The sequence below is a fragment of the Brachyistius frenatus genome, unplaced genomic scaffold (assembly GCF_029030835.1).
Source record: "Brachyistius frenatus isolate BFR_SWC_R1_liver_20210118 unplaced genomic scaffold, ASM2903083v1 Contig_66, whole genome shotgun sequence".
In the NCBI taxonomy this organism is placed as follows: Eukaryota; Metazoa; Chordata; class Actinopteri; family Embiotocidae; genus Brachyistius; species Brachyistius frenatus.
In genome coordinates, this window is record NW_027210665.1 from 717,601 (window position 1) to 861,779 (window position 144,179).

Here is a 144,179-nt window from a genome sequence, read left to right on the forward strand (position 1 = left end):
TAATTAATTCAATCCGTTAATTTCTCTGTTTCATCTTTGTATAATAAGATAAGCAGCTAGTATATGAAGAAGACGTATCAACGTTTTTAAAGATTAAATAGATGCTGACTCATTTTTTTTTTAAAAGATGAAATGAACAAAACCCACTCTCATGTCTGTGCATTAGATATGATGCTATATGCACTGTCATGGTTCCGTCTTTGTAGTTGGTATATTTTCTGTTTTATTTCGTAATCACGCATCCTACATGTTTGTTTACTTCCTGCTTTTGTGTATGTTTCCCCGCCACTTCTCGTCGGCCAATCAGGCCCCCCCCTCCCCCGTCTATCTTCTCTTCAGCTGGCGTTTTTCGTCTACGTGAGTTCATTGCTTTCCATCTTATTATTCTCTTGCACGTTTCTGAGTTTTAGTCCGGCTCCCTGTGTTTCTTGTTATCCTGAATTTGGCCGAAGTACGTGAGTAAAGTTGCAGAAGTACGTAAAGCTCGCAGCTTGTTTCAGCTTCCGCCTCCTGTGGTGCGTCCGGGTGCTGTCGCTCGTGGTAGCGGTGGGGAATACGTTTGACGGCTCTGTCCCAGGTAAAATGAATAAATAAATAAATCCTTTCACTAATACCTCTTAAAGCTTTCTAATTAACAGAGATGAACCTGGAGTCACTTTGCCACCGAGGTTACCAGGCAACCAGCAGAGTCTCCAGAAGTTAATTGCACCTGGCCAGTAAAAAAAAAAAAAAAAAAATCTAAACACGTTTGCTTTATCGGTTTTTTGTGTGTGTGCAGATTAAACAAGAAATAATGTGCTAATTTGTCAGCTTTAGAGGTCGAGCAAGATGGAAAAAAAAAAAAATCATCTGACTTCTCAGTCAGAAATACACAAATGAGGTTATATCCCACAATATTGAACTGTGCTTTTAAACTGAGTTAGATGCTGAAGTTTTGTTGAGAAAATGGGCGAGGAAGAACTAAAGCCCTCAGTAACAAAAGAACACAACTCCAACAATATTAAACTCTCTTTCTACAGCTATAGATAATATATATCCACACTGTCTTTCTATCCCTTCCCCAGCTCACCTCCTGGTGCTGGAGGTGATGGTGATGGTGAAGGTGAAGACTGGCGTTTAACCCAGTAAATATCTGGACTGTGTGCAGGGTGAGTCTGTCAGAGGTGAAGAGTTCATAGCCACAGAGAAACACTGGAGCTGGGGAGTATAAGGAAGCAGGGGGAAGATCTAAAGCTTCCCATCTGTTAGCGTTGTTGTCGCAGCAAAAAAATAAACGTTTACCTCGTCACTCATCTAATTTCAACGTAAACGAGAGAACACAGTTTCATCCTGTTTCTAATAGAGAGCAGCTATTTTCAGGAATCGTTTTACCAAGAGCGCGACGGTGTATCAACTTGACAAACAATTTGCTGGACTGAAATATAGAGAGAGAGAGAGAGAGAGAGAGGTTTTGCACTACGTTTCCGAGTAATTTTGCGCTTTTTAGGCGGAATATGTCCGTCACCGGCTAACAAGACGTCATGTGTTGACGTGAATTATACTTGGGTGTTACAAAATTTGTCATATCATTTTTCACAAATACTGCTCTAACACAACCTTATTTCTCATCTGTAGCCTGGGCAGGACGAGCAGGTCCAGCCCGGACCCATGATCAAGGACGAACCCCTGAATAGGGCAGCAGCTCCTGTAAAGCATCTTCAGGACTGGTCACACCAGGTATCCAGCAGCTTTCATTTAACTTTCACAGCAGACATTTAAGAAATAACAGAAAGCGCGTGAGAGAAGTGAAATGAATAACATTAACAATGGCTGCACTAAGTTTCGGCAACCTGGTTCCAAGGTCTGGGTATTAAGCGTGGTGCGACCACTGCGCGTCTGCATGGGAGGAAATCCGTCATTAACGTAAGCAGTAACGCAGGTGTTAAGTGGAAAGCACTTAAAGTCTTGGAGAAAGCAGAGCGGATTCTTGAATACCTGCAGTCTGCAACCTGGCTCATGTCCTGTGGGGGTTAAGATAATGACTTTTTTTTTTGTTTCTGACTTTTTAATACTGCTCATGTCACAATTGAAGTCATAATTATGTCTGGGACATTTTCAAAAGGTCTGATAATTTGTACTTAAAAATACACAAATACCTGAGAAAGCAAGCGGACATTGGAACCTCAGGTCCAAAGTTAAACCCTAATTTCTACTGTGCTATATTGTTAATGCACATTATTTTTTTAACCCTTAAAAATCCAGTTCTGCAGTTATTTAACCATCTATATGCACAGTTATGACAAAACACACATTTCATCGACATGGGACTTTCTATCCCTACCGTCTTTCCCATGTGAAACCCGGTTTCAACATACTATAAAGGTGCCTCGGGAGAGCAGAAGAAAAGAGCACTCAACTTAATTGCAGTGCGGCTGTTTTGCCAGCTCTCTCGCCTTCTTTGTGTTAGAAGAGCCGAGTGTGGCCTGAGCTGACTGACAAGCTTGTTAACACTGAAGGACTGAATTATATGCACTTGTCTCTTCTCTGTTGCGTGCAGCGAGGCCCAAACATCCAGAGGCGCTGACGGCACCGCGGCTTTGGAAGTTTTCTCACAACCCCCTCACCATGAAGCCCGTCTCTGTTTGATCCCCTCCTGTCACTCTGGGTACCTTTGCTTTAGAGGGCCTCTCAGCTTCTCAAATCACCCAATAACTTCCACAGGCCTGTGAGTACACAGGCTTAATTATCAGCCTCACAGCGTGTGCGTGTGCATTTGTGGGTGGGTGGGTGTACTGTTTGTGTGTGTGTGTAACAGCGTTGGTGTTTGGTGCTCAGACAGGCTCTCCCCGGAAGCCTCGTGAAGGATTGTCTCTGGACAGCCCAGCACACAATGAGTGCCAGTAATCCATTCACATAAATACTGCATCCCCTTTAAAAGAGAAATGTACCCTCAGATGCTGCAATGCACCACCGATACAAAACGGCACAGCCTGCTGGAACATCAATGGGGCCACGTACGCATGCATATCTGTTTGGTAATCAGATCGACAGTTCACATGTCAATTTAAGAATAGAGAAAAATAGTTTGCGATTTTAGGCGTGGCAGCAAATGTCTCTGACAACAGCGACTGAACACTGAACCGAGTTTCACCAAGCTCCTTCCCTGTTTGATACATCTGTGGTGAAAACAATCCTCACTGCTGTTAAAGAGGAATGTCAAAATCTGCACTTCCTTGGAGAGCTGTGTGTCATGGTTTATCACTTTTCCAGCGCTTAAAGTACAGGAAAACGGAAGAGCTGATGTCAGATTGGTGCACGTGTCCAGAAGATACTGTGCACTGAACTCAAATCAAACAGGGAACTCGGCAATTATCAGTTTTCTGCACTACAGTCCTTTATCGCATGCTTCCTTCATCTGACTTCCTTTGTTCTCGCTCTCTTTCTGGCAGCTTCTGCGATGGGAAATATCAATTTCAATTGAGCCTCTAATGCTTCAGTGGGATCTTTCCATTACAGTGGCTGTGCCTAAATGGCTCAAATTAAGAGCACAAACTTTCCAAAACCTCAAACAGAAGCTTCAAAGGCGTTGAGCCATTTCTCCCAAACTGAGCTCGGCGAGTTTAGAGTGTTGTGCTCGTGGATATCAATGAGAGCAGATAGGATCACACTGTATTGATCTCCAAATTCACACACGCACGCACGCACACACGCGCACACACGTGCACAGTGTTGGCATAGTTTCAAAGTGGGCGAGTGTGAGTGTGAGTGTGCGTGCACATACCATACAGCTGCTCAGGTCTCTGTAAAGCATAATCTGTAGCATCGCAGGCAACAGAATTCCAAGTGCCGTGATTTGATTCCTCTGAGTATTAGTTTTGTTTTTATTTTATAAGTTTGGAAGTGATCCAACTGTTCCTCACCTCATGTGCGAGTACAAGTTAGATTCAGCAATCTGTCTTCGCTGTATTCACTTGTTGCCACCCGTTCTTGAGTGCGTGTTTGTCGTTGAACAGTGTTTTTCACTCATTCTACAGTTGATGCTTGAAATTAATCTCTACTTCTCTTCTCTACAACTGGACTTATAATGTTAAAACAGACTTGTACATTGCCATGTTCTGTCAAATCCCTGTTATTGATGCAGCTTGCAGAGCCCTTAATTGTCAAGCGGTGTGTGTGTGTGTGTGTGTGTGTGTGTGTGTGTGTGTGTGTGTGTGTGTGTGTGTGTGTGTGTGTGTGTGTGTGTGTGTGTGTGTGTGTGTGTGTGTGTGTGTGTTCTCTCACCTCCACAGACCTCTCCACTGATGTCCTCGCACTGACGGTCATCACACTCACAGTTTTTACCATGAACACGACTGTCCCCAGGTGGGTGGCACGTACACTGTCCACACCGGCACTGACCTACAAAGACAGAGAGGTTTTTCCTCACATCCGAGCAGCGTTTCATAGCAGAGTTGTGTTTTTAATAGTTGCTCAGTAGCATAATCTTGCTTTTCCTGTATGATTTTTTTTTTTAAACTTTTTTCTATTCAATCTGCAATTTACAACCCTGATTTGCATACCTACTGTAGATGTGTGCAGTGACTGACATTTAAACTAGATTTAATCTGCCTGACGGCGTTCCCTCAAGCCACAAAATCTCATACATAAATCCATGACTATAATGAACACCCACCTCCACGTACACGCACACACCTCAAGATGCTGCTATCCCACTTCAATCAGCGAGCTGCCAGTGAAGAGGGCCACAGGGGAGGTTACTGAGTGAGCACGCTCGCTAATGGTGAAGCTCATTAGAAAAACATCATCTGTTCGGAACTATCATTGGAGGTGTGCCGCATCCCTGTCCATTGATTATCTTACCAGGATTCTCAGAGTTGTATTAATTATAGGCGTAGTGTAGGCCACACATGGGTAGTATCTGCAGACTAGGGGAAAAATATTGGTAATACTTCAAAGTTCCCCCATTTAATATTCATACAAAGAATGCAAACTTTTGATGAACGGTATATAATCAACTAAAACCGAGCTGTATGCAGGTAGAAAAAAAATTAATTGCTTAGTAATGAAGAGTAAATGGTATTGTCATGCATTTTTCTGTGGGCCTCTACTTTTTTTGAGTTCACAGGAAGTGTTATAGTGCATAAGAAGAAGAAGAAAAAAAAACAACTAAACACTGAATCTGCCTAAATGCCCAAATTCCCTTTAAATCAATAGTTTCTGGCTGCACTCCGTTGGGGATTGTTTCCACTTGTTGTATCCTAATGGGCGTCGACCTCAGCCTTTAACCAATCAGCACTCGTCACAATATAACGTATACTATGCGTAGAAACTCACTGTAAACAACGGAGACCCTGCACCAATGTGAGCAGAATGAAGCGATAAAGGTATTGTCCTTGCTCCAGCTTCAGTCCCTCATTATTTCTATCAACTGTTTGTATCAATTCATCTATCGCTACCTCTGTCGCATTGTTTCGTTTGGACTTTTTGAATAAAACACTTCACTTAAGTTACATCAGACTTAGCCCCCTCCCACTGGTCACTGATGGGTCCGCCCTTCAGACTGGCACAAGGTTTCCAGACTATAATCACAGCCAAGACAGAAGCTGCGAACAGTAAGTGGGCGGTGGTAAAAACAATTTATTAAATGTTTACATATTGCTTGTAAATGCTGAACCAGAGTACTAAAGAGAGTAAAGTGTTGCAAAAAGGTCTTGAAATGCTCGTTACTGCACTCCGGCCTGGTATTATACATTGTTGTTATATGTACAAACTAACTTTGCGGATATTGCTTTCATTAAATGTTCTTAAAGATACACAGTAATCGAGCCATGTTTTTGTAATAGTAATTTCGCATCAGCATGTTACTGATGGTACAATTCAACCTTTCTATGTACTTGTCTATCTTTTTTAAGAAACACAGTTTGATCACCTTTAAAAAAAAAAAAAGTCTCTATTCACTGCAGACAAAAGACACCCAGAAGGTCTACAAACAGGTAACCTGCCCACCAAAAAAAAAAAATAATTACACAAAGGGAATTTCCCAGCTCAACAAAGACAGATGGTTCAACCACAGCACACTGACTGTTCCTCTCTTCTCCTCTCCCCTGTTTTTAATGAGCTGGGTATATCCTTTTTGCACAATCATTATTCACTCCGAGTGCTTTCTCTATTTGTTGCCCTGCGGGGTAAATTTTGAGTTTAGTGCCACTAAATAACACCAACAAACATATCCATAATGTGCATGTGGCTGCCTTTTATCTTTAGATGACTCACTGAGTGGAATTAGGGGCAATAAATAGTGCCGAACGTGAATTTACAAGACAGCTACTCGACTGACGGCGTCATCTGATCTGTTGTCCATGTCACATCACTGTCACTTCTTATGCCCCCCCTCCACCCCCCCCCACACACACACACACACAGAGAGCTCTTCCTGCTTCGCATACAACATACCACCATCTGCTCTGGGGACTCGGTTACCCTAGAAACGGGTGATGTCATAACACCCCTGCCTTATTGATTATCTCTGCAGTCGTCAACCCATCTACGCCAGTGTGTGACCGTGTGTTAATGTTTAATTTGTCCTTCTGTCTAAGGTGAATGACTCTAATGACAACGTCTCATCAGCAGACAGCAGGTTAAGACGATTCTGGCTAAATTTTCATAAAACTAGGCACAAATGTTTGTACAAAACGGAGCAGCTGACGGCGTGGAAGCTCATTTTTGCAGTTTTAGTGAGCAGAGGTGAAAGCTTTGTCATGGGTGCAGTATAGAAAAAAACTGCAACGGGTCTAGAGTAGCATTAATACATTAAACATTAAATGGACGGGGACTTAATCAGCAGGTGGTACGTTGGTTTGAATAATAGTCAAGCTTGTCAGCTCCTCTCATTCCTTTCTAAAAAGCAGCAGACAGTTCCCTCAGGGGCCGGGAGGGATGTCCAAGCCAGCTTCTCACAAAATGAATGTACTGCATTCAAGTAGGTTTACAAGGGTAGATAATGCTCTCCTAAATTCCATCCTTATTTGTTAACATTCATCGTAAAGAATCTGATAATCACAAATTACATTCTTTTTTTCTTTGCATCACTTTGTCATGTTTAAATATGCAAAGTAATGACAGCGCTACAATTACTGGGAAATCAGAAAGGGCAGTTTACATGACTCCATAAACTGAAAACTTATAATATTTTCAAAAAGAAATACTATAAATGCTGTGTGACTATGTAGAGTTCACAATGTTTCCTTAAGGACATCTCCTGTACTCATTATGATTTGCAAAGCTTTAAATGCTGAAGTTTCTGTCTATTAACTTGGACTCTATTCACCAAAAACAGAAGGTAGTATACTTAATATTTTACAGCCAGATGCTGAGTTTTTAGTTCATGGGTCCCCCCTGTCTAAATCATGCACGCTTTCATTGGACTTGTGACCCCCCTCCCAAGCCAGGTCAAGGTAAAGCTGTAGTAGACCTGTGTGTTTCCCTCTCCCCCCGCTGTCTTCGAGGCAGTCCTAGCCTACTTTGGAGGGCAATAGACCTTTTTTACAGCAGCCATTTTGACTTTTCTTTGTAGAAAAAGCACGAGTGAATTGATAATGGCTGTGTGATACTTAAGGGAGTCCTGCTTTTGTGCATGTTACTTCACCGTCATGGCTTACTGGGAAACTTGGGCTGCGTCTCAAATCTCATACTAACTTGATAACGGGTACTACAGTATTTTGAGTGCATTAGTGAGTTCACACTGTCAAGTATGGAAATATGCAGTGCACTACTAGAACCTGTGTAGTGTAGTCAATACAGTCCACAAATTAATTATGAAATGTTGGACTCTTTCCACCCTCTATGGTTGCCATTATACGTACATAGTGGAAAGGGAGGAACCAACCAACGACCTCCAGTATTTTCAAACTGCTGCAGGAGAGTTGGCGGCAGCTGTTGCAGAACGCCGCACTAGAAAAGGACAAGTTGTACATGCCCACACAAACGTGTTAGCTTCTTATTTTCTTATTTACTGCTGAAGGATAAAGTCCCTCAGTATTTTTATTGTGTGCATTTAACAGGGGGAACAAAAAAAAGATTTATTTCTGACTTTAAGATGGAACATTTTTACAGAAAGTTAATCAAATCGAAGGTGAAGGTGAAGCTGTAGTAGAAGATTAACTGTTATTCGAACTTGCTACAGAGAAACCCTGACAGGGTGTTTTGATGTGCATTTAAATATGAACTTGAAAACTTTCAATTAAAAGAAGCTGCAAAATTCAACCAAAGAAAAAGGTTTGTGATTTTGAGGATGTCAGTGTGACTCTTCCATCTAGGCTGTCACCTTTTCACTAAAGTGGTCTGAACCCGACGGAAATGTGTGCCAAAATGAATAACAAAACTCTGCTGCAGTTACTAATCTGCATAAACACAAGCACAGGTGTAACTCTCTTCTCCCCAGAGAGCCTTGAAACCAACATACAGGCAAAAGTGCAAAAATGCTCCTGCAATTTGGGCTTCTGCCATTTTGCACTTAGACAAACAAAGCTCTTTGACACAACAAAACATCTTTGGGTCACTGTGCAAAATTTTATGGATTTAAAAAACGGATTTCCACTGCACTTAGAAGAACAGAAAGTGAACATTATTAAATCTACATTTTGGGAATAATGAGTCCAAAAGATTTTAAAGAGAGGGACTTATCATCTAACATCCGTGTTTCAGTTTAATAAACACTTTGGCAGCGTTTTTATTTCCAACACTTACCCTCTTGTTTCTTCTCTTTTTTTTTAATGGAATTGCTTTCAGTTCTGTGACAGCTGCTGTAAGTCCTGCTTCACAGTAAATACAATAAATTCAGCCTGATGATGGCCCAGTCTCACCCTGTGCTCATGTGTCTCTTCCCGTGGTGTGAACGAAAGCATCGCATTAGTATCCCAAGAGCAGCACCTATCATGTATGATAGTCATCTAAAACAAATGCTGTGAAGTGAATAACATTAGTGTCGCAAAGTAATCAATTCATTTTGCCGTAGAGACTGTGGATCTTATTATTTTAAAGGTAAATGCCGCCATTGAAACACAGATAGTGTTAAATACCTGCTTAAACCAATGCAACGTCATCCCTCCACTGTTAGACACTGTTAATATTGCCCTGCAAAGGGTTTGCGCTATTAAATATTAACCATCACACCCATAGTTAATGTCTACTACAGGCCCCTCTTCAGAGAGCAGGGAAAGGAATCCCAAGAATCAGCAGAAAGATGTTGAAAGCAGGTGTTTCCTTGAGGAAATACCACAGCATAAAGAATGTGCTATCCACAAGCGTCTTGTCTCCATCTCTCAGGAAGAAAGGCTCTGAAGCTGCTGTTTCAAATTTCAAGGCTTTTCCGCTCAGGCTGCCATCTGTACCAGCCGCATTCATCCATGCTTAAGTGATTTTCTACGTCTGTCTCCTCCAGTTTCTCGCCCTTTCTCTCTCGTTCGCTGCCTCTCCCACCCTGGTTCCTCTCTTCCTTTGCTTTTCCGTCCGCATCTTTTGACGTCGAAGCCATGCAACAAACTAATTTCTTTCCAACTGCTGTGATCCTCCAAACGCTAAATCAAATGGGCATTCCCTGAAAACTAAAGTAAATAAAATCACACAGTATGCACACGCTTGGCACCATAAACACTCAGACATGCATGCGCACATAGTAACTACTCTGACAGTTGCCATCCTCTGTCTATTTGAACCGTGGCAATGAATAGTACATTCAGACATTTATTACTAATAATAGAGGAGGAGCAGAAGCAGCAGACATTGTAAATTTATGACATGCCGAGACTGCTTCAACATGTAATGGATAGAAACTGTCAGCCTCAGCAGATGTTAGACATTTGAACTCTAGAATAGCATCTCCCAGTTTTATTCCAAGTCCTCATCACAATTTGCTCATTTAGGTGTATGAACAGGAGAAATGTAATTCAGCAATGTGCTATAGGTGAAATAAATGTGCACTTTCAACTGTTATTGAAGGGACTGAAAATAAAAATACCATTTTGAAAAGGAGGCATTCATGAATCTCATTAATTATTCTATTGCACAGGGTAATTTAAAGTTCCATTTTGTTGCAGCATTTAGAGATAATGCAAAGGTACTGCTGGAGGAATTAAAGCTAATTAACTCCCCCAGCACAAGTTAATCTTTGCTGTTTCATTATGTAAGGCGCAGCGCTGCGTGTCCTCAACCCTGTTGTTTTGGCATTGGTTTGCGACCATCACAATCAAAGTCTGTCTGACGCAGTGTGTGATGAATAGTTAACATATTAAAAGCACACCAAATTGGCTCTGTTTTGAGTGCACACTCGCTGTCATTATTCCACTTTTGGCCTGCGGTGATGTTTACTTTTTAATTTAGTTATCTCCATGTAGGAGCCTTACCTTATGTGCTTTCTGGTGCCTCATCTAATCAGCAGCTTTATCAGCCAAGAGTATGAGGACTTTCTATGGCCATTATAATTAACATACAGTAGACAACAGTGCACATTTTCCCTCACTTCACTTGGAACATAGCGGTAGTTGAGAAGCTGTGGATTCTCCACAGACCTCCCCCACAGTCAACTGAAACATGAAATCAATGCCTCACATTAACCCCTGACAAATCCACAGAGCCCCGAGACCAAGCAGGTTGTGTCCTTGTAGTAACGACCACCGCCAACTCCATTATTAAGTTGAATCACTGTGAGACGAGCAGAACACAGCAGGCTTTACTGTACCTTCTCCTGAAGGACAGAGACGCTGCCAGGTATTCCTCAGAAAACTCCAACACGGTTTGGATAAAATGAATGGAGTAGAAGAACCCTGAACAGTGGCTCATACACCACCGTAAAACTGATTGATTTGGGCTGCTGCATCAGTGTAAAATTCAAGTACAAGAGATACCTCCGAAGACACGCAAGTGTGTGCTGCAGTGCTGCTAAACAATTTGTCTTATTAACAAATGGCCATAGCGTACTTTGGAACAATGAAGGTTGTCGAATAGTTTTAGGATGACGGTAATGTGACCTTTGTGCATTGTTAACTCCGAATGAAGGCATGGTATGTATTGTATCTGCCAAAGTATTGTTGTCTGCCAAGTCTAAATTTCGGTTGTTTTGGACTTCAGTCATTTGAAGAGGGTTAAGCACTAGATAATTGCCTTTATTTTATATACTTTACAGGTTGTCATTTGTCTTTACTCCTCATTACTTCTTATTTTCAAGCTGAAAAACCGCAGCGCTTTCTGGAAACATTGCTAAATCATCTTTTACATAAATCCAAGAGAAAAAAAATGAGCACACAACAACTATTCTTAAGTTCCTAATTACTTCGTTTCATTAATGTTTTTCTATGACACTGCTTTGCCTCTGGGTATCCACACACACATACAGGATGAACATCTCGAACATTTAACAATACGCTGCACAAAGATATGAGCAGCTACTGATGAATGGATGAGGAATGATTTGATAATAAATCCTTAATGGGTTGCTCCTTGATCACTCTAGGTCCAGGACTGTGTAGTAGATAATGATTAGTTATCAGAGAAGATACTGGGGGATACTAATTTGATAAATCGTTGCAAATTTTCCTCCGTGATCAGTGGGTTACCTCTGATGCAGCCTTAGAGCAGTAGTAACTCATTCATTATTCATTACTTAAGTATTAGTTACTCTTTTTGTGCTCCTTATGTAAAGTGACGAAGAATAAGTCAGTCAATTTTAAGAGCAAGTAAAATGCTAAGATTTGCCCAGGTTTAGAAGAAAGCATCTCTGTTTTGTGCCAATAACTCTGTGATTTGTTTTTAGCTGGAGCTGTGCAGTCTTTTGTCCTCCAAAGACCACAAACAGCGGCAGCTTGCTGTCCCTTCTACGATTTTTCATTAATTTGCTTTTAATTTCCAATTTCCGATCTCCTGCTGAAGCCTGACTACAAAGCACATTACTTTTTTGATTACTTGACTCAAAATGTGATTTTTACATCACCCAATTAGTTTTATGGTAGGCTATTTCAGTTCAGAACAGTATAGTGTAGAAGTGGCCACAGGCATTTGAGGTCACTGCCTGTAAAGATTAATCACTGCAGCTTTGAAAGAGCTCATTTTTGATGACTTTGTTGACTTAGAAGCTTTGGGTTTTGTAGATTTGTTGTAGTTTAGTGTTAATTAATGCTTTGATCGATTAATGACGTAACAGTTGGGCTGTTAATGGTCCTGCTGCAGGTTTTACATCTGCACAGTCCCTCAAATCTACAATGCTATTGTGGGGAAATTATGTTTTTGTTTTTTTGTGGTGCTAAAGATTTTGTTTTCTTGTTCGACATTCCTGTTTAAATCCGAGACCATATTAACTTCATACTATAAATGATATTCCTATATGAACACATTTCTGCCAAAGATAATGCTGGTTATTTCAATTGAGAGATATGTGCACTGTTTTGTCTGAGCTCTGCTCACTAGTTAGAAGTGGGAATTATCACATACTTCCGTGCACCAGTCTGAGTTGAAATCTGATCGTACTATTGCCAGCACTGTCATCCACACAATCCTGATGAAGCAGATATATTGAGTTTTTAAGTCCTTCCCTCTTGATAAATATTACATAAATAAGTTTGTTTCCCTGAACTTTATTGTGGCTCATAGTCATGAATATTTAAATAGCTTAAGATAAGATTTAGAACCGTGTTTTCAGGATAAAAATGTTAATAACGATACAGAACTTCGTAGCCTCTATAGTTGGTTTTCTACACCTACTGAATTCCCCCACTTTCACCTTACTGCCATCCATCAGCAGGCTCAAGGGTGCACGACTGAGACAAGCACAACCTGGACCTTTGTTTTGTAACCACGAGTGTTGGCACCGTCTCTGTGTCCAATATTAGCATTAAGCCTAACATTTGGAGATTCCAAGGAAACAAGCTTCCTCTGTCCAAAAGGGCCACTAATGAAGCATATAGTGGTACTGTAATAAATCTAGACACATCGATCCGCCGCCTGTTCTACTGAGAGTTGTTCCAGCCATGGATTACATTGTTTCTAGCCAAAACTGTCCCTCAAGCTGTCTCACAACTTCCACAAAAGCCTGCGCACATATGCATATGTATTAGCACAAGTGCACAAACCATACAAAAAAAACAAAAACACATCAAATCGATGTAGAACAAAACACACATGAATGTATAATGATGATACGTATGACACTTAAGATGAGTGATTGCTGTTAAGCTCGTGGATTTGATTGATGGGCATGCTGATATCTTTAAATCCCTCTGAAGGCTCAATAAAGAGACGTGTAAAGCTGGAAATGGCCTATTTTACACCGAGAGGTGAGAACAGAGTATAGATCTGCTGCAGTAACCATGGCAACAGCAAGACCAGGTACCTCGTCCGAAACAGGGCAAATTGGACGTCCCTCTGCACTTCTTCAGACTGCTGTCCAAAGACAGGGAGCAGGACAGAGGATGCTCACACTTCTTCCCCGCCCATCCTTCCTTGCAGTCACACCTGCCACAGTTACACTGGCCATGACCTGCCAAGAGGACAGAGTAAGGGTTGGAGAAGACAGAGAAGTTAAACCAAGTGGTGGCTTTGTACAGGCTTTGGACAGGGAGCATTGGCGGTAAACTTTCTGATGTGGAAATGATGAATTTAATGAAGGTTAGGCATCATGGTTGCACCTATTATATGTCATTAATTTTTTCTTTCTTTTTTCTTAACAGTATGGCAAAGTGTTGTTAGCATTAATGAGGCGAAAACAACTGCAGTTACTTAAAGTTGAAGACCAACAAAGCTTAGTACTGACAAAAACAATATTATGTACCAGTAGCTGAAGATGCCAGTTTTCCTGAATTAAAGCACGGGTACAACATTTTGGGACATATGCTTATTATTCTGCCTCAACGTTTCGTTTGCTCCCGGCGTCGCTCCCTCCATCCACCAGAGGTCCCCAGTCCCTTGCTGCATTTAAAATGGGTCGTATTTACAGCGTGTAAAAGAAGAGTCCACGTGAACGGCCCCTTTGTGATATTCCCGAAGTTGAAACTCAAAATCTTCTGTAAGCCTCGAGTTCATGAGTTGCGATGTGCTTGCTGACGTTTACAGAAATGGCAGGGGCTGTTAAGATAATATATTGTAATTTTAGTCATGTCAAGTGTGCATAACTTAGATAATAGCCTACGTCTGAGGAAAAGGTTGATCTTCCCAACGGCCTCATCTTTTCCCGCTGTGTCTTTGCATTTCCAGCATTACGTTACTCCCCTACAACTCAACCACTTGACCGCCAAGAATACGGTGCACACAACTTCCTTCCTGTGTTGTAAACACGAGCTCGTGAGTTCCATTTGAAAGCAGCGATACTCCCAGTCAGTCATATCAAGGATTCGTTGAAAGTCTTGATAATAAGTCTTTCTCTACAGTCTTTGTTTCTTGGGTTGTTTGCCAGTTTCCCAGAGATCTGTTTTGTAAGTAATTGTTGTCAGCTTACTCATGCCTGGATTTGGGTTTCTGCTCCTGATTTGTGGTTCGCCAGCCTGGACTTGGTATTTTCACAACTCAGCAATCTTTGTTTGTTTCAACCCGCCTGTTGTGCATTTAGGGGCCGTCCCTAAGTTTAATCGTGACATTCAAATCAGCACCAAATATGTAGCTGCAGCCTGCAGCTCGGCCAAGTGTAAGGACTGGAACCGAGGGGAAACCCCTCGACTATCTCGGTCAAAAGTTAACAATATTCTGCCTACCGGGTATGTGAATGTAATTTTGTTTTCATGCAAAAAAAAAAAAAAGAAGAAGAAGCTTGCTAACCTGAGCAGAAGTCATCTGTGTACCGGTCGTATGTTGCATGGCAGTTCCTCTCATCACACTCGCAGGTGTCTCCGTGAATATCTCCCCAGTCGCCCGAGGGATCAACATCATAACAGTTACACTCCCCACACACACAGGTCCCTGACAGCCACAGAAAACACAAAGACACACACTGTTAATTCACACTGTATCAATTCATTACTGTTCTTTATTGATTTCAGCTGTACACTCTTAAGTAGATCAAGATTTAACTGTGAAAAGAAAATTCGAAACAAAGCAAAATTGTTGTCTCTGGCATCTCGAAGCTGTGGGTGGGAGTTGGAGGACATATTTTACAACTTGAGCAAAGGCTGCACCCAACAGGATAAATACTTCTTCTTCTGTCTCATTTCTTTCTCCCTTTTATCTATGTCTGTCTGTCTGTCCGTCCTTTCTCTTTTGTTGTACATCTTAGCCAGGGCATCGGCTGAGCAGCAGCCAGCGGAAATCCCATTTTCTCTTATCAGCAGTGACAGAGCTCGGGGAACCCCAGGGGAGACAGGCCAGCTGGCAAGCCTGTGGGCTGTCGCTGGTGCGTGTCAGGCGCTGGCCCTAAGTTCGGTTTCCCTCACTACCTCATAACCCTTTGAGTCCTGGTTTAATAGACCCATGCACTTTAATATCTGCCACAAATGTCACAGAGCTTCACCAGAGCAGATTGCAACACCAGTTTTAGTTATTGTTCAATAAATGTTCAATAAACTCTTAAAATTAGGAGGCCATTCGCCTTCTCTTTACTCAGAGACAGTTTTTAACATTTTATACCTCCAACTCCACACAAAACCGTGCAAGCGCGTACTCTCAGAGGGACTTTGTTTTGATCAAGAAATCATATACTGTAGATGCATGTTTTTAGCAGCTGGCACTATGAGGATGATACAACATGGAGACTCCTGCCAGCTAGCGTATTTGTATCCCTGCTGTGAAAACTAGGTGAAGCTAACAGACAGGGGAGGTTGGCAGTTTGCTGGATTGAAACAGAATTATGTTTTGGGTACTATCAGTGAAATCAGTCACTCATTCATCTCAGAGAGTGAGCAGGCCATGAGCAAAGTAAAGGAAAGTGGGAGGACATTATACAGTCTCGCACAAAACACTTCACCCCTCTACATCTATACAGCATGATGAAATCAAATCAACCCTCTATTATGTAACCATCGTCCTTGTTCCATTGCCTATAATCATCAGGTATTATCTTCACAGTGCTTTAAAGCGGGATTAATGCAGAGTAAAACGGTTCCGTGAATAATTCCCATTCTAATCAGGACCAAATTGTCTGACTTCTGAGAATTGTTTAACATAAGAATGAAGCAGACTGAAAAGAGGTTTGGATGTCTTGGCACATTTCACCAAACTTGGAGGGCAAAATATGGTGTTTATAATATTTACAGCCATGATCAACAACATCAGATCAGCAACAAGAGTAGGTCAAAACCTAGTATATGGCTGGAGCGTGTATGAAACGATGACGGGCTGTTCATTTGAAACCAAGGCTTTTAATTTGAAACTGACACAGGAAGTCAAAGCATTTGGCTGAGCAGTGGTGACTTCAACCATTTTCACATGAACAGAGGCAGAAGAAACAGTTGGACAAGCATGTTATCTGTTTGAATATTTGCTAGTAGCACAAATCCAGCAAATGGTAGACATTTTGGGGACACTTTTATACATAATGAATAAGGTTCCCAGTATGTTCTAGGGTTGACACGAGTTGTAGCTGCAGGTGTTTTTGCTGATGCTAACGTATTCTCTGCTAGTAGTGGCGCTAAAGTTGGCTTGCTGCTTCCGGCTTGCATTTAGTACTTTTGTGCTCTCTTTGTGCCATTTAAGAGGCAGGCCAACATTGTTATAAGGACAATATAACATTACCTGGACTAGCTGTCGACAGGGAAAAGCTGGCAGGCGTAATGCCCCCCCGTGTAAAGAAGTTCTTTTAAAGGCAGTATGATCCCCCAGATAACCTGGTGTGGAGAGTGTAGGAAAGGTACCAGCATCTTGGGAGAAAAAAGTGCCGGTTCGAAAGGAAAAGTCACGATACTCTAAAGAGTAAAATGTAAAAATGCCAGAAAATCAGTAAATTCTGGCCTACTTCCAGAACTGGATTGACTACTTTTCATTTGTGTAATTTGCTTTGTTCTTTTCTCTGCTAACTCTTTCTCTTGTGCAACGGTCTGCTGCAGCATGACCAGACTTGTTCATGCTGTGGTTGTTCATGCTGTGTCAGTTGTGCACTTAACCATAAATCGCAGCTTTAGAAGGGGCTCTGTCCATGTAGCCTTCCGTTTCACCCCACCACTTATCCGGCCCTCAGCCAGTTCACTGTAATTAATTTGAGAGAGATTTAGTGGAATCCCACAGGAGGAAGGTCAGTGAAGCTATGTGTCTGCCCGTTCGCCAAGCTGCGATGACTTTCACGAGAATTTACATGTTTTTTTTTTGTTTTGTTTTTTAAAGCACTGTGTTCTCTGTTCTCTCTCTCTCTACACATATTTCTCTATTGTCTTTTTTTCCCTTTGTCTCCATGTCTGTCTTCATTCTCAGTTTCAAAGGTGGATGGTAAAGGTGACTATTTTTCATCCAAAATATTCAAATGAGAGAAGACACATCGACCTGGGGATCTCTTGTTATACATGTTGACTTGTATAACAATCTTAATCACTCTGCTCCACATTCTTAATAATATTTCACACCAAAAAAAACACATATATCTTGTCAATCGTACATTAAAATAAATGTATACTTTTTCTGTGATAGCTGACCCCTTTGACTATGTCCATAGCTAACAGACAATTCTTTCTTTTGGGAATGTCCCTTTTGTTCAGTCCTGTATAGCATGATTAAAATTCAAATATTCTAAATGATTAAACGTTTATTAGCTGTTGTTTGAATTGATTGGATTAGCATCATAAGAGGAAGACTACATTTTGTAATTATTAAAAAAAAAAAAAAAAGTAACATAAAACCAGGAAACAACAGCAGACAAGATAACAGATCTTCATTGTTGGACATTGTTGGACATTGTTTAGCAAAAACAAAAAGAACAACCAAAGCAGAGATACATCAGAAAACACTGCTTCACTATTTCCATGCCAGTGTATTTCCCTCCTCCTCCTCCTCATAATCCTAGCAAATAGACAGGAAATGAACTTGACCTCATTTAGATTGTTTGTTTCCTGTAGCTTAGCAACATAATTCTACTGAATATTATGATGCATTGGATTGTAATGGACTTAAAGATGAGCTGACAACATCATTTCTGGGCCATTCTCATCATTCCAGTGTTATATGGCTTTGTAAACACTGATAATAAATATCCCCTTAAAAACTGCTGGGAATTTTTTTTTTTTTTTTAATATATATATTTTCTATGTATTGTATAGTTGTGGATGTCATGGTAATATAGTGACAATAGACCATTTGAAATTTCTTGTGATCATTTAATTAAAAATGAGAATTTGAAAATGGGATCCCAGACTACTCGGTAGTGTAAAGTGACTTTGAAGCGGGTAAACAGACCTCTGTTGCTGCAGATTTTGCCATCTGGAGATGAGCATCTCCGCTTGCTTTCCCATGGGCTGATGTCACATTGGAACTCACATTTGTCTCCATGCCAACCAGCAGCACAGTAACAGTTTCCACAGTAACACTGGCCATGGCCTGGAAGGAGATCAGAACACACACATGCAACAACGGATGAGTTCTCCTGTAGCAGTGTAGGAGATTGACAATACAGATTTCACAAATTCTCCCTTATTTCAACCGCCAGGGTTTAAGATCTCAACTTACTACAAATAGTGGCAATGTTTCGTCTTTGGTTACCCAAACCTTACTTTTTATTTTTTATTATTTTTTTATTTTTTTAATTGAAATTATATTTTCTTTAATAAAAGCTCCATGTCACATACTTATAAGCTTGATTGGCACACTTTATCATTTGTTTGTATTGACATTATGAATGTTTTAAGGGAACAGAGATGAGTATAAGACCATCATATGCAGTAGAAATTATAACTCAAGGTACATTTCACAGTACCACGTGTTAGTGAAATCCAGATGTTTATCCCTATTTTACGTATATTGAGTTGTCAAATTGCCCAAAAAGGCTTCAACCTCAGAAAATTTGTTTTGTGTTTTTAAGCATAAAAGACAGTTTTCACAGCAAATTTCTCACACTTAGAATTAAATTTATAAGTGAAAACATATGAACTGAGAATAAAATTACCTGGAATACAAACAAATAATCCCCAATACAGGTTTTTTTTTTTTTTTTTTTGGTCACAGACTTGTGAATTTAGCTTATGAAGCCTGTTTATTGCGTCACAAAAACGTTTTATTGCAATTCAGGTCTCTTTGGTTGCGATTCAAAAACTGTTGCTTTCAAGTTGAATTGGACTTAATGGGCAGGATCTGTGCTGATGGATGAGATAAGAGTTTCTATTCAGTGTAAGTTCAGAGACTGCCCCTGTTACGCACGCCGTGATGTGCACGGAGCAGGGGGAGCACTCGGAAACACGGACGTTCACTCAAAACCTCTCCAGGATCATTGCATCATTGCCGTTGGCTTTTCTGAAGCATTTCAAGGGTGTCTGTTGTTGATGTCCGCAGTTTGATGCAAAATTTGTGTCTGCTCATGTCTCCAAAGAAATCGTAGACACACCCGGACCGCTGTTCACAAAACCGTGTGTTTCTCAGGTGCTGATGTGGGTCAAGAGACTTTGAATGGTGCCCCACCGGTGCATGTCACGATGTTGGGCCCCATTTGTGTGCAACAGGAGCAGCCTCTGAACTTTTTGATCGACCTTCATACAACAACGCAACAAATGCTTCATCAGTATCGACCCGCAGTTGTTGCGGGAGGCGAGAATTATCGTGTGTTCCAGCACCCAATGACTCGGACAGGATCAGACGTGAGAAGCCCTCGAGCATACAGCAAATCGACATGTCTGGGGAAACCTCATAACAGCGAATAGATGAATGGTGGCAGCATTCCTTTAATATACTTATTCATACCGAGACCTACTCCAGTTGGTGTGACAGCTGCTAATATAGAATAACAAGGATGGATGGTCCTTGAATGACTATTTGTTAAACCAAGGTAATGTTCCGTTGTGAAAGGAGAGTGAGGGGGCTTATTCAACAGCTGAGGGACGTACCTCCACAAACCTCCCCAGTGTCCTCGTCCAGACACTCGCTGTCGTCACACTCACAGAAGCGCCCCGTCACCAAGCCCTTGCCGTCCTTGTTGTCACACATGCAGCTACCACAGTGGCAGGTTCCTACGAAATATACCAGCTTTAGACACAGCTGAAGCGTATTCGTTGGAAAAGGTCAAGTTTCTGTGTGTCAGTTTACAGTAATTGCTTATTGATGGAAGGAAGCTTGTACATTTGCACCAGAAGACTTGGAAGCCAGCTGGTTTGCAGCTGTGCATTGGAAGCACTGTTCCTGCTTGGAGTGCCAACCGGTCTAGACTGGTGTGTTGTTGTGTGTCTGCTGGGGCATTTTCAATTCAGTGCTATAGAAGCAGAAGGCCAGACAGCCACATACTGTGAATACATTTGCATTTTCTTCACATTCGAACGGGCCACACACTGTACAGTGCATGCTTTCACACACATACGCACACACACATGCACAGACACATAAAATCATGCTTATCCTTCACGTAGCTCGAGGCGCGAAAGGCCAGTGGCGAGGTTAAGCCCAGGTGGGTGAGGGGCTGTCAGTGTGTGGAAAACAACATTAGCATTGTCAGTGTGCCAATACTTAATCATGTGTCCACGGAGATAAACACACAAAGTGGGACTGTGTGAATCCGATACACTGTGGCTTGTGAGATTTAAGGCTAAATTAAATGATCAATACTTGGAGTATTGTTGCATCAAGAAGTCAGTCTTCCCAATGGTGCTCTTTCGTGCATGAATTTGTTAATGCACCTGTGTTAGTGAAAAATAGATTGTTTATATTGATAGAGTGTGCATGAGAGCAAAGTAATCTGCCTGGAAAAGACAAAGGGGTGCGTAAGTTGTTTCTGACACCCAGCTAGAAATGATGCAACGTTCTTGTAATGCTTTAAGGAGCAATTTGTTTGTTGTTGTTGTTTCCAGAATGTTTTTAAAAGGTAAAAATGGTCTCAAAATATTTTGTTTGAAGTTTCTTGGAATGTTTTTATAACATTGTCAGAACTTAGGCCATAACATTTAAAAACATCTTTAGTGGCAAGAATGTTGCCACAAAACATTTGTATGATGTTTTTGAAGTATTTCATCCTACTTTAAAATAATAACATCCCCCCTGAATGTTATTATTAAAAAAATATTAACCATAATAAAACTATCCAGCTAGAAATGTTTTGTTCTAAAAACATTCTCTGAATATTATGCAATGTTCTTGTAATATTACAACAATATGAAAACATTACAAGAACATTGCATAATATTAATATTTTTTATGTTTTGGTCATTAAAAAAAGACAAACTGATACTAACTTATTAACAGCAGGCTTATTGGCAAATGAGACGATATATATTTATATATATATATATATATATAAAAAAGTGTGGTTATATCAGCAGATTTCATAACCCGTTAGTCAAGAACACATATTTAATTATGGCTTACCGGTCCACAAAGCATGTAAGAACGAATAAGCTGTTAGTTAGAGAAGGCATTATTAGAAAGTGACAAACAGAATTGAAAAAAAAAAAGCAGTTTTATGTAATTATTGTGTGTATTTTTTCTGCCTGCATATGAAGATGCAGTAGTGGTTGTTTGATGCAGGTTTTTATTGATTTTCTCGCAATCGTATACAGTTGACGCATTGCGTGTACATGTGTGTGTGCTTGTGTGTGTGTGTGTATGCGTTCGCAGTACCTCTGTTAGAGCAGACCACCCCCTGTTGGTTTTTGCACAGCTCTTTGCTCTTCTTGCTGGGTAGGTTACACTCCTCCTGGAACTGGCAGGCATCTCCAAACCAGCCTTCATCACACTCACACATCCCACAGTCACAGTAGCCACGGTCTAAAGGGAAGCACAACACACCGCATGCTGTTTACAAGTCCTGAAAAGCACACCTGTTGTAGTGCTTCACAACACCCCATAAATAAAAGGACATCTTCAGCAGCTCGAATTGGGGTTATAGAATCATTTCCCCTTTGAAATCAAATCATTGTAAAAGACTTATTTTATTCGCGGGTGACTGTTTTAATGATTGCGAAATATGAAATATGTGCCTTGAGAAGTATAAATGTACATATAGTGAGCACGGGGGCAAGTTTTATTTGCAGTAAAAACCTTCTTGTTACAATATTTCAGGGTATACGAGCGTCCCACATCAATCACTCAGTGACAACATTACCTTGTTCAGTGTTCAAAGGACCCACACAGGCAGTTTGGTGTCCTTATTTCTTATCATTCTGATGGCCATAGAGAGGAATATGAAAAACAGGACGAGCCGTATGATGCAAATGAAGACTGTTGACAAGTTATTATAAATGTTGCTCTCATTGCATTTAGCAGCGAGGGGCCTTGTATGTCACAGTCAATCATTTTCCTGACTCGTGCATCATGTAAATGTGGTGTCCTTTTCAAGGGCTATCCATCAGTCATTAACAACATGCAAGTCTCCTGTCTCTCCTCATTATCGATACGTCTCAGGGGACCCATGGCGACAGGTTCAAGGAAAAGAAGAATATGGAAAGTGCACTTTAAAGACAGTTGCACTGCAGAGACAATACAATTTTGAGGAAGATCTCAGTGTTTTTTATAAGTGTTTAAATTTGAACCATTTAAATGAAAGATCTTTATTACCAAATTCACGTTGTTAATATATAGCATCTGGCTGTGCTCCGTTGAAGATTCTTCCAAGTCGTTGCATCCTGATGGGCGTAGATCTAGGCTTATTTTGTGAAACTATTGGAGCTGCCAGTAGGTTGGTTGTTAGTTGTTGTTGTTGTCACTTCGTTATAACCAATCAGCATTGACCACCATGTGAAGTACTGTATGTCGTACCCTGAAACTCGCCGAGCTGTAACAGAGACTCTCCCTCAATGTTAGCAGAGTTTAACACCATGTCGATAAATAACCGTAGGAGACGTCCTCTTTTTTTTGTAAATTTCCAATTCCTCAATATTTGCCAGAATTGCTACAACTGGTTTTATTGGTTCATCTAGCTCTACCACCATTGCCATTGTTGCAACTATATTTCGAAACAAATACACAACTTCTACGTCATCGCATTTAGCCACTCCCACTAATTGCTGATTGGTCAGAGTGGGTGAGCGAGTTTTAATGCGAACAGGGTTTCCAGACTGAAATCACCGCAAAAACAGAAGTTGTGGGCATTAGGTGGGCGGAGCCACGCTATTAAAGACAAAGAGAAGACTGTATCTTTGCCTTCTTACCAGACAATGCAATTAAATGTATTAATCATATTATGACAGTGGGACATTCATCTGTTTTAAAAAATAATGACACTTCTGCAAATCAAGTTTTAGATGCTATTTTTGTCATAATTTCGCTGTATATTAGTTAGAAAGAATCCGTAAAACTCTGGGTAGACTGTTCTCTTACTTAAGGTCTGCATTAGAAATTTCCTTCAGACTTACTGAACCTCTCTTGAGTACTGAGACTGTCAAACTTAGTACCAACAGTCCAGAGATTAGTCATTCTTGGATCACTTGCACCAAAAACATCTACTGTAGACTGTACAATTTTTGCTCTGTTATTTCTTTGTGATTATTATTTAATTTTTTTTTTTTAGCACAAACTTAACATAGACTCATGGACATAATCTACAATAATATTATAATTGTCTGCTTGGATTTATCCTTTAAGCTTGTTGACCATTGTAAAACAGAATTAGATTTAACACCCCCAAACTTAATTCTGTAGAATATTACAAAGTCACTGCCACCCACTAGCCCCCATTAATCTCCACTTGACAATCACTCTGACACATAAAACGGCCCTCTTTGTCTGCTCGGCCAGAATTTATGTGGGTGGGAAGGTTCCTGTCTGTCGACAGTTTATCTTTTCTGGGGCTTCCTGAGCAGTAATTCTCTGTGGTGTGAGGGTATCAGGGTCCTTCCTACGCTCCACCGACAGACACAGGCTCCCAGCCAATCAGGTCCCGACCAGGGCCCAGATACATCCAATGGGGGTTGGAGAGAAGGGGTGTGTCTGTGCCAGCATCAATGGCAATAATAACAGGTGATACAGCGTTACCATTATTAACTGTTGATGAGGAGAGGATGGTGACTCATGTAGGAAGCTAATTTCAGCTTCAGTCTGTTAGATAGATAATAAACTACAATAACGAGAGGGAAATTGGTTTGTATAGAACATAATAGTTTCAGTTTGTAGTTAAATGTACTTGAAGTGTTCCAATATAAAATTACAATTACAATTCGCTTACATTTGAGAAAGCTATTTTAAATTCTCATGCAGTTTAAATTACAAAACTGTAATGCAAGGCATACATTACATATTTCAAATCTAAAAACTCCCTGAGACTGTCTCTGTGCTAATTTATTACTTGCACTTGATGTTTCCTCTCCAAATAGCATTTCCCTACTTCCTTTGTTTATTTAGATTGAGTTCCCCATAACATGATACTCATTTCAGCGAGTAATTATTCCGGCTTGCCTCCATCTCCCTGCAGGTTGTGGAGCATGAAACGACAGCACGTCAGCTTGTGTTCTGAGGAAAAGATGTATGAGACACCTGTTTCAGGTAATAACTCATTCTCTGTGTGTGTGCTGTCCACAGAACAAGGAACTCCTGCTTTCATCCTTCCAGTTTTTACAACACCCCACCTCAACATTCATTGGCAGCACTGGTGACTTTATAATACCTTTGGAATACCTCTAAAGACATTTTGGAGCCCATTGTGGGCAGGATCACTGTAACGCAAAAGCACTTGTTCCTACAGCAAGAAGTCTTGGGAGTCATAATGGGTCCCAATCAAAATTGCCTTTTACCAGTAGACTTGGACGGACTTAAGTGGCTCTTTCTCCTTGCAGCCCACGCTGGAATCATTAGGTGACTCACCACATGGGCACACTGCCCGGTAAAGCTCAGAATATCTAAATGAGAGCACATCAAAATATGTATTTGAAAAAAAAAGATAGAGCGATGAACAATTTAATGGGCTGTAACAGCTCAAGGACTGCATTGCACTGCGGCTCGCTATTTGCTGTTTTTTTTCTCTTTCTCTGGGAGATCAACAGAAATTATGCACTAAACCTATTGGTGACTTTGGACAGACATCCAATAATTAGTTGTTCTCCCATGATTAGTTTATATCATCTGTCTATAATGTGTCCATATTGGAAGCAACATCATAAACTTATGCAATACTGACAGAAAGTGAATCTGGAGGAGTTTATTGTGGAACAGCAGTGGCCAAACTGACTTCACATGTGCTGCCGTCATAAAACCCCCTTGGGTGGCTCTCACAGAGGGCGCAGAGGCTCGGGGCAGCGCCAGGGAAAGAACGGAGGCTCTGAAAGCCCAGAGCCTGAGCGATAGAGGCAGAGGTAGAGAGGTTAAAATGTGTTCTGACAGAACCCCGAAACAGCCATCCATCGGGGGAAACTTTTTGCTCTTATGCTTGCACCTCTCTATTGCAACTGCTCCTTTGAGATGGGGTGAGAAGGCCACGCGTACGATAAAGTCTGCAAGAATCACACAGTTACAGATTGTTCTGGATTGCAGATATACTCGACTTTCTCCCTCAATCCACTTCAGTGGCAGCGGAGATGGTAGTTGTTCGTCAAGATGTGGTGAGAACTTTTGACCCCTGTTGGATCAAACATTTTATGTACTGGTAGTGTTGCTGCATCAAGTCTTTGATCCGCCTCTTTTGCTTTCCACACCAATTGTTTACCTGCATGCAACCAAAGCCTGCTCAAACCTGATTGGTTGGTACTTCTTGGACTATAAATGGACTACAAACAGAACCTCAAGTGTTTCCCATACCCACATCGTTGCCAACAGATTCTGCTTTTAAATGAAGTTATCCGTCTATAGAGATTAAACCACACAAACTATTCATGTGTATATATATATATACGCACACACACACACACACACACACACACTTGAAAGTTATGTTAGCCGGTGATGGTACAATTGCATTTAATTGCTCTTGATTGGAGAGCACTATAGCTTGCACTAGCTAAGATATTTAGCCAAAGTATGGTGCAAGCGGATTTAGTTCAAAACATTGTAGTTACTAAAAATGTTGAAATAGTTTTATGTTCAAACCATATATCCAAAAGAATGCACTGCTCCGTTCGGCACAGACGTGGAGAGTGAGACGGAAAGAGTTTTCATCTGGCTCTTCTATGAAGGGGAAAAAGGGAGAGGCGTGTGAGAAAGAGTATGGAAACTTTGCCACGTTGACCTTCATCTCAGATAATAGGAAAGTTTCCACATAAACTTTATTTGAATATTCCTTCAAGCAGTCAAAACAGTGTTAACTGTTCTGCTGGAACACTTGTCAGACATTGTGTTTATCATGTGCTGTAGATTATTTTACACAGCAGAAGCATATAAGTCAAAAACAAATAGAGGAGTGAAATGACAGGAGGTTTTTGCACAGTTGGTGAACAGATGTTCACCATGTCATCATCCTGTTGCTCTGCTATAAAATGGGATGTGTGTGGGAGGAAAAAAACACATGACAGTTTCAGTGCCTCGTGTATTAAATAACATCATTGCTCCAGTGGTGTTACTGCTAGATATGTCATGTTATGTCGGTTAAAAATAACTTCTATTTTGATAGAATATAAGATATTTGCAGTTTTATCAAGGAACATATCATGGTAATGGGTATTAGTTCTTCCCCAGATCAAGTCGTGCTTTTTCTGACTCTCTGGCTTTGGAGTTGCATGATTGTGATGTGCGGTTACTGGCCCCACCACACTTGCCAGTGTGCATTGTTTGTTGTCCCTCTATGTTGTTCATTTCTCTCCCAGCTCTCCTCTCACTCCAGTCGGTTGAGGCAGATAGCCGGCCACCCCGTAGACTGCTTTTGTCTCATTTCTTCCTTGTTACGAGGGAGTTTTCCTTCCAACTGTTGCAGGAATTGTAAATCTGGGTACCTCTTTATATTATTTTAAGAACCTTACTGTCCCAAAAGCCCTGCGATGACTTATATTGTGATTTGGAGCTATATAAATAAAACTGAATTGAGAAATTGAATAGTGTACCATAATATTGGCCATAGTATAAAAAAAACAGCGACATGATAAAACCCGGAGTGTTTTTTTTCTGTCAATTCAAGGCGCTACTTTGCAGCAGTTTGCTAATTTTGGTGTAGTTCTGTGATGACGTTGCACAGAAACCCATCTGTGCACCAAAGACAATGGAAACTCCTTCCAAAAAGAATTGAGAACTCACTTCAAACCTCTTTTGTGTACTACGTATCCCTACACAAAAAACAACAACTTAAAATTATATCAACTTCTTGAATGTGCTATCATACCCCCCCCCCAAAAAAAGAAAAAACACCCACTTTGAATTGTTGCTCTCATTAAGAGGGTTTTTAATTAGCCTGTGTTAAATCAAATGCAAGGTAAAAATAACATCTCAATGCCAGGAAAGCTAATGTTTTTGGAAAAGAAAAGCACACACTTTATCCCTAAGGAGAAAAATCTATTGGATCTTATCAGTGGGCAGTTGTGAGAGGCAGCGATAAGGGAGCCGCAGGGAGAGGAATTGGCTGCCCATCTCAGGAAGCAGACCATGCATGCTGCATAGGCATTGGGTGTTTGTGTGTGTGTGTGTGTGTGTGTGTGTGTGTGTGTGTGTGTGTGTGTGTGTGTGTGTGTGTGTGTGTGTGTGTGTGTGTGTGTGTGTGTGTGTGTGTGTGTGTGTGTGTGTGTGTGTGGGTGGGTGGGTGGATGGGTGGGTGTATGTGTATAGAGGGATCTTCTTTTTAACACGCTTTGAATGTAATTGCAAGGCCCTATAGCCACATGGGCATATGATTGTATGAACATGTGGCATTGTGCATTATGATTGTACACATTTGTATGTGTAGTTGAGTGTTACACTTTGAGAATGAACCTGATCCTTTTTGTGTGTGTGTGTGTGTGTGTGTGTGTGTGTGTGTGTGTGTGTGTGTGTGTGTGTGTGTGTGTGTGTGTGTGTGTGTGTGTGTGTGTGTGTGTGTGTGTGTGTGTGTGTGTGTGTGTGTGTGTGTGTGTGTGTGTGAAACCCCATCCCTCTTCTGATGCATCTAGGTTCTATTGGCAGTCTGTGTACCAGTGAGTGAAACCCCATTATCAGGCTGAACCAGGGCCTCGCTCCAGACTGCTGAACCATAATGAGTTCCTCACAGCAGCCAACTTGTCTACCCAAATAAATCACTCGTCCCCTCACGTGCATGCACACACACGCGCGCGCACACACACACACACACACACACACACACACACACACACACACACACACACACACACACACACACACACACACACACACACACACACACACACACACACACACACACACACACACACACACACACACACACACACACACACACACACACATATCTCCATTAGACCTGTTCTGCATGCACACATATCTCCATTAGACCTGTTCTGCATGCACACATATCTCCATTAAACGTTGACACTCATAGCCCGGTGACTACAGAGGACACTGAACAAACAAAAAGATGAGAAATATTTGTTCAACATACAGAAGCGAGCCTCTCTGACAACTTTCAAGGTAACAGGTTGCAAGCAGACCTCTTTTAGAGAAGTTACTGCTCTGCCTCATTTACCAGAACATTAGGTACATTTCGATAAAACTAATCCAGCTAATACAATAACTCTGCAATACATCCTACCCTTGTGGGAATCAAATCAACACCTAAACATTGTTTTGTCCAAATCAAGTGTTTTGAGCCTCTATTAAAACATTTTTGAACACTTTAGGGGTACCAGAATAAACTTTAAACATAGCAATGAAGTATTATTAAGTTGACATCAAGCAGAAATGGAGCAAGAGTAACACTCACTTGGAGTCATGTTTTTCGTCCAACATTAACTCCCTTTTTAGATCTGTTCTGCTCTCCAACTACTCCTGATGGAAATATCTGTCTCTGAATGCTCTCTTAGGTTTATCAGGTCATTGCAAACTTTGTCTGTGCCATCTGGCTGCAGTGTACAGCAGGTTTTTAGAGCTTTTTATGCTGAAAACAGCTACTTGCATCTGAAAACGACACTGATGAGCGCAGTGAGAAGTAAATAAATAAATGAATCCAAAATGAACCAAAACAAAACATGAGATAAAAGATGCTCGAAAAGCAATCAATAGGAGCAATCTTATTCACGTTACATGCAACCACTTTTATTCATTGTTAATAATATAAATATTGATTGTGTCAGATTTAACAAAAGAGCTCCATAAACTACTGCCTTTAAATACGACCAAATCTGCCTTAACTAGTTTTAAGAAAAATGGCTCATTGTAACCTAGATGAAGGTCAGATATATTGCAGGACTGTTGTATTAGATTGCATTAGTTTTAGCTAAGTCTGGCTAATAAATTGGCAACTGAGTGTAAAATCAATATCCCTTTTCTATTTAGTGATGTAACAGCTTTTCTGATGATGTCAAAGCTGCTTAATAGGCTTTGTGAAGTAAAGTTGAGTTCCTGATCAACCATGATTCAACTCGTTTTTGAGTGTGGATGCACCCTGAAGTGTTCTCTACGAGAACTTGTCAAATGTCAGCCAATACGGTGAGTTCAAAGCCGTGCGTACCAATGAAAGCTAATGCCTCGGTAACATTAATGAACTAACCAGCTGCCTGTTACCAGTGAAACCCTTTGAAGTGCTGCCAAGGCAATGTTGGCTCTCAAAGACACAATACTGCTACACCCCTCTGAGTTGCCAATAAAGAAAGACACAGGGTAACCAAAATAGTCTCAAACCACTCTGAGTCTAAAATACCTATTTCTTGATTTAAAATTATATCAAATGGATGGGATATTGGAGCCTGTTAAGGTTTAAACTAATGCAGTAGGATTTTGAATGACACAGTTATGTTACTATTGCTCCAGCACCTGGCTGAAACACACACCCAACATCAGCTGGAGAGTCCATTTGCCAAACTCCTCTGATGTAAACCCACAGTGAAGATATCTGCTGTCTCACTTACTGACCCATCACTAACAACCGTATCCAAGTAGTAAAAGATGTGGAGTCCTGTACCTGCACTACAGAGTCACGTCAAATGTCAAATATTTTTTACGACAGTACGGATTAAAGAATAGCCAGCGGTGATGTAACATTTCAAACTTTTCACTGTAATACCAAACCATCACTTTGTTACCACTGTACTCACCATTGCAAAGTTTCCCATTATATGTGGTACAGACCCAGTCGTGGCAGTTGCAGCGGGGCCCGTAGAACTTCCCGGGATCCGTGGCCTCGCAGATGCAGATGCCGCAGTCACACCTGCCCCTCCCACTGCAGATCTTGCCATCAGGCGTCCGGCAGCGGCGCAGGGACGACTCCGCGGACAGCTTGCACACACCACCCACCTGGCTGGGAAGAAGAGAGAAGGTCAGTTGTTCTGCAGCTTCGGAAACTTCTGAGGTCAAAGGTATAGTGTGCTGCCACCCGTGTCTGTTTGAAATAGAAATAGAAAATGCCACATCCGAGCGTAAATTCCTTCGCTCCGATATGGCAGCAACAGCTACCTTCAAACGTCACAAAGGGCCTATTTAAAAGGCCTGTAGTCAGAACTCTGTGTGTTTGTTATTATAGCAGGAATGAACAGACTCAGCAAACACATTAATTTCTTCCCCCTGTGAGCATTTATAGTTTCATAGTTTTTGGCTCAAAGATGAGCCCATGCAGTTTCATTGCCTCGCTCTCTAATTCTCTGTCAACTGTCATTCACATACAAATTTGGTGACACATAAAAGTAACTTTCAACTTCCTTTCACTTTCACAATTTTTGGGTATTTCACTTCATGGAAGAATGAAACTCTAAAGTAAAAAAAAAAAAAAAAAGTGGGAATGAAACTCCTCAGAGCACCATCAGTCTGTTTGTGTCTATATCAAAGAAAAACAAATGCTTTGGAAAAACAAAGTTAAATAATTCAAACAAATCAAAGAGCACAGGGACAAATTCATGGAGCACACTGTAGCAGCTGTTGCAGCTCTTCAGTTTTGCTCCATAGGGTCTCTCTGAGATTTGTTTCATTTGGATGCCGTCTGACATTCTTCATCTAGTCCTGCCCTCTCTTGATATTGGCCAGCAGTCCAGTTTGGGAAAAGCAGACACATTTCAAACAATCGGCAGCTCAAGTGTTCCTGACAATCCCATTAAAATTAAATACAGGATGTGTGTGTTCCGTGTGTTATGAGGAGGTTATACAAGTTCCTTTTTTCGCCCAGGCTTCAAGCTGTAATGGCCTATTTAAGCTTGACCACACTCCTCTGCAAAGCAGCGCACTGAATTTCAAATGGATCTGGTAATCAGAATGAGCCTCAGTCTTTTACCATGACAACGTGACATTCAGATGACTTCCTGCAGTCAAGCATGACCTTTGACTATTTTACTTTAACATTCCTGCTCCAGCCTTCCTCAGCAATACTACAGCTGCTCTGCCGCTGTCAGCGTTGTTTCTTCTGTGCGTTGCCTCCCTCGATTCAGCCTCAGCAACATTCAACTTTGTCATGATAGGTTAAGCAGTCCAGAACATGGTACGGAAGACAATGATGGTGGGGATCTTTGCATTTCAGGCTTCACAAGCTCACTTCCTTCCCCAACCTGTATGCAGGGAGTGAAGCGGTCTCTTTTTCATAAATAAGGCATTTCAACTGAACTTAAATGGTTGAGTTCCACAAGGTATGACTGACGAAAACATTGGGTTTGCTATCGCTTTTTTACTACTTTTTTAGGACAAATAGGACAATTAAAGTCCCCATCATAGAGGTTAAGGCTTTACCCCGATGTTGTAGCCTAAACCAGATCTGGATTGGGCAGCCGTTGTCGTTTTTTTAACCTGCTGATTATATTTCAGCAAGACTTGTGCATTAAGTATCTCGCCTCAAAATGCTTCCTGTTGAGGGTCAGGGAGCAAGAGTCTGCCTGTGGCTCTGTCAGTCCAGCAGTGAATCCTTCCTGTAGGTCCCCAGGTTCTGTCAAAGGAACAATTTAAACCCACAGAGAATATTCATTCAAACAGCTTTGTCGGTAACACTGACCTTGGCCATGTAAATGAGCAGTTTGTGCTCCCTATTGGTTAAATTGAGCTCTCCTCTCATTTAAAGTACTAAAAATAGTGATAACTCACCTCGTGCCGAAGAACAACAGGGGTTCTTTTACATCCAGGACAATGAAGTCAGTCATTATTGTGTCTAGAAAAAAAACTATAGATCGTATAGTTTTGGGGGCATCATCATCTTTTTATCATCTTCCATGGATTTGTAGAGAACAAAATCAAAATCCAGTATTATGTATTATTACTCACCTTAATCATGCGCTGCAAATGTATTCCCTTCTAATAAAAATAGCACTGCATTAATTGTAAGGATTGCTCAATCGGTAGAAAGACACAGGCACTGCAGCTGAAATCATTACTTTCATCAAATGTGAAAAAAGATGCAAAATTAAGGTGAGAAAGAGATGGCCCGTTATCTTAGCTGCATATATAGATACAGCAACAATCACAGTCTGCCTGCAGGATGGTGTACGTTGATAGAATTGGAGGTACAATCTGATGATCAGGGAACAATCCATTATAAGACTTAAACTAATGGGTTTCTACCAGTGAAATGAGCTTACTGTATACTATTTAACTGCATTAAAAAAATAACTAGTTGTCAGTGATCTCTATTACTAATTGAGAAACCACCATGGGAAGAAAAGCAAAGGCAGCAAACACTTTAGACACAGCAGAAGATGCTCAAAATGTAAATTTATAACAAGTCACAGTTCCCACTTTACATAGTTTAGTGTTGCAGTAGTGCTCTTAGAAATGGCATTCAATATCTAAGAAGCAAGGACCCAATCCAAATTGTTGTTTTGCAATTTTCTTACCGATTATGCTTTTTTTTTTTTTTTTTTTTTTTTAACCTTTAAAGGCATTTTTTTTTTTAGTTGTGTGGCTTAGTTTTGTAACATTTCAAGAAAAAAATTCTAAACAAAACTTTACAGGCTTGATTATTGATGGTTTTTTTTTTTTTGTCATGGCTTTGTGTGGGAACATATCTCTGGTGCATCATGTGACTTGCAGTTTCTACTGTAGCCTCTATGCAAAAATAACATGTTGCTGCTCCTGGGGATTTTTGTTGCCCTCTGAACTAGAGCCTGTCTGGAGGGAAAGGTGTGGGTTAAAAATAATAAATGTAATGTCACCTTATAGTACAGGTGGAGCCCTGCAACCTTAATCTAAGATGTTCTTACATTGTGGATGTTGAGTGAGCTGGGCAGGACATGTATATTTCATAACACTCCTCGCCTGTGCCCACAGAACTGAGGTTACTAAGCATACCTTTGCTGCTCAATGTTCCACACCTTATGTTTTATGATGACATAACTGGCACATGAACAAGGTAGAGTTTATATGTACATGCATTGGACAAACAGAGGAAAACACGGTAATCACCTGGAGTCGCAGTATATGCAATAAATATGCACTTTACAGTAAGTCATGCATATCATAATTGCTACACAGGCATGGTGCACCTGCTCGGAATAAAATCCCCCTCTGCAGCTGAGTTAAGTTGAAATCATATGGCAGTACTTACAGACCAACTGGGACTCCACTGTAAAAAAAAAAAAAAAAAAAAAAAAAATTCCATATTCATGTAGCCAACTCTAGCCACTGACTATATGTTGTTTCTTCGATTTTTCACACTTGATTCCAACTCAGTTGAACCTTTTTTTTTAGTCATGCAGCATGTGTTAAGTTAAACATTCCTCATTTTATGAAGTAAAACAGTACTAGTAGTACAAATTTTGCACAAATTAGGTTTTTGGATTAACCTCCTTATATTAATCTTGTTTGTGGCTACTAATTATGGCTATTGCAAAACCTTTTGAAATCCATAACTCTGGCAGCAGCAAATATGTCACTAAAGCTTATTTTTTTCACTAAACTTACAACCATGAAAGTTGTCATAACATTGTTATGGTCGTACACGTCAGCTGCTGGGTTACAAAAAAAAATTAAGAGAGAAATTGCGTTTGATAATAAAAAAACAGAGAAGCAGGCTTTTACCCTCTGACTTGGCATGCAGCTTTATGACAGCTGCCAAGTAAACCAGCATAAAGAAACTGCACAAGAAAATACAAACTATATGCATAGGCTACCCTAAAGTGTCCTACATTGTACTTCCAAATGTTGTCTTTGTCAGCAAAACTCTGCACCTCCCTCTCCCTTCTTGCTCCCGAGATTGCATGAAAATAAACAAGAAAAAAAACACAAAGCTCTGTGGAAACTCACCTCACCGACTGTAACAAAGTGTCCTCAACGGCAGAGAGCAGGATCAGAAACAACGGCACTAACATGGACTGTACCAAAACCTCAGTGTGCATGTTTAAATCCCACAGAAACCTGAAGTAAAGTAGCTTAAAGGAATTTCCCAAGCTTTCTTCCCTTAAACTGACAGGACAGGAAGAGAGAGAGTGAGAGGGGAAAAGAAAAGAAGGAAAGAAAGAGCAGCAGGCTGGCCTGAACTGGCTCAATCCCTGCAGAGGCCAGCAGTGCTCTCTGTACAAGTGCCTTTGATTAGTCTTGACTCTCAGACATGGGCAGGAGCCGGAGTGGGGAAACCTGCCAAAATGAAAAGTTAAGTCACCAGTTTGAGATGTAATTAGAAGCAGACTGTTTTTCTAATTTCTTGTTTCATTCCCCCCCTCCCCCTTCCTTTTCTAAAATGATCTCTGTGTGGTGCAGTAGGTTTTCTTTCTAGCTTTTCTTTTCATGTTGTTCATGATAAATCACCCCCAAATCAATGCTCATCTTTTTTTTCCTTGAAAGATATTTTAACATGTCAAGAGGAAAAGCATTAATGAAAATAAATCAATAATGATGAAATAATTAACTAATAATGACTGAATCCCATTTCAGTGCTGTACATGCTGGCTCACTCTCACTGCATGGCCTACTGAAACACTTTTACATTACATTTCATTTCGCTTATGCTTTTATCCAAAGCGACTTGCAATAAGTGCATTTCAACCATGAGGGTACACAACCCAGAACAACAGGAATCCAGAAAATACAATTTCTCCAAGAAAGCCAAACTTCAGTGCTATCAGTAAGTGCCATTTTAAGTGCTACTAAAGTTATACTATTCAAGGTAAAGTTGGAAGAGGTGTGTTTTTAGTTTGCGGCGGAAGATGTACAGAGTTTCCACTGTCCTGATGTCGGTGGGGAGCTTATTCCACCATTTAGGAGCCAGGACAGCAAACAGTCGTGATTTTGTAGAGTGAACACTTGCACTGAATGGAGTGATATTTAATGTTATTAGTAACATGTGTGTTTCCAACTTCAAGTCAAAAGCCAGATGTGTATTACAATGGAAAAGCCTGTGTGCTTTAAACATTACTACGAGACTAATTCATTTTTATTTTAAGTCTTAAATTGCATTTCTTCTCATTCAAAGATTCATTACCAGCCAATCTGGGCCAAAGTCTGGGACAAACTGCCTTGTAAATATAGCAGACTGACATGTAACATTCCTTCTTCAGTGAATATAGCAATGCCTAAGCTGAGGCAGAATACCATGGTATCGCTGACCATTTTTGCGGTACACTTGTTTCCTGAAAAGCTCAGGTGTTATTTATAATATTTACAGTGGCTTTCTTTCAGGGGCCCTCCTCCCTATACTAAGATACAATGTTCATGTTTGTCAAATACTTTTCACAGCATAATCATCATATAATTTTGCTGTTGTTCATGATGTTGAGGGGACTCTCAATAATAGGTATAACCATTTACAAGGCTATAAATGGTCAGTATCTTGACCAAAATATGTGACTGAATCAGAGTATTTGTTCAATGGAAGTTCTTGAAAACCAATAATTTAAACCAAGGGAGCATCACTCACTGGTATACTAGATTATTAGCTTCTATGTTAATATAGACAAAACTTTTTTTTTTTTTTTTTTTTTTTAATATTTCAATGAAAAAAGTGGTTTCATCCTATTTGATCAATAAAAGGATCAATTTATAGGTCAAAGATATAAGCAATTGGTTTAATCTGTGCTCTTTTCATAAAGGCGTTAAACCTCACCATATTTCACAGAGACTATGCGACTGTAATTTTAGCGTTGATTCATTTTATTGACTTCGGAAAATATATTTTAACTGGCAGGGTTTTTCTACAAGTTGTGATTTTCCCCACTATTTTATTCACCTTCATAAAATGTAGGCTAATTCTCCCTTATTAAAACATTTGAATGATTCCTTATGTTTTTAAAGTAGCCCATGTGTTTGAAAAATAGTGATCTCCGAGTTGAACCCACGCAGAATTGATTTCATGTGTTTAAACCATCCCGTATGAAATGGAGTTAATTGTTCAGATATTATACCACATCTGTGTCTGCACATTTTGTACTCTGTCTGTGGACGGCTGCGAAAACTACACGTGGCAACCTTTCAACACATGGGAACTCCAGAGTGCTGAGTTGACCTGTAAAAACATGCTTAATAAGTTGTATCAAACTAAAACAAGAAATGAATTAAAACAGAAAAAACAAACAAACAAAAAAACATGAAGGTTACAATGAAGGTGGTGATCAGACAAAATGTATCAATTCCACAGGTGAGGACAATCGAGCCAAATACTGTAACATGCGTTTGAGAGACAGTGATGCAGCAACATGAGGAGCTTAAGCTGTTACCATGGTAACGGCGGCGCGCGCGCCTCCGCAGCACGAGCTGGTGCTGTTGATGTGATTGCTACCTGCGCGCTCCCGCACTCTCATACACGGTCCCATCACACCCGGGGAGAAAAAAAACAAAACAAAAAACAGCTGATATCATGGACAGGGCTAGACACGGCAGATAAGGGAAACCCTCCTTTCGTAAGTGATTCAATACGTTTTCTTTCTCGTCGTGAATGTCGCTTGGACGTCTGGCTGTTTGGCTTTGAGGATGCGGCTGACGCTTGGCGTTGCCGCGCGCGTTAGCTTGTTGGTGCCCCAGGAAGTGGAGAAAATGTCATCCTCCGGAGTAGGCCGTGATCAAATATTGTCGAGCATATGCAGCACTGACACGTGGCCAGGTTGTCATACATTAAGTTAGCTTCGTGTTGGACCTATACGTGCCCATATTTCTTCTAGACGAACTGTATTTAGCTTGTTTTTATTTTTATTTTTTTTTATATCTATAGAGCAGCTCTGCTCCTATTCGTTTCCATAGTAACCTTGGCTCTTGTCGATGTCATTCATTCTGCTTTCAAGCCCAATATGGATATGCGTTTACTGTTTGACATCCAGTGGCGTGAAAGCCATTTTACTCGACGTGGGATCGGTCATATGTCACGGCCAGCGTGTCCTGACTTGTTAAGGAGGGCAAGCAGCTTCCCAAAACGGGTTTTTTAGGATTTTCCCAGTGAGGCCTGTGACACCACAGTGGGCCAGAAAGAGAACCTTCAAACAACCTAGCTTCACTCATCCAGATGTTTTTAATACAAATATCAAAATTGATCAGGATTTTTGTTCGAGCTTATTTATAAAAAAAATTGTACAGTTATGTTTTCAGACATGTATATATATAAATATTTGTGAAATTTGCTGGCAGCACTGACAGTGTTTTGAAATCCTGTTAACTGAATAAGTACAGCGGCATCGAGTTCAACAATATTCAAACATAAAAATGAATCAATGACAAGGTCAACTTGCTATTTATAGAACAAGTAGCGAATTGGATGAAACGCGTGGTGACGCAAATATATGTAGTTAATTTACTTACCTTGCAGTCAGGGCCGAGGGATATTGGCAGTTACAAATCATAATGTTTGACTTCAGTGTGAAAGTCGATAATTTAAAGATGAATTGGAGTTAGTAATATCTACTTCTTTAGATTTTAAAATCTGCTCTGATCAATATTTTCTTTTTTAGAAAATGGCAAAATTATTGTATAATGTGAAAGGGGTCACTCATCATAATTACATATTTCTCATTCTGCAGCACCACTCAGCTCTTTGTTTTGTTTTAATTGCTGGCCACTTAACTATTACTGCTCACTCGAATTGCTTTAATCTACTTCATTATGTAGAGGGTTAAATATACCCACACTACCTGCCCAGCACCAAATAGAAAAGTTTGCTCTAAACACAACAATGACCCGTTAAAGTTCACCCGAGAAATGTGTTTTCAAACAGTTTACAGTTTATACAAGTGGACAGTGAACATGGTGAGACCATATGAGAGCTTTGTGTCAGAACTGAAACGGAAAAGATTTAAAAGTGAAACTCAAAAAGTCAGAAGTCAAGATGAAAAATTAAACGCAAAACTGGAAAATGTGGCTGCAAGAGTGGAATCCTAAATAGTAACAGAAAAATGAGAATATTGAAATCCAACTCATATGAGTTCTGCGTATAAACACCTTTCTGCTTTCAACTTAATTACATTCACTTCAATTTATTAACTTTTTTTTGGAGGGTTCTTAGAACAATATAAATTGAATTACATACTCTTGAAAGACATATTGTAGATCTGGCTCTTAAGATGCTTAATTCTCCAATGTTCACCAGCTTGTTGTTAATTCTTTTTGGTGCTGGGCAGGTAGCTTACAGTAAGTTCAACAGAGCTTTTTGTCAGAAGAAATCTGCCTGCTGCTACAGAAAACAAGGTTAAAGAGAGTTGAGAATGTGGGCTTTGAAAAGTTGGTGGTACCTTTTACACAAGACGATCATTTCGCTTATTGTTTATCTAAAATATTGATAAGTGCCGATACCGTTGCCATGGAAATTTCTTGACACTTTACATAAACCTCCATAAAGTGCACCTACTGTGGAAATTAATTAAAGAATTATAGAAACATGCTCCCTGCCCACATCTGCCAAACTCCCTCTTGTCTCTTGTAATGAAGAAGATACCGTCACATCACACATTCAAACTTGAACTAAGAAAGTTTGCACACTCAAACAAATACTCACAGTTACAATTAATCTGCCCAGAGATCTCATCCGGCCCGTGAGGAACATGTCCTCTCTCTAAATGGGAGAGTAATTGCAGTCTTTGCCGACTGTACTCCCACATAATAGCACTTAGACCCTGTAATTTTGTTTTCACTCTTCCTCACGTCTACATCTGCATATGTTAAGTGTAGCAATTACACTGGGAAATTGCTTCTAACTACATGGGGTTTATAGGCTGGACTGTTCTTTTCTTGGTAAGAGCATAAAAGGAAACAAATTTGATACAGTTACATTGTTCTGTCTACATTCCCATCCTCTCTCAGTAATTTGTTGCAAGGATGTGATCTTTTTTTTTTTTTTATATTAAAAAGTGTATAGAAGTTTTTGCACATTTCTAGTTTTTGTCAAGATGTAAAATTAGAGTCAGGTCAATCTGTTGAACATGCTGATTGGGACAGCAACTCCTTATTGTTCAACAGTTTTATTTAAAAAAACAAAACAGAAATATTGTTATTCATCTCTGACTTCATTGTCAATGCAAATATATATATATATTTTTAAATCCATTTGACGCTTGAGATATTAGCACTAGCATTTCTTTGATTAGAACACAACAACCAAACCACAAACCTTTGTATATGTGCTTGTAATGCATTGACACAATTCATGTGGGTTATCAGTTCTTTTTCTGCTTTTTGTTGTAGATTTTATTATTCTAAAATGAGCCTGTACATTTAAAAACTGAATCTATTCTTCAGTTTCATTTTTCCAGTGATACTGATACTGCGACAAATTGTTGAATTATATGGATTTAATGTTGTTTCTTGATGGATTGTTTCACCCATATGTCAAACTCTCCCCCACCCCATCAATAAGCACACCATTTATTATATATATATATCTCTCTCTCTCACATTTGTTGCCATGAATAAAGTTCTGGTTTTATCTGCTGAAGTTTTGGGATATCTGTCTCAGATTTTGCCCTCTAAAGCTCTTTACTGGAGGTGAATGTCATTTTGGTAGCTCACTTCGCCCCGTACGCCCGACTGTGTAATGCAGCTGTTAGTCCACTAACGGATACCTTGTTGGTGTCACGTATTTGCCTTGTCGAGGGCTAGACGTGGAAAACACACGCATGTATGACCAGCTCGTACTGGACAGATGAAGTCTGCACAGGGAGGAGGTTGGAGGTAATTGGATGGAACAAACACAGGTCTTTCCCCTGGACAGCCATTGTTCCAGTCTGTGACAAAGCAAAAGTCAATGTGAATTTATTTTCGGTCGTGTAACGTAATGTATTTAGCTTACATCATGTACGTTAAGTAAGTTACAGGACGCACACAATGCTACTTATGTAAAATGTCCCTTTTTAACCCAATCCATTATCTTTTTCTACCCCTAACCAAGAAGCTTTTGTACCTAACTCTAACCAAATTGCGACCATCTCACATTTAATCGAGATCATGAGCTTGTCTTAAACCTCACCTCGTGGTTTTTGATGCCCAAAACAAGGCAAAACGTGACAGTGTCAGTGACCCAGTATCCTGTAGTGGACTGATCATTTGGCCGATGCCGCGTTGGGTCACTAAATGGAAAAATGACAGTCTCTCTTATTTTGAATAATAGACGTTACTTTTAACACTGTTTGTGGAAACCACATCTGACCAAAACAAAAGTTTCTAAAAACATGTTATCAGTCTGTTGTGTGGCTTGAAAGGGATATTATTATTGGAAAGAGATGTTTTCAAAAATCACTATCGTGCTGGGGTGACTTAAGATTAGATAGAGGGTAACTAGACATATCTCAAAATGTGGATGAATAAAACCAGAACTATCAGCGTGGCTACTGACCGTTGGAGGTAAAATAACAATATTTATGTAAGTTTGTTGAACTGAATGAATTGCATAGATACTGTATGTGCTGAAGCTGCACCAAGCAGCACATGTAAATATGTTCTCTCACCCCTCTTTTACTGCTCTTGTGACTGCTACCATTCACTGATTGCTGCCGCAGGACCCTCCAGGCCTTTAGGACATTCTCCTTTTTGCATCTGTTGTCTCTCTCTCTGGTTGGTCTCTCCACCCCTCTGTGACCTGGGGATGAACGCACCAATGAGGAGCCTCACAGTGAGTCCCCTGGTCCTCTTCTACCTCATCTTCTTCTTCTTCCACAACACCTCCGGTCACTCCCTCACTCACAGAGTGCGTCACATATATGCCTTGATGTCAGACGTGGTGGGCATTCCTGTCTCTATGAGCGTACTGTAGATGTGGGTAGTGTACTGTACACCATATAAGCCATGCTGTTGACTAACTGTTGTGTGTTATTTACAGGGAATGCCTGATCGCATGTTATGTGCAGTGCTGGAGCAATTTCAGCTTTACTTTTCCCTTTGGTATGTGCGCTTTGTCTCCATTCAGAGTGTCATTTCTTCTTGTGTTCTTATGTTGAAACGGCCTGTACAGTTTTATTTTTTCTGCATACACACATTCACACAAACATACACGCAGACGTTGACACGCACGGGTACAACACCAAATCACACTGTACCACATATTCTGCCGGCGTTCAATATGATGAAGATCACGTGTGATCTTTTCACAAGGTAAGTTCCTGGAGCTGTTCCAATGTAAATACACTCGTTCTGTGTTCCATGTGTGTTACGTTGTGTATCACGGTGGCCATTCAACGATGCAGCACCTTTAATTTGAAAGTACACACCTCTGCTCTGGCAATTCAAGTCAGGGAAGTTTACTTTGCACATCACAGTAACGCTTAATGCTACATGTACTTACATCCAGAAGAAGCTACTATTGATACACAGTTTATTTAAGACTTTTAACAATATATTTACTGGTTTACTTTGGATTTATACAGGTTTTTTTTAGAAGTGATTCATATTTAAAAAAAAAAATTTGTTACTGTTAATGTGGCCTGTGGGTTGCATTGAATTACTATGTTCAGATTATAATCCACATGATTGGAGTTACAAAAGTTGGACTGCCACTACCCAGACTTGGATGCAGGCAGAGTGTTCCCCTGTTCCTCATTTATCTTTGGTCACTGTGTGGTCCGCCTCCCTCTCTCTGTCAGATCCACTCTCTGTATAGCACGGCTAGCCCCAGCATGCTGAAGAGGAAACAGAGCTCGCGGGTCGAGGCCCAGCCCATGACCGACTTTGGGCCGGATGAGACCCTTGCGGACAGCGCTGACATCTTCTGGATCAACAAACCAGTGAGTCCGCTCGCACGTGTGTCCGGGTTTTGCTAATACGATTATTTCTTCTTTTCCTTCATTATTTCTTCTTTTGTCCTGCAGTGGGTGCACTCCCTGCTGAGAGCCTGTGCCATCATCAGCGTCATCTCTGTGTGTATGAACACCCCAAAGACGTTTGAACATTACCCTCCGCTACAGTATGTGACGTTCACGCTGGACACGCTGCTCATGTTTCTCTACACCGCCGAGATGATCGCCAAGATGCACATCAGAGGAATCATCAAGGTAGCTCCTCGCTGAGTGTGTGAATTTCTGACAGAAAGGTCACAAAAAGCACTAAACTTATGTTGAGGCCAAAAAAGTATTCAAATTATTATTATTTTTCACTTATTGCCTTCTGGCTTTCCATGTCAGAATACAATACAATTCAACAACAAATCACCAACAAAGAAGGCTTCCAGCAGAACATAAACAAAGGAAAGAACATGTGATTTAAAAATATTTACTTTAGAGAGTAAAATTCAGCCAAAAAATGGTTGTGCTAGTTTACATGACTTTATTTTGTGTATGGGTGTTGTTTTCCATTCCATATTTGTATTCGTGTCTGTGAGCAGAATATTTCTTGAAGTTAACAATAAATTTGGATGGAACTTTAGAGAAAGTTCACATGGTCTAGAAGTGATTAGCCTCACTTTCTATGCCATCATGAGTTTGAGCCCTGTTGTGGCTTTCATACTGATCTTCTAAACATATTCAAAGAGCACGATAAATGTTTATGTGCCGGTCAGAAGTCAAAAGTTATTGTTTCAGTCACAGCATGGACACCGAAGAGCTTATTGTCAAGACAGAGTTGATTTAGAAATGTTCCCTTCTCCATGTTTAAAAAGATATATTAACATATATATATATCTATATATATAGATATATATAAAATGGATACAGTCAGCCACTAAACAAATAGAGACCTGACTGAGCACATGTTGTTGCCATAATAAAAAAAAAATATTAAAAAACAACAACTCAGTAATAGCTAGAAAGCCAATGGGCTTGTATCATGTTCAATTTACAGTACACAAACAAAAGTTTCTTTACCCGATGAGAGTAAACTGGAAATAGACAATAAATTAAATGGCAAAAATCTAAATACATTCTGTATCAGATACATGTGGGGATTGGATTTCTCTACTTTGGGGGTATGCACGCAATCGAAATGCTTCAGGTGGGAAAAAAATAAGAGCTAGTACTCCCCTATTCACATGTTGGGTTGTGTATTGGTGGAGTCAGCAAATCATTAAATATTTCCTTCTGAATATCTGCAGGGAATAAAAGATACCAGGAGTCTTTGTTTTTGTGTTCTTTGACTTGTCCATCATCTCACAGAATAATATTCAAAAGTGTGTCTTTTTTGTGCTGGCTCACATTTTACACCCAACCTTACCAGTTACACTGAGTTGTAGATTCAGATGAGTCTACACAATTAAAATTGGAGGTAGGCCGATAATGTCCTGTAGAATCATCGAGGAACAGACAGCTGGCAGATGAAAGGCCCATAATTACTGTCATAAAAAAGTGCAGGCAGCTTAATTGGCAAATCAAGGATAGCAAACAGAGAGGCACAGGAGGACACTGAATTAGAGTCATCTGTGTAGTCAGACAGCACAAAACACTTTCGTTTTCTTTAAAGACAGATGAAACCCATCTTTGTGAAATGTGATGTTATATTTCAGATGATCTTCACTAGACTTGATGTCAATTTTAACTTCTATAAATTTGGCACAAGTGACATATTGGAATTTCTAGGTTTCTATAATTTCCCAGTGTCCTAGAGTCGATATGGTCAAAATATCTATAATTTAGTTTATTGACACATGAAAGTTGCATTTTCAAGCAAGTTCCTGCCCAAAAGAAAAGATCCCCGCAGCGTGGTAAACTAATTGCATGCTTTTGTTCTTGTCAGTGTGCCTAATCAAACAAGTCCTTATCTGTAGAGTGTTTCGGAACACACCCTCTTATTTACAGCCTTTCATCCTGAGGAAGACCGAACCCCTAAAAGCTTCTTACACACTCTCTCTCTCTCTCTCTCTCTCTGTAAGTGGTAATTAAGTATGCCCATGTTTGCTAGCCCCCTGATATTTCAGTTTGTTCACACTTCAGGGGCAAATTTTTTTTTTTTTCTCTCTTATCGTTTTAAAAACAGGCTGCTTGAATATTGTGGCCAGTCAGTCCAAATGGGCCGAGTACTTTCACATTCTGTTTGTTGTTTTTCTTGAATATGCCATTACTCAAGTCACACCAAGACTTTCTGTCACAATACAAGCTTTGTCAGATTATCAGGTGACGGAAATGCTCGTTTCTTTTAGAGCCTCAGAGACGTAAAGCATTATTAAAGCTTTGAAACATCACAAGATGTTTTGTAATTTTTCAAAATAATCGAATTTCTTGAAAAATATGACCTTTGATAATGATGATGTTCATACCCGGTTCTTAATTTGTTAATTCATGTTCATATTCCTGCTCTTTTAAGTCCTCTCTCTTTTCACTGCTGATGTCTCCTTCTCTGTCTCTGCACAGGGGGACAACTCCTATGTGAAAGATCGCTGGTGTATGTTTGATGGATTCATGGTGTTTTTCATCTGGGTCTCCTTAGTGCTGCAGGTGTATTGCAACATTTGCTATGATATATATTTTTTTCAATTCACTGTATATTGCAGTTTTTTGTGCAACTTGACATGAGGCAATTTATTGGAGTGTCTGTTTTATGTCTTAACAATCCGTGTCTCTTTCCTTTAGGTCTTTGAAATAGCAGACCTCGTGGATCAGATGTCTCCGTGGGGAATGTTGAGAATCCCCCGAGCACTTATTATGATCCGGGCCTTCAGGATCTACTTCCGCTTTGAGCTTCCCCGCTCTCGCATCACCAACATTCTGAAGTACAGTACTTCCATGAGCATTTCTCTTAAATAAGGTCTCTTGCATTAATAGGCAGATACATGTAAAGCATGTGTTTTTCATTATTCTGATTTGCAGGCGATCCGGGGAGCAGATCTGGAGTGTGTCAATCTTCCTGCTTTTTTTCCTCTTGCTCTATGGAATTCTGGGTGTTCAAATGTTTGGAACATTCAACCATCACTGCGTTACAAATGATACACAGAAAGGGTAAGAAGGAAGTCTAAAGAAGTGTAACTTTGGATGCATTTTTTTTTTTCTCACATTAGTATCTCTACTGAGAACTACCAAGCCCCCGAAAGGTCAAGGCAAGAATCCTTTTGATGACTACTTTTGCGCCACTCCACATATGCCTTCCATTCCTTCTACTCCATTTGAACAGTTGATGCGTTGGTCCACTCCAGTTTGAATACACTGCCAGATAAGGGAAACCACTATGCAGATACTACAGAAAGTAGAGATGATGTCTGGCAATATGCAGCTGCTGGCTGTGAGCACAGCTGAATTATACTGTCCACTAGATTGTGCAGCCTTTCTCCATCCATCTCTTCTTACTGACAGATGCCAAGGGACATTCATTCTGAAATTGATGTATAGCTCTGACGTACTCCTTTTCCCAAATCTCTCTCTTTCCCTCTATGATTCGAACGGCGTATTTTAGACATATGTCACATGTGGACTGATGTTTCTAATCTCGATCTGTCATGTGCCCTTGGCACTAAGTCAAAGCTCACCTATCTTTTCACACACAATGGATTTGATGGAAATTGGGGGAAAAAAAATAGCAGGGGAGGCAATTTCTCATGGATATTAGAAGAAATGGGTTGTGGATTTGTGAACAACATAAGATCTCCTCTTCTGAAAGTCACGATTTCTGCATTTGACCTCATCGCTGTTTAACTGCTTGAATTGGATCTACTGCCTGACGATGGAAATGATGTATATGTTTTGTAGAAGTCTTTATTGTGATGGTTATAGTTTGTGGGTTTTAGGTTTATTCAATATTTAAAAACCCTCTTACAAATATATATCCATTCAGTTCTGAAATATATAACTAATGTATGTTTTTAAAGTATTTAGCTATTTTGAACCAATTAATGTAACAGGAATATTTCAAAGGCTTTCAGCATACTTTGAAAAAGGATATTATTAGCATGTTGAAATACCTGTGTGTCAATAATAGTAACTTGATTGCTCAGGTTGGCAGCATTTGTTGACAGGAGGACTTAAAAAGTTCCAATTATGCAAATGTGTTTAGGTTTTTATCAATTTACAGATTCAGAAAAGCACTCATGAATTGTTTCTTATCACAATGATGTTTTATTTTTTGTTTTGACTCACAAAATTATTAATATTGCGTTATTTCTGGACATTTTAGCTCTTATTTTAGGCTTCATTCATCTCCCCCTTTGTCAGCAAGAAAACGGATTTCTTTGATAAGACACATTGGTATAATTCAGCCCAGTATAATTAGCTTTATCGACTTTCACCACTATGCCTCTGATTGCCCTTTGTGATAGCGCAATAAATTATCCCTTCTGATCCTGTAACCCTTAATAAACAATTTGAATGAATGTCTGGGCAGGCAATTTGAAGGCATTAATTTTCATTAGGGAAATCAAGCAGCTCCTAGTGACACCTGTGGCTAAAAAACAAGGAGACAGAAAAGAGAATTTTAGTCCCACATTAGCCTCAATGTTTTTCTTCTTCTTTTTAGACATTTATCTAAGGTACCACCCATTAACGTGAAATTTCTTAACGTTTGTTTTGTCCTCTTGGTCAGTAATGTGTCCTGGAACAGCTTGGCCATCCCGGACACCCATTGCTCCCCTGATGGAGAGGGCTACCTGTGTCCTCATGGCTTTAAATGCATGGACTTGGAAGAGCTGGGCCTCAGCCGACAGGAGCTCGGTTACAGTGGATTCAATGAACTTGGTACGAGCAACACACATTTAGCAATGCCTTCAAACACGTACAGACAAATATGAGTGTTCACAAACATACATTGCATGTGCATTTATAATTTCTCTGATACACTTTTACACTTCATAAAGAGGCCAAGAGAACAGACGCACCAAAGTGAAATTAGCATTGCAGGATGACTAAAGTCGTCTCTCTGCTGCTCAATATTTAGAGAAAATTTCACCTGTAAATCGACAGATTATTCTGAACAGGTAGGAGGATAAAATGACCCTTTGTGAACTTAAAGTGCTATATACGGTATATCAAATTTGGCATGAAGCTTTGCCGTGTAGCAGCATCCTGTTCTTATCAGCTGAACAGTGCTCAAATCCAGTGTTAGTACAGAGTGCACTGCGCCTAATCTTTTAATAGCTGTGAAGGAGACCGAGAGCTTCACGGTAAACACAACCTTAATTTGGACATAATAGACTGGAATGTGGTGCACTCAGTGAGATATACAGCCTAAACGTATGGCCTAAATGGTCTTTCAGCACACTGTAAATATTTTTGTAGCTTCTGGGGTGAAATTGCTTTAAATGCATTGCAGAAAAACTGAACCCTGTGTGCTATTTTCATTTACATCCATGCACAAGGAGTAAGTGCTATAAAAAAAAAATAAAAAAAATCTCTAGGCTCAGAACTGTTAAGATTTTGAGCTCAGGACAGGAATAAAACATGCTTAATTGTTAAACTTCAGACGGCTCTCACTGATCTGTCGACTGTCTGTCAGTTACACTTGACACCTGCTGTCAGCTGCTGGTTACCTGTCTGCAACTGACACGATGCAATCAGGGAGTTTGTTTATGTAGAGAAAACCTCGCTAATCTGTTGGTCTTTTTCTTTAAGTGGCAAAAGGACAAGGCTTTTAAAACATTAGAGCTTCTCAAGCTTTCCAAACATCCAAGTAATATGAAATGGTGCTTCTGTCCCAATGAAATCATCTCTGGCCAAGTGTTAACAGAACAGACAGTTCATTTGCAGAGAGCACATTAACCAGAAAAACAGCCAAGAATTTGATTCTGCAGTTTGGCTGACTTACATAATTTATGTTAATTGGCACCATCAGATCAAATTTGTCAGCAGCAAAGACATGCATCAAAGAGCAGGTTAATGTCAAACAGGTAGAATGTGAAGTCTTGTCATCATATCAAAGGGAACTATGAGGATACTCGGGTTCTGTATTTTTGAATCTGTAAGCTGTCAGAATACACATTCATTATAGATGAAAAGGGAAACTCAAGGTATTGTGTTCGTGAGAGACTTTGGGGAACCGTATTAATTGGTATGAGGTTCACAGACATCCACGTGTTGAGCAAAAGACCGATACTGACATGTGCTTCAATAACAATCCCTGCTTTTCATCCGACTGCTCGTCTTTTTGACTCGTGCGTGTATTTTTTTTGCAGGTACGAGTATCTTTACTGTCTATGAGGCTGCATCACAGGAGGGTTGGGTGTTCCTCATGTACAGAGCCATTGACAGTTTCCCTCGCTGGCGCTCCTACTTCTACTTTATAACTCTCATCTTCTTCTTGGCGTGGCTCGTCAAGGTCAGAGCCAGTCTCCCTCTTTACTGAACTCTCCATAATCATTTCAGGCGTTAGTCAAACACCAATAGGTTTGGGCTAAATTGTCATAACCTAATATTTCACCAGCCATGATGATTCCCCTTGTTAGTAGAATGCTCTCTGCCTACTGAGAGACTGAATGTCACATCACAGATAGTGAAAAGAAGTCAAGCGTTGCACTTTAGTCTTAATTGTCCCCCCGCTCTTTCTCTCCCACTGTCTTTGTTTCACTCCTTATGCTTCTCTCTTTTACAGAATGTGTTTATTGCCGTCATCATTGAGACATTTGCTGAGATTAGAGTGCAATTCCAGCAGATGTGGGGCTCAAGGAGCAGTACCACCTCTACAGCTACAACACAGGTACAACCGCCATACTCATGGACACAAGCTGAGAGAAAAGTGCCACAAAATGTCACTTTGCGTATCTCAATCTGAGCTGTTTTTAAACATTTATTGCGACCTGTCTGTTTTCAAAGTTACTCATCTTGGTTGTTGAGTGCAAAAAAAAAAAAAAAGAAATAAAAAATTCTGTTCATTCATCAATATTGAGTTCATCAAAGTTGCACGAAGGAATGAACACAAATGCATTTTGACAGGAGGGACTTTTTGGGTTTCTTAAAAATGCCGCCATCAATAAATACCTCCAGTTACATAAAAATTGGCTGCCTGAAGGCTCATACACAATCAGATGTCAGTTTTTCTAATAGATTGGGCATCAGAGTAGGTAAGAACAAATCTACTCAATTAAAAAATTGGCCAGATAGAAATGACTCTCTTTTTCTAATAAAGCAGAGGAGACATTTATTTGGCCAAGTGACACGTTGGCTCTGGAAGGTTTGTTCCACCCACTTGGCTGTTGGCTCTGTGAAATGTCACTTCTTTAAGGCAAGATAACTTACTTCAATTCTATAGCACTTGCTCCAGAGGGCTGCTAAGGGATGGACTCTATTCTTTTCTGCTTTAATTGAATTGTTCCTGCTTTCTTGTGAAATCTGGGTTTGATCATGCAGCTTCAGTGGTTCGGGAAACAACGGATTTTTCAGCTGGAGAAGACTCAGAAGACGATTCAGAAAAGCTTTTGTGGAAACATTCAGGATATGTATAGTGAGAGCTATGTCTGAATTTGTGGCAACCGGCCAGGCGGGTTCTTGGTGTGTGTTTGGCTCGTACAAGATGATCTATTTTCACCTTTTCTGTTTATGTTTTATCATGGAAAGAATCCAATGGAGCAACCAAACACCAAAGTCAGTAGCAAATCTGTTACTCCTCCTCTCTTGACAGCAAAAAGTGGTGTATAAAAAAAATCTGCTTGCAGTTACTCATTTTTGGCCAGTGTAGACCATCATATTCACAGATTAAGATGACGGACTATAAACTGTCTCTAATAGAAAGTGACACGGGAGGGATTTTCACTCCTGTCCCATCTCACTCCTGCAAAAATACTCCTGTCCCGTTTTAGTCACAAAAAAAACCAACCAAAACATCCTGTCCCGTCCCAATCCCAGAAGAAAGACCCCATCCAAACTCGTTAACTCGTCCCCAACCAAACAGCAACCAGCCACCAGAGCAGACGGGAAAATAAAAAGAATAAAAAGGACTTCAGAAACATGAGCATTATGTTCAAAATAGATAAAATAGTGTTTATTTATATTAGAATTCATAAAAAAACCCGATTATTGTTATTCCCATCCCACCTGCTCCTGTTGACTTTTATTTTCTTGTCCCAGTCATGTGGTGAATAGTGAAGACAGGCTTGTTTGAGAAGAGTCAGGATTATGGAGAATCAATCACCAGCAATTACGGCACAATGCAAACTGTAGATTTCTATCCAACTCGATCCTGACTTTGTCTAACATTGTGAAAACATCAGTCACGATAATCATACAAGATCAGGAGCGCCAGGTGCTGCAGTTGCTCTCCACTAGTTGCACGGCCTCAGGGCATGATGGGAAACGCCTGGCTTCCACCTGATCGGTTTAGATGTTGGTTCAACAATATGACGCCCGACAGAAACTTTTTATTTTTGTAGAATTGGAGAGATTTTGATTGTATTTGCCTGATTTTTAAGGTTTGCTCTATTAACAGAATACATGTTTTGTGGTCGAAGGGTACGTTTATCAGTCAGAGAGGCTGAATACATTTAGATTATTGATAATAAACTACACACAATAAATCACAGTTCCAGTCTAATTAACATAGATCGATTTAATTATTAAAGCATTTAACAACATGCAAACTTCTGGTAAGTGGGATGTAATCATTCTTAAAATAACATCTCTATATCTGTGAAACTTTGACAGTCTAAATATGTTGAACCATCAGCAGAGATCAGATAATGTTTGTATTTTAATAGGCCACTCTGTCATAATTATAACAAGAGACTGCATCCAAACTGATATCTGGGTCTGATACCATTTTATGAAATCAGGATCATATCTAACAGGATGTGAGGGTTTCTGTAACGTCCTGTACAGACTGAAGGCTGCTTGTTCTGTCCCACTTGACCGCAGCTTGCTGCTGCTTCCTGCTCTCATCTGCTTTTTAGGCAAGTTCATCTCAAACGAGCCTCCCATCTGAGGATTCCCAAAACAGTTTCAGCCCCTGGTCTCCGTCTGCCCGTGTCCATCCTCTGCCAAAGATTACTTCATAAGATGAAAGAAACACTGTTCTGTAACACAACACAACTGTGTCTGAGCGTTTTTGTAGTTCCAACCAAATTGTGGTCCAAAGATGATTGGCTGAATTTATTTAATTTCACAGGATAGTCTGGGATAACCCATGCGCCATATAGGGAAGGAGGTTGGGCTTCTGGAAAGAGCTTGGACAGGAATTGCTTCTCTTTGTTGGGCAAATGAAGGTAGTTTGGGAATCTGCTCAGCAGGCATCTAGAACACCATAAAGAGGTGGACAACGTGGCTGGGGAGAAGGGCCCCGTCACTTAGCTTTACTTACGCAGCCTGATATGATTCAGCTAAAGACTTAGGTTTGCCTGCATTATATTTTAGCCCCTTAAAATAATATAGTGGTGGCAGTGTACCCGTGGTTTAAAGCGCTGTTGTTGATGAACCGCGACGTCAGTGTGACTTCTGTTGCATCTCTCTCATTTCCTGTTATCTGTCCATTTTCTGTCTAAAAGATGCATAAAATGCTCCCAGAAATGATTTGATATAATGAGATAGCTGAGGTTGTAAATGTTAGGGTTCTAATAAATCAACACAATCCACTAAGCAGGTGACAACCCCCAAGTTTAAGGAAGCAAGTCATTATCTACAAGAGTTTAATATTAGTTTCAACATAAAAGCTTACATTTCATTGATGTTGTCTAATATGGGTGTTGGAAAGGAAATTACAAGTTTGACCTTAAAAAGGAGCTTTGTCCTCATATTCCCCCACCAGTTTCTTTTATTTTTTTTGTCACTCCCTGTAAAATATGTAAATTGGAACAGGCCATAGAGGAACATCTCTAGAGGGTGATCATAAAGAATTTTCACAGATTTGAAGGCCCAAAGAAACATTCAGTCTCATAAACAAGTGATTTAAATGAGGACGAGAACAATAAGAATAAAACATGTATTTGAATTGTTTGATTGTTTTTGGATCCAGATGGCAACTGTTTATGTAGCAATTAGAATTGACTTGACATTTTTTAAAGTTTAGCTGTCTTTACAAATATCTGTTTGGGTATGAGGGGAGTTACTCTCTTTTTCATCAATGCCTCTTGTTTCTTGATATAACTGGCATTTGATTGCTTCTTCCACACATACAATGATACATTAGTCTGGACTGATGAAAAGGGTTTGGAGGTAGGTGGGAAGTAGAGAAAATGAAGAGAGAATGTATTTTGTAAAATCAAAGCTTTATGATTCCATTATAATTGAAAACTGAGTAGATGAAACGGCAGAATATCAGAAATGTTTGTCTCTGAACTGAATAAATCTTCTGTTTAAGACTATATAAGGTGACCACTGCAAATTAAAACACAATAAATTCATGTGGATTCATGGATCAGGATTTTTGAGTTTTGTTGATTGTAGAGAAAAGCTACTATTGGCCTATGTTTGATTAGGATTTGTTAACCATCTGAATACCATTTGACATTTTTTAATCAGTCATTCGGTTTCTTTGAAATGGTCCATCTTGGAAAGTCATGAAACTAAAACCTCTGTTACCTCAGTCATGATGGAAAACAGGCTAATGCTAGTGGCATACTATGACCTTGAAAACAATTAGCCTTTCTTGCCATAATAAAAATATATTGTAATCACATCGTCATGCCCCATTCTTTATCTTAGGGGGGGGGGGAACTAATTAGCTGGGGTGTAACACTTAACTGTCAATCACAGAGGCTGAACCAGTATAATCTTTTCTTCATATTCTCTTGAGAGGAAGGCTGGTTTAAGGTGGCCCTGGGAGACACAACCCATGCCACACGCCCTGTTCCTTGACTTTTCCGTATGTCTCCCAATAATTGAGGCTTTAAATAGAGATTAGTCTGTAAAGCCTAACCATATTAACAAAGGATCAAGCAACTTTTTTTTTTAAATGATCAAGCTTTTCCTCCTGTATTCTGATGAGTTGCAGTTAAGAGCTACTTTGACTAGTTGAAGTTGAATGATATCAACCCTGTACATTTGACGTGAAGGTTGTAAATAGTATTGACTTGCCAGGTTATGGAAAAAAAAAAGATGATAACAGCTATGGATTGGACACCACAGCGTTGCGAGGATGTGATCAAATGTTATGTGACAGGTAGAAGACGACGCTGAAACAGTGAAAGGTCTCTAATCAAAGACTGGAATGAGGTTGGGGGATTTCTATACGTTTACCACGGCTCCTTTCAGTTTTTACCGTCCTCACAAATGTCTTCGCATTCTCACCAATTCAGACAAATATTTACACCGTGATTTATCCATTACCTCGTATATTAACAGATGTCGGGTAAATCTACAAACATATTAGTGCAAAACAAAGCTGGTTTGTAGCCTCTACCAACACATTTGCACACAAAAAAAACTTAATATGTAGAATTCAATAAGAGTGTTCTTTTTGTTTTTAGATTCGTTATTTTTGTACATGCTTTCTGCATGTCTGTCTGTTGGCTGGCCTCTGGGTTGGTCAGCCCACTGCCTTTGACCAGACTGAAATATCTCATCTGGCTAGGGCCACCGATAGGTCAAAATGTTTACTAATCCTTACATGCACAATCTTGTGCATTTGGAGAGGGAATCACCTGAGGCCCCATTATACGATATTATCCCAATACTTCAGTTACTATCCCATATTATTACGATTTTATACATTTTGCTATGAGTAATGTGATATATGTATTGTGATTTATTTCCTTTTTTTCAACAGCAAATTTTGTCCCCCAAAGTAAAACTTTATTAGCTTTTAGCACATAGCACTGCTGTGCCTGAGTTTATGTCTGAGGGAGCCACTAGCATGGCTTTTATAAGCTGTAGACACTTAGTCAACTGTATGGTTACTGTATATAAGTTACGGTAAAGTAAGGCAACTAAGTGAAATTAACATTTCAGGTTAACTCTTGTCAAGTTAACCCTTACTTGTCATGACATTTTGTTATGCCGACGTGTTTGCATTCATATTTTGGAAGGATCATTGACATTAATGAGTGAACTGGCTGTCTTGTGTGTTATAAAATCTGTGCTGTGATATTGGTTTTGTTTTTATTTCCAGTGTCAGGTCCTTAGGCCTGAATACTGTATTTAGTAACAATCATGCTGTTTGTGTGGGTATGAATCAGTGTGCATAATGCCTCCAGCTTTTTTGTGGCCACAGATGTTTTCTGAAGATGTAGCCAAAGGGTTGATATGTGTGTTTTGTCCAGCGCTTTGAGTGGTATGCATTTTTTTTTGTGTGTGTGTGTGTGTGTGTTCTGCCACTTATGCGCCGTTTTTGTGCCACAGATGTTCCACGAAGACGCTGCTGGGGGATGGCAGCTTGTAGCTGTGGACGTCAACAAACCACATGGCCGAGCGCCTGCCTGCCTCCAGGTAAACACACCACATAATAAACATGCGGCTGGTGTAAAGTGTTTCTCTCTCATGCGCATAATTCTAGTTCAGTGTATTAACAAAGAATCAGTAAACCTCATCCGTTCAACAATTGCCACGGTCGCACGCAGTATCACCTCATTGTTTTTACATTTGTCTCTGTCGTCAACGGCTTTGTCAAATGGCTAAGTGATAGGATTTTAAATTAGGGGAGTCTCATGTTGGATGTGTAGAGCTGCACTAATGATGTTGCTACAGTGATAGATGAGTTTTAAATGACTTCTACATGATGGACGGCACTCTTGCCTCGTGGTCAGTGTGATCCGAATGGTTGGGCTTTAAAGATAAGCTGAAAGCAGCGGGCGCTGTTTACAGCTGGCCCACTGTTGATAGTGGCGTGGTGTGGTGTAAAAGGCTGGGCCCTCGCTGTGAGAGACTGCCAATAGACTCTGCGGCTATGAGAGGGAGGATAGCTGTCAACGCACCCTCATGGAGTAAAGACTCCAGAGCTAAGCTTAATGGAGGCACACTGGCAGAGCAAGGAAGAGAACACAAATAGGAATTGACAAATTGGGTGTAGAAGAAGGGAAGGACTGAGAGAGAAAGGAGGAAACGTGAAATATGCAGGATCCCTATTAAAGCTGCATGTCCCCCAGAGCCTCATCATCAGTTGGAGGGAAGATTTAGATGGAGGGATAACCAGAGGGATAAACACGGCTGACTTCCCTCCGAGCCCGATGCCGCATTACATGGAACAATCAAAGACTTCTTCATTTGCCTTGTTCACTCCTACCAAACAGGTATTATTGTCATTGTGTGCTAACAAGAAATTCTGACAGCACAGGAGTTCATAGACTGCCAGAGAGCAGCATTAGGTCAGTGTCAGACCGGCAGTAGCACTAGGTAAAAAAAAAAAAACAGAACAGCATTCATTTCAGTGAGATTGCTGTGTTGGCAAAGTGAGGATCCCAATGCAAAGGCTGCAGCAAAATAATGAAGGGCCGTCTGGCAAAAAAGTTGAACCTGGCTTAAATTTTGACAATACAGCATCAACTAGCTCGGAATTTCTTAACAAGGAAGAATTTTTTTGTGGATTATTTGTAGTATACAGGACATAAATCTTCTCTTGACCTTCATGATAATAGTAGTCAGGGAAGACAGAGGGTTGCCAGTGTCATAACGTTCCAGAGTAAAACCTAATAAATACTATGCATGTGTTTTGGCAACTTTTTGAATTCATGAACTAATATTCAAAGGGTTCATCTCACTGGTGCGTGTAGCTGTACACCTTTTAACACACTCTTCTTTTAAGTCTGAATGCTGGTTTAAGGATGCAGGCTTTGTGGGCTTTGTACTGTGTTTTGGTGGGTCAGAGTGGATGGCAACTCATGCCTCCATCTCACACACTGTTTTAGCTCTCGGTATTGGACTAATTGTGATGGATGTCTTCTGTCAAAGAGAGCCATGAAAAGCACAATGGAAAGTGAGAAATATGGAGAGGAATCATCATCTTATTTTTCTGTCTTGTTAAGAACATCTCGGGAGTATATTTCAATGTATATTGTATTCAATTTCAAATTTAAAGGTGTTTTATGGTTTAAAACGATCATCATTGAACATTTAATCCTTATTGTGGCAACAGCAACGCTGCTTTTAAATCAACATCACACAACATATCCTGCTGCACATATTGGTTACTGCACACTGGTGCTGGCAGTTGTATTTACTTGTTGCGCAATATAATAACACCAAATAAAAATATATTAATTCGAAAAATGTGACATGCAATGTGACAAATAGACAAAACAAATCTAATTCTTATCATGTATTAAAAAGGCAGACGGAGTGACTGCTTCTGGCCTGTTATTGAGCTGGTGTGCTTCTACCAGTGCTCAACTTTGGCTTTCTCTGTGGGATGGTAACTTTCTGTTTTCAAATAGTGGAAAAGGTATGTTTCTTGTCTTTGTGGTCACAGATCACCTTGATACATTGCAGTCAAGCATCGATACATCCTTTTTACCACCAATGCTCTGTTAATGACGGTTTCACAAGTCACAGATTTATAAGGTTCATTTGTTCCAATTATTTTCCTGATTCTTTTTTTATCCTGGTACATTAATTATGTAGATAATCAATTAAATTATTAATCATCACTGATGTTCTTTATTGTCCACCACAGAAGCCAAGAAGAAGAAAACGATCAAAGTGCCTGGATTAATCATTTGATATAATCTGTATTTTAGATTCTAAAGGGACGAGCACAATACCTTGATTATATGAGGCACCATATGAGCACTTCCTGCTGCTTGCAGTCATGTCAGTTACAGTGAATTCCAAAGAAAATGAGTTTTGATTTGCTCCTGTGCTTGCTGTGACCGCCCACTGGAAGTAAGAGCATGTCATTATATGAGGTACAAAGTGGACTTGTATGTTCAGCCATATATGTGTATACTCGGGTTTCTTAAAAATGAAGCAGACTTATTTTTAAACCTAAAAAGACCTCCTACCCTCAGGCTAACTTAGAACTAAGACCTGTGTTTCCATGGTAACACCCAGTGACAGCTGCTGACCACTGGTACCAACTGACAACAAAAGGGGAAAATGTGGCTCTTAGGTTGTGGTTTGCAGATAATATTGTGGAAAGAGTTTTTTTGAGCCTGCGGGAAACAGTTGGAAATTGTTGGAAGTTGTTGCAGTTTTTTATTCACTTAATTTTTGTATTCTTCTGCTCTAGTTGTTATTTAAATTTCTGCCTGCTAGAGCATTCAAAGTGTCAAACGTGAGGCAAATGATAATCATGAAGTGTATTAGTTGAACAGTACCCAGTGACTTTGACGTGGATCAAACAATGCTTCATTTCAAAAGTCGTCCATTGTTTTCTGTTGCCTGTTACACACTGGCAGCATTTAGTGGCATGTCAAGCCATCAAACCTCTCTGAAAATATTTAGATTTTTTTTTTTGACGTTGTCAAGAAACTGCCAGATCTGAGCCACAAAGACCCGAGCAGATATCACAGATGGACTACAAAGTAAGGCGATGTTTTGCAGTTTTTACAGGTTATTGGTTGGACAAGTTCAGTCTTGTCATAGATACAGTTCTCACAAAATGTTCACCGATATTAACTTAAAAATATCAGTTTTTTTACAATAATTAAATTGGTTTAAACTGCGTTCCCATGCATCAAAACATGTCAGCTTATAATATGCTTTGACAAGTGATGACGAGAAAAATGAAGATGAAGCAAGAGTCCCGCCATCTAATTTCACACATTAAATCTTGAGGGAACATCGATGCATCAAATGGTAATTAAAATCTGAATTGCATGTTTTTTGCAATTTTACATAATTGTATAACTTTTTAACTGAATACCAATTATATCATATCTTCAGAATAATGAAAAATTAACTTCCAAACGTTTAGAAAATGAACACACAAGCACCATTCAGTCACTGTATTGTGACTTTGCAGAGACAGGACATGAAAAGGGAGAAGATTAATAGCTTCAATAACTACAGTATGATAAGAGCTCCGCACATGTAGCTCTGCTTTAGTAGATGTTGTTGTGGGCAGTGATGTACAGTATCAGATATATTCTTATTCTTTTCAGCAGTCGCTGATCTTTGATGTGATGGACAATGTGAGAAGGCGTGCTGTATTGCGTCAGTATCATTTTTGATTAATGACGAATATCCCCTGCTCTCTTTCTAATGCTTTGCCAAACACCTTATTCCCTTGCTTTTTCACCCATATCAGAAGGGAGCAGGGCGAGCTGACTAGACAGGTAGAGGGAAGATAGGCGGTGGAGATCCAGCCTACAGGGCCATCTGCGAGTGCCGGGGAAGTGAAGTGTGGGTTTCTGTTCTGCTCTGACTGGCTCCAGAGTAATTGGCCGTCAAATGATTAAAACGTTTCAGGGCTGGCAGGTGGGTGCTGCTCACAGACGGGCGGCCTGTGTGTGTCCTCCTGTTTGTCTGCTACTCGCTTCCCCATATACCTGCCTGTCCAACTGTCCGGTCAGACCTCTCGTGTTTCCAGCTGTCAGCCTGTCGATCTGCCTGTTGACGTCTGTCTGTTTGGGCATGCACGTGTGTGTCAGCCTGGGTCCGTCTGGGTCCGTCTGGCTGCAGCAGTTGCAGATAGCACATAATTGATTAACCACCTGCTCTTTTTGGAAACAGAAAGGAAATGGCAGCTTTCTCTCCTGAGGGGCTACAAATAAAAATAGCCCTCAAAGCAGGGAGAATCTCTACTTTCCCTCCTGACTGTTGTTTTTAAATTATGTTCTTTTTATCAATCTTACAACTATATAGACTTGATATTGTTTATGACAAATATCTCTCATCATCAGTGTTGTGGTTACAGTGTACGTAAAACGTTGTCAGTATTTGTGGTCACTACTGTGTCAATTTAATTTGATTTTACCGTATGGTTTATGAAGTTTGAGTGACGGTTGTGCTCCTTTCTTCTGCCTGTTAATATTGTAATCGCTGCCAATACAAACAAAAAACAAACCAAAAAAACTAGTTAAATTGGTTTTTGGACTCCAAATTGAACCAGACTACCTGTTTTCCCTGTTTCCAGTAATCATGCACAGGGAAGCTTTCTATTTCTTAGCTCTAGCTTCATATTTAACAGACATACATTTTATGTAGTATCTATCTTCTCATCTAACTCTGAGCACAAAAGGCAATAATCATATTTCCCAAAATATCAGACTATTGCTCTAAATCCCAGATTATATTTTTTTATGATTGCGCTATTTCATCAGAAATAAAGTTCTAGGTGCATATTTGGAGACGTGTTGCTCTGAACTTTAGCAGTTACTCACTTTTATGTTCAGAAACTGAAATCTGGATTAGAGTTTAGAATAAATTAACATGTATGTAATGTCCCACCTCACTGTATTTGAATCACATTGATTGCTCTGCATTTACTCATAGTAAAGGCATTATTTAGGAGGTATGTCCGTGTTTTTCCTGGGTGTCTCAGTTTTGCTCTCATGGACGACCAGTATAGACCAGTGGAGGTTAATGAAGCATCCTGTTTCTTTCCCCACAGATCTGGTCTACTAATTAGCCCCCGATGCTCCATCATGCCATAATTACACTACAGACTGCTGCTATGAGCAAAATAGGGAGTGACGCTCACAACAGGTGTCATTAAACAGGAAAAATCAAGTATTTAAATGTAAGACAGACTAACTCCAAATTTATAATCAGAATAATTATGAAAGCCCCTGAGGAAGGGTCGGAAAGCCATGATAAATGTTACCTAGGACTATAGTGATCCGGCAGAATCATGTGATTAATTTTGCATTGTCTCTTTGGCAATGAGCCACTGGTGTTGTGCACTCCCCTCTTTGTCTCCGCCTTCTGTCTGCAGAGCTAAATACAGAGTGATGGATAACCCATTATCTCCATGAGGGGTCCTGAGGTCCAATGAATGGAACACCTTTTTGACCTCTCCCTCCCAAGCCACAAGTTATTGATTCTCTGAAAGCCTCCTTTTCCCCCACTGCCACGAAACTTTACCCTGTGGATCTTCCCTGGGACATTACTGGTATCATTTTAAGCTCACCCACACACTCGGGCAACGTGTCATGGTTAAGGTCAGTTTGTGGAAGGAGAAGGAGGCACATGAAAAAAGGGAAATTGGCTGAGGAGAAGAAAAGAGGAAGAAAAGAATCACTGTGATAATATTGTTATAAACAGTGAAGTATACACGGCAATAAGGATTTGCAAGGCAGATAAACGTGATTAATGTTAAATAAAAACATCTGCAAGAGTGGGAACATTTTGTGACTTGTCTCGTGAGAGCAACACTCCGAGACGACTAAATCTGATTGTTTATTCGGTCTAGACTGCAATCAGTCAGATGCACAGTGATATATGCTAAAATTCAATAAAGCAAAATGTCTTTATGGAGGAATCGGACAGGAAATGGACGCAGAGGTGGCAAAGCACGACCGATATTATTAAGGGTAGGAGGGTGCACACAGGCAGACCATCATGTTTTATTAAGACCTGTTTTCCTGCCGGAGACGTGAGTCAGCCTGCTCTCGTCAAGGCCGTAATAAATCAAGGGGCTTCCAGTTCACTCGACCCCCAGGCCAGCATGATGTTACACACCTACGCCTTCAGCCAAAGGCTTTAAAGTACAACCACAATTTGACAATAGGTTTCTGACTTCTAAATGAGGCCTGTCGCACAAACCTTCATTCATAGTTCTTTATAATACGAAAGAAAAGACTTACGACAAAACTGATCATCTCAAATGCCAGTGCAGAGACTTAAGAGATAACTCTAGTGAAGCACTCTGTAATCCCACTCAGTTTCCTCTTAATCTCGGTAAATAGGAGAGAAAACTGTAGCAGGAGTATGTGCCAGAACATGGCCCAGTATGTTGGTGACAATTCCTGTGTGAATGCTGCTTTATCCTGCAGCTATGTGCACATGTGCTCCACTCGTCTCATGTACCAGCGGAACGAGCATTTTTGTCTCGTTGGCAGTCCCGAGCGGACAGACAGAGCGCGAGGAAGCAGACAATCTGCTTCTGTTGTCTTGAGTGTGTTACAGTTGCAGCCCCTGGAGGTTTCCCAGGTATGATGCACGTGTAAATCCAAAGGAATTGGTATGCTCATTTACAACGGATTACGTTGGGACATCGCTCACGAGATACACAAGTTGTGTCATCTCTTCTGTGGGATTGCAGTTTATGTCACACAGACCAGGGAGCCTTTGGAGAGGGACAATTTGCCTCACTGTTTAAATTAACTTGGCATAAATTGAGTGACAAAGAACACAAGTACTCAGACAAGAAGCCAGAAGGCTTGATGAAACGAGAGACTGATTCCTCTCATTTTTAATTTTTTTTTTTTTTTTTTACGAGAGAAAACAACACCCAGAGTGGTCTGTTTCCACAAATACCAATTTACATGCCACTTGAAATGATGTCTCTTTCTCCACAACACTATTTGCATACATCATTTCTATCATGTACCGTCTATCACTGTAAAGAAAATAAGAGCTGAGTACATTCTGTATTTTGGTCATGTACTGTGTCATGTACTTAAAATTAAGCTTTGCTTTGCTATCAGGCCGAATATTGTCGGCGTCCTTTGGATAAAAAGCCAGCGCCACAACTTAACGTGTGGCTTCTGCTTGCGACACTTGACTTCAGCATGTGAGTGTGTGCGTGCGCATGCTTGTGCCCGTGCGCAGTGAAGCACCTGGTGTTTCAAAGAACCAGCCACAGGCAACACAAATAAATAGCATCCATCAAACAAGTGGGAAAGGTTTTCAGAGACACACAAGCTGAGCAACATCAAACGGCAGGGCAGAGCCATCTTGTCCTGCAGTTGATGCTCTTAAATTGATTCTGACATCTTGAGGCCAGTGCCTTTCAGCTGCATTTGGCAAACCACGGCGTTTTGCCTCAAGAATAACATGGACGCTGCTGTCTGGTGAAGTGCACCATATTTTGAGCCAGTTTGGAGAAAAGAAAAAAAAAAAAGGGGAATGTGAGGGAAAGATTAAAAGGTAGTTCTGTGGGAGAGCTGAATGGGCAGACAGTATCTACATATGACAGAGGATACAAATGCACGCTGCTCTCCAGCTCGCTCACCCGGCTTTTCTTAGCTGTGACTCCCAAAAGCTGAAAGAGAATATGGGCAAAGTCAGGACCTTGAGAAAATCAACCGTTTCATACACAGAAGCATGTACGTTCTGTTCTCTGTCAGTCTGCCTCTGTCTCCTTTGCTCCTTCTCTCGTACTCGCACACACACACACACACACACACACACACACACACACACACACGCACACACACACGCACGCACACACACACACACACACACACACACACACACACACACACACACACACACACACACGCACGCACGCACACAGCTCCGTTCAGCCAAAACACCCATGGGGGGAGAGCGTCTGGTTGCTGGAAATGTCAAACTGCTTTGTCACGTCCAATCTCAGTCAGGGAGCCTAACCACTGTGTGCGCAGAGTGGGCATGTGTGTATGCTGTGCAGAAACACCCACCCCCAAGGCTAGCAGCTCGGTCGGCCAGGGCAATGAGTCGAGCTTAAAAGAAAAGCAGGAATTCACGTTTCGGACAAAAAAAAATTAGAAGTAAATTGAGAAGAACATTTTAAAGGTATTACAGATTTGGCCAGCGATGCTCAGGCAAGGAGTTTCACAGCTGTGTAGTTTGACTTGAGAGCAGATGGAAATCTTGTTTTTGCTGACCTCCTGTGGTTTCACCTTCATGCAGTCGTGAAGAAGTATAGTCCAGGGTGTATCACTCAGTGCCACTCAGTGCATCTCTGTTGGGTGGTGTTACAGGTGCAACAGAGCACACGTCTAATCACAGCCAACCTTGTAGCTGGGTATGATGAGGTGAAACAGACTTTCAACCACAGAAGGCAGCCAGACACTGATTTTTCAACCTCGTATCAAATTGTTTTTAAACCTCTGAACCTGACAACCTGGTGGTGGGTTTGAAAGGCATATTTTCCTTAAAAGATTTTCTACATTACACCATTTATCACAGCCACAAACTGTAAAACTTGAACTAATCATGTGCACGCAACGCTTCCGTCAGGAAAAATGATATTTCATCTTAATTACTATATTATACATGTCTCATTTAAAATTTGGACAAAAACAAACCATGGGTGATCCACATTCTCAAAAAAAAGAATTATAAAAAATAAATACTGCGCTCCGCGCAACTGTGAAGCCTTGGATGACTGGGCTGAGACCAACTGTCACGTGACATAGATTTGGTAATTTTTTTGGCCTGCACTGCAGGCTGTCGCACAGAGAGACGTTTATAGAGGTTGTAAAAACAAGGCTTCAAGTTGTCATCGTGCATCAAACTAACTTTTCAAACTTTTATTTTCTTTCTTCCATGACATTCGCTTTAGAGATGATTAGATCTTCGAGCACTTAAAAAATTGAAATGAATTTCAACCAGATCAAGAGAACTGTGAACATTTTATTTCCTCAATTGGATTGAGTGCTGGAGCGTCTTCTCGAAGCGCTACGCACAACCAAAAGGTTTTCCAACCTGAATAGTAAACAACCCACAATGGTGTTTTCACATGTGGCCAGAAATAGTTTATCAGCATCTAAACCTACTTGGTTAAGGTTAGAGAAAGACTGTAGTCAGCATTAAACATAAACCAATGTTAACAGAACGGAGATGGGATGCCAACAATGATCTGCCACGTCATAGTCACACACTTTATTGACCCAAACATTCCCCCTGACCTCCATTCAATGATATTTTAGTGCTATAACAAACATGTTACTTCCACTATTGCTCCTGGCAGAGAGATCCGGCACGGTAGTGCAGTGGTTAGCACTGTCACCTCACAGCAAAAAGGTTCCGGGTTCAAATCCGGTCCTGGGCCTTTCTGTGCGGAGTTTGCATGTTCTCCCTGTGCTTGCGTGGGTTCTCTCGGGTTCTCCGGCTTCCTCCCAACATCCAAAAACATGCACGTCAGGTTACCTGGCGCCGTGCTAGTGGCAGCCTGCTGCAGCATCTCCCCCCTGAGAGCCCCCCTGCTGTAGTGAAGAAATTTCCCCTCGGGGATTAATAAAGTGTATCAAATCAAAATCAAATCCATGTCATTTTTCTGGTGAGACCTGTCTCTCATATAGTGTGATGTTCTTTTTTTTTTTTTACTATTTACATTTTTTTTCAGTCACCTGAAATAGCCAGGAATACATCATGTAATTTACCCACAAGTTTGAAGTTCAGTTGGATAATTGAATCTTCTACTTCCACCATCATCACTTGTTCTCAAAGCACTACACCCGCTTGCAGTTCAGGCTTTCTAGACTTTAAAAGAGTTTCCACTGTAAGTGTGTTAGTGTGTAGGAGGGTGGATGGCAGTGGTCCCGTTTTCCTGGGGCGAATTTGATCTTTCCAGCAATGCTGCAAACGCTCTTCATCTGTCTTAAAGTCTTCCTCACATTTTTCACTTTTTTTTTTTTGCGATCTTTCCTTTTGCCAAACTCACATGCAAGTCTTTTTTTAGGGTAAGTGATTCTACCCACTCACAAGCTGTTCCTTCTGCCATATATGTGCGGTTCAAGGCTGCGATCACATCTGTCACATTGTCTCCAAAAGAATGCCTAGTTAACCCGTTGGTCTGATAAAGGAGTGCGAGCTTTATCTCAGTACGTGTTATGAGTCAGATTCTTCACATTTGTTTATGGTCATGATTGTTTCCATCGTGTGATGTTGTTGGAGGCGGTCAGTGCCACTGCTATTCCCACAGGAAATAGCATACATTTTTTTGTGCCCCTTTCCCTTCTTGTGTTTAGCTGTGTGAATACACACTGATTCTGCTGCCTGGTAGGATGTTTCTCGTTGTAACTGACAAAAGGTTCCTGATTGCATTTTCATTGCAGTTTAGCTGCTGGCACTCTTTATCTGTTTCTATGTCTATATTTTACAGTACTGCCACTGTTTGGCACTGTCAATAAAAGGACCCGTGCCTATGCTTTTCCGTGCAAACTTTTGTATAATATCCATCATGGACTTTGTATAATGTCCACCATCCATGCTCTTGTCTGTGTTCTGTGAAACCTTCATTGTGACAGTAAATGTGGATGTATGAATGAAAACCATGTGCAACGTACTCGATATAATTAAACTGACATTTTAATGCATATTCTACAACAAAGTGTGTTCAAACTATACAGTTCAACAGCTTTCGTGTGTATTCTTTTTAGCTTCCATTGCCAGCTAGATAAATAAAGTAAGTATGTGATGTTAAAATCAGGGACATGTTGTGGTTAGCAACATTGAGAGAAAACACGATGAAAAACTTAGCCGATAAAAGTAAAAGAGTTAAAACATACTCATGCTGGTGACCGTGCCAGCAGCTACAGCAAGAGTAGCGGTAGAAGTAGTAGTAACTGAAGACGTTCCCCAGACTAGTAGAGACGTCGAGTAACTAGCTCTGGTTAACCTATCAAATGCTAACTTAATAAATGCTAAATTAACATGAAATAATCAGTTTTTACAAAACATAACAGAAAAAGATATTTGGGATACATCTGAAATTGTTTTATTTGTGGTCCTTTTTAGCTATTATTTTTTAATAATTGTTTACAGTTATTAAAATGTACTATTTCAGTTTCCTGATGTTCTGCCACCATTGTTGTCACAAGTGTCAAAAGTGTTTGATAACCACATTTGAACGATCATTTGTGTTCATATACTGTATATGCTGAATAAATGTTTGATGAATATCAACTGACATATCAATATCAGTATCAAAAACCTGATATTGTTAGGGCCCTAGTTTTATTCATGCATAATATAGTCACCATGACTGTTGTCCGTGTGAGTCAGAGTTTTTAGTCAGACTGGAAAGCGTTGTGTTATTTAACGTAATCTCTGGTTGTTTCAGAACAGTGACGTGTTTCACCATAATACTGTAATTTCTTGTCATGGTATTGATGCCTCAAAGCCAACCCAAGCTTTAATTTGTACCTTTGGGAGACAAATAAAAATGATCTCTCTTTGTCTCTTTGCCCGTTGTGTGCAATTTACATTGATTGCAACTGAACTCTTCTCTGTTTCACAGCAATTGATGCGGTCCTCTGTGTTCCACATGTTCATCCTGAGCATGGTCGCTGTGGACGTCATCGTTGCTGCTAGTAACTATTATAAAGGCGAGAACTACCGCAGACATTATGATGAGTTTTACCTGGCAGAGGTGAGATATATATATTTTTTTTTTTTTAATGATTTTTCTCCTCCAATTCTGAAGATCCTCTCCAAACCCTCAATTCCTTTTTTCTTTTTTTTTTTGTAATATTAATTGATTTTAATCCAAACCATTTGACCAAAGCCTCTTTTTAAAGTATTTTCTTATGTGCATTACCGTTTGATACAAAAATAGCATGAGATCATGTTCTTGATTAACAGAATTAGAAAGCTTTTTAGAAAGATTTTTCTCTTTTAGTAGAGGTCCTACTTGGGAATGTCCTCTATTAATTGGAATTTTTTTATTGATTTAATATTAATGTCTGCTCATATGATATATACTGCAACTCCAGATTTGATGTGTCCTAGTTTATGACACATGTTCATAAACTATGTATGTTTTTTGCAACGATAGGTACGATAATTTTCTGTATTTAGTAATTGATTGTTTTTTTTAGAATATACACACGTTACACAGTATGTGTCGTATAGGTTGGTTTGATGTCATCTGTATGCAGGTGGTAACGCACCAACAAAGACGATGCGGTGTGTGCTGACTTCTACCATCCCTTACTCTCTCTCACACTCACAGCTGAATGGAGGAGATAAGAAAAGGGGGAGAAAAAAAACACATAATATTACCTCTTCTCACTGCCTCCACCCGTATCATTCAGACATCGATCTGCAGATTGGTTCCAACCTGTGTGGAAGCTGTGAAGAGAAAATAGAAAATGGAGATGCTGAGTTTAGAGTTAAATGGAGAAATGCACATTTTCCTGGTGGGGAGCCAATTTTAGTCTCCCCTTCTTATAGTATTTCCCCTCCTGATGACAGTGGCAGAAGAAGTATCCAGTGATCTGCTGTTGCACTTAGATTAAGATGGGGGAGTAAAAGAGACACATTTTAAGCAGAAAAGGCAAAATCAGAAACACAGAGCCTGAGGTGTCTTTTAGGAGTTAAGCTCCAAAGCACAAAACCTCCATTTCTCACAAGGTAACTAAGAAACATTGGTCTTATGTTGAGAAATCTCTGACTATAACATGTCAAACCGCATGCTCCCTGTTTCTAACACATGCCTTCTGTTGAAAAAATGTGAACTCCAAACCAAGATACACAGTACCATGTTACTAGTAAATTTACTTTTTTGGTGGAGTACAGTAGAGTGACAAAAAATATTAAATACTTTACAGAAAAATATTGCATTATCTATTAAAACCCTAATTTATGATTATCAAGTAAAATAAAAGTAAAATGTTATATTATTAAATATATCATTGGGTTATTATTTATTCATTAACATGTAAGCAAAAATGTTATGTTGTAGCTGGTGCATTTGAAGCTTCTTTATATATTACTGGGAAGTGTCATTTCTGATTATGCACGCTATTTTATAAGGACATCATCATATTTTGATGTGGTAAATCATAATTAGAAAATTTGCAGTAGATGTCAAATGTAGAACAGTAAAAGATAAAAGAAGAAAAAATTATTGTATTGTAATTATTATATGTATCTGTAAACATAAATATATTGTTAATGTAATCCACAGACTTCTATACGCTACAGATGAAAGCAAATTCTAACATCGATTTTATTTTCTTCCTCGTTCCAGGTTGCGTTTACCGTGTTGTTTGACCTTGAAGCTCTTATAAAGATCTGGTGTCTCGGCTTCACTGGCTACATCAGCTCCTCTTTGCACAAGTTTGAATCTCTGCTGGTGGTGGGCACCACGCTGCACATCTACCCCGACCTCTACCACTCCCAGTTCACATATTTTCAGGTATGGATATACTAAGCAAGTATGAACTTGCACAAATGAACATACTATATATAAAACCCATGCTGAATGTGAAACTGAATCATCCACACTTGAGGAACAGAGGCTGTGACTCATTTTGTGACATTTCTTGCCTGTTATCATGCATTAATGAGTACAAATCAAACACACTACTTTTTTGTGTTAAATCTCTCCCCTGTTTATTAAAAATGCTTAAATGTAGTTTCACCACAAATGTTCAACACTGATTGTGAGTTAAACTGTTGCATTTTTCAGTAGTTATACACCAATATAGAATTTCAAGCTGATGTCGTGGCCAAATTCAATTCGATAAGCAACATGCCAATGCAAAAATGGGAAAAGAATAAGGAATATATATCTATTAGTTTGAAAAATTGATTTTTTTGATACAATAATATTTTATATAATTAATGCATTCATTTATTGTAAACTTGTTTTAGGGCTTGGCCGATCACCGATAGCTGACAAGTCACCATGCTGGTATTATTTAATCAAGCCAGCAGGTTCGAGAGGGTCAGTCTGGCAGATAAATGAGCTGTGTGGGGCAGGGGGGGGGGGATCTCTTCCAGAGCTGTGGGTCTGATGTGTGTCAGAAATCACAGATGAGGTAAACTAAAAAACAAACAAACCAAAAAAACAACTCCTAGCCTCAGGTGGCTGGTGGGTCTCAGCCTCAGCATTTGCTAGAATTCAACTACGTTTAAGATACATAGAATTTGGTTCGACTGTTTCATTTCTACTCATTTTTCAGGCTCATTCACCTTGACCTTCGCATAACCAGCACTGTATATCTGCCAGCTGTACTCCTGCAAGTTTCTATTGTTGTTCGTGTTGTCTCTCTTACCAGCCCGTTTTGTTGTACCTACGGTTAACGAGCACGGTCGTCTTCGACACGAGTAAGACGTAACCCAAAGTCACGCTCAGTCCCCTCTGTGTGTGCAAGGAGCTCAGCCCCGCTATCCTGCAAACAGTCACTGACACAGAGCAGAGGAGTGAAAAGCAGAGAGGCCAAAATTACCATTTACAACTGGGTTTTGAGTCGTGCTCCAAGTCTGCAGCCATGCTGCGCATTATCTGATGCAATTACTGGCAAAAATTGCATTGCATCGGAACAATACCATTAAGAATTCCATTTTCCTGCTCATCAGTCAATAATAGATCACCCACCATCAGTCATGATGGTTGAATTCTAGTGGTTTTATTTATCAAACTTTAATATAAATCTGACCCTGAGCGTGCAAATCATGACTCTTGCATAAGAAATAAATAGTTGGAAAGGTCCTGATTAGTCTTTGGGTGGAACTAATAACGTGTGATGCATTTTGCTTCACTAGAGGTGTGTGTAGTGGTGCTAGTCCACTATAATTTTGTTTATAAATTCTGTGATTGCCTAAGCATTTGCTTTGGTGTGAGCTTACATCATCCGAAATGTTTTCCAGGTTTCAGGCCAGGCGTATAAATCAACGGTGTATATTACCATCCATTTGGCAACTGTGCCTTGTTGCACTAACACAGCCCTTAGTATTAGACTCTGTACCAAATTCGAACCCGGTGACCTCACTGTACTTAGTTTAATGTAGCAGATGAAAAGCTCTGAGGAAGATCTGATCGGAAGGAGCTTCCCAATGGGTTTTTTTTAATGAGCCATGACCATACAAGCCGCCCTGATCCTGTTTGACTCTTTCAGTAGCTGCCATCCACACATGTACAAGGCTTGACATTTAAAACCTGGACATGTATAAAGATGTTCACTGTAGCTGTAATACCATGAAAATTACATCTGACTTTGATCATTTTGAATGTTTTGACTTGTTACTGCAAAACCTTTTCCAAAACACACGATATTTAGTTTTTTCATTAAGTTGGATTTTCTCACTTCCAAGCAGTTATTTTAGGACATATACAGCTAACTAGGAGCAACTTGAACCTTGCTTTAGCCAAGTAATCAATTCCAGTGAGAAGGACTATATCTTTTGCTTTTTTGAAGTTGCAATACCTTATATGTGCATCGCAATGCTGTTTTAAAAGGTTTATGCTTTTCTGTACTACTACGGTGCATTCATGGGCTTTTGAGAGGCTCTGTTATCCTAAGACATTAGTGTTGGTTGCTGAACAGTGTTGCCTTCATGAGCTATGGAGGGTTATAGGAAATTAACTTGAATAGCTATTTTCATAACTAATATTGTAAATGTGAATAAAAAAGCTAATATTTCCTGTCAATTACACCTGAGGACTGAGCGGTGGTCTACTTGCCGTATTTGCCATCTAGATCTTTCTTTCACTCACAATAAGCAAATAGGGATGTTGTGAAAAGGGGCAACTGAAGTGGATAAGGGGAATCAAAAAGTTCAAAGCACCGTAATGTGCACGGAGCACAGAGAAGTTATAACCTTTGTGATTATTACTCCAAGTTTCAACGTTTGATCAAAATCAGCACCTGAGTTACACATGCTGTTGCGAGCAGCGGTCCGTGCACGTCATGGAGTTGCACACTGTTTGCGCACAACAAATACAGGCAGAGAGAAGGCTTGTGCACAGATAGTACTGCAAGTAATGTCAGTCGAATTTGAGTTGCAGCAATGCCCTGCTCACACAGTTGTAAAGTTTCTACTAATGCAATCAGTCCTCTACTTTTGGCTAATGAGCAGTTTTTCAAAGCACCTGGGAGTTAAATACCTTACTTGTATTTCACTCAGTGGAAAACATTTCTCAGTCGCTCTCCCTGCTCATCATTTCCCAAGTAGGTCTCAGTTTAAGCAGGTGACATTTAATCACAAGTGATTAACCTTAAGGCTCTGTGCTGCAATCGGATTTGTGCCCTTGCCATAGGAGAAGGAACTAGGCAAAGCAATCTTTGTCTTTGTCTATTTAGTTGTAGCCAACCAAGGGGCATTTCACTGCCAAAGGTTAGTCTTATTTTGTTTCAATCTGTACAAAATGTCACATGCTTTAGAGCGCTACTTGAAGCTTTGACACACACGTATACACTTGACTGAATGATTTTTAATCAGCCAGTGGAACCCACCTTGACACTTCCTCTTTGTGTGTGCAGAATTGCAATGGCGCCAGTAGCAGCACGATTTAACAGTTCAGACAATTAATTCACAAGAAAGGGGAGGCCATTGTACATTTGTAGTAGGGATGTACTGATCCAATTCCATTTTTGGTATTTGGTCAACATGGATTTAAAATGGTGGACTGGATATCTGTGATAGCGACAATTTGACACAATGCGCAATTCAATTTTATGTTAAGCATTGCTTTGTATTGCAAGAGGCGGAAGCCAGAAACAAACACATACAACACAGCTGGAAACCCATTCTCTGAGTGTCATTTCTAGTTAATCATTGTTATCAGACTTGCAATGGACTTTGGGGAACAAATACAAGGTTTTATTCAGCCAACAACATTTTGTCATCCAGCCTGAACACTGGTTGGGATTAACTCTGGTAAAGGTAATTTGTTTCACACATTCAAGATGGTTTTTTGCATTTTAAGAAGCGAGATGTGTTTCTCTGTTGAAACGGCCACATTTATTTTCTGGATTGCAGACATGCAGACAAGGAGATGCAAATTAAAAAGTAGATGTTTTTTCATTGTTTGGAAACAATGATGCATTTTCATTGGTAGTATCAGATCCTCAGAAAGAAAATATTGTGTTCAGAATTGATTTTGAGCGGCTGTCTATGCATCTAATGAAATCACTGCAGTCTCCCAAACAGGAAACTAATTGTTGATATTATTCAAACGGAGATTGGACATTTCTGAGATTGTTTTTTAATACTGGTCCATGGGTCAGACCGAAAACCAAAACCTGAATCTGGCCACCATCCCCTTGAGAAGAAGTCTCTTTGTGCAGTGATACAGTTCTCCCAGCGCTCCATTCAGTAAGCACATCAAGCACCATCTGTGATTCGCGCTGGTTCTCCTCCACAGTATCGAAACAGCAACCCTTCAGCTTGAACTTTATTTTGTGGAACAAAAATCATTTGCAGGGAGCCAAATCTGGTGATTACGGGGGTGAAAGTAACAAATGTCTTGCTCGCAGCGCATTTTCAACTTGTTGGAGAACCCAAGTGCCATTGAGCTCAGGTCTTTTGAACATTGACGTTTTATCCCTCTTGAAACACGAATACCACTCAGAACACCTCATTGCTTCATTGATGTAGGCTTTCTGAAGCATTTCAAAGGTCTTTGCCAATTTCCCAAGTGTGAGATCAAATTGATGCTCTCTGCTCAAGTTCCAGGTCAATGCTGAAATCGCTAATGCGCACGAATAAGTGGTCACAAAAATATGTGTAACACGGGTGCTGATGCTGTTCAAGCAAAGATAACTCTAAATACTTCAAATAATTTTTTTCCCCTCTGCTCCATGTCTATTAGTTTGCTGTGCTTCATTTGTGCGTAACAGAAGCAGTCTCTGAACTTTTTGATCCTCATATTCTATCAATAGCATCTATATCACTTCCCCAGTGCTTTGTTGGCTGCAGGGTGGGGGAGAAGAATAAATAAGTAGTTTTGCTGTTAATAGCCTCATAACCTCTGTCGACTTCACCTACTACGATTGGTCCTTAGTCTAAAAGTGTGCATCAGTTATAAAATGTAGAGTGGTCATCGTGGTCTGTCAGGAGTAGAAAGTAGTATCTGTCTGTCCCATCTGCCTGCAGATGATGTAAATGTTTGTTCTGGAGGCCAGTACCCTGTGTTTGTCTTTATTTTGCTTTATATCCAGGGAATGGGAAATAGCCATTCATTTGGCTTAGTGTAGGATTCTGAAGAAAAATCTTTGGCCGGAGGCATCAGAGAGGAGCTCGATCAATACCTACTCTTTGGATCTCTGATCAAATCCTGACCAAGATACATTACCTTTTGGGGGTTGTCACCACAAGCAAGTCTGTTAACAGAGCACAGTCTCACCACAGCTACCTCTGGATCAAGATCAATGCTCCCTCTTTTGAAATCAACATGTAATCAATGTGCTTCGATGTTTGCTTTTATTTATTTTAAACTATCTTTAAAATACCACCGCTCTCTTCCTTCGGGCACTACTGTTCTTAAAGACTAAAGTTTGAACTGCCACACAAACAGAGACCACTCGTGACGTATGTTTTTCTTTTCCCTCAGGTGCTACGTGTGGTGCGCTTGATTAAGATTTCTCCGGCTCTAGAAGACTTTGTCTATAAAATATTTGGTCCAGGGAAAAAACTCGGCAGCCTGGTGGTGTTCACAGCCAGCCTTCTGATCGTCATGTCAGCCATCAGCTTGCAAATGTTTTGCTTCGTGGAGGAGCTGGACCGTTTCACTACCTTCCCCAGGGTAAGCAACCTTTCACACCCACCCTGTCACAGAGAGGGCAATATTTATACTTTTAAAAGCATATATATATATATATATATATATATATATATATATTTAAAAAAAAAATCAAACTTTATAAAGTTTTAGTAAATAAATTGCCTTCATGATTAAGTTGTTCATTCTTCGGGGAACAATAAATGTAATTTCAATTGAAAGATTCAGGTATATGTAATTCACCAAATCCAAATTTTAAAATTTGTAGAGGTTCCGAAACGACATCTCTGACAAGCAATGAGGAGGCCTTCAGATGCCAATGGGCCGACAGATATGGCATCTGCTTTGATTTCTAAGTGCTCACGAATTCTCTCTCTCTCATTAGCGATGACTTTCCATCCTCTGTTTTTTTTCTTTTCTTTTCTCACCACTCCAACATTTCACTGATTCTAGGCACAGCGGGACGTGAAGGGCTGCTCGTAAACAGATGCCACTTGTGTGCTGCGTTACCCTTCCCTCTCTTTTTCCGTACTGCTGCTGCTTCACACATGCACATATATATGCACACAGACGCACAGACACATCATAGTTAACGATGTTTGGCTGTCTTCCCCATGGGCAGACCTGTTGCTGGGTCTATCTTTATCTGCAGTGACTGGGGCATGGTGGAGGAGTGGGGCTGGCTTCGTGGGTGGGGGAGGGGTGCTGTCTGGAGGAGAGATGCTAAGAAGTAAGTGCAGGCAAGCCGCTTGACTCCAGGGGCCATCATGTCGCAGCCGGCTGTGCCCTACACCTTCATCTGACCTCCACTAAGTACATAAGAGGGCAGCAGAACATAGAAAATAAAAAGATGGCTGCCTCCTCGCTTTCTCTCGCCCCTCCTTTGCATAAGTTTAAAAAAAAATCTCAGTTGCAACCTGGAGAAAGATGGTCTGAAGGGGATATGTGCATCAGCTGTGTGATATTTGCTCTCTTGTGAAAAGGCACCTTTCTGATGACAAATTCGTCCGTCTCTCTGTGTAATTTCCGCCCTGTCTCCGTCTCTCTCTTTCCCTCTCTGTGCTGCTTCCACTTGTGCACTTGGTTGCCCTGCCTAGCCTTTAGCCTTTCACCTTCTTTTATCCTGTGCTTTCCTCCCTGCAGGCATTCATGTCCATGTTCCAGATCCTAACCCAGGAGGGTTGGATAGATGTCATGGACCAGACCCTGGTGGCTGTGGGTCATATGTGGGCTCCTGTAGTAGCTATTTACTTTATCCTCTACCATCTGTTTGCCACCCTGGTGAGGAACATACTGTGCTGCCTCAAATGTATCAAGTCAAATAGGTTAAATAGACTATTGAATTGTACTTTTTGCACATTGTATATTTGCTACAGTATTTTAATCAGTCATATTCTATTATTTTGGTGAGTAAATACCAGGACTAAAGTGGTAAAAGGAGACATGCATTTCTATCTTACTGCATTCAATTATTGCCCTGCCCCTTCATTGTTCCGTCAAGTGGCACATTTAATCACAGTTAATCAGACTTGCAGGCGTAAGAAGTGCTGACATTTCAGTGTTTGGCCTTCTGATACGGGGAGCCATCACACAGCGCTGAGAGTCTCTAGATGAATCACACCTCCCTCCAGACAGACAGGATGTCTTCCAGGACAGAACGAGCAACAAATACAAATACTTAGCAGACTCTGTACTTAAAAATAACTGCTTTAACGTATTGCAATGTCTTCACACGCAGCAAATGTTCTTTCCTCTTGTTGCGTTTTAGATTCTGCTCAGTCTTTTTGTGGCTGTTATCTTGGACAATCTGGAGCTGGACGAAGACTTGAAGAAACTCAAACAGGTAGGAAGCTTATATAAAGTTGAGTAGAGGCTAAACAAGTTCAAGTTCCGATTTATAAGAGCATTCATTATCTGGGAATACAAGAAGTTCATTGATTTGCATACCGTCAGTATTTGTATCCATGAATTGATGCATATCTGGTTGCAGCATTACATTTTGCAAGCCCAGTTTTCACTGTGTGATTTCAATTTCAGCTCAATCAGATACAGTAATTTTAATGTACTCTCACCAACCGCCTGAGCTCAACAAGTGGTGTGTGCACTTTGTGTGTCGTACAGTTTTTCTATTCTGGAGAGGAGAAGACTGTTAGTCATCTCTTACACATAATTCTTTTTTCTCTCAAGCTAATTCATTCCATGGCTTTTCCAGACTACATTGAAAACAGCTGAAATGGTGACACGGCATTGGCAGGCTAAGACGCTGTGTTTTGTTGATGAAAAGAATTATGTCCCTACTTGGTTCTTGTGGTTTGTGCCTTGGTGTTCCTGTGTTTTATCACGTCAAAGTCCCTTACTGTATGTCAGTGAGCAATTAACAACTTTGTAAGTGGAACTTTTCCGATTTTATGAGTTGCACTGTTGCACTTGGTCTCATGGAAGTTTTTTTTTTATTAGCTTGTTGTTGTTCTCTGCTCAGTGTTGAAATGCAAAAACCACAAATAAATTAATTCGTTTTGAAAGGGAACAATAACCTCAAGAGTTTTATTTGAAGGCAGCACTTGTTTCAATATGCTGCTGTGAACAATGAGTCTTTTCATCCTGCGCTGTGCTCAGCTTATATTGGTATTTTTTATATCTGACCTTCTTCAAACGGGAGCTTGTTGTAATTTAAATAACTGTTGGTAACCTACCCTGTTTCTTGTATTTTTGGTGGTGCTAATATACATACAGCCTGCTGATTTAATCAGCCATGGTGCTGGTCACACAGAGAAGTGTTGCCAGGTGATCACTTAGGAAATTCTTTCCATAGCCTGATTGTGCTTAGCAGCTCGGTAAAACGCTGTTTTGTCACCCGTTTTGAGGCATACAGCTTCAGTCAGTTTTCTTATTCACTCGCGCAATGTTTCATTGTGTAGCCTTACAACACCATGTGCATACATTCTTCTTTAATTTGGAAGCTTACAATGCTTGCAATTTACACAGTTGCCCTTAATCACAGTACAATGGGGGCAATACTACTTAGGTATAATGGTCAGTAAGTATTCCAGTAATAACCTCTCATTTATTGCATGTGTTAACCAGGATAGCAACAGTGAGAGAACAAAATGAGGACGTGTACAATGCAGTACTTTGAAAATTGAAAAATTGACATTTTCTCCCCCCATGATCTGATGTGTTTTCTGGTTTGTCTGCTGCTCGACATGTTTTTGCTCCTCCATTTTATTTAAAAGCTGAGCACTTTCTGTTGCTACCCTGTGAAGACTGATAGGGTTGAATTATATGCACGCATGTGAACAATGCTCTCAGTAATTTCTTCCTTCTCTACCTTTCTGTAGCTTTAGTCTAGATGGTTGAGTAAGTGACCAATTAACTGAAAAAAAAAAAAAAGAAGCAAATTCTTGTGTGAAAAAGCTGCCACTTACACATTAATACATGGGCCCTGGTGCTATAGTCACTGCGCCATGGGTGAACATTAATAAGCAGTTGTGTCGTCAAATGCAAATCAAGTGCAGTTGCAGACCCATGTACTGTATATCTATAGGGAAATTGTTTTTTGCATGATCATAGAAATGCTAAGAATTTAGGCACCTGCGCAGTCTCTGTTTCAGTTTGTATTCACACAACACCTTTACATAAATTAATTAAGCTCTAAGCTAATAGACTTGAACAGCGTCATGCTCACAGAAGTGCAGCGCCGTGTGCCGTCATAGCTGGCTGGCAGGTCTCAGCTTTCCTGGACAGGTTATTTTCCACCCACCGCTGAGTGATTAGGTGCAGTGACTGTAAAATTGCCTATTTTACAGGTGCTTCAATCATGGATACAGGGCTGACTATAAATAAACTGTAGATGGTAATCACCCTCCCACAAGAGAAGCCTTCTGCAAACATTTGGCAACAGCGCAATGACATGTCCAACCTATCTATAAGAAATACACATGTGGGCCGTGAGGGATAAGAAACCAATTACAGCATATGTGATAAATCATTTTTGCCTGCTGTTTGATGAATGACTTCATTGACTTCCTAATATTTGTTATTTATCATTAATGGGACTTGTGTTCATGGTGAGCTCTTTAAAAAAAAAAAAAAAAGAAACAAATGACCATGAAAATAAAATTGTACACATGAATTTCTTTTCACCTCAAAAATGGTTTTGTTTTTTGATTGTCAAGTAGTTTTGGTACAAACCACATAGGCACAAATGTTAACACTGTGTCATGATTCGATCACTAGCCGGGCGAACCTTGACTGCATCCTTTCTAGAAAAGGCAAAAATGCCTGAAAATAATCACTTAAAAATTATTTTTTTGTTACAGTGGGTGTTGTGATTACGGAATGGATATCAATCAATAATTGGAGTGAGAGTGTGACACAAAAAACGTGCTTATTTTCTTCCCAGGGACATTTTTAATCCTTTCTTCTTCACAGTTGGTTGAGCACACTGACAGTTGCTGTGTTCAAATTAATTGGAAATGATGAAACAACAAATTGAAGCAGAATAAACTATTCAAAGAGTGAGTTTATGCAAATCATAGCATTTTTGTCTTGTATATTATTTGAATTTATTATTTCATATCATGTCTGTTTTAGGTGGATGCTTTACAATGAAGGGGACAGTGTATACAATTACGTTGTTGTTGGTGTAATTAGTGGCATTTATTGTCTAATGTGTCAAAGTAAGCAGGTTAAAGTTGCATTTACTTGAATACTGAACATTGAATTTGTAATTACTGAAAAGAGCTCTACGACTTTGAAGGTAGTTTGTGACACTGTATCTCAACCTAACCTTCTGCTCCCCCGTCATATTCCATGAGTCAGAAATATCAGTCGGAAATCCAGTCAAACATGTCAACTCCCCTGAGACGCCATTGTATTTTGCCTCAACCCGTGGAAAAAAACATCAAACATACAGGACTCGTGCGCTTGCAGGTGGGCCAGCAGCATCTTTATGAGTGTATTCTGTGTGTACGTGTCACACTGGAGTGAAAATTCTCATGTGCAGTCAAGCTTTGGTGAGGCTCACCTTCACAAATCAATTATACACGATGCTAAATGCAGTGAACTGTTCTGCACGTTTTTTTCTCCGTGTGTTGATAATTCACTGCCAATGTCATGTTCTAGGTAACGTCCATCATACTCTTGTTAAAAACTCCTCTCAAGTATCAATATAATAAAGGTCTGATCAGTGTTATATAGCACGCTGGTGTAAGACAGCTCGATCATATCACAAGCAGTAATTCACAGCTCTCCTGAAGGAGGAGCACAGACTTCCAAGCAGTCACTGCAGAAAGTAACAATATTGTTAAGTCAGCCAAAATTTTGACTCGCCCTTCTCAGGAGTTAATTTTACTTTCAAGCATAATAAGTCAGCAGCATCCTGTTTAAAATGCACCTGTGAGTATATTCCCGCGGTGTCAGTAGATGAATATAGACAGGGAAAGACCTTTGAGTCATAACGTATAGGGAAATACACACCTTAGACCAACAGCTGAACAGACGGTTTGGCCTCTGTGAATAACCCCATGACTCAGAGCTGGGAATAAAACGTCTGCAGGTCTTAGAAGACTGTAAGCACTTTTTTTTAACTTACTGAAATTAACTTCTGATATTCCCTCACAATCACAAAAATTTTATCCCGAATTGCTTATATTTGTGCTCAGTGGAGCATTTATAAACCAAATCAGTATGAATGGACTTTCCAGGCAGCACTTTTTGGTCGCATCATCACATCACTCTTCAACTGCTGTCATGGCCAGATGTGTGTGTTGTGTGTGTTGTGTGTGTGTGTGTGTGTGCGTGCGTGTGTGTGTGTGTGTGTGTGCGTGCGTGCGTGCGTGTGTGTGCGTGTGTGTAAGGCAGAAGGACTACTGTGTCTGCCCATTTTGCCGTTTTGATAATGACATCATCAATAAGGCACGTAGGTAAAAACATCTGTCATCGTTTGTATGTTGATTGCGGCCTGGCCGTCCAGGGGAATGACTTGCATCTGTCAACCTCGACAGACCATTTGTCTTGATTTGGTTTTTCATCTGAGATTGAAAGCTTTAAAAACATCAGACGGCGCACAGAGGCTCTGTGAGTAGTTAGACTGTGATCAATCACAGATCAGCCTCGTGATATCTGGTGGCTTTAACATGTTTGCCAGTTAAACTGTCCTGAATCAGTGTCTTGTATTCAACCCCCGCCCACCCACACACACACACACACACACACACACACACACACACAGGTACATGTTCACACACACAAACACACATGTACTATATATACACATAAGGAGTGATCACTACCAATCAGGGGAGTGGGAGTAAACAGTGCTGCAGCTCATGAACAACTGGTTTATGCCTTTGTACTGTTGAGCCAGGAGCACAGAAATAGCAGAAATATTTTAACAGTGCATGCACACACACACACACACACACACACACACACACATAAACTTGCATATGCCAGTGCATTTTCCACTCATCAGTGTTGATTAGGATAATGCATTTATTGCATGAAATTAGGTTTGCTAGAAATTTTTAATAAAATGAAGCATGGAATAGGAGAATGGTAGACAGCTGAGGAAAACAGAAGTGAAGGGAGGAAGTAGATGGCTCCCCCCCTACACACACACACACACACACACACACACACACTTACACATATGCTACCAGATACATCAGCATCTGTGGTGAACTGGTCATTAAATATCATTTTAAAACATAATGTGGAGCAGCAACAAATTAGAAATTGATATAGATTCATCTTCAGTGTGTTGCCATTACTCAGGTGGATCAATAACTCCTGAGAACTGCTCTCGTTGCGCAAGAACACTGCACAGCACCATGAAGTGCACGGCAAAGGAGGAAAGTATAACCCTAATGAGTAAGTGTTACAAATTTTGTCGCTTGATTTTTGATCAAGCGACAAAATTTGCACCCAATTGTGAGAAGTGGTCCGGGTGCGTCGTCAACATTTTACGCATCTGAAACTGCTCATGTCCACGGAGAAGGTGCTTACGCACCCAGACCGGTGCTCACAAAAACTTACGTCACCCGGGTGCTGATTTGTTTTTCCAACAGCGAGAGTCTCGGAACTTATGGATCCACCCTCGCACAGTGCAAACACAGTCAAAGTTGAACATATTTTCACTTTGTTCAAGCATGTCTACAGAATGGTTTTATAGCCTTGCAGTCATTTTTTTTTACAAGTAACAGGCCAGGAATGACAGTAATCCAGTCATGAATGGAAGACAACATCTCTGAAGAGACCATTAATGGAATGGAATGCCAGATTTATTCTGAAGGAGACATTTTCGCTCTCTTTATGTTTCCCTTCTTTCTTTTCTAAGGCTAATTGCTGGGGATGTTGCTGTTTTGTACTCTTTTTCTTTTGTGCAAGCAACCTAACATTAGTTGGCAATGATCATAAAGCCACAGACAGTTACACGCACATCTAAAATGTCAAGGTGCCATCTTCTTTAGTAAGAGGAAGAATGGGCCAATGTGCTTTGAAGCATGAGTTTGTCTATTGAAAGGTTGCCGCAACCCGATATTGCTCTACCTTCATCTATGCTGTCACAGGTTGGTGGGCTTTGAGATGGGAGAGACTGATGGCCCATCTCCATCCAACAAATCATTCCTGCCCACGAGAGCAATGCAGGACCAGGGGGAGGTGCAAGGGAAGGGGGAAATGTTTATCCTGTCCCGGTAGATATCAGCAGGAAAAGGTGTTTACCCCTAAAGGCGATGATGATGATGATAATCTGTGTTTGTGTGTGGTATGAATTGCCGGCAGTGTTCAAATCTGGGTGTGCGTTTTTGCGCACACACCGATTTTTGCATATCCGTGTGTTTGTATGAGAGCGGAAATGTCTGAAAATCAAACAGGTCCTCAGGCCAGGTAGATGAGTCATGAGGCACACATTTGGGAAATTGTTCAAAAGGGGCAAGTAAAAGGCTAAAGAGAACGGTAAAAGCCAAAAGCATTGCTACCTTACCTCCATCTGCAGTCTGTTAACACATGCAGACAAACTGACATTTGAATCATTGGCATATTGAGCTCTCATTCTGTCCTTTGACATTTCCTCGTCCTCTCTTTCAAAGTGTGCCAGGTTTTTATGAGGGAAGACAAGAGGTGTCGCTGTGTACTATACACAGGCACTGGCTTTGTGATAGGCCTGTTTTATCAGTCAGAGCTTGACTGATAAATTGGAAGAGCTGATAATTGTACTGATATGTTCTTTTTGCAGACACAGTATAAAGTTATCGGCATATGCACACAGCCTGTATTTATGTGATTATGTTACATGTGAGTTAGGGGGAAAAAAACATCAGTATCTGTATACGTCTCAAAAATCCAATATCGGCCAGGCTCCAGTTTACCAAGACGGAAAAGACCAGACACCCTCATACAATTGCCTTTTTGCCTAATACGCTCTCAATAATTTGTCACGGTATTCACCGTGTTCATGTATGTACCCAGTAGCCTCTGGCATTTATTATTTTTATGCCAGACCTTTAATAGCCTTCGGGAAGGATTTCCTCTGCACAACCTGGAGGATAATTGTTGCAGTTAATATCTAACCGTGGAAGGTTGAGTGAAAAGCTCCAGAATTGATCAAATGGACTGCTGCACATCACAACTCTTCCCATCTAACCATGCTGCCATCCCAAGCAAGGCCCAAATGTGCTCTTCAAGGATTTATAGCAGGGTCTTACAAATGGGTGAATGTGCACTTGTAAGTGCGTCTGTCTTTGTACTCTTGAAGTCTATGTGGGCATCTGTTGGGGTATGATGAATGATGATGAACGACTCCTCCCTCAGATCCCCGAGATATTAACAGTTTCACAGACATGGTTGCCAGGGAGGGCTCACCAGCAGATATACATCCTTAAAGAAACACTGCGGGGACTTGAACAGACCAAAGACTGCGGGTGTGATGTAGCACTGAGTTAATTAGATCGCTGTCCCGGGCGTGTCAGGCTTGTCATTGTTGGTATGGAGAGAGTCATGGCACTGACAATGTGTGCTCATCGGTCGAGTCTTGTTCCGCACTTGTCCGATGAACAAAGTATGATCTGGTGTTGACTGTGAGAGATCAAGCAGGAGAAGGAGAATGAGAGGGAGAAGGAGAGGGAGAGGGAGAGGGAGAGGGAGAGGGAGAGGGAAAGGAAGAAGAAGAAAGAGAAGGAGAGGGAAAATGAGAAGGTGAGGGAGAGGGAGAGAGCAATAGAGGTGGAGAAAGAGATAATCACGTAGGAGAGGAAAGAGAACAGGAAGAAATGTTTGCGATATAAATGAGGTTTACGATGAGTAGTCACTGTTCCTCAGTTGATAATGTCATGGTGGCAATAGTGATACTATTTAACAGTAACGCCTCATTCTTCTCAACACTAATATATACTATACATTTGTGTGTAAGCACCTTGTTTGTACCAAGCAACAGACAGATGTGATGTCACCCATTTGTCTGAGCTGCCGTTGTAAGTCCTCAGATTTTGGCCGTCGCCATCTTGCTATTTTTGAAACAGCAGTGACCCCCCCCCCCCAAAAAAAAAAAAAAAAAAAAACATATCGCTTTTTGAGGCTTAATATTGAATACATTATGGAATTTATTTCAGATTGACCACCAGAACACTGATCAAAAGGAGTGACTTTAGCGAATGACACCATTAGAACTTGGGAAAAATATTTATTCACCTTTTATTTCATGAGAGAAGTTGAATGGGAGTCTATGGAGCGAGAGCTTTTTTGGAACCAACCCCGAGCAGCCCCAGTAGTATTGCAGCTTAAAGCATTTCCACATTGGCTTTGACCTTTGATCCAATCGTAATAGCATCATTTTTCAGTAAGCTATGTCCACTTTTATATACAGTCTATGGTTTTACCATCCACATTCGTCTGCTCTGAGCTCTCTGCTGTGGCCTATTTCATAAGATACTCAACATTGAAGACACATTTTGGAGAATTTAGTTTGATGAAATGTATTATGGAGTGATTGTGTTGTGGCTTCCTCACCAAGGATGTCATTATTTATGAATTACACTAAAAGCCTGTCCTCCATTTACGTGATTTAACGGAGCAAGGACTTATTTGGAGATTTAGCACAGGAGAAGAAAGGCAAGAAAGACAGAGGAGAAAAAAGAGCATGCCCCTTGGAGAATCCCAATACAATGTGTTCTTATCTTTTCCAATGTCACTTTCAATTTTCTATTGGAAGACACTCCAGACCATATGCCCCTGTCATCTTCTCAAACTAGCATCAACTCACACAGTAGCACACATAAATAGGGTCTTTACCCATGTATGAAATTGTTTTGAAAAAAATAAATTGTAGATCATAGTTTAAAAATAATTATATATAATTTCCCATGTTTGCTCTGAGCTGCAGTTGCACATTTATTTTGCTCGGATTGTTATTGGTATGTTTTTAGTCAAATCTAAAAAAAACAGGATGGCAAAGCAGGTTAAGATGTAGGCACACAAGGACTGTTTGGAAGCTGTTTTAAAGCTCTTTAACCTCTTTTTGCTCACATTAGTTAAATGGTAAAATAATTGGTAGCATTTAGGTATGGGCTGACAGGATGAAGATATGTGCATCTCAGTTCTTTGCATTTAGGACAAATAATGCTTTGGTATACTTAATTAGCATTTGCAGATGTTTGTTTGTTTTTTTGCATAAAAAAAAAAGTATTTTTATTGTTTTTAGTTCATTTATTTTTTTATTAATCTTGTCCATTGAAGAAGCAGGAAACATTGGAAAACAGAGCGGCATGAGACACAAATGCAAATGTCCCTATCTGTGGATGCTGTGATTACATGATGTGAACCGGAAACAACGAGGCTAACAGGATACCCCAACAACTCGAGACCGGAACACAAAACCACACAGTTGAAATTAATACACTTATGTATTTTGAGATAAGGGTAATAATGGCTCCTTGGCTTGTTTTGGGTATCGGGGGTAGCTATTAGAGGTTTATGAGCTGTGTGGCTTTACAGCAGCTCCACAACATGGCTCATTACCCACGCTAATGTGAGGAGAGGGTGACCCTGCTAGCTTGCTCTCGGCTCTCCTTCCCCGGGGTGTTACATCTGGAGTTGGCCTTGGGTTTTGGGGAAGAGTTTCAGGACCTGCGGAAGCCAAATGGGTTATTACAGGGACCACACACATTATGAAATTTCAACATACACACATACAATATCTGATACTGCCATGGATAGTGAATAAAATTGTTAAAGGAGCGCTAATTCATGAGGAGACACGTGGCATGTTGTTTCTTCTGCTTTAGCTATAATTACATGACACTGAAATGCTGAATGATGGATCACACAGCAAGAAGGACATTGTATTAATAAAATGTGCAGTCTGTGATCACACATACACACATTCTGTGACATACACAGCTGGACTTGTGGCAGAGTGGCAAAATGCAGATGGCTGTGTGTACGTGTTCCCACAGGCATTCAGAGCACGTTCGTGTGTGTGTGTGTGTGTGTGTGTGTGTGTGTGTGTGTGTGTGTGTGTGTGTGTGTGTGTGTGTGTGTGTGTGTGTGTGTGTGTGTGTGTGTGTGGGCAGCAGTTTTGTAGGCGGCTGTTCATCACTTCCCCATTGTTCCACGGGGTGCTCTCACAAATATTCATTCTCGGAAGTTTGTTGTGTGTCTCAGAGGCACTTTCTCACAGGACTGATCAGAGAGTTCAGAGTGATCGTGAACATCTGTATACACATGCCTCTCTGAGTCAATAACGAATGCTTCTGCATTTTTATTCTAAAACGCTCAAATGACAAGAGTGCTTGAGAGAAATTAAAAGATTTTGACTTGTTTTTGAAACGTTGTACTCTACTAGTCATTTCCAAGTTGTTTGCAGTTGGAGGAACAGTTGTTAAATGGCCATACGGTTGTTAATATTTAACTTTTTCCAACCTCTACAGCCCTTTTACAAGGCAAATGCAGTACACTACATCCCTGATAAACCTTGCCTCTTTGATGTAGTGTTCTGTTTGCTTACTCTGTTAACATACAAAGAATGTTAAGGTTGTATTTACTAAACAGATAAAGGGTCCAGCATGGATCTGCACTTGTAGCTGAGGAAAACAGCTGTCATGACAGCTTGTGCATGTTGGATGTTACCTTACATATTCTATTAAAGTAGTATTACTGGATGGAATTGTAAACAGTATTATTATGCAGGGATTTACTTTCTTGTCCTGGCAAAATAGGAGCTTTTTTTCACCTTTAAAATGAGTGTACTCCCAGCTGGTTTTCAGTCTATATACTATCAAGCTCTTCAGCCCTGTGTCTGTGGCCTTTTTGATCCTGACTACTTTTATCTTCTCCCCATGCACTCCCTGAACTACCACTATGACTGAATTTTGTCTAATGCTAATGGTCAGCATTAGTTTCCTTCCTTTCAGCCATGGTCAAGAAAGCTGTGGAAATCCCCCGATGGAAAGCTCCCTAGCTCAGCGGAGCCTGAAATTGGCTTGAATGGAGGGGGAAGCGGTGGCAGGTCACCTGAATGGGTCCCAAGGCAAAACACATTAGTCTTGGCTCCACTGTTGCACCACCATACACTAAATCTCATCAGTGGCAGGCGAAGTAGTAGTTTTGATTTATCAACCATTAACTGCGACGCAAAAGAGATATGCAGCCACAAACTCACTTACACACACATGCATACAGACATACAGGTGGAATGTACATGTCACATGCACACACATACACTTGGAAACAGTACTTATTCTTAAATATTTTAATAACTGTTTTTTAATGCCACACGGGGCAGTGAATACAAGCTGTAAATATGGTGCTAATATACAGTTGTATTATCACCTTCTAAAGTCAAAGACAACTTTCTAAATGTGTAATTAGGTACCTAATTACATTAAATAGTTTTCTAATCACACATGTACCATAGCAGATAGAGAATAACATTAGCATTTGTTCATAATTGTGTTCATGTGAGTGGAGTAAGTCCAATAGTCACTCTCCTTTTGGTACTTTAGCTGCTAAATGCTCCAGCATATTCACTAGCCAGTTAACTGACTTTATTATTTATTGCTGGCCAGGTAGTATACAGTGGATATCTTTTTTTTCCTGATGAGGGCATGAGAGTTAACCAAATCCTGAAGATGTTGGGATGTAAAACCAAAACAAAGAGCTGAAAGATGCTAAAACCTTGCAAACCTGAGAAAAGGATCCAAGTGATTCCTTCAAGTTGGCAAACATTAATGTGATCACTAGTTATTCCAAAAATGTAGTTCCTTGAAGTACACTGACAGAAAGAAAATAAATACACAGACATGTATCTGCGTATTGCCAGAAATTGCCATATGTGCACTTTGATACAGGACAGGCACAGTTACACGTAAAACCAATAATCAGCAAAGAATAGATTTTTCTTGGAAACGCTCTCTTTCAGAGTTCTTGCTTGACCATGTGTGCTTTACTGATTCAATGTATTGACCAAACGGAAGGCCTGCCACATTCTTGTGTACAGGTAATAGGGACCTATGGCAGCTTATTGGTGCACCTACTCACCAGGTAAACCTTTCACAGAAACAGCCTTACACAGCGTCAATAATGGAGGAAACTATGCATTAGGCACTATAGCAGACAAGCCGTTCCTACATTGGTCTCTGGACAAATACTTCACCCAAACAAAAGAACCTGGTCTGCAGAACAGTGGACTCCAATTGGTTTTCCCAGCATAAATTCTAATTCAATTCATTTGCTTATTATTTCCTAAGTTGTTGGGTCCCCAGATGCAGTGTATAAATAGATAAACACATAAATTGAGGAACATTTTATTTCTGAAAAAAATTTTTAGTAGCACTTCTTTTTAATGTCGTACTCCGATCCTATTCCTGAAGCTCTTCTCTTATGAGAAACAGAAAGGATGGGAAGATTTGAGATCAGTGAGAGAGTGAAGCAATGAACTCAATCTGAAGCTGAGATTTTAACATTCGGGCAGTCTCGTATAAAGAAACATGGATGGATGCTGACTTTGCTGGAGAAGAACAAATTCCCCGAGAACAACAAAGCACGATACTGTACATGGTACAGAAAGTCCTGCTGTATTTGGGATGCTGCTGCAGATGAGGCTGCAGAACCTTTGTTAAACTGTACATCGAGCTGAGTTGGCCCAATTGATTGGGACCTTTGGGAACTGTAGGGTCCATATTCATTCTGCACTGTGTGTGTATGTGTGCATCCTTGTCTGTGAACTTTTTTTTGTGTGTATGTGTTTTGCTTCAGCAACCAAATATACAGGTACTATTTGAGATGACTGCAGCACTTTCTAGAAGTTTCACCAAGAGAACTGCAGCACTAGAAAGAAGCTCAACTGTTCAATACTGCTGCTGCACATATAATACAAAATGTGCTTCGTTTATTGCTTAAAACCATATCATAGATGTTTTCACTTTGTGAAAACCATTTGTTTATTTGTAATCATCACTTGAGTTTTGTGTTACCATTTTTATTTTTTTTGTCCACTTCCATCTGTCTGCTGATCTCTGACTTATTTTAGTCTTGTGTTTCTTCCTCTTGTACCTTATGTCTATCTTGGGAGTTACAATATAGACAGAAAGCCTAGGCAAGCAAATGCTTGTGTGCATAATTCTGTCTTCGCAGGATGGCACTCAACAATCCCACATTTTAGTCTGCTAGAAAAAGAAAGTGGATAGACACATTTCCATTCCCTGCTTTGTCAGGTCTCTTCTTCCCCCGGTTGTTCTCCCTCTGTAAACGAGAGGTGCTCCAGTCATTCGGTCGCTCGCAGTCAGACGAGCGCAGACGGAAATACCAAAACACACGAACAAGAACGGAGGGACACTTTTATCACTAGACAGACAGACAGACAAACAAATGTCGTGACTGACAGAGAAACATTCACTAAGCCCAGTCAATATATTTCACAGCAATTCTATTCACTGAATGATAATCTGCCATTCACCATCGCTCCGAATGCAGTGCACTTCCAGGCCTAATCTGCAATGCATCAGGGGGTTATCTCCAGACAGAGAATACCTGCAAGGGAATTTCAATCAGCCTCCCCCCATGTGTAATTAAATGGAAATAATTGGTTTAATTCCCCTTGTCATCTTTTTATTTCGCCTGCCTGTATCATGGTGCTCAATACTGCACACACGCACATTATTCCAACTGTCGCTACCTTTTCTTTGGTCCATACACCACTCCAAAGTAATCTTTCTTTTTCTTTTGTTGCCTTCTCCCTTCTTTTATCAAAAGTAAGTGGGATCTCATCCTTAATGTCTGTGCGCTGTGTTGTGTGTGTTGTAGGTAAGCGTGTTGCTGCCATCATCAGGCAGAGACGTAAAGCTGCACTCTCAAAGATGAGATTAAAACCTCCACATTCCAGTTAGTTAGTCTCCTGCTTTTTCCTCCTAAATATTGCGGGTAACTTGCAGTTCTCAAAATCCCAAACCTTCCCACAACCCAAACTCACATGAACCGTGTCCTTCTTTCCCTTTGTATCTTATTTGAATCCCTCTCTTCTTCATTCTCATCACGTCGTCCAGGCTGGCTCTATCCTCTTACAGTATGCTGTCTTGCTATGTTGCTCTTTGCCTGAACTGGCTCTCCTCCTCCCTCTGTTAGCTCAAGCAAAGTGAAGCCAATGCTGACACCAAAGAGAAGCTCCCTCTTCGGCTCAGGATCTTTGAGAAGTTCCCCAACAGACCTCAGATGGTGAAGATCTCCAAGCTCCCATCTGATTTCACAGTGCCCAGGATCAGGTATGCTGTCACATTATATTTATGATTTATTGATACACATTAATGTCTGTTTTTCTGCTGAGAAAGAAATTTTGATATAGCAAATCATACATCCATTTTATAAAGAATTGTCATAAACAGTGGCCATTTGGTCCAAAAACTCTTTAAGACACACTAAAGGAAGCATTTTGTATTTTGTGCACCAGTTACACTTATTTTTTGGGACTAAAAAGAACAAAAAAGGGCAAACAGAAGCTCAAACCACATCAACCGAAAAAAAACCCAAAGAGAATACGTCAAATAGTAATTTCCAATAGGTTCATTGCTTAAACCGCAACAAGAACTGAAGGTGTAAAGCTTTTGAATTCTGCCTCCAGTTTCCAGATGTTTTATCCTGCATAGACATGATGTATAGATGTGCTCTCATAAAAACTAGCAATAAGTTGCAAAAAGGCTTATTATGTTCTTCAGCGTTTAGCAGGAGGCCTGAACTATGTCCAACACAACGAACCTCATTATCAATTTTATCATTTAGTTGCTGATTAGTGCACAGCTGGGTCCCTCGCTCCCTAGTCCTCCCTCTGCAGCCCATCTGCTGGGATGCTGCAAGAGCCTCCACAGACACATTTTGCAGCTGACTGAGATAATCGGGTGTTATAAAACAATTCTGATTGTTTCTTCTACCTTTTGCATATGGATTTCCTCAGTGGGAAATCAAACATTAAAATTCATCACTTTTGTGTGTGTGTTGTTTGTTGTCCACTCCAGGGAGAGTTTTATGAAACAGTTCATTGATCGCCAGCAGCAGGATACCAGTTGTTTGTTCAGGCGTCTCCCCTCCGCTTCATCCTCCTCCTGTGACCACTCCAAACGCTCAGCCATTGAAGACAACAAGTATATTGACCAAAAGGTACCTCAACAGACTCTTTTTCTTACTTACCCAGTACGTCTCTCTCGCACACACACAAAGAAATATACAGGAAGTGGATTCAGAGGTGATAGCTCTGTCTCCATGGCTGACAACTGCAGAGGGTAAACCACAGCAGTAAGAGATACAGTAGCACGAGCAAATTGTGCCCAGTGTTTTTCGATGTTATAACACAATTAATAAACTTCCAGCTAATGGACTCTCATTATTTTCTCTCTCAGCTTCGCAGGTCAATATTTAGCATCCGAGCTCGTAACCTCTTGGAAAAAGAAACTACAATCAATAAAATCCTGCGGTAAGACACAGCTACACCTCCTCAGTTTTTGTGGTTTCAGTGACTTGCAAGTTAAAAAAAAAAACAACAACACCTAAATGTAGCTAATCTAGCACATTTTATTTTTATGTAACTGTTGTTTCAACATGTTAATGAATGTATATCAGGGACTCCTTCACAATGAAATGTAGTTATTGAAATGCTGCTGAATTGTTGCTTATATGTAACCTTCCCGGCTCAAAAACAAGTCTCTAGTATGACTTTAACTCACAATGTAGATGACTTTTTACCAGCAACTTTAAACAGTTCCCCATCAGTTGTTTGCATTATTTTGTTATTAGTCAGGAGATCAATCAATTTTGGCTTTACATGTTCCTTGGAGACCTCAGCTACATGTGTTTAGTATGCATCATCCACCTTCATAAAAATATATACATGCCCGTCTTTGTGAGGGTGAAACAATGTGTGTGCATATTAGATGCAACTCTGCTGCAGAAGAAGTCTTTTATTGTTAAGACTTCTCTTTTTCTCTCACAAAATCACACACAGACCCACTTCAAACTCATTTACTGTTGCGATGAAGTAAATGGATAGTTTGCTGTTCAGCATGGCAGCATTGGCTCTAAATGCGTATTTGCTTGCCGGCACCATGTCCAATCTGCCCCCCCCCCTCCTCAAACACACCTCCCCTTTTAATCTGTCAGTCTGAAAGATAGACAGGATATCAGTAGTTATTACACGTAGTGTCTGGCCCTGCCGTCGTCCACAAAAACACACAATTAGCCTCCCATACCACTATAGACAAAGACGCACAGCATACGCAGTCAGTCATGCGTACTCATTGCCAATAAACAGAGCCTCCGCAAATGATTCAAGTACACACACAGCTGATGCCCACTGTCATTAGCTCTGCTCCAGTACATGACTCTGCTGCTGTTAGCCAGAACAGACAGAAATGTCCACGCACACACACACACACACACACACACACACACACACACACACACACGCATGCACGCACGCACACACGCTGACTAATGAAATGTTTTCAACCTTTATCACGACGGCAGCCTTGGTCACTGCTCTTATGGGTCGTAAGCTAAAGACAGCCTGTCAGGCAGGACGATGGACCAGTGTTGTGGTTGCCAACTGGTGGCTTTACACACTGATGTTTTTTTTTTTTTTTAATTATCATTGTATTGATCAAGAAACAAACATGTTAGTGTCTGTGTTTCCCAGGGCTTGCACCACACAGCGTATGCTAAGTGGATCCTTTGAAGGCCAGCCAGCCAAAGAGCGCTCCATACTCAGTGTCCAGCATCACATACGGCAGGAGCGCAGGTCGGACACACACTTGCACACACACAAAAACGCAAATGAGTGAAATCATACATCCCTGCGTGGTAATATATATCTTAGAGTTTTCTTTTTGTATCTGCAGATCTCTGCGGCATGGTTCCACCAGTCAAAGGATCAGCCGAGGGAAGTCGCTGGAGACTCTCACCCAGGATGTAGGCACTAAGTCACACACAAAGAAAGATGATGTACTGTGTGATTGCATGTTCTCTGACTCACTCTTCTCAGCTGTAGTCGTTCACGTATTCCTTCAGATTTCTTCAAAATATGTGAGAAATACAAAGAGATAGGTAGCACCTTTGCAAAAAAGTGTGTATATCTTGTGTGTATATCTCCATTGTCTCTTTTTCCCAGCATTCCAGCACAGTACGCTATCGCAACGCCCAAAGGGAGGACAGTGAGATCAAGATGATCCAAGAAAAGAAAGAACAAGCTGAAATGAAAAGGTATTCATGAAGATTCACACAGTATCGACAGATAAAGCAAGTTCCTCACAAAAAATATGTCAAAGTGAAAAAGTGACCATTCAGTGAACTTTAGTTGTAAGATTTAGTCCTTTCTTTTTGGTTGATATACAGTAATTGGTCTCGCCTCTGTGCTTGTGTGGCTGAGCAGGAAAGTTCAGGAGGAGGAGTTGAGAGAGAACCATCCGTACTTTGATAAGCCTCTGTTCATTGTGGGTCGAGAGCATCGATTCAGGAACTTCTGCAGGATGATTGTTCGAGCTCGCTTCAATGCGTAAGTCTGGTCTTACATTTAAACCATATATATATAAACACAGTGTGGTTCACCGAGCAGCCTTATGGCTCCAAATAGTCATGACATAAACATTGGTGACTATAACATGACATGTAACAACCTGTCCTTGATTGCTTTACACCAAATTAGTTTTGTTTGGACAGAGGACCCACTCAATGCTATTTAAGATTTTTAATTTTGTTTTCAGTTTGTAAATAAGTCGATACTTTTGAATTTAAAGGACCTTGTTTGAGTTTGGCTCATAAGACAGGTTTACTTAATTTTGTTGTCAGTAAAACTGCTCATGTGACAACAATTGTGTTGTCCTGTCAAAATGTGTATAATTTTTTTCATTTAATGTGAATTCATGTCTAGATCCAAAACAGACCCAATAACAGGAGCAGTGAAGAACACCAAATACCACCAGCTGTAGTAAGTGTGATGAATTATTGATTGCTTGACTGTCTATCGATCTGTTCATTCTCCAGCAGTGGAATACTGATTAATTTGGGACCTTATTACCTGCCTGTTGTGCTTTCCTAAACTGTGGTAAGGAGTAGAACGTGTGAAGTGAAGAGCTGTGATATATATTTCAAGCATTATGCAACCTGACAGTAATTCAGCTGAGCAGAGGTACTGATTATTAAAGTGAGAGGCAGTCCTTTGTATCAGATCCCGTTGGTGCCGGGGGATCTGCTCACACACGCACACACACACACACACACACACACACACACACACACACACACACACACACACACACACACACACACACACACACACACACACACACACACACACACACACACACACACACACACACACACACACACACACACACACAGATTTATTCACTCACTTTCTGATACCTCTCCTCCACACATCCTCCATATTTCCTTGTCTCTGTCTTTCTCTATGTATAGAATTATCCCTGAGTATTTTGCTGGTTTGCAAACCAAATAGCTTTCTTGACCTACTTAGGCTGAACATACCATTTCTCTGTGTAACATGCCTGCTGTGTTTTGTGTCTGTGCTCGCATGTGTGTCCTTGCAGTGATCTTCTGGGCTTAGTCACCTATCTGGACTGGGTAATGATTGTGGTGACCATCTGCTCCTGCATCTCCATGATGTTTGAATCCCCCTTCACCAGGGTCATGCACGTCCCTACCCTGCAGGTATTAAAACCAGATGGACAGAGCAGTTATGTGAGCGGGCGAGCAGGACGCATAAAGTGCACAGATGTTGTTATAAAGGTGATGTCTGTTTCAGATTGGGGAGTATGTGTTTGTCATCTTCATGAGCATTGAGCTCAACCTGAAGATCATGGCCGACGGTCTGTTCTTCACCCCCACAGCCGTCATCAGAGACTTTGGAGGAGTAATGGACATCTTCATTTATCTTGTGAGAAATCCACTATAAAGGCTGCGTTAGACAATAATTAGTGAATGATTCTATTGTAGACCTCATACTCGAGATTCCACCAATTACATGCCATCTGTCTATTTTTGTTGTTTGTTTTTCTATTTAGTTTGGCGAGGGCACTGAAACATGACACAGAAGAGACTGAATGCACTCACATAAGAAACATACCTTATGTTCCATAATTAAAATATGACAAGATGCTTGTATAAACTATCATAAAAACACATACAGGATGTTGTCAACCTCTGTCTTGGATATTTACAATATTGAAGTTACAAGAAAGACATATTTTCTATAATCACAACACAAAATGATGATCCATTCGTGAGCAGCTGTCAGTTGACTATACAGTATCTTGGTGTTCAGCAATTAAGGTGTCCACCCTGTTTACTCAGAAAACTTCAGAATGGTATTTTAAGCATTTTGGCAGCTTAAATACATTCTATTTTACCTCCTTAAATCTGATCAAAACAAGCTTCAAATGCCCAGCCTTCATAAAACCACAACTTCCATTAAAATAAATTGAGTTCATGGGGGTTTCCCGTCACATACCGAGATTTGTTTTTTGCTGCAGTTTATCTTGTATATATTTTCTTCTTTTATTGAAGTGGTATTTAGTGATCAGACAGGAGGTCATCCAGTTAAATGGCCTCATTATTACTGATTATTACAAGGTAAACTGTTATTGTTGACATATAAAACTATGTTTTTGCAATCATAATATCAAGAATACCATTATTGCAGAAACAACCTGAAATATTATGGTATTATTGTAGGACCGTGTTGCCCACCCTTATAAACCACTTTAAATCCAAATAACTCTGATTTGCATGTTGAGTATCCAATAGTTTTGCTGTGAAGTAGAATTGGCTATAAATGAAAGTGACATTTTACTGTTACATGTTGTTCAGGGACAGGAGATTGACACTGAGTTTGGTTGCAGTAGAACATGTCTGTTAAAGGTTGTCACTCAGAGAATGGGAAAGGGAATTGGGTCATTACAACATTATTGATGATAATCAAAATATGAAACCTTGACGCGAACGCATTGTAACGATACAATCTGAAGGATTTCCCTGAACCTCCTAATGCCTGCCCTGCTGTATTAACTGCAGGTGAACTTGATCTTCCTGTGCTGGCTGCCTCCTGATGTCCCTCCTGAGTCTGGGGCTCAGCTGCTGATGATGCTGCGCTGCCTGCGTCCGCTCAGGATCTTCAAGCTGGTGCCCCAGATGAGGAAGGTGGTGCGGGAGGTGCTTAAAGGATTCAAAGAGATTTTCCTGGTTAGTATTATTTCTGACTTTAGATAGAGATGACATGATCATTACATTTAGCCAGCTGCAGAATAAGGGTTTTATATAATAAAAAAAAGAAATCGTATTACTCCCTGTTGGCAATCATAATGAGCACATTATTTTCAATGTGCATAAATATAGATCGCTCTTCTCACTGTTGATACTTGATTAAAATTTTAAAAAGGATTTTTTTTTAAATTTATTTTTTTTTTTTTTTTTTAAATGATCAGAAGCCCAAGTGACCGTCAAATAAGATGAGCTCTATTTGGGGCCAGTGGGTCTAGTTTGGCCTCCACCTTCTTTGTTTCGGCCCACCTCAACATTTGACAAGCTAATACCTATTCTCCATATTCTTAAATGCAGTAAAATCTAGCCGTAATGACCATGACCTGTAAATGTTGTGCAGCTAAAAAGTACATAATTTGAGTTTTATATCAATGGACAGCATAGTGCTGTTAAGCTTCCCTATTACGTCACATTCGCGGACGTGTTGCCTACCAAGAATGACGGTATTCTCTCTCTCCTGCTGATGCTCATGTGCTGTTAGTCTGTGTGACTTTGGGCTGCCAGTCAAATGACAGATCGAGGCAGTGGCGCACTGACAAGAGAACAATTGGCAAGACAACTGTTTTTGACAATAATTTCTGCAAAATAATTCAATTAAAAGTATGCAGAATAAAGATTAGTGTTTTAATTCTTCTGAGGTTTTGTTTTAGATTTAGGCTTAATTTTCTGTAAAAAAAAATATATATTTTCATGAAATGTAATTTCACATAACATAAGTATTTATTTTGATCCTGATTCATTTTTGTAACTCTGCATTGAATAAAGGCTTGCCCTTTGTTTTATGGCAGGTGGTTCCTTTTTACATATCACATCTGTACACTGATGCACGTTATTGCACTTTATCGTGCCGGCTTTTTGTTATTACATTCTTTGCCTACCCAGAACTTTATTTTATGATTCCTCAGATAATATTATGTTATCAGAAACATGCAATCATTAAAGATTCTTGCTGAGTCTGAGGTCTCTACATCCACCGTTGTCTGACATCCTTTGCTTGCTCTCTAATCTCTCAGCCTAGGATTGTGTTGGATTTATGTTGTGCCTTAAACTCTTGATTGATTCTCCTGCAGGTTTCCATTCTGCTCCTTACACTAATGCTGGTGTTCGCAAGCTTTGGAGTTCAACTGTTTGCCGGAAAGCTTGCCAAGTGCAACGACCCCCATATCCTTAAACGGGTACAGCAAGAAACATAATCTCCTCACTAAAGCACTTCTTCCCATCCTCCCACACTCCCTGCAGAGAACCACAGGCTCAACAAGGAGAAGGGGTTTCCCCAGTCAAATCAATAATCCACAGCTTCCTTTTATCCTACTCTTCTAACAACCGTCCTTATACCTCTTTCAGCCATAGCAAATCTTCTGTCTTACAGATAACTCTTAATTTTATAGTATAATCAGGGTTCGAACAGGTCAGCGAATTTTAAAAACTCTTTTCTAGACAAGACAGTCAGAGAATTCCATAATTTTTTGGGCCTAGTCGTTATTGTTAGGTACATGTTTTGCCTCTGCAACCTGTATTTAGACATATTATATTGAGATGTTTTTAATTTCTTTCAATATCGGTGCAAAGAGAGGGGCATATGCAGCCCGTTTTTAACAGAAATGTTGTTTCTTGTCTGCTCAGCACAACGGCACACAGTTTTTCCCTTCTTTTTAGGTCTTGGAATTTCAGCTTTTTTGTCAGTGAAAGTCAAGGAAAAGTCAGGGAATTTCACATTTGACTTAGAGTGGGAACCCTGTAGATTTCTAGTTATTGTGATATTCACAAACTTCATTGGTGAGATCCGGGAATGTGTTCTTTATTATTAGGTATCATTATTATGCACTAAATTGCTTCTCAATGAAGAGAAACATATTATCTTGAAACCAATGTCACTTTTTAATGCTTAAATGTAAAGACTACCAAAATCACATGCAAAAACAATAGCAGCATGTTTATTGTTGTCATATTGTTCTGGTTTATTAATGTAGGCCCACATAGTTAAATCACTTCACAAACCCTCTTCATTTTACTTGTTGTTCTGATCATTTATTTCTGTGTTTCTCTCTTCAACTGTGTGGTCGTTTACAGGATGATTGTCATGGTATCTTTCGAATAAACGTCAGTGTTTCCAAAAACCTCAACCTGAAGCTGAAGGCTGGAGAGAAGAAACCAGGTTTCTGGGTACCAAGAGTCTGGTAAGACTTGTTTGTTACTGCTCGGTTTAGGATTGGTTTGCTCTGCCAGTGATTCATGTATCCATTCTTTCCTTTTTCCAGGGCCAACCCACGGAATTTTAACTTTGACAATGTGGGAAATGCCATGTTGGCTCTGTTTGAAGTGCTGTCGCTCAAAGGCTGGGTGGAGGTCCGAGATGTCATCATTCACCGCGTTGGACCGGTGCTGATCCAGATCTTACCTTTTTAACTTCTTTTTTCCCACAATTTTTTTTTCCTGTATTGTATCTGAAACACAAGCGAGCTCAGCTTATACACCTCTGTGTCTACAGATCCATGGTATCTACATCCATGTCTTTGTGTTTCTGGGATGCATGATTGGACTCACTCTTTTTGTGGGGGTTGTCATTGCAAACTTCAATGAAAACAAGGTGAGAGCCATGCGTATAGATATAGCATCTTCTTCTTTGTCGTGGCACCGGGGTACATGGTTTGTGGGGGATTATGTTGTCATGCTGGTGTATCTGTCACTCTGACTCATGTTGGTGTGGACACATTGTTTTGAACAACAACTCGAGAGCAATACATCACACTTACACCGCAAGCCTGGAATATCTATGAAATTGACAATCCGATTAGGTTTTCTGCATAAAGTTGCATATGAATTTGTGAACTAGCTCCTTTGCACTTTCATCCAACAATTTCAAATGAATACCAGATATACAGCAAAGTCAAACATGTAGACATTTGCTAATTAATAAGCTAATTAGCTCGATTTAGGAAGAAACTGTTTTTCTTGTGAACTTGATAACTGAATAATATATATATATTTTTTTTTAATTTTTAAATTATTTTTTTTTACTCAACTTATGTCAGCATCCTTGAGGACACAGTACTACTGTGAGCATAGTTGTTATTTTGTCATGGACATCATGGCAGGACTTAAGCCAATTTAAGTGCCTTTTGTTTAAGACAATTCTGATGGCGTTGATCTTTATTTGGCTGCAGACAGGAAAGTCATGCTGATGATGTCGCAGTTGTATAGTATTCTTTTTAGACCCCCAGGCTTGATAATAAAACCACATCCAGGATTTAAATAAGTTGTGTCTCCCTCTACCAGGGCACTGCTTTGCTAACAGTGGACCAGAGACGGTGGGAGGATCTGAAGAGTCGTCTGAAAATAGCCCAACCTCTCCACCTACCCCCCCGCCCAGGTATAACCACACACACAATACAAACACATTCAGCAAAGGCTTTTGAGAATGATTCTGTAATAAAATACAGACCCCGAGTATCAAGCTCAGCATCATGACAGTCACGTCTACGTCTCCTGATTGATTGTTCGGTGTGTATGTGTGTGTGCGTGCTGGTACATTGTTAAGCAGCACCTGCATGATTAATCCATATTTAACAGTCCTTGTTTTTCACGGAGGACTGATGCCTCGAGGGATTCATCATGACACCCAAATGATGAAGAGCAGCAGAAATGAAAAAACTGATTATGAAGAAAGATAATGCGAATGGCTCAGACACTGAATCACACGTGTCACTGCCTTCGAGGAGGACATTTATTTACCAAGTTGACTTCAGTTTTATAACTCTGTTGAATTGAGCTACCAGCTCTATCCACGCTTATGGACAGGTAGTAAACAGTTTTATACAGAGTCTTCATAAATTCAGTCGAATGGGAATACTGCACATGTATACGGTTGCACTCCCTTTTGTGATTAGAGTCATGAGAACAGTTGAAGTGCCTCGGAGGCAGTGTGGGACATTTCCTAGTAGTACAGTTTAGGATGAGAACTAACAGAAAATCAATGGCTTTAGTTTTAGTCAGCAGCGCCGCTTTCTCCGGCACCATCAACCTGACTTTGATCCACATCCAAACGCCCTCAGCGCTGACACCACTCAAACACTGCTGGCAGATCGCTACAGCACCGAGCTGGCCTCTCTCACTGGGCCATAGTCAAAGTACTTGCAGAAATATGTTGTCAGCAGTCCTGTGTAGTCACAGGCCAAAACTGGGCATAATGCTGTTGATTTTTTTTTTTTTTGTCTCGTCTTCATTTAATATTAAAGTCTCTGCTTCAAAGTTGACGAGAGCGAATGTTGTAACAAGGATTTTCTTTTCTAACAAGGATTTGTTGTGACGGGTGAAATATTGCAGCTAGAATGCTGACATGAAACACGTTCAAGTGAATGGAGGCAGTCATTTTTAAAACTATGCTACTGTGAAGTAGAAAATGAAATATAGTATCATCAGCGAAAGTTAAATGGGGCTGCAGATGTGACCAATCACATCAGCTCCTCATATCCTTCTTAAAGCAGTAGATACAGAAGCTTCCTTGGACCTTACAGAGGAACATTTTTCTTGTGTGGGATATCGGGGAGAGTCCCATGCTGAAAATACATTCCATCCCGAATATGATTTTATGTGATATTTTGATTGAATATGATAAATTGTACCTCAAATATGATTATACATCCTGAATTTGTAATGGAGTTAGACATTCTGAGTCAATTTTGAAGCCTCATTTTGCCAAATTCACCAAATCTGAAGCATATTTACCTTGTTAGCATTTACTTTTCCCCTTTATCTTGACAAGAATGCATTTACATGAATAAATATGTGTAAAATGTGCAGCTCTATACATTTTTCTAACTCTGATAGTAACACTCAAGCAGTCCACAAGTGCCATCTGCTGGACAAAGGGGACACTACCACATATTCCAGTATCTGCTGGCTTTCACTGCCAAAGCTTCAAATTTGATCACTGACCTGATCTAAATCTTCCACGCTAACTGCCCGAACATACTAAAATCCTACATAGAAATTTTGTATCACTGTGCAGGTGTCAGTTCATCTTTGTTTTCTTTTCCGCCTGACAGAGAACGGAGGTTTCCGGGCCAAGATGTATGACATCACTCAACACCCCTTCTTCAAACGGGGCATTGCTGTGCTGGTGTTGGCACAGTCTGTCCTGCTGTCAGTCAAGGTAACGCCTCATATATGAATGCCTCTGTTTATATATTACGTTTTTTTTCTTATTGTATTGTATTTTGTCTCATCTTTTTATGACCTTTTAGTTCCGTTGCATGTAAAGTTATTTCAGATGTAATGTATGTGAACTGACACTAACATGTGAATCTGCTCTTCTCTAGTGGGACGTAGATGATCAAGTAACATTTCCCCTGGCCACCATGTCTGTAGTCTTCACCTTTATATTTGTGCTGGAGGTGAGTATGAACATCCATCTGTTTAGAGCCTTTACTGTGATTAGTTTCTCTGACATAGACTCATGTTGGTGTTTTCTAGGTGACAATGAAGCTGATAGCCATGTCTCCAGCGGGCTACTGGCAGAGCCGACGAAATCGATATGACCTGCTGGTTACATCGCTGGGTGTCATCTGGATAGTTCTGCACTTTTCTTTACTGGTTAGAAAAATTTGTGTTTCATTTATGCAATTTTTTGAAGGAATTCAGTTAGTCAGTGTTATATTTTCTATAAAATACATCACAAAGCAACTGTAAATGTAACTGATTTTCTCCTGTAGAATGCCTATACCTACATGATGGGCACATGTGTGATAGTCTTCAGGTTCTTCACAATTTGTGGGAAACATGTGAGTATATTTGTGAAAGATTATTTGATGTAAATATAATGCCCCGATGTAAAAAGAAAATATGACTGTGAATGTGTGTGTTTGATCTGTGAAGGTGACGCTGAAGATGCTGCTGCTGACTGTAGTAGTCAGCATGTACAAGAGCTTCTTCATCATCGTGGGGATGTTTCTCCTTCTGCTCTGCTATGCGTTTGCTGGAGTTGTTCTCTTTGGAACTGTTAAATATGGAGAGAACATAAACCGGTAATCGTATGCATTCTCTGATCTTCATAATGGAGCTTATTTTTCTGATGAGTGAGAAAGCCCGTAAGCAGCATATATACATTAAAACATGTTTTTTTATAGTCTCCTTCTCCCCCAATCACAGGCATGCCAACTTTTCCACTGCTGGCAAGGCTATCACCGTTCTCTTCCGTATTGTCACAGGGGAAGATTGGAATAAAATCATGCATGACTGCATGGTAAGATCCAGATCCAGCTCATCCCCGTAGACAAAAGAAAAGACCGTCTATTTCTAACCGGGGAAAACATTAAAATTTTCACATTACATTTTTTTGCTGAAAATATTGCTTCACTTCAGTTTTCTGCTGCCATTCCAGTACAATAGAATGATGGCATTTCTGTTTGTGGCGCTCACAGCTAAATTAACTGTTACTATGGATACTCCACTGACCTCAATGTCAGCAGTTTTACTGGAACTACTTTACACAAAAGAAATAGTTCCAGTGGAAAGGCTTGACTTGGCTAGCTGGATGTTTAGTTATCACTATGTAAAGGAGAGGGGCCGTCTGAGAGGGAGCATTCTTCTATCATATGCAACTTAAACCAGCAAAATCCTGCCCCATTGACTTAAGACCAGTTCAAGTGCAATTTAAACAATGTGGGCACGGGACAGGAAAATTACCCTCCTGTCTGTGTTAAATGAGCAGAGATGCTTGTGTCAGCACCGCTTTGTGGCGGGTGTTGGATAGAGCCAACATTGTCATATATTTCTATAAATGGTTTGTGTTTTGCAACTACTGAACTTTACTTCCATGTGTGGCATTTAGTCTGCCAAATGTTCTCTCCATGTTAATGGAAGTGAAAATAATTTGTGGATCTGCGCAGTGATATTAAGCCACTCCAAAATTGAATAGGGTCCTCCCTTGACTCATGCTACACCCTTTCAACACATTTGAGGAAAATCGGGCTGATTCTAGTTTTTCCATAATCTTGCTAACAAACAAAGAAACAGAAAGCATGGCCTCCTTTGGCAGAGGTAATGAGAAAATATTTGTATTGTTGTTTTGATGAACCAACCCTTTATCTTATGCTTCATGGAACATTTGATATGTTTAAATGCCCCATTTTAATGATTAAATTTGTTTTTTCCCGGCCCCAGGTGCAGCCCCCGTTCTGCACCCCAGATAGACTTCGCTACTGGGAGACCGACTGTGGCAACTACGCGGGAGCACTCATCTACTTCTGCTCTTTCTATGTCATTATAGCCTACATTATGCTCAATCTACTTGTAGGTCAGTGTGTGTGTGTGTGTACTTGTTTTTTATTACTTTTATTTTATTTCTTACATTGTGCTGTCATATTATTAACTCACCTGCAATTTTGTAACAAAACATTCCCATAAGGTAACCTGTTCAATTTTAGGGTTTGATTAAGATAAGGGTAATTATCCAGGGAATATAAGTTAACACAATGTTCTGAGTGACAAAGCCAACAGTATGCATGCTTAAAAATCCTTAAAATGAATACAACCTCATGCTTTGGCTACAGCAGGGCCTCTTTTTCTTTTGAAACTTGATGTTGCACAAACCTGCAAAACTTTTAAAACTCACTTACATGAGGTTGTGTCATGTATCCCAAGAGACAACCTAGAGTCTCTCCAAAGAGAACAGTTCAGCGCAACGATCAAACCCAGTCATGCAGACATGATTATGTCTCCCTTATACAGCTGCCATTCAGCCTCTGACATGAGGGACGAGGCTACAAGAGCAAGAGGGAAAGAGGTAGAATGAAAGGCAGAGAAATACAGCAGCTTTAAATCTCACAAATTAAGCAATGCATGAAAAGAGCAAGAAAATGGAAGAATGGTTATTTTAAACAAGCAAATCAAAGGGAAAAATGAACTGTTTTTGTGTTTGGTTCCATTTTATGAGATTCATTACAATAGTCTGAATTTCAGTCAACCAGATATCTTGATAGGATTCATTCACTATATCAGAAGCCTGTGCTGTACGTTTACGGCCTTATAAAATACATAATATTAATATTCAGAGCTCTTAAGTACTCACTTTCAAAACCTTTATATCATGACAATTTATAATGATTTTTTTTAATGGCATCCCTCCACTAAGAAATACCTTGAATGGTGGAGTGTGTTATCACCTCTGTGACATCTGACATCTGTACAGTTGTTACTAGTCTCAGCTGCACTTTACCTGCACATTTAACAGATGATATTTACATAATTATTTAGATATAAAGTATATTCTTTAATTCACATACATTTTTTTTTTTTTAAAGAAAAGTGAAATATAGATTATATAAATGTTACCGTGTTTGTTTTTGTGATGAAACATTATTTAGAATATGCAATATGAAATGAAAACAAACCCTGGCCTAGCTTGTGCCCACAATGCTGCAGCACCCACAATGGGACCCACAGTGCAGCAGAATAACTTAATTGTTATGTAAATCTAGATGGCTGATGCCAGTTACGATTAATACTACATAGACATTACTATTATAGAATAACTTCATCTGTGAGTGTAATGACGCTTTGTGTCGCTGCAGCCATCATTGTGGAGAACTTCTCTCTGTTCTACTCCACTGAGGAGGACCAGCTGCTGAGTTATAATGACCTCAGGCACTTCCAAATCATCTGGAACATGGTGGATGACAAACGGGAGGTGAGAAATTAGCAATAGGAGAGCGCATGAGGAGAATCTAGAGAACAATATAGAAAAGATGAGAGCTAATGAGCGGGGTTGAAGGGGATGGAGTAGGGCTTTAAGTAATTGAAGTAAAAAGTAATGAGAACAGTGGGTGCTAGATTAAAAATGTAGACCCCCTCCTATGTATCCATAATTCCATCCAGATATAGGCATTTTTACTTCTTTGTACAGGCATAGCCATTGTAATGAACAAAACAAGTGTGTAAGCAGCAGAATACAAGTTGACCCAAGCAGCCATATTCATCTTCACCAGGAACTATCCCTAATTATCCAACAGCAATCACAAAGCTCTACTTTTTACTGCCACCTAAACATATCTAAAAAAAATTTAAAAAAACATCACTAATAGTTTAGACTCCTAAAGAATATTCTTTTACATTTTCTAAGACGTTAGGGAGCCTTTAAGGTGAATTATTTTTCAAATTTTTAGCTTTATCAAGCCCCATAATTCTAAAATATTGCCTGGTGTAGTGGAGTGCAGCAGAATTATGCTCATGAAAGCAGCATAGAAAAAAGGTGATAGCTGTTTTCTTATATTCTGTGCAATGGTGAAATAAGAGGATTAAGAGGAGTGAAAAATGATTTCAATCTATTGAAAATGTCACACCACAAATCCAATGATTAAGGATGTAGTCGAAACTGTAGAGATGATACTGTCTCTAATAAACTTTGAGCTGTGAAATATATATTCTATGGGATCTTCACTTTCATCTGCAGTTCAATAAACACTTTTGAAATACCCGTCATCTAAGTCACAGTAGCATAGGATTCTTGAGTGATGTCATCCTGTCCTGATTTGACCCTGCGACCTGTGTGTGTGTCTCTCCAGGGTTTGATCCCGACATCCCGGGTGAAGTTTCTTCTTCGTCTGCTCAGAGGCAGGCTGGAGGTGGACCTGGACAAAGACAAGTTGCTGTTTAAACACATGTGCTATGAGATGGAGCGACTTCACAGCGGAGGAGATGTGACCTTCCACGATGTGCTCAGGTGCTTGTAGAGCACCACAATGAAACAGTGTATGAATACGAACCCTCAAATGAATCCCTTCAGTTCTTTAGCAACCTGGAACATTACAACAAAATCCTTTTTTTATAAATCATCACAGAACTATCTTTCTTTGAAAATGTTGTCTAAAGATTGTATGAGATTTGTAATAATGCAAGTTTTGTTTGATACCATTGTGCCACATGAAAATAGTTTTATAGAGTTAGTTAAATCACATCCCATTTTTAAAGTCCTCAAATTTCAGTTAGTTCTTCCTGGTGTAAGTCATTTGTGCGATAAGTGTATATCTTGCTTTAAATCCCTGATAATCTTTAATCCTCCTGAAGCAGAATTATACCCCATTAAATATGTCCCTCTCTTGTCTTCATGTCCCCCCGTGTGTGTGGTTTGTTGTACACGTATGTGTGTGTAATCGTACAGCATGCTGTCATATCGCTCAGTGGACATTAGAAAGTCTCTCCAGCTGGAGGAGCTGTTGGCCAGGGAACAGCTGGAGTACACCATTGAAGAAGAGGTTGCCAAGCAGACCATACGCATGTGGCTCAAGAAATGCCTCAAACGCATCCGGGCGGTTCGTCTCTCCACAGAAAACACGTCACCATCCTTTGCTTTTCCCGTAGTACTCACACGCGTTTAACACTTTCCACATACTGTCTGTGTTCTCTTACAGAAGCAGCAGCAGTCTTGCAGCATCATTCATAGCCTGAGAGAGACCCAGCAGCAGGAGTTGAGCCGCTTCCTCAACCCTCCCAGCATCGAGACCACGTTGCCAAGTGAGGACCACAATGCTAACAACCCAGACAACCCCTCGCAGCCTGAGGTGAAAGCCCCACGTCCACACCTCCTCTGCATACGCACTCACACATGCTCACAGCTTGACATACAGCCAGCACATCATATGATCTGCAGGTGTGCACTTGCACCGGTAAAACAAAGGATTTCTCCTCTTTGTGTAGATGAGCGGTCTCCAGCAGCTCCTGAGCCCCACGTTGTCAGACAGAGGAGGGTACAGGCAGGACTCCTCAGACCTGGGTAGACCACAGAGGAAGCTGGGACAGTGGCGACTGCCTGCAGGTGTGTATAATGCATGCGCATTTCTTTAGAAGAAATTGAGAATTTTTTTGGTCTTTTTTTTTTTTAAGTGAACTGAAAATGGAACAAAGATTTTCTCAAGTTTCTCTCTCCACCTTGAAAAAGTTGTAGAAAAGTAATTTATTGATCCTGCAAAGTTATTTAAGAACAAACTTGAATTTAAAGTAGCAGCTTGGCAAGAGGTCCTCTTAACGTGAAAAAGGGGGAAAAAAAGCAGGACAAAAGTAACAGGTAGGCATCGCAGGACTCAGGCTGTGGATTTCTGTTGTGTGTGTTGTTGTGTTAGGTCGCACAAGTGTCAAGTCTATTGTTTGTAAGATGAACCCCGTCAACGATGAGGCTTCTTCAGGGTCGGAGGTGAAGAAGTGGTGGACCCGTCAGCTGACTGTGGAGAGTGACGAGAGCGGCGACGACCTCATCGACATCTAGAGATGAGTCGCGGTGTATCCTGCAGTTTTTTATAGATGAGCTTGCTGGAAGACTCGACTTGTTTCATTTCCGCTTGCACGAGCCTCATCAATGATGATCTTTTTTTACCGTTACCCAGGTTGGAACTGTTCAGACAGTTCTGTGGACTTGGGGTGTGTGGAGGCCCATCGTTGAGACCTTCACTGAGCTGCCATTTTGGCACACAGTTACAATTTCATACCTCTGGGATTGGTCTGACTTCTCCCATATGATTTCCTTTTATTGTGATTGCGGACTTTTTCTATGCAGGCACATAGTGTTAAAGCAGATTATCTACTGACTGAGGCGACGGTGTACAGTATTCATAAAACAAACCAAGACGCTGCTGCTGTTTGAGTTTTCTACTGTTTCATGTCAATATTCAAAACTGGTAATTGTGTTGATGCAGCTACAATAATTTCTGATGTCCCTTCATGTTGATGTTGCATCTCTGTTCTTGTGTTATATTCACTGTTTCTGATGATGTCTCCTGTGATCTTAAGTGTTAATCATATGAATGTTGATTTTCTTATAGTCACTTTATAGTCAAACCAGGCCTCTTGTTCCTGTTGTTAGAACAAGCAAATGGAACCAACTTTTAGATTTATGACTGTGAATGTAACTAAAAGCTCAATCTATCTGTATTTGTGAGGCATTAAAACATTAACTATTTTGTAAATTATTATAAATCTCTAGCTTTATCAAATATTCAATTGTTCTAATAAAGGCCTAAACTACTTAGGCATTTATGAGTAACAAAAATGGTCAGATTGATTTACTTTCCTTTATATTCCATACTTTTAGCAGATATTGTTGTCCTATATGTCTTTAAATAGGAGAATCCACATGAGAAGCATACATTATTAAAGTACATTATTATATGCAAAATATTATTATTTAATGTAACAGATCCTTACTCCCTAGTGAACATCACAAACTGTATCTCCATTTTTGGTGAATTTGAATTTCCACACATAATTTTTCAGTTCATTTATGGGCTGAGAAACAGCTGACTTTGCATAAAACATTTTAAAATCCCAGTGCAAAATCTGAACGTGGCAGAGCTGAAAACAGGACAGAGTCCGTTTGGAAATGTATGACTCTCACGCGATTGTATACATGTTGCAAACACTTTCTATTATTTATTCACACATGGCAATTTGAATGGGACTGTTAGAAATAATTACAATAAAACATTTGCAGCATTTTTAGGATTCATTTCCATCACAATAAACTTTACAAGGCGAGGAGGTACTGTGTTGAACATTTTGATGAAACCTCACTGGTAAAAGTTTCTTCAAAAAGGTCAACAGAATTTGAGTCAAACAAACAGCAATGCAACTACTGATGTCTGGTTCATCTCATGTTGTCCTTGTAACTAAATATTTCCTTTACTCACACACTCTATGCAAAACTGAACCAGGAAGCTTCTCAAATTATAGAGGCCGTCATTGGCTCATGGATCATTAGTGTAAAGACATCATCTGCAGGCAGATAACTAAAAACCTGGTCAGAAAAAATGCAACCAGAAAACCTGACTGAAGGACAAGAAGATGCTGTGGGGACCAGTCTGCTCGTTTAACAGGTGCTGTATGATAGGAGAGAGGGAAAAAAAAAATCCCAAATGTATTGATTTCCTGTTTAAATTTGTACTGCATAATAAAATGACCTATTCCTAATCCTTTACATGCTGGTTGTAGTCTACACCGTTCGTAGGATTTAACTGCACATTTGTGGAGTCTGCACAAAATCAAGTCCTTCCTGTTTTTTTTTTTCTGGCTGTTCCATTATTTCCTTAAAAAACACACTTCCTCTTTTATCATGTCATGTTTTACACCGTAATTTAATTCAGTTTTGGAGAAAATATAATTACCCTTCTATCAAAACATATGATTAGACTAACAAGATAATTGAGTGGACAGATGCTGTTTAATGATTCTCCTCATGCATCTGCTCAGATCAAACACTCAGTGCAGTCCCAACCCCGTCTCTGGATAACACTGCCCTCTCCTGGATACATGCTGAGCTGCCCTGATTAGCTTTTTTGACATTTTTCTCTGTTACCCAGACCTTTTTCTTCACGGGAAATTTTTTTTTTTTCTTCTCCCTATTTTTGATGTGTAACTCAGAGAAAAAGTGGCTCAATTCTGGTCCTTTCTGCTGCTGGGGTGCAGGGTGAAAAGGAATACATCTGGCTTTCCTCCTCCTTAACATACTCCCCTCTTGACTCATTGCTTATCCTGGTGCCCAGCACTTTCTCCATTTCACAGCGATGACCGACGATGGCAGTCCTGTCATCTGCTAGGAGCAGCTTGCTGTGGATGAAGATGAGCTCCGTTTCCAAACAGCCATCCAGGTCAGTGTGAGTCTGCCGCGTCCACAGAATGATCCGGTCGACTGTGAGTACAGCACACACAAACATTCACACAAACAAACACATAAACAGAGGTGTGTGTGTGTGTGTGTGTGTGTGTGTGTGTGTGTGTGTGTGTGTGTGTGTGTGTGTGTGTGTGTGTGTGTGTGTGTGTGTGTGCGTGTGCGTGTGTGTAAGCCCCTCATTTGATTCCTTGTGTTCCTTGATGATGTATTTATCGCTTGTTAATTCATCAGACAATCACTTCGGGTCAGATTGGAGCTAATTGACTAATGCACTCACATTCATCCTGCTGGCTGCAACTAAAGCATTTTTCCCTTAACCAGGGCCCTTATTAGAGACAGAATTAGTCTATTAAAAGAGACAGGGTCCTCATTTGTCCATTCAAAAGCCGAGTAAGTTTCACAGCTGATGGAGTGTGTATGGGGCTGGCTGGATAATGAATGTGAGGGAGAGCAGGGAGAGTGTAGAGACTCAGCTGCCGGTGGGACGCCTACTACTCTATAGAAATCATGACTTACTCACACATTCCAGTCTCTCAGTGACTGAGTGCTCTCACCGACATATGGTCCTGAAGGGAAACAGTGTGACATCAACCTTCTTGCCAATCAACTTAAATTTATCTTTTCTCACTCTTTCTTCTCTTCAACCATCGCCTCTTAAGCTCCACTTAGCCAAGAACTCGCTCTTCAAGGGCTTTTTCTCGTTTTTTCTTATTATCCCCCTGCGTGTTAGAACTCTTTTTTTTGTCTTTTAATTGCCTCTGCATCGCACTGCCTCTTATGGGGCCTGTTGATTTTACCCTCTCTATTGTAATTTGCCCACCTCTCCCTCATGCATGTCCACTGCTTATTTAGGGGCCTAATTGAGGCACTTTGGTAATTGAGGAGGAAGTTCTTAAGAGCAGAAGGAGTGGAGGAGTGTCTGCGAGTCGAGATTACCTGTAATTAAAACACATGAGGGCTTTGATAGCATGGTACCCTCCCGTTGAGATGTCACATTCAAACCCTGACAGTGGCAGCAGCATCACGTTGACTAGAAAATGCCTTCTCTGCCTCTACTGCAATACGAGACCATCACCACACTCAGGGATGCAGATACTGTATGAATGATAGACAGAAAGAAAGAAAAGACAAAAATAAATTATTCAAATGATGACACACTCATACACTGTACAAGGGCGGTTGTTGATGACTCTCCAGGGCTAATTAAAAACTTTCTCTGGAGGAGGAAGTGTTGGAAAGTAGATAATAATTTAAAGCACACTCGTCACCCTCCTCCAGAAAGTCTGAATTTCTCCCTCGTAGGCGTCACACAGGGATAATCAGACCAGTCTGATTATTAACCAGAAATGAGGTGCGATCACCCTTGAATGTGTAAATGCTCCCGGTTACAAAAAAGACGTGATTAGATTTCTCATAAACCTTTGACCTAATATATTTTTGGCCGATGAATTTCAACACCTTTACCAAGAGCTGAAAGAATGAATGCCTGATTTGACTGCAGCCATTGACCATCTAGACTTTACCTGGATTTTAGCTTCATTTTTTTTCTCCTTCACGGATATTAAAAGCGCCACAGAAGCACAGAAAAACTTGGCGGACAACGCACCTGAACACATTTTCATTAACTGCACAAATGAAAAAATACCAAAAAGAGGCGCAAAATCCTCCAACACACACACACACAAAAATGTCTGTCAGCCATTACAGAGCAAACCAAAGAGAAGAGCAGTCCAGTGACATGAGCCTCAACAGTAAGACTGATTAGAGTAAATATGAGGTGAAGCAGGGTAAAAGCTTCCACTCACTGAGCTCCTCATGGCTATTGTCCCTTTTAGACATTAGTGAAAGTGTTCTGTCTGCAGCCTTCAACAATTAAAGAGGCAGACAGGGGTGACAGCAGTTTGAGCCTCATGAGGAGACCATTGTTCCTCAAGGCCAAAATGCCTGTTTTTCAAAAGATGCACAGGGGCCTCTCACTTTGTACAGGACTGACTAGACATTCACGCTACTGGTGCAAGACTACGCAACAAGGTGTGATGTAACTTTTGAATAAAGACACAGTTTTACGTGTTGTTTGAGGATTAGTATTCTATTTTCATGTTAAACGGTTGTTGGGAACCTTTTCCTCCTTTCCACACATCCGTAGCCTCATAAATAAGGTGGCGGCCGTGCAAATTAGCCGCCTGTATCTCATGTCAACATCCACCCCAGGTCTAGGCCTGATCCCGTCCCCGTATTTTGAAACAGATGGCTACTACTACAATAAAAAAGTAGCAAATTATTTTAGCAGCAGGCGGCAAAAGCAATTAACAACTGGCATAATGTGTTGATTAAAATCCATTCCAGTCTCAGTGAAGGGAAAAAAAAAAAAAAAAAACTCTTTTTTTTTTATTCAGTTAGTTGGCGTCCGTCCACCCCTCAAAGTATGCCGACCTTGACCTGATCACAGCTGTTGTTCACTTCGGACCGAAATATGATTCTTTGACGTCATTTGTTTGCCTTTGGTATTAGTTCCCAATGAAAATGATTTTTTTTTTCCGATTTTCATAGTTACAAATACAGAAACATACAAATAAACTTAACGAGTGTTTTTGTTACTTTGTTCAAGACGTTACGTGGATATTTTTTCCCTACATGCTAAATTAAAGATGCAAATTATTGGTCATGATCTATAGGGAAACTGTCTTGTAAATGGTGATATCAAATGGCCTCGGGTTCAAACCCAAAGTCAAGTTCAGTCTCATCGTCCCACACAAATTTAAAGCAGTTGTTTCTCCGGGTTTTTTTTTTTCTTCTCTACACTTCATGATCTCCCCTGCAGATCTGGGAGAGTCTGTTTTCCACCTAATTGGAACAAAAATGTTCTATCTTTCCATAAAAGTTGAATTCAAAGCCTGTTTCATGCTTGATGTGTGTCTTTCAGATTTACACTCCAACTCTGACACTGCGGTGCCTTTGTAAATATGATGAATGCAGGAAGTCATTTTCAGGCCTTTACCTCATGTACCTCATCAGCAGCAGTCAATTGCCACCCCACTGAACACTGAGCACCAAGTGAGAGGCTTTACTTTGTCTTTGCGCCAGAAAATCTCATTTTCACTAAACACCTAATCAGTCCCATTCATCTGTCTATGCTTCCCCAGTTCCCCCAGTTCTACACCTGGCTTTGGCGTCTTTAATTACTGGGAGACAGGCTTTGTCTGATCCAGAGCCAAGATTAGAATATGAGTGGCAAATTCAGAAGAAAATCATACAGGCTCAAACCAAGTCAATTACCCACCAATCAAAGTAGAAAGGCCTGTAATTGCTGGGTAACAATGAGAGCCTCCGCTTCAGTCCGAGCATTGAGGGTATTATTAGTAAGAAATAATGCCTGCCTGCAGGGGGTGCTATGCTCAAACTATTAAATTTCATCTTGCAGATCACGGGAGAAGCATTTTTTTAATGTGACTATAACCCTTAGTGAGACATTACCTTATAATTTAATGTTTTTACTCTGCTATTATGTCAAATTGTGCATATGGCATTTGCGACCAAGGGAGCAGAAAATGGATGAGACATTTCGAAGAGACAAAGCTTTTTATACTGCAATGTAAAAAAGTATTCAGACAAATGGCAAGAAAAGAAAATAATTTTGTGATTTACTAGCAGCAACAGAAAGAGTGGCATTGTGTAGGAAAGATTTAACGTCAGATATGGTCTCGATCAGATGATTTCTACATTTCTTATCCTGTATTTCTGTCCCAGTATCATGTCACGGGATTGTGGGAGTTTTGTCTCAGCCCTTACGGGTTCTTCAAAGAAAAACAAAAACCATATAGCAAGACAACCTTACATGCTACAGCAGGTCAAGCTGAAGAAGTCTCTGCATCACCGTGCACTGGAACATTGTGCATTCACACAAAAGAACAACGTGCCCCCTGCTCATCCCAATAGGCATCCATACGTAACTTATTATTCTACGGAGATCAAAGACTGCCGATAATTTGAGTCGGTCTCCCCCGCCAACATTTCCTCTGGAAATTGTGAATGATTTTTAATGTATGTATTTGTCATCTGCCTCCTTCTCTCTCTGTGTCCAAGCCAGTCATTTCAAGCCCCAGAACCAGAGATGTACAAAAGCCCAGACAGAGAAATGGAGTGGCAACGACAGAGGCAGAGAAATATAGAAGCTGCTGCCGACTGACAGAAACCCCCACCGGCTGCAGAATGGGATAGTTTGGGACAACTCAGGTACAAACTGACAACTTCAATTTTGCCTTTCCTTTGTTTTGTTTTTTTCCTCTTTTTCTTCCTCTTTGTTTGGCTGCATTTGAAGATTCGCAGTATCAAATCACAATATCAAACGAGAACGCTGTTGTCATATAGTTTGTTTTCCAAATGTAACCTTTTGCTGCTCCGCAGTCACACTCAATTTTTCTGATTTCCAAAAATTCCAGCTCATGTGCGGGGCGCGCGCACACACGGGCGCACATCCAAACAGACTGGTTCACGGATACATGCTCAAAACCAAACAAACAAAATCAAACAACATCAAGGAGTATCAAAGTGAAAATCAGTGTCCTTCATGGACTGTGTGATGTTACACATTATTTTCTGCTTGGCTTGGCACAGCTCCAATTTTTTAAGACAGTCTAGATCTGATTTGAAAATAAGATTTTGATATTTGGCAGTACAACTTCACAGCAATTAATTTCACACTGGGGACAGGACTTGACAGAAAATGAGAACACCTAAATGACTGGTTTCAAGATTATTGGGATAGATACTCATTCAACTTACTAATTATTCAAGCAAACCTAATTATTCCCATTTATTTAGATGATCGCCGCAGTCGTTAACACGTTCTGCTGTTTAGATTGATAAGCTCCTAAAGGAAATGTGTGTGTATGTTCAAGAGAAAGTTCTGCCTTTTGTACTGGAAACAGTTGAGAAACTAAACAGGCGAGTCAGCGAGTGTACCGTCAAATGGTTTGCTGAGTTTGACCCAATCCTTGAGGATGAAGCAGTCTTCACGCTGCCAGAAATGGGCCTCTCCAGTCTCCACACAACTCATTATTACCGATGTGAGTCTGCAGGAAATAGCAAAATTGTAGGATTACCAGAATGTTGTGTAAGTTTTCTCACTTTACTGTATATGAATGACTGGACTTACCATAAAGCAGTGCAGGGGTAATGGAGGCCAAGGGATTCAGACTCACTGGAGCGCAGACACAGACATTTGTTGGACCAGTCTCTTGGTGGGCTAAACATCTCTGAGTTCAGGCTGGCTCTGCTTCGTTTCAAGTTTTTGCTGTTTAACAACTCTGAGTCACAGAGGGATCATTAAGCCGGCAGAAATTCTCTGATGGCAAATGGAAAACAAAATCTCTTCAAATGGATGCAAAATAAGTTTAAATTTAAAACAAAAAATAACGGACTGTGCAGGAATAGACTCCCCTTTTGATGCACCTCAAAAACCACTGATGTGGCTATGTTTCTTTTTTTTAAATCACATGTTTAATGAAGATAACCTTTATGTAATCAGTGTATGTGGTACCCAGTGAATGACCGATCGAATGACCATAAAGAGGAAGAGAAGCAAGTCACAGACAGGGATGTCCAACTCATTGCAGGATTGAGATGATTTTTTTTTTTTTTTTCATCAGAAGAAAGCCTATCATCACATTCTCTGTATGGTGGTGTTTATTTTGTTTATGGTTCTTGCTGAGTTATGACAGGCATTATCAGTCATATTGAAACTATAGGGCTAAATTACAGATAAAACAACACGAAACATACTTCATAATATCTCCAAAAGGTATTTAGCCTTCTGATATTTTTCATTTTTTTTTTTTAGTTGTAGTCAAGACTTGTTAATCAAAGGGCACGGATTGAGGATAATTTTTTTTTATTTTTTTATTTTTTCAGCACGACAATACAGCTCTTTTTGGCTGCAGGAGGAAATCAGCGGTAAACAGTCCGCTGGTTGTGCTGGTGTCATGCAGAATATAGTCATGCAGGTCAAATCTGAGATGAATCAAAAGGGGGAAAAGTAGGTTTGGCTTGTATCGATGTAAATTAGATTTTTCACATTTTAAGGTGCGCAGCAGAACAACATAGAAAGATGCAATCAAGTTTGAAATCCCTCAATATCCCCATCACCAGGCCCATTTAATTACCACTATCTTTCGAGCTACATCAGCTCTCACGTGGAAAATCATCCAATATAGAGTTAATTCATTATCAGCCAACATTTTCCACATCATCGTAGTCTGCATGCAATGAGGAATACTTGTCATTTTTGCAGTGTGACTCTGCTGCTTTTGAATAAAACATGATTGCTAAAATAATGTCTGGAAGGATCTGTGAACACTGAGAGAGCTCGGCATTCGATGCGATGAGTATGAGGATAGAGTCCAGCAGTGGAAGCAAATGCCAGCATCCCGCAAACGTCTTTCTCACGGAGAGTGATCCAACCCCACAACCAGCATCACTTACAAACAAAACACAAATATCTCAATTTAAAGACCATAATCTCTTTCTTCGATCATTCACTATGTGTGTCGGGATCCTACATGAGCACACTTTTCTGCTAAAGTTAAAGGTGGTGATGTCATGGGTTTCCTCGCACCATGGAGGATTTAGCTCTCTATGTTTGAGTCAGATCTAATGACAGCTTTAAGGTTATTTTCTCACATTAACAGGCCGACAGACAGCAGCATGTTGTTGAGACTTGTAATGATATACCTTAAGATCTTCTTTCTGATCTTCAACTTTGTTGCTTTTTTGTTCATGAATATTTCATGCTACAGAGGAATACATTGCACTACAAATACTTTTAAAGTTTTCAGGATATTTAACCGGCACTGTTTTGTGGTTCTACTTTCTTTCCTTGGGAATTGAACATAAAAACCTCCGGTGGGAATGAGGTAGTGAATACTTTTTGTGGGCACTATATATGACTGTTGTTGTCTTTTACGCTCATTGTAATGTCTCTGATGTATTCCCTTTGCATCATTTTTTGCTGTTATTGCCGACGACTTCAAATATAGTTTCAGAATAAAGCTTGAAAACTTCAAAACACAATCTTCAGTAGAATAAAGAACAATTACCTAACAAGCAAACTTTTCTTGCCATGCGAGTATACCCACACATGTTGTCCGATGCTGTTTATTGTTAGCTATTAGCTGTATATATGTAGGATACAGTATGTTTAGCTTTATATTGATTAAACACGATAAATTCCATTCAGGAAAAATCTGTTTTATAATTCAAGCTCATTTTGCGTTACACATTGACAAGAGGATGATTTTAATTCGTGAACTGCAGTGACCCGTCCTTTGTAAATAATGCTGGACTTACTTTTTCTAGTCTCCTTCCCCCCTTGTCCTGCAACAACAGGAGAAATCATACCTCCACAGCATGACCTCTTTTTGACTGTATCAGAGAAGGGCACGACATGTGCAACATCTATCACTCTGCGTGGGCTAAAGTTTCCACAGCCACTGTGCCTCTTCATCCTCAGGTCCTTAATGAGGGACGTTTTTGTGTCTCCTAAATCTAAGATTTCAATTCAAATCATCCATTGATCAGTTATCGATATCTGCTTTAATGTGAACAGGGTCACCGGGGGGCTGAAGCCTATCCCAGCTGACTTTGGGCAAAGGCGGGGTAGAACCTGGACAGTTCATCAGCCAATGACAGGAAGACTAACAACCATTCACACCCACAGAAAGGTCCCGGCAGGTTTGAACACAGAAACATTTTGCTGCGAGGTGACAGTGCTAATTCAATTCAGTTCAATTGAATTTATTTCTTCACTTTGATTCAATTTAGTTCTTCAATTCAGTTCAGTTCAATTTAACATTACATTTTTAAAAACAGTGTTATCCAAGCATCAAAATACAAGTTGTCCAAATATTTGGACAGTACACAGTAACTCTGCTTCATCGAGAAGTATTTTTAATTTTCCGAGGCCATGAATCTCTTTGAAATCTAAAATCACAGAGTTGAACTGAAGTAAATGTTAAATTGTTGAAGTGAATGCAAATAGCTGCCACAGAGGACCAAAGGATAGATCTACTTTTACACTTACTACTGAGAGTTGTGTTAGAATAAAGGACTGATTTACTTCATACTGTGTGAAAGATGAAACAGAAAAAACAGAATTAGTGTTATGAGGGTGAAAAGACTCCTTTCATGTATTGTTGCAGTTATTTGATCTTAACAAAGATTGCTCTCATGTACAGTAACAGACTTCTGCGGGCTAAGCGACTCTCAGCTGTACGATGAACACTAATGACTCATACAGCCTCACTGCCACCTCAACTTGACAAATGGCAAATGTCAGCAGCATATTCTCCTGGTAGGCATAATTTTATTAAGTGCAAATATCACTGTGCTCCTTAGGAGACACTCAAAGGTTAGACCAGCAGCTGTAGCAGTTTCATGTGTATGAGCTGGGATTTTGCAGCGAGTCAGGCTCCCCTGAGTTGATGGACACAACCAGTCAAGCATGAGGACGGATGCTCTAACTAAATGCAATAAGGAGAAGCTCGGGCTAAGATCATGTTTATTTAAAAGCCTGGGACAATAACATAATGGAGGACAGTAAGGTAAAGGGGAGGTGGGGGGGGGGCATAGAGGGGAGAAAAAGAAAATAAGAGACTGGTGGTATATAGAAGGGCAGATCATTTTTCCCCATTTATTGGCTGTGGTAATTTGTTGACTCACTCATCCATGCAGAGTCTTTATGTTTAATGCAGGCCTCTAGAGGGGGGAAGGAGGGGAGGGGGGTAGGAAATGGAAAGGCAGGCAATAGGGGGTTACGGGGTACCCTGAGAGATTAGTCTCCACCTCTCAGTGTGAGAGATGGAGGTGGATGAATATCAAACCTTAAAGTGGGCCTCAGATGCTAATCGGGGCTTCATATTGGCCTGACTCAATACACCTGCTAAATAATTGACGGAAATGCTAGAAAATTAATGTCCGGATTTGTTGCCAAAGACAGATTTGTTCTTTTGTTTGAAGAAATAGATTAAAATAAATTCACCAGCTTTACCAAAGAGTGCAAAGTGGAGTATTCTGTAAATATATCATTTAGCCAAATGAAAATTGCATTTCACTGATAATATTTCACTCAACAGGCAGATTCTCCTTAACTTCCAGCTCAATGTCAACCAGCTGTCAGATGTATGTCTCGTCTTTGACGTGTGCTGTGGTCTGACACCCATCATCCTCCTCCAGCTGTTACTGGCTTGCCTGCCCTGACCTGGCCCTCGATAGGCTCACACCCATGTGGTCATACATTGGTGGCCCACTGCTGGCAATGGCTCCCCGTGAGTCCCATTTACAGAAAGGGTTACCACTGTCTGTTCTGCTTAGAGAAATGGGAATGTCAACCTATCCTTAACAACAACTGACTGAGACTGAAGACCATAAATTCAAATGGTTTTTTTTTTTAGGTATTTTCGTAAAGAGTCACAGTGTGAGGTTTCATGGTAAATAAGTGTTAAAAAAAAAAAAAAAAAAAAGTTTCTGAAAAATATGTGTCAGATGTGCAAATCTTCTAAAAGTTGTCAGTTGAAAGAGAAAAGTAGGATTTGACTGTTTCAGGATCTAACAAACCCTTCCAACCAAATCGGGAGCAAAAAGTCAATTTGGTGCATTTGTATATCTGTGTGTCTAGAAGCATGAAGATTAGCCTGACAATAGAATGAAAAAACAACAGCTTAGTTTGAGATACGTTTCACAATATACAAATCTGCAAGTATGATACTTGATTGAATGTTCAAGATGAGATGAACAAAAGGAGATTGAATATTCCCTGAAGACAGGACAACTCTTCGCAAAGTATCCACTAACTACTGGACGTTGTCAGGCTGTTTTTTTTTTCTATATTATGAAGCCGAATTGAGACAATTACCAAACAGTTAAGTTTTAATTCTCTCACTCGCTTTCTCACTCTCTCTCTCTCTCTCTCTCTCTCTCTCTCTCTCTCTCTCTCTCTCTCTCTCTCTCGCCTCAGCCTACTCTCCTTTCCTCTCTTGCCTTGCTCTGTTTGTTTTTGATATCAACAATACAAGAAATTCATTTAAGTCCTAATATTGTAACTGGTGAACACAGTTTCAAGGCTTTGGCAACGTTAAGCACTGCAAACTCCACCATAACAGTTTGCGAGCCATCAGAAAGTAAGACCTAGGGTGCAAAAATGTTTGCAGGAAACCCTATATTATACATAAAAGTGGACAAATTCCCTGGGTCTTAAAAGTGAAGCCAATGTTGAAGTGCCTTAAAGTCCAAATATGGCCCCCTTCATTTCCAAAAAAAAAAACAAGAAAGAAAAAGCCCAAATACCCAACTTGATGCTTCAAAACAGCAGTTTACAAACCAGGAAACATCACTAAAACTGGGCTCCTAAACTCAAATCGCAGGCTGCTGAGGATTTTTTAAAAAAATTGTCCTGCAAAACTTTGGTGGTGACTAAAGGCCAATAGCAACAATATAGAGGGCATATGGTCGAAATGAAAAGGTATAATTAATACTAACACTGGTTCTTTTCAGTAGTGTAGTATTATGTTGTTAAAACTAAAATTGGAAAAAGTCTTCCGAAGCAGGAAGCTTTGTTTACTGTCAAATTCTCAATAAAAGCAGTGATACGTTTTCCGAGCCTCACATCACATTAACTTTACAACAAAGATGAGATTAACGTTTAACTCTTCTCGACTTTGATCTATTTTAGGCGTCTTTGCTGATTTATCACTCCTTGATACATATGATGCTACATGACTCCAATACGGCGTCTCTGGGGTATAGAATGACATAAATACCAGCATGCAGCTACGTCCAGCTATAGAAACTGATGCTCATAAAGGAATCAGCGAATCTTTCCATACATCCTGCTGCCTAAAATAGCATATCTCTGGAGCGCGATGTACATGTGTCAATGTTCAAAACATCTGCGCCCCTGTATGAACCTTCCCCAGTGTTTGGTGAATGCACACACACACACACACACACACACACACACACACACACACACACACACACACACACACACACACACACACACACACACACACACACACACACACACACACACACACACACACACACACACACACATCAAGGCCAGGATGTATTTCCATTACCCAGCTGGTGCATGTTGGAGCTCCTTAGGGTGTGTTTTCTGTCTACTGTATTTGTGTGTGCATGCATGCATTTATGCAGGCATGTTTGTGTATGTGCAACCGTGTGTGTGTGTGTGTGTGTGTGTGTGTGTGTGTGTGTGTGTGTGTGTGTGTGTGTGTGTGTGTGTGTGTGTGTGTGTGTGTGTGTGTGTGTTTGCAAGTCCCCAGCCACTTCCCAGTATCACTTCCTAGCACTCTCTCTCCACTAGCGCTGTCATAAGATAATGTGACAGGGTGTCAATCACGCGGGGGCCTGGGGTAACATGGCGACAAGAGGGGTTTTGGCAGAACACTTTTGTGAGCAACACCAGGAAAGGGGCAACAGCAGGGACCACAGTAGAGAACAAATCAGCCTAACCACTGCCAGGTCTCACACATCCCTCCTTTTTTTCCTCTGCAGTCCCCCTCTAGCCAGTCAGTTCATCCAACCATTCTCCTGGTCTGAATCCTGACCTCTGTGAGAAAGAACCTGGTGGGAGTCACATGCAGACAAAATGTTCCGCCATGCCCTGAGAGAGCCAGTCCTGGCATCAAGCGGATGATGTGATCCATGCCGTCTCCATGCCCAGGGGCCTTCACTCTACAGTGGGCTAGCTGGGTGCTGCCACTCTTCCACTCCGAGCCGTGATGTGTTATGATGGCTCCGTCACTCTGTGAGGCAGAGCCACAGACACCTGTGGAGGCACTGGATAAAGTTGATGGAACTGGACAGGACTTAATCTCCGTCTGCGTCTCCACAGCAGTGTCGACGACTGCAGGTTTCGTTTTTGATTTTGATGCATTTTATTGTTTTGATAAGCAAAGAAATTTGTTGTGACTGTAGCTCTTTAACGTTGTCGTGACATTGGACTCGGAATGTTTGAAATTTGCTTTATACTGGTGCCAATATGAAGCAATCTGACTCGAGTTTGATTGGGAACCCGAGGACACTACGCCCCGCCCACCGAGAGCGGAAACTTGACTGCACCACAGAGCTGTCAATTAAACAGCTCCCAAAAATGCCTCTTTTTAAAAAAAAATATCTAATTAATGATGGAGTAATTATTACAAGGACCACCAGAAAACTAATAAGGCGTGACTCTAGCAGCCTTTGGTGGTATTGAAGTTTACGGCACTTCCACATTGGCCTCATTTTTTTTAGACATACAGACATCAGAACCCAATAATTGAAATGTTCTATTATATATTATTTTTATTATAAAGAGAGTGAAGTGTGGATTTTGTCAAGTGGCTAGAAACATCATTGTGCTGTTAATATTACTGCATGTGAAATGTCTTCTGCCCCGACAGACAAACGCATTAATACACCTTCAAACATCTTCTCAAATTCATCAGGGTTTTATGTTGTCATCAGACAGCATTATTTATGGATTAAAACAAAAAAATACAGAATCCAAAGAAGGGAGGGGAAAACCAATTGACTGTCCAGTCTTCAGGTGTTGATATCAACAAAAGCCATGTTTTTGAAGAATAACTTGAAGAATCAAACTGTCAGAAGATAACGACATTTGCCATGTGTGAGGACGGACACGGAATCATAATTCAGCAAAAGAAATAAATGAATGAATTCATTAAATGACAACAGTTCAGAGAGGACAAAAGCCATGCTTGTTGTAATATTTAAAGATGTTTTATGACTTATGAGGACGACAACAAACCATTCAAACACTCCACCTACAACATGTTATGTTACACTGTCTTTGTCAGTACAGCTTTGTTCCCAAACCATATGCATGTGACATTTGTGCCATTTACACAGAGATATTGTAATCTGTGTATTAATACCATCAGCAAAAATGTGTGGTTATGCCACCGCTGCAAAATTGAAATATGATAAGAGCGTATGCCCTCCTACAGGGGTTCTCGATGGTGATTCAGTGATGGACGCAAGTCGCCTGGGTTCGCATGTTGATGTGAGAGCCCTTATCAGAGCGCACCACCATTCCCCCCTGCATTTGGCTTCATGTAGAGAACAAAGGAGTTCAGCACCGACCATCTAAAAAGTAGGAAGCTGAATCTATAGTGAGCTGAATCTATAGTGAGCTGAATCTGTTTTAACTCAGCTGCATGAAATATGGCTTCTATGCACATTTAGTGAGCTACGTACTGATGTTAACATGCCTTCTCTTTAAGTAACACACTGATTCAATAACCCTTGACTTCAGCAACAAAAGAAACAAAATTCTAAGATTTATAAACATGAGCCTGCTCATTGCAGTTAAACATCCAGACATACGCTGTGTCATCAGCATAAAGAGCAATAATGAAAGAAAGGCATGTTCCAATATTTGATCTCACATGTGCGTGGTCGTCATACTCTTCATGAAAGAGATCTGACTGGCTTCCGGTACGGTCAGGAAAAACCTAAGCACAACAATGCTGAGGGTCATTAAAATATACACAGGGTTCCTACTGGTCATGGACTTTCTGGAATATTAGGGAATTGTGAAAAGTCTATTCCAGACATTGCGATTTGGGGGATTAGAAAATGTGTTGGGCCACGTTATTGAATATCATGCAGTTTTGTTTGTTTGTGACTGCTAACAAAGGAAAACATGCTAGAAAATTTTTAATTTTAAAAGCTTTGGCCACAAAATGATGACTTTAAAGATTGTTTGAGTAGATGACAAAAAAAGCCAGATTTAAGTTTTTAAAAAACGATCAATCTATTAAAATATAGAGGGAGCCCTTCACAGCCGCGCCAACAGTAAGAAGCATAGTGTCCCCGTCACGTCTCTGCTGCAGCTCAGTGCAGGATAATCTTTGTACTGAAAATGCCTTCGAACGAATTGATGGGAATAGAATAATGTGGCTGGATTTTGTCTGATCAGCACAAAGGCGGAGCTTTTTTTTCCCCCATTCATTATAGGTCATGGAAATTCAAGCTTTTAGTCAGTGAAAGTCAAGGAATTTGACATTTGACTGAGTGGGAACCCTGTATACGAAATATTCATCTACTTTTCTTGGTGAAATGGATCCATTTAGAAGAAAAGAAACTGCAACAGCCAATTTATTTTTCAATCTTTGAAAAGATATCTGACACACGACGGCGGTCTCATAATGAAGCTGCAAACTTTTCAGCACAAACTTCAGAAACAGTTCAGTCGCACCTATTCTTTAAGAACAAATTTACTTTGTTTTACTGTAAAATGCTTACTTTGCACTTATGCATTATTATTATAATGTGTCATCTCATCGCTTTTTTTTGGTGGGCAATGGATATTAGCCACCATCTTAGCTCTTTAAGTGATAGTTTCTTTGCTCCTGCCCGCTGTGTTTCCCCTCATTAATGCAAGCTATTCTCCATCGCCGTCCTCTGCGAAGGGACTCTCCTCATGCAGGCCACAGCGCTCTGACAAGGCTGAAATTACTGTTAGCTTTCACACCTAATTAAAGTGTAGATGGCTCACCTTCAATAGAGTTGACTGTATTGATGTCATTCTTTTACAAGACAGGGCTTTGGCTGTGAGTGGCTGCACTTACAGTCAATTGATGGATCCTGCACGTGTTGCTTTAGAGAACATTTCTCAGGTAGTCCTCCAGCTGCATCTGTCAGACAGAGTCCAGCTGTTTTCCACTCAGCTGCAGAGCACATGCATATAGCCTAATGACTGTTCCCCCACAACACTGATATTATCATTACCGCTTTTTATGAAGGATATCATCAGGGCTGTAATCTGACTACATTTGATATCTTTAAAAATTTTATTATCATAAATAATAATAATGTCATGGGTAAATGTCTTTTCACTGCTTTTGAGAACATACTGTATTTTTTCGTGTTTGTGATTCTGCACATGCTTGTGTGCGTGTGTCAGTTTTATGTGGCTGCATATCTAAGTGAGTGACAAAAGGTGAGCAAATTAGCAGTTCTTACATGCAGGTTGGCAGGGGGAGCTTTAGAAGAGCCTTGAACATCCGCAGCCACTGATGAAGAGCTTGGAAGTGCTTGAAACAGCATTTGATTTTCCACACGAAGTCCCTGTGGCTCAGCTCGATTGTGTAGAGATTTGGATTCAGCACCTTTGAGGTGAGCATTTCAAAAGGAGACAGTGCAGCTCCATCGCATCAATAGTTGCTTACAAGAAGTTTGGAGGAGATGAAACACGTGTAACGATGCAATAGCCTACTGTCTTTAAGGATAAGTTTGTGATATTAAGAAACTTTTGATCAGAAAAGGTGAGGCTTACAATTTTATCAAAATAATGAGTGAAGAGCTCCTTTTAAGGGTTCAGACAGGGCATGTGACAAGTGATGACTCAGTACTTGGTTTAAAGTCAATTAAATCTCACTCACTTTAGTTTTCAGATGTCTGTTCCACCTTTGGTACTCAGACAAAAATAGGAATGTTTTCCAAGAATACTTTGGAGTCCAGTGACTTTAATGGAGGAGGATGGTAGAAAGACAATGGCTCCTGCTTCTCGGGGGAAAAAAGAGAAAATTGTTTGTAGTACGCAGACTAAGGAATACATCTTACTAATGTGGCTGAAACAGGCCTATTCATACAGCAACTGCAGTATACACCACCATCAACACGTTCAGATTTTGACTGTAACACCACAGATGTCGTGAAAATCTTCATTCTCTGTATTTAAACACTGGTCCACGACTATCTACAGTATACACTCACCAAGCACTTCATTCAGAGCACAATAACAGCCCCGCCAAGGGCCCTGCCTCAACTCGTACTGGCACATATTCCACAAAATGTTAGACACATCCCTTCGAGACAGACCTGTTTCGCAGCAGACATTTTGACTAAATCAACACCTCCAGGTCCATGGGTCTATGTGGGAAAATGGTGGATGGCTCCTTCTGGTTGGGACAGAGTGCCTCCCCCAAGTAAAGGGACTCAAGTGTCTCAGGGTCTTACTAATGGGTGAGAGGAGGATGGAGTGCGTGCCCACTGCAGCCTCAGATTTCTGTTCTAGGCTGACAATGTGTTATTCTGCTGTTGTAGCCCATCTGTCTTACAGTCCAACATGCAATTCATCTTTTTGATTATCTTCTCACCACCATTTATTTAGTATTTATCTAGATAGCCGTCATCGATTTTCTGTCACCTCAAACCAGTCTGACCATTCTCCTTTGAGCTCGCTCCTCGATGAGGCGTTTCCGTCCACATAACGGCAGCTCACTGGATGTTTTCATTCACGCTAGTCAGAGCTGTTCCAAGTAAACTCTGGAGACTGTTGTTTGTGGAAAAATCCCAAGAGATTTCAGAAATTCTCAAACTCGTCTGGTAACAACGATCGTGCCACAGTTAAGTTCACTGAGATGACTTTTTCCCATTCTGTTGTTTGATGTGAAAATTAAATGAAGCTCCTGACCGGTAGCGGCATGATTTTATGCACTGTACTGCTGCCACATGATTTACTGATTGGATGCCTGCATGAATAAGGTGTACAGGTGTTCCTAATAAAGTGCTTTGTGGGTGTTTATTGGCTGACCTTGTGGTTTGCCATTACAGCAATTCTATGGCAGCAGAGTCATTTGCCCCCAGTGTCACTGGGCAGATCATACAAGTCTAGATTACCATAGAAAGGGCCCATGGCAGAATCTGTGCGCTGCAGGGCGCGAGTGCTCTGTTTGACTCTCAAAACGGCCATTTTTCAAAACAACACATACAAATTAAAACTGCAAGCAGTGATATTCGGGCCCTCGCTCGCTGCACGTCGGGGATCCAGCGGGTCGGGGCCGCCGGCTTCCCGACGTGCAGCACGCCAAGGTCCGCATATTCCCGCTTGCAGTTTTAATTTTTCGTTCCTTAGTCTTCTTTTTTTGCCGGCTTTAACATCTTCAAAAACTCATGAAAGTTGGTGCCTGACGCATGTGCAAAGTTTTGTGAGGTTTGGAGCATCGTTTGACCTTAAACATCAACTTCCTGTGTCACGGCGAAACATCAAACTTAGCCGTATCGCCCTGGCTATACTATGTACTATATACTCTGTACAAAAATGAATTTTGGGTCACTTTTTATGTCATATTTATATTACAGTTAACATTAAATACATCAGATTACAGTGTTTTGTTTGCAGAAAATAATAAAAAAAAATATTAAAATGCAATGAATCCTCTACGTGTTTCGAATGCAAGTTAACTTTTTCGGTCAAAAGTTGAAGAATCTTTGCAGATTCTAAAAAAAGAGTTTTATGGATTAAACTTCTCCGTCTGCTCTACTAAAGAATAATCTATGTACAGGAAACTTAAAACTCGTCTGTGATTTTACCGCCTACTTCATAACTAGGCAGAAGCGAAATTTTAAAACAATGCGTTTTTATTGTCTGAAACCAATTAGTATTTGATGTCTGAGGTCTAAAGGGGATAAACACACATTAGCCCAAGAGATTGTTTTTTTTCCAGGTTGCAAAAATAGTTGCATCTATTTTTGCCATAAGTATGCATGTTGTTACATATACAAACTTGTCATTAATAAACATGTACTTAATAAACAAGACTTTTGAGACTATCACTGCATGTCACCCACTGTGATCACAGAAAACAAAGCGGTGCCAGCTGTGATTAACAGTTAATGATGAAAAACACATGCAGGCTGCGTCGTTCATCTCAGGACGTCGCACTAAGCTTCGAATTTTCTTCACTTTCACGCCATTTGACCCTGACCTTTCCTCTCTGCTGTGATTCTTTGTCAGACTGCTCACAATCAATGTCTGTCACCGTCTGCCCGATCACAAAACAGTGGACCCACCCTGACAAGGTCTCCACTGGCAGCCCTGTCTCCCTGCATTTGGGCCACTAGATCTTCCATTGGTGGTACTGGGACATCCCCCCTCATTATCGCCCCTGCCCCGCCCTGGCTATCTCTCTGGAAGTGATGCTAATAACATGAATTCAAACTGACTGACATGGGTGAAGAACCAGGAGATGAAATCTATACTTCATGCATTTTGCATGTGGTGGTAATTAGGCGATTTTTGGGGTATTAAATGCTTTTGCCAAAGTGCATGTTCCTGGTGAGACAGAAAAAAATGTATTCTAAACGCTTGTAATACAAATTATGTGAGCTCTCTGGAAGAATTATAACATTTTCAGTACAGAGAGAAGATAAAGAGAAGGCATTGTAAGCTGTCTTGATGTGTCCTTCAAACCATGAAGCCTCACCAAACTGGTAGCACCCATAAAAACTGTCTGTGCCGATCCCAAGGCTGATGTTTTGAAGCATAGCCTTAATTATGTGCGCTTTCTTGCTGAATAAGTGTCTACTTCGCTAACCATCCTTGAGACCCATTTTAAAGGTCTGAGAATGTGCCCTTGACAATCCCCGCCCTCCCTCTCTCGTTGCCCTGGGCCCCTTACTATGGCCATTAGGGAGATTCCTTGTCTTCCCTAAGCAATGACAGGTGAAATGGAGCACAAAATCCCAAAGCCTGCCGTGGGCCTCTCCGCGACCTCAGCACCTCTAATTCTCATAGACACTCATCTTTCCATTAACACTTCTTTCTAGTAACATCATTTTATGACAGACAACAGATTACGAGTGCTTGATACCAAATATACACAAAATGCTGCTATTTCATGTACCAAACACAGCACTCTACCAGAAAGAAATCACTTTTAATACAAAATAATAACATTGAGGACTACGTGACCTATCTTCTCTGCCCACCTGGGGAAATTTATATATCAATATATTTGGCCCTCCTAAGAACTTGCTCTTTCAAAATGCTAAACAAGAGTTAAAGAAATGACATTATATGCACAACAGGATGAGTATTTTTCAAAGCTACAGTGTTTAGAATAACACAGACCAACAGACTTTGCAAGTTTCATTATCATGTAACACACACTATTACTGCGACTATGCTCAGCATTGTCCTTAAGGTGCCTTTGACATAATGACTTATGTTTTGGAAATATTATGCCATCCAAATATTTTTCTTTTTTATTTAAATTAAAGAAACATGTCTGAACAACCTCTGTAAAATGTTACAACAAATTCAATCCAACATGAAGACAAATTTCATGCATTACACTTTGTTCAACAATTACTCTCCAGGCAGACATGAATGGGCTACTACTTCAACCTTTTAATGAAGCCATTGTATGCATGACCCAAGTAACCTGACAAAAAACAAAAAAAATACATTACATTACATTACAATTAAGGGAGGCAATCTTAAAGAAGGCGTTAAATACATTACAGACAAGAGACATATTACACGATTTGTTTCATGCAAAACTGGAGTGCTGAAAAGGCTGTTTAACAATGTTTTGTAAAAGTGTTTGAACTCATGTTTCAGCTGCCATGCAAAACTGAAAAAAGGACCAATAATCAAGGAATTACAACATCATGTCGGAGGCTGAATCACCGGGGGGTAAATTGAGAGACAGTAAAATGCGGTAGAGACCACTTTTAATGCTAACTACATTGTAAAACTACGATACATACAAAAATAAGACATGGAAAAGAAGCAGAGTAGAACAAAGGCTAAGTTAACTGCAAACATTTGGAGAAGAAAAAGCACAGGCAGTGCTAATAACGCGAACAACGGTTCTGTTCTGTAGTGAGCCATGACATTGTGACAAAAAGCCAGCATGAACAATATCTGTACCCCGAAACCGAAGCAGCGTGATGGAATTCAGACAACAATTTCTTTATTGTTTACACCTGTGCTTTTCCTAATCTAATGTGTGAAGCATTACATAGTGTACGATATCACGGTGTAGAATTTAGCGGGATCTATTGGCAGAAAGGGAATATAATATATACTTGTGTTTTCATGATCACCTGAAACTAAGAATCATCGTGGTTTTTTTCGTTACTTTAGAATGAGCCCTTCATAGCCATGTAGTGAGCATGTCCTCTTCCACGGTGCCACCATGTTGCACTGCTACAGACAAACCAAATACTCCAAGGCTCCAGAGAGGGTCTTCACGTTTGTCGCATGTGTTGCAGCCACCAAGGGTTACTTTACACACTTGGAAGGGGAAGGTGAGATGATGGGTTTAGTGTTGACTGCAACCTGAAACCACTTACCACTAGTTGTCACTAATTACTACACTCTGCTTCTTGCTGTCGGTATAGCCAGGTCTCCCCAATAGACCTTTGCTGTGTTCCAAACATAAGACTGTATATCAAAGTGGACGTAGCCTCTGGTTCTGAAAAATGAGGCCGAAGAGGAAGGGCCTTAAGCTGTAATACCAAAGAAGGCCACTATAGGTTGGCTCCTAAAAAGGCTCCAGCTCCATAGACTCCCATTCAACTTCTCTCATGAAATAGGAAGTCAAACATATTTTTTTCACTTGTCATTTTGGTGTTTTTAGCTAAAGTTACTCCTTCTTATTAGTTTTCTGATTGTCCAACTAAAAATAATAACCCAGCCATTAATGAAAAAAATAAGCCTTAAAAGCTGTGTTTTTTGGGGGGCGTGTCTGTTTGATTGACACGTCTGTGCTGCAATCAGGTTTCTGCTATCGGTGGGTGATCAGATCTAGTCAGATCCACTGCTCACTCCCCCACAGTTTGTCCAAACATGGTGACTTCTTGCTCCAAACCGCTCCGAACTATAGCAGGATGGCAATAGCCAATATCCGAACTCGAGGCTGCATGACGGCCGTCCATTAACGGTTGACGTCACTGTTGGTTGCCAGTTAGTTTCAAATGGCACTCACTATTTTGAGTGCATAATTGTGCTCACATTGACAGATATGGAAACATGCAGTCCACTACCCGGATGATGCACTCAAAACAGTCCAACAAATTATTTTGAAACATTGGATAATTTCCACTCAATATTTGCCATCTTGGCTTACGAAAAAGGAGCGACAACCGATGTATTTTCATATCGTGGCATCTGAGGAACCTGAAGCTGTTGCTGAACAAAGCACTAAAGTGTTTTCCTTTTTTTTTTTTTTTTAAAGTATGACCATACTGCTGATGAATAAAAGGCATTAGTGAAATAATTAAAGCCAACAGATATGTTGGCGGGTGATGCATTCAAATGCTGCGGTTATTTCAGCGAGTATTCAGAGCACGATGCTTCAAAATCAATTGTATTTGAGGAAGATAAAGATAACAAGCTCCGCATTCACTGTTGCAACTCGAAGTTCAAGCTCCTTGGGAGACGCGACAAATGGTTGAAGAGCTTTTAAAGAGCTTTCTGCCTCAGATAAATAAGCGTCAGTCAGTATTTATGAACCGTAAGAGCAATCTCACCTCTGGCAAAATCCATCACATAACAATAACACTGTTGACTGTGTTTCTTGGTTGTTTGAATATAATATATATAGATATATACACTGTATTTTATACTGTGCATTTTATATTTTTTACTGCTATTTTATTGCTTTTCTATTATTCTATTATTATCTTATTGCTTCTGTATGCTGCTGTAGCGAAAAAAAAGTCCCCTCGGGGATTAATAAAGTAACTACCTAACCTAATCAAATGATCTTAAAAACGCAACTGCGTCTGTTAATACTGTTTTAAGCCCCTTTTTAAAAATTTGTTTTATATATATATATATATATATATATATATACATATCCACTTGTGATCAGCTCCACTCACAACATTATACACTCATTCGGCATCAATTATTGGCTGAAATTGACCACGTGACAGCAACAGCGAGGAGGAAGTGTTTGCAGCTCGAGCGTGTACGTTTGTTTACAGCCGCGAGCTCTCCGCGAGGAGTGTCTTCTGTGAATGAAAACCTTCCGCCTTTCGACAAAAAAAAAAAATATATATATATAAAAAAAACAGATAGCGGGTAAATACCAGCATAACAAACTACCGATAAAGGGAAAAAAAACAGCCCGCTGGCGAGGCACGCTGTTAGCTTGCTAAATGTAAGGTACCCTTCGCGTTAACGGCGTCGCGTGCTAGTGACAACGTAATTGCCTCACCTGTGGAACAAAGTGCAGATCTAATCACTGCGTTTATCGCGCAGGTCCGACTTCCGTCTCTCCTCGACGAGTTCACGTTGAGGTCGTTCGCTAAACATGAAGGGTTGCAAGAGAAAGGGTGACCTCTCGCAACGTGTCCTCTTGAGAAGGTAAAGGTATGAATCCAGCCTGTGAATAAACACGGGGATTTTATGAACGAGACGGTTAGAAGTGTGTGTGTGTGTGTGTGTGTAGTATTTTATAGCAGCTTGACCCCTTGTGTAACACGTGACTCTTCCCATCAGGGAGCAAGATAATGACTCCGAATGACCCGAGGAGTCGGTGCGTGATGGCGTTGACTGAAGTGTACTGGGATCACCACATCCCCCTGCCAAAGCTCGCTCCAGTCCAGGCCAAGGCCACCGTCGCCCTGGTGGCACTCCTGTGCTTCATCAACAGTTACGATGGAGAGTTTGTGTTTGATGATTCTGAAGCAATTGTCAACAACAAGGTCAGTTTTCCCTTTTTTTTTTCAAGATCATGCAGAAAATCCTGCAAAATTATTTCCCTTTATGTTGCAAAAAAAAAAAAAAAAGTTTCATTGTCTTACTGCTTATGCCCCATCAAGTGCTAGAATCTGTCTCTTTTTTTTTTTTTAATGTGTGTGTTGCAGGACTTGAAACCAGCAACACCCTTGAACAACATCTGGAGCAATGACTTCTGGGGAAGCAACCTGAGCAGCAACTCCAGTCACAAATCCTACCGACCTCTCACTGTCCTTACGTTCAGGTAAGGAATCCTGCGTTCTGTCCAGGGCTGACCCCGACTAAACGATCCTGCAACTCGACTAATAGTCGTCAGTCAACTCTTTGTTGTATGCTAATGATAATATTATGCTGATACGTTAACTAATAATTTAACGATTTCAATATATAGTGTTGTGGGGTAGAGCAAAATCATCAATCATCACCTGGCATGAACTGGGCCTTGATTTTCTTTTCTGGGCCGGTCGAGGCAGTGCATAACATTTGGAAAGACAACACACAATGACGGCTACACGGTTTTTCACCCTGTCCCGATGGCATCATCATGTCACATCAGACTTAACAATAGCGTCGCCCTCCTCTCAAAGACATGCTCGTGAGCCTGTACTCTCTTACACCTGCCATACATTTAGCACCAGGTTTTTTTTTTTCTCCCCCTCTTGCTGCTGCAGGCTGAACTACCTCATAGCGGGAGGCCTGCACCCTGTTGGTTTCCATGTGCTGAACATCATCCTCCATGCTGTCATATCCGCCCTTATGATTGACATGTTCGCTATACTGATTGGTGGACTGGCCTATGATGAGAAGGGTAGGATACTGAACTATGCTCCCAAGACCTCTCTGCTTGCTGCCGTCTTCTTCGCAGCGCACCCAGTTCACACGGAAAGTGTAAGTATTGTGATTGTTTATTTATATGCGCAGTATTATCAATGCAATAATAAATGTAGTAAATGCAATCTTTGAATACACATTAATGTCAATAATATCCTATGATGTGAAGGATTTAGTGGTGTGAGAATCCCATATAGAGCTAAAGCTCTCAATAGTCATTCATATTGTGCAGTAAAAACGTATGTTGTTGTTTTTTTTGTGTGGTTTGGATGCATTGATCACCAGTATCAACAGAAGATGCAGACAAGAAAACTGTTTTATTCTCAACTTTTTGGACTACCCACCAATCCATGATGTATAAAGCAAAAATACTGCAAGAGAACACTAACAGTAGATCTAAAAGAAAAACAATGTTCTTTATTTTAATTTTATTTTTTTACATTATATCAAATCATAGGTCACACTGGCGTTTATTTTTTGGTGAGAACAAAAGAAACGTTTGTTAAAATATCTCTGACATTTAGCGTGTCAGAAACAGTGCAGGACAGTTGTTCAGTATGATACTGTAACAAAGTATTGTTCCCTCCGTGTACTCGCACATCTCTTTGTCTGTTGACAACTCTTTGTCTAGTGTTAAGTAAAAAAAACACTGTGAAGAGTCCCAGAAATTCTTCAAATGCAAGTGAACGTAAATGAACTTGTAATCACTGATTCACCGTATTTGCAGTGTTTGACTAAAGTTGCCGTAATGCATCTGAACAATGAAGAAAAAATGTCATTAAAACAAATTGTTTTTCATCCAACTCTCCAAGAAAACAAATACATATTTGAAATCGTTGAAAGCCAAAGAAGTCATTTACATATCTTCATTCCCATTTATTTCTACCACAGCGTCATGTAGGAGCTCTTTGGTTAGCTATAGTTTTTTTCTTTGAACTTTGATTGGGTCAGGTCAACACTTCCTGTTGAGGGCATTTACAGCTCATTGACACGTAGTATACGGGTTGTGATTTTGGGCTCCAAATAAACTTTTCTAACCAACATGGAACAGCAGTGCATCAGGAGATCTTGACCTGCCAGTATAGACGTTTTAATACTAAACACCTAGTGGTTCCATGCCAAGAACAAAAGCCCCGTCTCAGCTGGGAGCGCAGGGCCAAGGTGCATGCAGTTGCGTGGCCTGACTATTTAAGCTGTGTTGGGATGCTTATTGACCTGCCAGTATATGTGTTTTTGCTGTAAAGCTTGGCTGGAAGGCAGCAATTCCCCCTCTCCATTCTCTTTAATCATGCAGGGCAGGGTGAGGCCTGGGGGGTGGGAGGGAGGCAGTCTGTTGGCTTAGGCCTGCTGTATGTATCAAAGCAGGCAACCCCAGGACGTCAACCATACTGTACCCACACACTGTATAGAACACACACACCAACAGGCCACGCTGGTAATGAGAGTTGCTTCCTTCCTCTGTTAAAAAGCTTCCAAGTTATTACCGGGTGCACGATGCAAAACAGAGCGTGATGTTAGCGCACGTGTAACAAAAAGCAATAACTTATGAAAGGATGCATGTGATAATCCTGTTCTTCTGTTTTACTGCTCCGTGTACGACGTCGTTTAATCTCTTGCAATTTCTCTCCCTTTGCCTCTCCATCTCAAAAAGGTGGCGGGCGTAGTGGGCCGAGCGGACCTTTTATGCGCCCTGTTCTTCCAGCTCTCGTTCCTCACTTACTGCAAAGCTTTTAACAGAGGTAGGTTGCCAACACAAATCTTTCTCTTTAAGTTCAAAGGACTTTCCATGTGTGCTGAAAAATATATTGCCAGCATCAAAAAAAAAAATTCTTCGAGCTGCTAGTTTTGAGACGCGTCTGTTTGAACACCTACATTTTAAGCCTTTGTTGTGTTGGCTTTGTGTTCTCAGGGAGTGACAGAGATGACAGGTTTTCTGTCCAGTGGGTCGTGGTCAGCCTCTTGCTGTGTGCCGCGGCAATGCTCTGTAAAGAACAAGGCATCACCGTCTTGGTATGAAGTCTTCTTTGGAAATCCTTTTTTTTTTTTTTTTTTTTTTTTTTTTAGAGTTGATGATTTCATCACATCCAGCAGAAACAAAGTGTAAAAGAGAGATTTCATCAGTGCTGCAAGATAAATACTTTATAAAGACATCCCAATTGATTGCATCTCCTCCTCTGGTGATTCTTGTCTTCATTAACAACCTAAAAGACTCATATTTTTTTCACACGTGAAACGAGCTAAATATTCGTTTTGTTGCTGACCTATATGAATTTTAAATGCCATTTCCATGTTCCTTCAGGGTGTGAATGCAGCCTTTGATGTCCTCCTGATCTGTAATGTTAATGTGTATGAACTCAGCCAGAGGCTTCTCCTTAGGAAGAATCCACTTGATGTGAGTTACATTATATATACCCTCCCCCTCTTTTCTGTCATAAATTATGCACTCACTTACAATATTAAAGTCACATCACATGCATTGTCCATATAAAGCAGCGTGCATTTCGGTACATTATTGATGAACAGTGCGTGAAACTAACTGACAAGCATAGATTTTTGTAATTGCTGGTAACAAGTGATAATATTTTTCTGACAGGTAAGCGACATATTTCGAATGGGATTGCTTACACGATTGGCTCTAATGGGTCTGGGAGGACTCTCCATGCTCTACGCACGCTGGAGGATAATGGGAACGGGACCCCCGGCATTCACTGAAGTAGACAACCCCGCCTCTTTTGCAGAAAATATATTTCTTCGAGTGAGTACAATTTCATTGTGGAGTTTATTTGATTGGATACACAACATGTAATCACGCACCATAGTTATGCACAATTTTGTCATGAAATGATACTTATTTTTTTTCAAGCTGTATAATGACATCTATGCAATTAGAAGTCGACTCTATTGAAGCACGTTTAATTTTTCCAGTTTAGTTTAATTGAATGTCTAATATTATGTTTGTTGTGAGTATCTTCATGATTTTTAAACGCAGTGACTGTGAGTCTGAATGTTAAATGCTGCTCTTCCTCTATCGTTCTCTACCCTCTCCCATTCTGCACCCCTCCTGTTCCTTTTTGATTGGCAGATTGTGAACTATAATTACTACTACTCTCTTAATGCCTGGCTGCTGCTGTGTCCCTGGTGGCTGTGTTTTGATTGGTCCATGGGCTGTGTGCCTCTCATTAAGTCAACCACTGATTGGAGGATGGTGTGGCTGCTGCTGCTCTGGTGCGTCCTGATAGGCTTGATAAGCCAAGCCTTTTGCTCGCAGGACAGCCAGAGAAGGAGGTAGGCGAGCACAGCCGTCTCACACTCGCTGTAGATGAAGTGAAAGTACATGTTGGACTCTCTAGACTTGCACTTGATTATGAAAAATAGTATCATATCCACTGCAGTGTGACCAGGGAACCACATCTCGATTCTGTTGGAGTGCTTCTCTGTTGGTTAGACGCAGACAGTGTATGTGGTTCATAGGGAAGGTTTTTAGAGTTTTCCTTTTCCAAGCCTGAATTTCATCTCCATACAGTGTAAAACAGACTTTTTGTGTGTGTGTGTTATATGCATGATTATGAAGCGTTGGCCTTCTGTGGCCTTTTTCTCTCCCTACCAGGACACTGACTTTGGGTCTGGTGCTGCTGGTCGTCCCTTTTCTGCCCGCCTGTAACATTTTTTTCAGGGTGGGCTTCGTCATCGCCGAGAGAGTGCTCTACCTGTCTTCGGCTGGCTACTGCCTGCTGCTGGCCTACTCTCTGGGACACTGCTGCTGTCGCTGGTCCAAGTACAGGGTAGGGTTAAATGGTACCAAAAATGTCACACTGAAGCAGTGGTGTCAACTGGTGAGGTCGTTTTGAATGGATTGCGAATGTGTGTGTAATTACAAAGTTGAAGTCTGCAGAATTTCATCTGCTGTACTTTTATATTGAAAGACATATGTACGTTTCCCAAGCTGTAGCTGGTTGCTGCCAGCTTTGTCTTGACAGTAACAACCAAAAATGCCGTCACCTCACTAGATGTCTCATGAGAGCATTTGTAAACAGAGTAAGGACGAGATAAGTTCTTATTTTATACAGTTGCGTTTAGCTTCTTCAGACGTCATACCAGCACCATTTTAAACTCGCCTGTAGTTCAAGATAAGTCTGCTGTTTTGTTTCCACTTTTTTGTTTTTTTTGCACTTTTTTAAAACGGTGTGTGAAGGCATCGTGTATTTGTGTATTTTTTTTTTTTTTTTTTTGGTGTGAAATAAATTGGAGTAGATCAAAAACTTGGGTTGTGGCTTAACGAGGAAGGAAAAATGTGTGTCTGAACCGGTTGAGAACCGTTGCACTGAAGTAAAGAATAAAGCGCCCAGTTTCCAGCTAAGATTCAACACAGTGACATTTCTGAAGTCAACAGTCACATTGCACTGGTTTTAAACGCTTTTATTTAACCACCTGTTCATGCTGCTTTGATGATTCTGTAACTCAGCGATGTAGAGGAGGGACACATGAGAAATGACTAATGACTTACCTATGAAAGGATGATAACAGCGGGCGGTTTCCACGTGTTGCACAGATACAGTTTCAGGCTATGAACTCTGTTGCTGATCATTTATTTGTGAGCTTGACGTTGTAATGATTTACTGTACATGGTTGTTTAAGGTTTCCTTTGTTTTGTGCTTTTTCTTTCTTTTTCCAGAAGTTGCTGTGTGTCATGGTGTTCGCGCTGTTTTGTGTGTATGCAGTTCGCTGTGCGCTCCGCAGTCACCAGTGGCGGTCAGAACAAAGCCTCTTCACCAGTGCGCTGTCTGTCTGTCCGCTCAATGCCAAGGTAAAAAAAATACCTTCACTGTGTTCTTCTGTCTCTATTATGGACGTGTCAGTAGGTAGTTCATATGTCAGTCCTTCCAGGATTCATTTGTTTGAACTGTATGTGAAAATACATTACAGCCATACACTTTAAGCCCCACTCTGATGCCTTATGTGTTGATGACTGATTCCTCAGGTGCATTATAATGTCGGTAAGAACCTGGCTGACAAAGGTAACACTTCTGCAGCTATCAGCTACTACAGAGAGGCAGTCAGGTATGTCTCCTCACTAAGCAATGGCAATTTGATCAACTTCTGGCAAATAAACAAGAAGTTGACTTGTTTTGTTGCTTGTTTCTTTCAGGCTCCATCCTACCTACGTCCATGCAATGAACAACCTGGGGAATATCCTGAAGGAGAAGAATGAACTTGTAGAAGCAGAGCAGCTGTTGGCTAAAGCTGTTTCCATTCAGTATGTTGTCCAAAATAAAAGAATACATCACTCAGTACACACAAACTATCGCGTTGTTTCACAGATTCCTGCCTGTTGATAGCTTTGTATTGTTGAACCTGTGCAGGCCTGACTTTGCTGCAGCTTGGATGAATCTGGGTATCGTTCAGAACAGCCTGCAGAAGTTTGAGGAAGCGGAGCAGAGCTACTGGAACGCCATCCGCTTCCGCAGGAAATACCCAGACTGCTACTACAACCTGGGACGCTTGGTGAGGCTCCGAGATGTGAATACTGTCAGTCAGTTGTCATCATAAAATGAACAATAGATGATGTGCTTTAACAAACAGAAATAAGGGTTTTAGTCATTTTTTTTTGGATGATGCTCCTCTACGACTTGGATCCTAAATTCAAACCACATAAAGAAACGGAGAAACTACTGTATATTTGTATACATATATTCATATATTCACATAAGCCGGATTTTATAACGCTATTCGTCTGTTTTCATGGCAGTATGCTGACCAGAACAGACATGTGGATGCCCTGAATGCTTGGAGGAATGCAACTGTGCTGAAGCCTGAACACAGCCTGGCTTGGAACAACATGGTCATTCTGCTGGACAACACAGGTAGCAGCAAAACACACACACACACACACACATTGTTTAATACACAAACGTCTCCAACGCTGTACTGCAAAATGTTTTCTTGTGCTGTTTGTGTGAGAAAGGTTTATTTAAAACAAATACTAGATAATAATAATAATAATAATATTCACTTATTTGTGAATATCAGTGAATTCATGAGTCACTTCACTGTCACAGAATTCCGTCTTGTGGCTGCAGCTTGTTACAGCATTAACAGCCAAGAAACACAGCGTTGTTATTTTGGAAAGGCAGGAAATCTAAATGGCCAACAAGATTAGACCGGAAGAGCAGGAATCAGCAATGCTTGAAATTTATGTATTAAAGCTTTGTGTTGTGAGTTTTGAAGGCACTCTTCCCTGCCGTGTGGAGAATGCTCTGATTTCCAAACGCTGGAGCCGTTTTGTCAGAAGCTGCTCCCGTGGGGGCGGAGTCTCCCAGGAGGGCACTGGAACTGTCCAATCAGGGCCCAGTATGTTCCTGATCAAACGTGGGCAAGCACAGCGAGAACAGCGCCCCCTCAGAGTTCCCCCACCGCATTTGTTCCCCCAAATCTGACAGAAATAATTCTCCCCATCTCCCCAGCTCCCCACCAAACAAACAAAAAAAAGCAACAAAAAAAAACAGAGAAAAGAAGAACAATAGGTGTCATTTTGAAATAGTGAGGAATTGGGAATATTGTTTTCTCTTTGGTGCTCACCCCTCCTCTTTTGTTTTTGATCATTACACAAACAAAAGAGCGAATCAGTGTAAATCCAGGCAGACGCACACACAGTCACACATGCAGTCACATGTTGGCAAGCTGTGTCTGAAGGGCACAGGCCATGACTCAGGACATGACTGCCATTGTTTCGCCCTCTGTCTCTCTGTCTGTCTGCCTGTCTCGCTTTCTCCATTGCTGGCCAGACATCAGACGGATCTGTGACAGAGATCAATAACCCAGTGGGCCTTGTGTTCAACCTTAATTAGGAGACTAAACCACTCCTCCGTGTGTGTGGAGAGGGAAAAACTCTCCTCTAGATACCGCTGATAAATAAACAGTCGAACTCTCAGCGTTTGAGCTGTTTCTGATGTGTCTCTGGATCTGTGATTTTAACAGTCTAAATGTGAGGCAACATTTCTGCAGCATCACTGGAACTGGGATTAGGTTTTGTTCCATTAATATTGTGTGTCTTGCGCTGATTACACTGAAAGTAAATCTGAGGCCCCCCCCTCTCTCTCTCTAGCTGTAGGTGTGCTGTGGGTATCATATAATATTTATGTCTGACATTTTTGGTAATTTTGTCTCGGAGGTAACTTGGGTCAAGCAGAGCTGATCGGCCGAGAGGCTCTGAGGCTCCTCCCCGACGACCACACCATCATGTTTTCATTGGCTAATGTCCTGGGGAAATTACAGAAATACAAGGTCAGTCAAAACAGTATAAACAAACAGAACTCATGCATGTTAAAGATTTTCAGTCAAGGGTGGTAAATCTCTCTGACTAGTAAATATAATTCAGTATGTTTTTTTGTTTTTTTTTCTTGTTTCTCAGGAGTCCGAGGGCTTCTTCCTTCACGCCCTTCGGATCAACCCAGATGCAGCTAGTTGCCATGGCAATTTAGGTAAGTCTACTGCAATTTTGATTGTGTCACATATTGTACAGTGTTTCTGAGAAATTTTGAGCACTCAAAAGCAAAAAGAATATTTATGTATCGTAGCAGAAGCAATATTGTGCAGCTCACCTGTACTGAAGGCTCCAAATGAATAGAATTAGAATCGTTGCAGCTTCTCATCTTAAAGAAGGTTTCTCTTTCTGTCTTTTTTTTTTCCTCAGCTGTGTTGTATCATCGCTGGGGGAAGCTGGAGCTGGCAAAGAAACACTATGAGCTGTCTCTAAAGTTGGACCCGGAGGCTCCTGGGACCAGAGACAACTACAACATGCTGCGACGCAAACTGGACCAGATTAAACGCAACACACCCTGAGGGAGCCCACTGGGACCCCCGCCTACTGTAAAACAAATTTTTCCATTGTTCCACTTTGTATTATTTTATCTCACTAATTCTGGCTTTGAAACATTTGGAAATAAAAAACAAAACAAACAAACAAAAAAAATCTGCGTATCGGGCTCCAGTTTTGTTCTTCAGAGAAAGAAAGGGCTTAAAACAGGGGAAACAAAAGGGAAAAGCAATATGTTGCGCAGTTGCAAATGTCATTTAGTAGTTTGAGGAGACTTTTTCGTGTGCGAGACCCAAGTGTCGAGTGTCTAATTTGATTTCATGGCGGTGAGATGTGTCTGGAGCCGGGGGTGTTGGACGCCTGCGCCGGTTACATGGTCGGCTGCACTGTGCTGTTTTGTTGCCCCATTTGAAGGCCATGTGGACCTGATCCACGGTGAACCCCATCCTCTTTTCATCTTTGACCCCATGTTGTGTCAGCTGGACGGAGCGCCATGCATGTGTGGACCTAGAGAATCTGCTGTAAAATTTATTTGAGTTGGCCCTTTCTCAGCGGTTCCAAATGTTCCTCTAAACTCCAAAGCTGCTACAGTTTGGACCGAGGAACGCTCGTGTCCGCACAGTGTGGGAAAAACACAGGACACCGACTGTCCGGGGTATCAGCTGGTAAGTGTCGACCACCGGTGGGCGCAGGTGGTAATGATGTCCTTTTTTTTTTTTTTTTTTTTTTTTTAAATGCACATCTCTTTGTTCCTGAGTGGGATGGCCCTCCGAGGTTCGCAACCCCTTCTGCCTTCCGCTCCTCGTGTCGCCTCTGTAGTTAATGGGAGAAAGGTGTTTGTCCTGGGAAGTTTTTCTCAAGTGTCCGCCAGAAGATGAGGGGTCAGCCGAGACAGGAAACCCACGGCCCGGTGCTGCATGAAAACAGCTCCATAGCACAGAGCCATCAAAGGGAGACGGCGATGATCTCCCGGGGGACTGTGCGTGCACGCACACACATGCGGGCCGGCTCTTCTTGAAGCACGCTGCCGAGAGGAAAAGCAACCCCAGTGTGAAACATCAGTCAACAAGTGTGCACACGAGGTCAAAGTTCAACACTATTCTATTTTTTCACCTGCTTCCTACAGCTCGCAGGAAACTTTTGAAGCTGTGGCGGGCTGGTATGGCTTTCCTTTAGGGGCCGTGAAGTTTGTTTACACATACAGTACAATACACCAGTTGACGCTTTGATGTTTGGGAGATGTTACTGATACACCCATCGGGGGGGGGGGGGGTGCCACGGCACACACGACCATCAGCGTCCTCCGTGTATGACCTCCTAAATATGCAACTAGTATCACATGATGAAATTTCCTTGTTGCTCAACTCTTGTTTTTTATTTTTGCTGCTTTGATGTAAAGAGTCAGTGGTCGATACATCTGAAACCACAACAAATAGCCTGCGCGCGCACGCACACACACACACACACACATAGGGCACACTCAAAGTATTGTTTAGTTCAAGATGAAACCTGTTTCAACAAGACTCGTGTAAAGGTCAGTGTGGTGAAAAGACTTCATGCTATGGCGCGAATGCAGACAGAATAAGATCAAAACCCGTTCGGATAGTGACAGTCGACACCGAAAGCTTTTCCCTCATATTATTTTTGGTCATGCAGTGTAACACGCGGTGCTGCCGACGCACGATTGGCTGCAAAACCATCAGCTTTTCCCTTTATGTACTTATGGATCCTTTCTTTACTTTCTGTGTGATCCTTTCATTCAGTGCCTGCAGCTGACTGTCTGGCTGCACAGCTGTGCTGGCACACCAGTGGGGGAGCCCACTTTTATCATAATCATTCTTTGAATACCTTTCATTATCATAAAATATGTGAGTATTAAAGGGATGGATTCACCGGCCCCGCCAACATCTTCATTATCCATTCTGACTGACAAAAACCTGCTGTCCTACGGAGTGACATTAATAAAAGATGGGATACTACAGCCTTATGAAGTGCTCTCCTTGTTCTCCGGGTTTTCACTGTACACCTTTTTACCTGCTTGGATGCTCCATCACAACGACACAATGAAATCCACTCCCGGGCGAGGTTCTTTATTGTGTTTCGTTAATCACGTTGATGACTTTTGATCATTACAATCAATGGATTAGGGAGACTCATGCCTGATTGTTCACAGCCAAAACCACTCAGAAGTCTGTAGTACTAAATACAACAAGGCATTTTTGTTGTTGTTTTGATTGCCACAAAAGTTATTAGGAAGAAGAAAAAAAAAAAAGAAAAAATCATTGTCATCCTTTTGTTGCAGCAGCATATTCAATGGAAAAACAAGAAGCAGGGGAGCACTAATTTGAACCCACTGAGGGTGTTTTGGAACAGCAGGTGTGCTATTTTGCATCTGTTAAGCGCCAACAGCAACCCCCCAACAAATATCAAGAAACACGCGTCTTATCAAAATTGCCACATGGAAATGTCCCGACAGAATAATTGAAGCAACGAATGGGAATACATCTGGTGGTCATCCTGAGAGGGAGTGACTGGGACTGCAAGAAGGGCCTTTTGATCTTAGATTTATGTGTGTATATTTTTAGAGGTAAATAATGCAGTGCATCATAGATATGTTGCTTTATTGTAGTTTGTGGTATGTGGAGACGGACTCGAAGGCTGCTTGAAGTGCACACGCACACGCACATCCCACAGTCACAAACATACTGCACTGTACATGTTGTACGAGTGGCTTTGACAGAGTTCTCATCAATGTGACAGGATGTGATCAAGGGCAGTCCTGTGATGTGTCCGCTGGGCCTCCGTAGGGCCCTCACTGTCCCTCCTGCTCACCCCCCTCCCCCCAACCACAACAATCCTAATGGGCTCTGATGGGCACCTCCATCCTGCCTGTCTAATTGATGTAAATACTGTGCATTTGAACCTGAAGTCCTTCCCACCATCCCAGCCGGCCCCTCCCTCTGTTTCTTATAACAGTAGGGGTCAGAGGTGAGGCTGAGTGAGTGATCATTAGAATGGCAGTTCTTATTAGAGGAGCAGCTTGTCTGACACCCCATCCGCATCTCGGAGAGGGACCCACCCTGTCCGCTTCATCTAGATCATATTACATGACACGACCTCAGAACAGATACTACCAGTGCACTACAACACTGTGGGCCACTAGGGCATGGTGGCATTTTCGGAGGGGTCCCCCCTCGCCTGTCACAGTGCTTCCCTGACACCACTCTGTCCGTCTGGCTTGGATGCACTTTGTCATTTTAAGGAGGGCTACTGTCAGTGGGTATTGGGACCGTCGTGTGTACATGCCCTGGCATTTTCAGCTCTGTAACAGAGCATCTCGCCACCCTCTTGAGGGTCCGTGATGTCGTGGCCAATGATTAATAGTTAGAGATGGGCTATAAAGTGTCCAGTGTGGCCAGATGCTAGTCAGGGCTTTGTTGAACTGATATAATGGACATAGTCTGCCAATTTGGCTCCCTTACAAAGGCTGGAAGTTCCCCAAGATTGATTCTGTCTCTATGTAGTGGTGCCCTGGGGGCTGAATTTTGAGGATGCACTCTTGTGAAAAATGTTGCGGTGTATTATCTTTAGCTGAGAAAAACATTGTGAGCGATCATGAAAATAACAAAATGGTCAATATACTCACTGACATTAAATGCAACAGTGAAAATGTAAGCCAGTTTAGGATCATTTTATCATTTCTTAAGTGAAGGAAAAGGCTTTCTGGCTACAGATGAATTGGGAGGGGGACAGGGATAATTTGCAGCAGGAGCCCTATGAGGCTGTTTTGCAAAACAAAACGAAGCAGCTAGACCCTTATTGAAAAATATAGTGCAGTGAGATGGAAATTTATTAACTGGCACCAGTTAATGTGTGCATTATTCATTTCTGGTGAGCATGAAAAATGATCTAAAGAGGTTTGAAATTGCAGACGCGCAGGCTGACTGCACAGTGGCTGGGCTTGCTGGTTCGTTTCATCCTCGTGCAGGGGCGTTTTGGGCAAGAGAGGTGGAGGGCTGGAG

At 40.6% G+C, this 144,179-nt stretch overlaps 3 protein-coding genes across 13 annotated transcripts in view; 2 read left to right on the forward strand and 1 right to left on the reverse strand.

Annotated features, from left to right (window-relative positions):
* Positions 1-34,558, reverse strand: part of itgbl1 (integrin, beta-like 1) — a 42,673-nt gene extending 8,115 nt beyond the window's left edge. Inside the window, exons 1-8 of the mRNA XM_069706963.1 lie at positions 34,297-34,558; positions 30,180-30,382; positions 21,688-21,834; positions 19,968-20,090; positions 18,331-18,471; positions 14,776-14,916; positions 13,358-13,504; positions 4,261-4,377 (exon numbers count right to left, since the gene is read on the reverse strand). Coding sequence (XP_069563064.1) covers positions 4,261-4,377; positions 13,358-13,504; positions 14,776-14,916; positions 18,331-18,471; positions 19,968-20,090; positions 21,688-21,834; positions 30,180-30,382; positions 34,297-34,388 — 1,111 coding nt within the window. The 5' untranslated portion in view covers positions 34,389-34,558. The remainder of the gene's footprint in view (positions 1-4,260; positions 4,378-13,357; positions 13,505-14,775; positions 14,917-18,330; positions 18,472-19,967; positions 20,091-21,687; positions 21,835-30,179; positions 30,383-34,296) is intronic.
* A 2,189-nt stretch (positions 34,559-36,747) lies between these two features.
* nalcn (sodium leak channel, non-selective) lies at positions 36,748-107,104 on the forward strand. 9 transcript variants are annotated; one of them, XM_069706936.1, is made up of 46 exons: positions 36,749-36,884; positions 40,959-41,071; positions 41,279-41,340; positions 42,039-42,179; positions 42,264-42,446; positions 44,733-44,816; positions 44,952-45,091; positions 45,189-45,317; positions 46,891-47,042; positions 48,476-48,618; positions 48,892-48,996; positions 54,564-54,650; positions 66,271-66,402; positions 68,005-68,172; positions 73,315-73,506; positions 74,626-74,763; positions 75,251-75,325; positions 89,101-89,237; positions 89,985-90,126; positions 90,366-90,439; positions 91,658-91,759; positions 91,860-91,929; positions 92,129-92,220; positions 92,390-92,512; positions 92,888-92,944; positions 93,567-93,687; positions 93,782-93,913; positions 95,050-95,217; positions 96,366-96,470; positions 97,366-97,472; positions 97,554-97,674; positions 97,784-97,882; positions 98,572-98,665; positions 100,341-100,447; positions 100,614-100,688; positions 100,768-100,887; positions 101,007-101,075; positions 101,170-101,318; positions 101,443-101,536; positions 102,457-102,589; positions 103,866-103,981; positions 104,856-105,013; positions 105,452-105,602; positions 105,702-105,851; positions 105,988-106,105; positions 106,410-107,104. In XM_069706936.1, the coding sequence occupies exons 3-46, from the start codon at positions 41,299-41,301 to the stop codon at positions 106,550-106,552; spliced, it is 5,238 nt and encodes a 1,745-aa protein (XP_069563037.1). In that variant the 5' UTR covers positions 36,749-36,884; positions 40,959-41,071; positions 41,279-41,298; the 3' UTR covers positions 106,553-107,104. The 9 variants fall into 9 exon arrangements, with proteins under 9 accessions (XP_069563044.1, XP_069563046.1, XP_069563037.1 ...); XM_069706940.1 differs by having other exon boundaries at positions 106,473-107,104; XM_069706938.1 differs by having other exon boundaries at positions 105,705-105,851.
* A 23,618-nt stretch (positions 107,105-130,722) lies between these two features.
* tmtc4 (transmembrane O-mannosyltransferase targeting cadherins 4) lies at positions 130,723-140,301 on the forward strand. 3 transcript variants are annotated; one of them, XM_069706929.1, is made up of 19 exons: positions 130,723-130,932; positions 131,034-131,138; positions 131,274-131,479; positions 131,642-131,757; positions 132,185-132,401; positions 133,996-134,083; positions 134,254-134,354; positions 134,644-134,736; positions 134,938-135,099; positions 135,427-135,629; positions 135,952-136,126; positions 137,017-137,148; positions 137,323-137,402; positions 137,491-137,598; positions 137,705-137,846; positions 138,091-138,205; positions 139,513-139,625; positions 139,753-139,822; positions 140,035-140,301. In XM_069706929.1, the coding sequence occupies exons 3-19, from the start codon at positions 131,285-131,287 to the stop codon at positions 140,181-140,183; spliced, it is 2,259 nt and encodes a 752-aa protein (XP_069563030.1). In that variant the 5' UTR covers positions 130,723-130,932; positions 131,034-131,138; positions 131,274-131,284; the 3' UTR covers positions 140,184-140,301. The 3 variants fall into 3 exon arrangements, with proteins under 3 accessions (XP_069563030.1, XP_069563029.1, XP_069563028.1); XM_069706928.1 differs by having other exon boundaries at positions 130,723-131,144; XM_069706927.1 differs by having other exon boundaries at positions 130,723-131,138.
* Positions 140,302-144,179: the final 3,878 nt, after the last annotated feature.

Coding starts and splice junctions, on each gene's coding strand:
- tmtc4 (XM_069706928.1), top strand. CDS start 131,285: ATGACTCCGAATGACCCGAGGAGTCGGTGCGTGATGGCGTTGACTGAA. Junction 134,355..134,643: donor AACAAGGCATCACCGTCTTG/GTATGAAGTCTT, acceptor ATGTTCCTTCAG/GGTGTGAATGCAGCCTTTGA. Junction 135,100..135,426: donor CAGAAAATATATTTCTTCGA/GTGAGTACAATT, acceptor TTTGATTGGCAG/ATTGTGAACTATAATTACTA.
- nalcn (XM_069706936.1), top strand. CDS start 41,299: ATGTGCAGTGCTGGAGCAATTTCAGCTTTACTTTTCCCTTTG. Junction 48,619..48,891: donor TCTTGGCGTGGCTCGTCAAG/GTCAGAGCCAGT, acceptor TCTCTTTTACAG/AATGTGTTTATTGCCGTCAT. Junction 102,590..103,865: donor TATGCTCAATCTACTTGTAG/GTCAGTGTGTGT, acceptor GTGTCGCTGCAG/CCATCATTGTGGAGAACTTC.